At 45.8% G+C, this 144,179-nt stretch overlaps 1 protein-coding gene across 4 annotated transcripts; it reads right to left on the bottom strand.

Moving 5' to 3' along the window:
* Positions 1-53,133: 53,133 nt before the first annotated feature.
* Mme (membrane metalloendopeptidase) lies at positions 53,134-133,357 on the bottom strand. Of its 4 annotated transcripts, none has more exons than XM_047564785.1 (23): positions 133,290-133,357; positions 128,187-128,353; positions 127,436-127,471; positions 98,648-98,809; positions 97,768-97,848; positions 97,573-97,668; positions 97,342-97,460; positions 96,168-96,233; positions 89,393-89,527; positions 87,430-87,531; positions 85,804-85,940; positions 85,602-85,695; positions 84,384-84,512; positions 83,408-83,506; positions 80,828-80,905; positions 78,878-78,981; positions 69,471-69,529; positions 64,312-64,431; positions 62,961-63,094; positions 62,794-62,859; positions 60,158-60,253; positions 59,776-59,852; positions 53,134-54,571 (listed from the first exon to the last, which is right to left on the bottom strand). In XM_047564785.1, the coding sequence occupies exons 2-23, from the start codon at positions 128,341-128,343 to the stop codon at positions 54,472-54,474; spliced, it is 2,247 nt and encodes a 748-aa protein (XP_047420741.1). In that variant the 5' UTR covers positions 128,344-128,353; positions 133,290-133,357; the 3' UTR covers positions 53,134-54,471. The 4 variants fall into 4 exon arrangements, with proteins under 4 accessions (XP_047420741.1, XP_047420738.1, XP_047420740.1 ...); XM_047564782.1 differs by lacking the exon at positions 133,290-133,357 and adding an exon at positions 132,607-132,765; XM_047564784.1 differs by lacking the exon at positions 133,290-133,357 and adding an exon at positions 132,354-132,480.
* Between the last annotated feature and the right edge of the window lie 10,822 nt (positions 133,358-144,179).

Raw genomic sequence — 144,179 nt, 5'->3', positions numbered from 1 at the left:
GTGGCTATGTTCCCATAGAATATATTTTTTTAAAATCCACGTCGAAATAAATTTGTGTTGAGACAAAAGGAAGAAAATAAATCAATGGATATTTCAGCAGTGATTCTCATCTAAGATCCAAAGAAGTTTAAAAACAACCATAGTAGCAGCCCTAGCTGCTTGGTCTCCATGACTCAGTCACCCCAGCAACAAGGAGAACTTCAAGGAGGGAAGGTGGTGTGGTGTGTCACCAGGGGCTGGAGACCAGCGGAGTCCAGGCAGAGAGCAGGGAACTGGGCTGGACTCCCTCGAGGAAAGCAGCAGGCCAGGCTGCCGAGCTCAGCGGACACTTTCGAACCATGTCTGTGTTGTCTTTGATGTCACATTAAGAAATGCAGCTACTGAGAAGCAGTTGACACTCACTGCCTCAGCCACAGTGCTTGCCAATTCCACCAGAATCTCTTGGGAGAAGGTGTGTCCCGGCTGGTGACAGCACTGGATCATTAGTCTAAGACCACAGTCAAGTCCTCCTAAGGGTCCATCCCTGAACAACTGGTGGGAGCTCCTGCCTCTGGCCTGGGCGACCAGGCTGGGGGCTGCCTGGGAAGGGCCTGAAGTGGCGCCAAGGTGCCGCTCAGCTCTCAGCAGTGCTGGTGAAGACGCCCACGGTTGACCAGAAGCCCTGAGCTGCTCCCTTTCTCCATGTCTGGCCCTCACTTGACTAAAGATGGTTGCAGGGGTGGCAAAGGTGGCTTGTTTTTGTATTTATTCTTCACAAGCAAGTTGATGAAAATGGGTATGTGTGTGTTTTTCCCAAACAGACCAGAGATCTCTGGAGTTTGAATCATCTGGGTATGTAAGTGACTGAAACCACCGGGCCTCAGCTCCTCTCAAGTCAGTGCTCTGTTCTGGAGCCGGCCACTCACGCCATCTGTCTGGCCTCTCCTGCCCCTCTCCGAATCGCCCCGGGGCCTGCCAGCCATCCGCTACCGGCATTTCGCTTGCATTAAGTTCTATCTAAATGACTTTTAATCATTGAGTAAAGAAAATGAAGTTTCTATAATATGCAAGTGGGTCCTAAAAAAATCAGTGTGACAAAGAAATTCTCTTCTTAAAAATAACTTTGTCAGGCCCCTGAGTATTTCTTATCTGGTTCTCAAAGTTTGGACCCTGGACAAGTAGCAGCAGCCTCTCCTGGGGACTTGTGAGGAAGCCCCCACCTGAACTCCAGCCTTGGACTGAAGGCTCTGGGGTGGCCCAGCAGCGCTTCTGATGCCCAGGTTTGAGAACCACTGTCTCTGAGCCATCCCTGACTTTTCCTTAAGTACCATCTCAGCTTGGTCATGCAGCAACACAACACTTGACATGGTCTTCCCCTGACATCCATGAATTTCTTTTTTGATCAAAGATTACAGCACAGGTTGCACGCTCTTTCTGAATCTGATTCTGATTTAGTTGTGAACACTAAGTACATTCATTGATAATTCAGGACTCACAGCTCACATGCTTTTGGGGACACCAGTGTGGCACAGGTGAGAGAAACCAATGTAAGAAAATAGGGAACACTGACAACCATGTGTCCGCGGAGCTACCTTCCTTCCTTCCTGTTTGATGCCACTGTCATTCATATTGAAGAGAATATTGTCTGGTCAAACAGAACATGTCTGCCTATAATGTTTCATTTATACTACTGCCAATCAGGCTAAAGAAATCTATTTAAAGTCTATTTCCAAGAAAAAGATTTGTAAATAGTGATGTTATTTAATTTTACTAGATTCTTCTAGACATATACAAATCTCTTATTTAAAAAAAACAAAAATGTATAGGATGCTAACATTTTGCTTTGAGTCAGACTGTAAAAAATCAAAGTAGCGTCTATAACAAGGTTTAAAGGCTCGTGCTGGCTTTGAGGTCTTACCATGACTTGACTTTATTTCTCATCTGATTTCACTTAGCATTAAGTTAAAAAATATATGCAAGAGCAAATCCAAGACAGCTGCCACTTGAAAAGAAATCAAAGCCAGGCGAGGCAGAGAGACTCACACAAGATATACTTTTCTGATCTCAGATCACCACTATGCTGGACTCGTGGGTTTGGGGATCAAAAGTTAATATAAGTAAAGCAAGTGTTCCTGATTTCCTTTCATCTGATGAAGGTTAAGAAAAGGAAATGGCCTTTCTAGGTATTTTTTTCCCCTTCCAAGAGAAGATAATGACTTTCTGATTAGCTTGTTTTCCCCTTCTCCTTTCCCTAAAAAATAAGTGTATTGGAAAATAAACATCTAGGTTCTTTAGTTTAATGAACATATTCGTTTTAGGCTTCTGGAAACTCTAAGTATAAAATTAAAACTAAGGTAAAGATCTTGAAACAATATCATCTGCATGTTTAAAAACTATCTTTATAAAGTCAGTGACATTCTCTATAACCTGGTATTTCCAAACTGCGCAGGCAAGTTTATCCAGGAAGCACTCATTTCCAAAGTGTTGCTTCCTTGACTCCTCCTTCCAGCTGAGACTCGGTGAAGAACCGATGTGCCTGTAAGGCACAGGTAGGGAAAGAAGCGGCCAGGGGGAGACTGCGATGTTTGGCGAGAAGGCCCCACTGAAGCAGGAAGCTGCCCTTCCTCTTGGACAGATTTTTGGCATGCGTGGATTCGAGATTAAGTTTACAGATCATCCAAGTTTTCGAGAGAAGCTGGAACATGCTTACTCCTTGTGAAATCTCAGTTCAAAGTACTGCTGACTTAAAGAGACCAGCAGGATTGGGGCAGACACAGTGCTCTGTGCTCCTGTCCTCTGAGCAGGCTTAAATCCCTCCTTTCTCTGGCAGCTATTAAATGTGTTGACTGATGCGTGTCCTGTGGGATGCTTTCCGAGCATGTTGGGTGAGACAACCTCCTTCAAGGTGGTAGTGTTGCTGCCCACTGGCAGATGATTCCTGTGTAGAAAACCAGGCTGGTGGGGCATCCGTTGCAGAGACTTCGGGTACCGAGGATGGCACCCAGGGCCTCTAGCACTCTGGGCAAGCGGTCTACCACTGAGCTGCCCTCTAGCTGAAGCATCTCATAATGGAGTCACAGTGAACCCAGGGTAAGCTGAAATATCATGAGCTGGAAATGCGCTTAATGCCTCCAGGTTACCCAGCATCCCGGCGTGGTAGCAGAGGGCGCTGTGGAGTACACCCGCTTACTCTTGTGATCCTGAGGCCAACCAAGCGCCAAGGCCCACCCAGTGCTGCCCGGCATCTCCAGAAGGGCAGACGGCATAGTGTTAGCCTAGGGAAAGATGATCATTCAGAGGACGTTTCCCCTGAATATGCATTGCTTTCACACCGTTTTAGTGTCAAAAAATCATAAACCATTGTAAGGCAGAGATTGTCTGTGATCCCTGGAAATGCCTCGTTCCTGGGCCAACCAGGTTAAAGTGGAGGCCTGGGTATGTTTAAACACTTAGGACTGGTACAGAAAGAATTTCTTTCAAAGCTTCTCAGGATTCTGACACCACTTGAAGGGTGTTCCATACCATGGACCTTAACGTGTCAGGATAAATTAAACATAACAGCAATTTATTGTGCACCTACTGTATGCATTGATTCTAGGTAATTGTAATTGTATCATGGATAGAAAAGACCAAGGTTCCTGCTCTTGGGGAGGGAGTTCACATTCTAATGGGGAGAAACAGACAGCAAGAAAGAGACATAAAAATGAAAAAGCTAAAGTTAACATAGAACACTGAAAGAGCTATGGGAAAAGAAGTCACTCGGGTGGGTGGGGCTTGGGACAGCAGGGGGTGGGATGGTGGGACTGCAGTATGGAATCCTGTGGGAGCCGTGGCCTAGCAGGCGTCTGGCAAGGTGCTCCAGGCAGGGATCAGCTGGATCCAGGGTCCCAAGGCAAATGGACTTGTACTTCCAGGAGGGACGAGGAGGCCAGAATGAGCCCAGTAAGTGAGGGCCAGGAGGAGGAACTGAGGCCAGAGCAGTTGCAGTGAAATCGCTGGGACTTGAGTCACTGGAAGGGGCAGTGGGAGTCATCTCAGGGTCTGAGCAGAGGAGTGAGGGCTTCGACTCGCATCTTCAGGAAATCGTCCTGCCGAGTGGATCACAGACTTCAGGCGTGTGCGGGGGAGGGCCGGGGTGCACAGGGGCTGCAAAGAAGCTGCGGAAAAAATAACCCAGGAAGAGAGGTCCTTGTGGCTGGAACCACAGTGGCAATCGTATTGATGAAAGTGGCCACCCTGGATTTTAAAAAGGCTTCATTTCAAAATAATTCTGTACGGGTTGCAAACGTGGTGCAGAAAGTTCCCAAATACCCTTTATCCAGCTTCCCCTGATGCTGGCATCTTACGAACCATGGCACATTTTTAAAAACTTAAGGAATTTAAATGGATCCAATGCCATTCATCAACCAGGTTGCAGACTTCCTTTGTGATTTAGCGGTTTTTTCACAAGTGTCTTGTTTTCTTTTTCTTCCTGCCTTGGGATCCAATCCAGGATCCCTTACTGAACTCAGTTGTCAGGTCTCCTGAGTCTTTTCCAAAGGGACCCTTTCTCAGTCTTGCCCTGCTCACGACCTTGGAAGTTTTGAGGATGACTGGTCAGGTACTTTGTAGACTGTAGAATTGGGATTGTCTGTATTTTCTCAGCACTGCACATAGATTTCTGGACTGAGTACTGTAGATGGTGGGCCTTCTCATCATATTGTGTCAGGGCTGTGAGATGTCATCCTGGCTTTTCCCCAGTGATGCTAGCTGATCACTTGTTCAGGATTTCTAGGCCTCTCCATGTGAAGTCGCTCTTTCCTCATTTCCACGCTCTTCCTTGGAAGTGAGTCACTAAGCCCAGCCCACTCTCAAGGAATTGGGAATTAAGCCTGAACTTCTAGAGGGAGGGATGTCAAAGTCTTGGTGGACAGATGACAAAATCACTATAGTAATGAATACATTTTGTGGGGGGAGAGATACTTTGAAGCTGTGAAAATATCCTTTCTCCTTAAGGAGATGCATGCTAGTAACACAAGGTTATTAGCTTCCTATGCCTGGAACAAATTGCCACAAAAAATGAGTGTCGTAAATCCACATTAATTTGCTGTCTCACAGTTCTGGGGGTCAAAAGCCTACAGTACAATCACAATGAGGGTTGGTTGTTACTTCCAGAGACCCTAAGAGAGAATCTGTTTCCTTGCTTTTCATTTTCTATAAGTTGCTTCCTTGATTTCTGATGCTTTCTTTTTTCTTCAAAGCCAGCAGGGCCCTTGGATCCACCAGATAATTCAGGTTAACCTTCCTGACAAGGTTCTTAAACTTGAGATGCCAAGTCACTTTTCCATGTAAGGTAACATACAGAAGCTAAAAATTAGAATGCCTACATATTTAGGAAAGGGACATTGTTCTATCTACACCTCACACTTGTTTACACATATAAATACATGTATATACAACCATATTTATTTATGTACCTACTTGTACATATATATATATGTGTGTATTTTATATACATTTTATAAACATGAACTTGACTATGTGGATCTGTCTTAAGGATAGAAACACCTCAATTTCCAATTAGGTGTGAGAAACAGGAATTCAGGAGGACTTGAAGTTTTGACCAGAGTTACTGATAGTATAAAGCTGATAGTTGATATTGGCTGAAAAGAGGAAGTTTCCATGCAGAGTAGATTTTTCAGGAATTTAGTTTTAGTGTTGGACATTATGAATTTTTTTTTAAAATAGGAATATAAGTGGAGCTATTAACTAGAAATTTGAGTATAATTGTTTGGAGTTTCCCAATGAGGTTTCAGCTAGAAATGTGAAGTTGGGAGTGATCAGCACACAGATGGATTTAAGACCCAGAGAAGACACAAAGGAGTGCATTGACAGAAGAGGGCCAAAGACTGAATCCTGGCATTTTTCAACATAAAGAAATTGTAGAGAAGAGAAATATGAAGCAGAGAATCAATTTAAAAGGGTAGATTCCAACTCCCTTGGGAACAGGGTGAATAACCACACTGACTTGGACAGATTATGTTTTAAATATGGATATGTAATTTTAAAATAGATACCAAATACCAAGTTAAAAAAAATGCTGGATATTTAAAAAGGTGTGGACATCATTGCAGAGCTATTAAATCAAACCAAATATCTCCCTCAGTCCTAATAGAAATGAATACTTCCATAGTTGCTTCTTATTAAAGGACACTGAGTGAAAATATCACCCAATTTGTATTCATTACTTATCCAGATACTTAAAACTTAATGGTTCTACTGAAATTTGCCCTGATCCATTAGTTCCAAAAGACTAAGTTACTGCAAAAGAACTTTGCTCTGACCTGGTCTTCGCAGCATTTCTCTCTTGCTGCTTTGTTCAGACTTTTTGGATTGTAAGCAGTCTTCGAAGAACTAAGAAGTAGGGTAACCAGTCCCCCAACTTGCCAAGCCTAAAGGCAATCAAGGTTGATTTTTAGCTCTTCTATGAGGCAGACAGAGACCAACCACTATCCAAAGGCAATTGTTTTGAGTTATATAAATTCTTTGAAACTCAGAACTTTTCCTATGGAGCTGTAAAGAAATTAGTCCTTATTAACAAACTCATTATCCTCTGATTCTCACAGCAGTAATTATGGGTGTGGAAACACAGGCAAAAGCAGTGTTAAGGGCAAAATTACAGCAGATCATCCTTTCTACCTCAGTCTAAAAATATCCATTAGGGGTGGAGATAAGCAAAGGCAAAGGAATTGCTGATTATACAATGAGTCATAACGTCGGTCCATTGATCAGAGATGTAAATGTGATTTCCTCTTAAATTATCCCACGGATTGCAGTTTAGCAGTATTAGACAATGATAACCACATGAGGTTATCTAGACGCTTTTCTATTTAATTTAGCAGCTATCTCTGGAGGAGTGGACTACAGGGAACTGATATGAACAGAGATGGTTAGTAGATGAAGCTTGGGCAAAGTCTTACCTAGGCCAGAATTAAAAATCCTAAAATCACTAATTTCGCTCATGATTGCTAAGCACATTTTAATTCCAAATGGCTGTGTCTTAATTAGGGACCCCCAGAGAAACAGAACACATAGGAGATATAGATATAATAGGAGATTCATTATGTGCTTTGGCTCATAGATTATGGAGATGGAGAAGTTCTGTGAATGCCACTTGCAATGGGGAGAGTGGGGAAAATCAGTGGAGTGAGTTAATCTGAGGTCAAAGGCCTGACACCAAGGTGACTGATGGTGTGACCCAGTCTGAGGTTGAGGGCCTGAGGGGTGGGAGTGGAGAACACCTTGGTGTAAGTCCCAGAGTCTGCAGATCCAAGAAACAGCCCTGATGTCTGAACCAGCTCAAGGAAGGAGAGAGAATTCACCCTTGTACCCTACTTTTTAACTCGTCTCCTGACATCCCATAACTTAAATACTGTGATGTGGAAAAGAGGCTCACTTCCCACTCTCATTCAAAATGGTGCTGAAAGTCTTAGCCAGAGCAAGAAAAATACAGGGAATCCAAACTGAAAAAATAGTCAAATTGTCAGTGTTTATAGATGACGTTCTTATGCACGGAAAACTCCCCGAACTCCACTGAAAACTGTTAGAATAAGTAAATTCAGCAGTTTCAGGCTGCAAAGTCAACACACAAAAATTAGTAGAAGTGTTATACACCAATAGCAAATTATCTAAAATAGAAATCAAGAAAGCAATTCCACTTACAATAGTTACTAGAAAATGCCTAAGAACAAATTTAATCAAAGGAGTACAATGAAAATTATAAAATATCGAAAGAAATTGAAAAGAACTTAAAAAATGAGAAGATATTCCATGTTCACAGACCGAAGGAATCAAGACTGTTAAAATGTCCATACTGCCCAAAGCCATCTGCAGATTCAAAGCAATCTGATCATAATGTCAATAGCAACCTTCATAGAACTAGAATAAATAATCCTAAAATTTTCATAGAACCACGAAAACTTCTGATTAAAGCAAAAAGAACAAAGCAAGAGGCATTATACTATCTGATTTTGAAAAACAATACAAAACTGTAAATTATCAAAACAGCATGGTATTGATAGAAACAGAGACATAGACACAACAGAATAGAGGACCTAGAAGTAAATCCACACATCTTTAGTCAAATGATCTTTGATATAGGTGCTAAGAATATGCACTGGAGAGAGAACAATCTTTTCAATAAATGGTGCTCAGAAAGTTGAATATATACATGCAGAAGAATGAAACTAGATCCCCCTCTCTCTCCAGTTTAAAAAAAAATCAACTCAAAATGGTAAAGACTGAAGTGTAAGACCTGAAACTGAAACTGATAGAAGAAATGTTTCAGGCCACTGGAAAGGGTTAAAGATTCTTTGGAAAAGATCAAAAGGCACAGGAAACAAAAATAAAAATATTCTACATACCATAAGAAACAAGTAACAGAATTTGGAGGTAACCTAAAGGATGAGAAAAAAAAATATCTGCCAAATACACATCTGATAAGGGATTTATAGTCAGAAGATAGAGCAAACTCCAAAAACAATAGCAAAACAAACAAACCTGGTTAAAAAATGGGCAGCAGATCTCAACAGCCATTTCTCAAGAAAAGACAAACCAATAGCCAATAGGTATATGAAAAAAATGTTCAGCATCACTAACCATCAGGGAAATGCCAATCAAGACCACAGTGAGATACCATCGCATTTCAGTAAGGCTGGTTGCTTTCAAAAAATGACAAAAGATAACAGGTTCTGGTGAGAATGTGAAGAGGGAACCCTTGCACATTATTGATGAGAATGTTAATTAGCACACATTAATTATGGGGTGCATGTTGGGAAACAGTGTGGAGACTCCTCAAAAACTTAAAAAGAGAACTACCATACTATGGACCCAGCAGTCCCACCCCTGGGTGCACATCTAAAGGAGGTGAAATCAGTGTGTCCAAGAGACAGGGGGCACTCCTCACCACAGCCAAGGAAAGTAAACACCAGGATGTAAAATTAACCATGCTTAAATGGTAATAGGTGATTAATTTGTCTTATGTTAGATGACAAGGAAGTAGAAGAGGCAACAAAATGAAGATAATTGCTTAATACATGTTAAACACATGAACATTCACATAACAAAGCGAGGGGGACAGATTTTTGATGATTACAATCCCTGTTTATGTAGCTGCTGCTCACGTGGTCACGGTGAGAGTTACCAGTGATTTCTTCTACAGCCTCTTCTGTATTCCCTTTGACTCCAGGAAGCACCTCAGCAGCTTGGGATTCTTTACCTGGCCTGTGACCCAAATCTTCATTCCTGAAGAGTCTGGGTCATGCATAGTCCTACCTGGATTGGGAGATTGTAGTTTTCTGTTGACCTTAACCACTGGGCATGGTAATACTAAAAGACCACTCCCCCAAGGGGTCTCTTGTATGGAGATAGAGTTTTCCACACCTCCATCGCAGAGTGGTCGTCCAGTAGCAGCAGATCAATCGCTCCATCCAACTCCGTAATTCCCTCCGTGGCTTGTTGACTGAGAGGCATGAGGGACTCTAAGTGACTGTTGGTCTTAACCTACAGTTCAATGGCATGGTTTTTGTGTCTTTAGGTGGAAGTGTTCCTCTCCCTGGAGTTAAGACCTCTAGAGCAATGGAGCATAAATTCATGGGAACTGGAAACAAACATTTTGCTCATGAGTCACTAGGGGAAGTAGTACTGGTGATACTTCCACTTCACCCCTCGATTCCTGCACTCCTGAATCCTGGCTATTGGTGAAATAGTACCACATGTTCAATACTGATTCAGAGCATATACAGCTTTCTAGAGAAACTTGCCCCAGCACTGTGTCTAGCTGCACCTAGTTTCCACCTGTTACTGTAATCAACTCTTTAAAAAGTTATCACAGGACTGGGGTTGTGGCTCAGTGGTAGAGCATTTGCCTACATGTGTGAGGCACTGGGTTCAATTTTCATCACCACATATAAATAAATAAAATAAAGGTCCATTCACAACTAAAAAATATTGAAAAAAACTCATCCCACTGTTTCATCAAACCAAATGTTTCAGAATGATGGGGACATGGCAAGATCAGTTGATTCCATGAGCATGGGCCAATTGTTGCACTTCTTTGTGAAGTGAATCTCTTAATTAAAAACTATACCATTTGGAATACCACAACCATGGATAAGGCATTGTGTAAGTCCATGGATGGAAGCTTTGGAAGAAGCACATTGTGCATAGAAGGAAAATCTTTATTTGTTCCTATAGGTTGTCCGTCTCTGCCCATTGTCCATTATGGAAGTGTTCCCATGTAGTCAACCGGCCGAGCCGATCACCCAGTGTTTGTCTCTATTGCTGGAATATTGGGCACTTGGTGAAGCCATAACCTGATTGGCCTTGGTGCCTAGAAGTCCATGTTACCAGGCCCATGAATAATCTCCATCCCTGACACCATGGCTACTTAGTTCATGAGCCTGTCGGGTCATAACAAGAGTGACTAGAGAAAGTGGTTGATGGGTATCCACAGAATGGATCATTCTATCCCCTCGATCAGTCATCCTCTGCTGAGGTCATCCTTTGGCAAGTATTCACATGGACCACAAATATCTTCACCTCTTTTATTCCCATTCAGTAAAATATATCCACATATTTCTCCACCAATTTTTTTAATCACTGGTTTTCCAATCCTGTCTCTTCCAAGCCTTATCCATACCAACCATTGGTGACAGCCCACGTGTCATTGTAAAATTGCACATATGGCCCCTCTTCCTAGCAAAGTGCATGACCGTGTGCAGCACAGAAGCTGTATTAACTTGGAGGACTTCCTTTCACCACTGTCCTTCAGAAAGGGACTGAGTGCAGCTGCTATCCACTTTTGGGTGTTGCTTACATACTGTGTAGAAATATCAATAAGCCAGGCACAAGTCTTCTCTGTCACCTGAACAAAGGTAAAGCTCATGAAGTCACAGGTGCAGCTGGGAGAGAGAAAGCATTATATCAGGAGCAGGAGCCTCTGATATTTGGACAACTTCTTCCTGTAATTTGGGACCCGCTTGGGCTTAATCACATATGTACTACTTCCATCTGATGATGCAGTCTTGCTATGCACTTCCAATTTTATGAAGACATGGTTCAGATAACAACCAACTTATGATAGAAAGTTCGGGTTGCCTGGTAAGTTGGTGGTCCTTGGTCAATTTTTACTGAGGCCAGTTGCAGACCCAGAACTATCACTCCAAAATGAGAGAAGTTATCTGTTATAATGACAGGCCCTTGTTGCAAAATCCTGAACACCTGCACTAAGATTTACCTGTAAGATCTGCCAAAGACTCCAAACAGAATCCCCATCTGCTGCTGACATTTCAAGCACATTGGATAGGTTGGATCCTATGGCTGTAATGGCAGAGCAGCCTGCACACAGCCTAGACTCATCGCATGCTTTCTTTTCGTTCAAGGCCCCCACTCAGAACTAGCAGCCTTTTGGGTCATTCAGTAAATATTCAAGAGCAATGCACCAAAATCCTAACAGAATTCTAAGCATTGTGCCCCATTCTTGGCTGTATGAGAGGTCAGATGCAAAAACATCTCCTTCAGCTTGGAAGAGATTTCTTGACATGTCTCAAACCAGTGAACCCCTGTGAATTACACGGAAGCAGACGCCACCTGAATTTTAGTTGGAGTTATTTTCCACCCTCTAACATGCAAGTGTCTTACCAATAACCCTAGAGTAGTCATAATTTCTCACTGTGTCCAAGCAATACAATGTCATGAATGTAAAGGACAGGAAGTATATCTTGTAGAAGGGAAGAGGATCAAGATATCTGCAAATTAAATTATGACATAGGGCTGGAGCATTGATTTACCCTTGAAGGCTGGAGAGTGAAGGTACATTGTGGGCCCTGCCCGCTGAAACCAAACTACTTCTGGTAGGCTCATGTCAGGCTTAGAGAAAAGGCACTCACCACATGAACAGCTGCATACTAGGTATAAAGGGACATCTTAATTTGTTTAAGTAGGAAACCAAATCTGTAGATGCAGATGCGGTTGGATTCACTGTTGGTTAAGCTTACAATAATCCATTGTAATCCTCCAAAATCAATCACCTGTCTCCTGCACGGGCCAAATAGGAGAGCTGGTGGGTTGAGTTGGGAATCCCATGCCTGCCTCTTTCATCCTGGTAGGAGCACTCACCTCTGTACTCCCTCTAGGAAGGCAGCGTTGCTTTCAATTTGCTGTTTTCCTGGGTAGATGCACTTCTAATGGCTTACATTTGGTTTTTACCACCGTAATGACCTTCACTCCACAGGCCAGGAAACTAACATGTAGGTTCTACCAGCTGCTAAGTATGCCTATTACAATAGGCATTATGGAATTGGGGAAATAACCACAGGATGGGTTTCAGGGTCCACCAGGCCCACTTTGGTCTGTCTTTTGATCTATGTTTCAACCATACTCCAAACAATCACAGAACCCTTTTTACTTCCTGAGTGGTAATAAAAAAAGCAAAATCTCTGCTTAGTGGGTCCATATCTACACATTCAGCCTGATCCAATTTTATGTTCCTTTGATCATTATTCCACACCCATAATATCCATTTCAACACATGGTCCCTGCATTTATACTTGTATAAGTCAGAAAACAAAGATGTTCTTTGGTGCATAGCATAGTTACTCATGAGTCAAACCGTGTACCTCACCTTTAGGGATCTGCTGGGACTTGAATCTATTTATAGCTCTGGAAGAAAAGAGGACAGGTGAGGTCCAGAGGAGAAGTAGCATTGTTTTGAATGGCACTGGCCTCCAGGAGGCCATTACCATTCCCTCAGGCAATTCACGATTAATCCACTCAGATGGAGGTGGAAGACTGACACTGGGTCACGGACCCACTTCCACTGTGGGTATGGAGGTCACTTTGCTGGGTATGAGACCTCTTCCACTGGCTGTGACTATTAATTAGAATTTAGGCCTCAATGTCCAAGCTTCATTGGGGTCTTCCTTCATGATCCCATCTCAATTTATAGAATCCCAGTGTTTCCATATAAATGCCCTTATCCTGTGGTAGACACCCTGTGAACCTGGGGGTTCAACTTGTATGTATATATGTGTGTGTGTGTGTGTGTGTGTGTGTGTGTGTGCTGTGTATGTATATAATATAGATATGTAAGGGTGTGTATGTAATACAGATAAGTGTGTGTGATGCAGATTGTGTGTGTGTGTGTGTGTGTGCACATACATGCAAGCATATGCACGGATTTCTTTAATAACTCTTAGGACACGGTTTGGGAAATCCTGGTCTGGAGAAAGGTCCTGGAGCTGAGAATCAGTGCCTTGAACTATCCATCACTTAACCCAGTCATTATCTGACTGTGTGACCTTATTCAAATCACTTTGCTTCTCTGGGCCTTGTTTCTTCCTCTGTAAAATTGAACTGAGCTGGATGACGTTTAGGGCCTTTTCTGAGACACCAGACTCTCTCTTGTGGAAGGGTGTCATTACTCTTGCTGACATCAACACAAGATGTGGACAGTGACACCACCAGCTTTCTCAGTGTCATGCTGGATCTACAAACCATGAATTCTTCTGAGCCCGTCTGGAAGCTGTGACTCAAGGTTTTCAAATAACAAACACTCACTCAGTTTACATCTCTGTTCTTTGGCACAACTCACAAGAACTGATGTTTCCTGGTTCTTATTCCAGGACGTGGAGTAAGGCTATGTCAAGAAGTCCACTTTGTTTTGGCTTCCACCATAAGTTGCTTTTGTTCTGAACTCAATGCCTGAGGTCCCTTGGAACTTCTCCTAGCATCTTGAAATCTGTTCTGTTAGCTCTTTAGTCATTCAATACTAAACACAGTGGCATGGCCGAAAGTGAATTTGGATCCTTGGTGAGTCTTTCCAAAGAACTGGCCTTCTCAGGACAGTTGGTCCTAGGATAGATCCTGGAGACTGACACTCCCCTTGGAGTCCCAGGACAAGATGGCTTCTGGATTCAGGCCCCAGGAACAGGCTGTGATCCTCTCAGAACAGACCAGTACCTCAGCACTCCTGTGACACAGGGGGGGTCCGTCGGGACAGAGCATTGTTTCCGGAGTGATGTTTCTTTTGTTGTTGTTCTAGTGCTGGCATTTTGGGGTGCATTTTCCCATTTATTTAACCGTCTTTTGGAACATAGCTATATTTGAAAAACTCTTCGTTATTCACAACTTATAAAAACAACCGATCGAGATGACGTATGTGGATACTTTCTTGCCTAATGCCTACTGAAGGGGAAGGGACAGAAAAATCATCTGTGAAGCACAGTACATTTTAGTTGGTCTATAGGAGTTACCTCGAAAATGAAATTCAGAAGAATTCCACACAGGAGACTCAACTTCTTAAAGGAAAGGAGTAGGCAAGACCTAAGCCAGGTACCCCGATGCCAGCTGGAATCCCGGCAACTCCGGCAGCTGAGGCTAGAGGGTTGTGCATTAGAGGCCAGCCTCAGCAATTTAGCAAGAGCCCATCTTAAAATAAAATAAAAAGGGCTGGGGATGTAGTTCAGTGGTAGAGGAACTTTGGGTTCAATCCCAGTACCAAAAAAAGAAAAAGAGAGGCAAGAAAAATATCCTTCACAGTATTGTATATCTGTTAGAATTTAACATTTTTAAGACAAATGGCATTGGTCCCCAACTTTTGGAAAAACATATACTCATGCATAATTGGAGAGAGCCAGTTTGTGGTCACCCAAAAAGCCTGGGTGACCAGTGCTTCTGTGAGGGCTCTCGAACACACCAGATCTCCGGAGTGGGAGCCGAGCGCATGGGCTGGTGTGTGTCTCCTCTTCCATTTCAGTACCCACCCCAGCAGGCCCCTTGCCTAAGAAAACACAGCGCACATCATCAAAAGCAAATATTTCTTCCTCTGCTCTTTGTTGGGTCAACTCATGATGATTGGAAAAGAGTGTCCAGTTGTGTTGAAGAAAAGAGAAAATTGTATTAACCAAGACGTTCTTCCACACTGATTAAGCGGTCGGGCCCCTGTGCGGGGGTTACCATGACTCTCTAGTTCCTTCTGAATAGCCTGTGCATGTCCCCTGGTCCCAGGACGGTCTCCACTCTGCTGGCCTGCCTCTCCATCAGGAAGGCACTTTGGGCTTCTCATGGACGTGAGTCTCAGATTCCCTTCCTGGAAGAAATGACCCCAGGAACACCGGGGAACGCTGGGTGTCTGTGGCCCAGTCTGAATGGTGGGGCTGCTTGGAGTCAAACCATCAGTCCTTGTCCCTGTGGGATGCTCAGCCACTCCAGCTTCCTGTGCACCCTTCCCAATCCCTCTCCCTGACTGGGGCTGGGACAGCCAGCCTGGGCCTTCCTCTCAGTTTGGAGGTTGAATATGGATGAGTGAGAGTGGGTAGGTTGCAGGAGATCTTAAGGACTAACTTTAGTAAAACTGTGGAGTGTCTGAGCTGGAGAGGGGGAAGGGCTCTATTCCATCCCTTTCCAGAATTGCCTCCTGCCACTTCCTCCAGTTTTCAAGGCTTTGTTGCTTGCTTCTCCATGGCCTCTCTTGAATCTCCCTTTTATTCTCTGCTATCAATCCATCCATCCTAAGGTTTATTTTTCCTCTGGGATATCCACTGACAATAAGCACAAGGTAAAATCTCTCTTCTCTTAGTATTTGCTCTTCATCCAGGCTCAAGACCAAAAGCCTTGGGGAATCCACAGAATCAAAGACGTGTTTCAGCAGAAGAATCGTTAATGTGGGCGTCATTACCTTAAGGTAATTGGCCTGGAGTTGAGAAGACGGTGGAAGAAGCACAACTAAAAGTAGATCACTGTGTATCAAAGTGACAGCCACACAGATTTACCGCAATAAATTTTATCTAGAATTCTCTGTCAACACTACTTTTTGGATCTGGAAATTGCTGTTTACAGCTAATTTTATTAGACTCTGGTCTTCACGAAAGTCTCCACTCCGTGGTCCTTCCAGATTACCCACACTGTACTACATTTTGCCTTGAACTTCCCTTTATCATCCTCTGGCTGCCTTCATAATAAGTCCGTTACTCTGAGGGAATTTAGGTGGGAAAACTTGGCAGAGCTCCCGGTTAGTGACTTGGATGGGATCCTCAGACATTTCCCATATTTAACTTTCCTCCAGAACTTACTTATGGCTCCAATCACTGACCCGCTGGCTAAGTGCCTTTGGGAAGTTCTTGTGCTTCATCTGCTGGTGAATTGGCTGGGTTTTCTGCCCACATGTTGATGCAGGTTTCCACAGCGGGAAGGGAGTGAGCATCCTCCTGGTCCCTGTGTGCTGGGAACAGGCAGTGCCTGTGGTCGTCACATAATCAGTGTTTCTTCCATGGCTGTGGCCCAAAGGACACTGTGCCTCTCTCCAGACAGAGGCTGGACAGGGCCCAGGGGAAGGGGAATGCAAGGTCAGTGGGGTTCAGGAGACTTGGCCGGAAGATGGGCTAAGAGCGAGATCTGGAAAGGCCCGGGTAAAGAGGGCACGCAGGAGCTGGAGCGACTGTCTGGGAGGGAGGTTTGTGCCTGAAAGCCGTCAGGGAGAAGAGCGGCTGCTCTCTGGAGCCCGAAGAAAGTCACCCCGCCGAAAGTCACCCCGCCCTGGCAGAGAAGATCGAATGAGGCTTCGTCTCCACCCTCGTTGCTGATGATCCTCTGCAACTTAAGGAAGCGTCTGACGGGGTTGTTGCTTTGCCCCGCAGGAGTCAGGGCACCCCAACAGGAAGCGGAGACTGTGAGGGCCACTCGAGGCCACATGCCATAAGAAATTTTAACCCTGGCATTTAATGCATCCGAGACTCCACCCTCGTTTCAGATAGGAATATTATTTTTCTAGCCTTTTGGCAGGCAAGCCCCTGCTCGCAGGCTGATAAGCATTATCCCATTGCACGCTCAGTTGCCTCCCAGGTGACATGAACAGCTGCTGCAAGATCCCAGACCTCGGTTCTTGCCAGACCACAGGCCACTGAGCCCAGAAAACAAAGCCATGAGTCATGGTGAGCATTCACTGTCCCCGAGGTGGATATGATGACAGCCGTACAGGCAGGGCCTGCCCAGCTGACTGTGTCCTGGAGAGGAGGCCAACCCTACTGTTCTTACCAGAATCCAAAGATTTTGGGAATCCCACTTCCGGCTGTGGAAAGGAATCTGGATCCCACATGGCAGGAGCACATGCGTTCGTGGTGGAACCTCCTTCCATTTCTCCTTTTCTGGACTTTCTGAGGGCTCTGTGCTTGCGGGGAGACGTATTTTGAGTCTGATTCCTTCCTTGAGCCTAAGTCAGTTAACTTGGGGCTCTCCCAGATCCCTAAGGTTGTGTGGCCTCTTCAGCTTTACGGGTATGATCAGACAAGTGGGCCCACCCCAGTTCCATGAGTCCCTGATTTGAAACCTGGACAGATAAGGTTCAACATCTGGACCTGACTGCTGAGACTAATGTCTTACACATCTTAGAGAAATTAGAGTCAGGAAGAGATAGAAAATGGCCCAACGATGCAGGGTCCCTCTGGCACAGGAGGTACAGCCTTCATTACTTCCCAGGGCCAGGCAGACAGGAGAACGGGCCGGGAGTCTGACGGCGGGGTGGGCAGGGGACCGTGGCAGGATGCGGGACCAGGTCTCATCTCAAGAAGGAAGCTGAAGCTCAGCCCGGCTGGCAGCTCCCCAAGAGGAAGTCCACACACGCTCACAGGACCTTCCAGTTCTCAGCAAAACCTAGAAATCTGTCTTAGTAAATGAAACCCCAAAGTCAGAAGTGCTGGCCTCTAATTCACAAATCCCTCTGTGGTTCCAACCGACGTATGTACAAGTAGGCAGATTAAACCCGGTGGCCACTGGTGGACCCCTGCTACATGAAGACATCTCCAAACAAGCATTTTTACTGACACCTTAGGTGGGGGCTCCTTGAGCTCTGCACTCCTGACAGCTGGGAAGTGTGAGCCACCATTGGGAGGTTCTGGGGACATGGTGTTGGGTCACTGTAAGGGTGATGCTCTGTTCCTTAAAATCCATGCTGGTATCACCTTCTTCTTTACAAGGCATTTGCCTCTATTTCAATTTTAGTTTGCACTGCTTACCTTTGTGCTCGACATAAAGAGTTGAAGAAGACCTTTGTGAAATGACTGCTGACTGACTGGGACTTGGATATCCATGACGCTGTTGTCTCAGAGCTCAGTGTGAGGAGCCGGGCGAGGAGCAGAGCCCAATGCCGCTCCTCAGGTGGGTGACGGAGGCAACAGCGCCCCCCGCACCTCCAGGCAGCACAGTGGTACTGCATGGAGCCAGTCACAGACTTCAACCAGCCAAGGAGCTGAGTGACTCTGGGATTACTGCTCTCATCATCAGGTCTGGGGTCTCTCCAGCCTCTGCTGTCCCCTCCCTCACTTTCCCCCATGTCTTATAAAGCACCTACCACTTTCCAGACCAGAGATGGAGAAGTAAGTAGCCACGTCACAATCCAACATGGAAAGTGGACTCAGAGGGGCCGTGGTGGGACGTGGGCCCTGGAGTGTGCAGGTCACGCTCTCTGGGCCACGGACCCAGCCCCTCCCATCCAGCAATTCAGTCCCCAGGTCTTTCCCTCGTTTTAAATGTCCTGCTGGCTTTATGCAGCAGGCTGTTCTGGCTCAAGCTCTCTGTGGCTGTGTCAGGCGGTGGCTGGGTCGGGAGCCACCTTGAAGGCCTTCTCACCAAGAGGCTGCGGGGATTCTGGCCCCAAGGTGGAGGCAGCTGCTGTCCCCTCACCCGCATGCTCCCTCTCCGGGTGGGTTGGCCTCTTCCCTTTGTGGCGACTGGGCGCTATGGGCAATGTCCCCAAGGCAGAGAGCCAGGTGGAGGCTGTGTTGCCTTCCTAAGGTGGCCTCAGAAGTCCTGGGGTATCATGTGAAACCCTGCCCTTCCTCAAGGTGGGGCACGGAGAGTCCTCAGTGGGAGGAAGATCAGAGAATTTGCAGACGTGTTCAAAACTTGAAAGCCTCCATCCTCCCTCTGCCCCGCAGGGTCTTCCGAAAGGACTTGGCGGCAGCCTCTCAGCCCTCGACTGCATGGTCACTCCTGTGGACAGAGCTTCTGCCTACTCAGGGTCAGGCAGTGACAGGGGGATCCGCGGGCTGCTGTGGGCGCCTTCAGGCGGAAGGCCTAGGAGGGCCTCATTCTCGTCCATTCTGGGGTACGCTTGCCTCTGACCGTGGCAGGCAGAGGACCTGAAGCCAGAGGGAAGCATGGCGAACCTGGGGCACGAATGAGCTCAGCTACTGAAGAGGAGAAAACCGTCTACCTCGTGACTTATGAAAGTAAATCATCTCAATTTTAACAAATAAACACAACACTAGCATGGGGTCCTTTCTGAGATTCCCAGATTCTGGGTGTACCTTCAGCTTCCTCTTCTTTGACCTTGGGGTCACTCTGGGGTTGAAGGTCAGGAAGAGAGTGTCAGCTCCTGCAGGGAATTTGGGCTCGGCCTCCCTGATGCCAGGATGCGTGCTCACCCTTCCTGATTCCCAGTCCTTCGGGCCTGGAGCGGAGAGCCCGTGCCGTTGCTGGGGGTCTGGGTGGCCCAGGTCCAGCTCAAGGTCCCAGCGTTCCCGCCTGTCTTCCTTCCTTCCGGCAGACGCTCAGCATTTTTACTTTTGAGTAGTTTTAGGCTATAGGAATTATTGTTTGCATGCTAATTTTCATTGAGCTTCCTTTCTAGCCACTTATAACAAAGGAATTTCATGTGGGGGAAATTTCGTGTGGCCTTGGGAATACCAGCAGTTGCGTGGCATCTGGCCCCTTCCCGCCATCCCTGGTCAACTCTTACCCCTTCCTTGACTACAGATGGAAGTTTGTAAACAAAACCAAGCAACGCTGGGAGACCCCCTTGATGAGTCTCTACACAGCTGTGACACATCAAACTCAGTGGCTCCAGGAAATAAAAAGTCACTCTTTCACAATTCTAGAGGCCAGAGTCCAAAGGCAGTTCCACTTGGCTAAAGTGTAGGTGCCAGCCGGGCAGATCCCACCTGGAGGCTGGCGGGGAGAATCTGGTCCTTTGGCAGTTCAACTTCCACAAGCCATGTATTCCTGGGGGCTCCTCTTCCCTCCAGAGAACACCGCGGTGGTCTTTGCTTCCTCAGTCCCCTCTTGTCCCTCCTTAACTTTGGCATCCTTCCTGGGATGAGCCTGTGTTAAACTGGCCCACCCGGGTAATCCAGGATAATCTCCCCATCCCTAAATCCCCAATTTAATCACATCTGCAAAGTCCCCTTTGTTGTGAAAGCTAGCAAATTCACCTGTTATGGAGACTATAATGGGGACTCTGGGAGGTCATTACCCCGTTTACCACGCTATCCTGCACTCCTGTGGAAGTCATGCATCATGAGGGGCACCTGCCACCTAGGCAGGGAAATCAAAACCTGCCCTGAGATTGCCGGTGGGGTGGGAGGAGAGTAGATTTCTCTGAGAGGGACTGGCCCAGAAGACAGGGACACGAGGTTGCTGGCCCCTCCTTTCTCTTGCATAGAAGAAGCACATCTCAGTCAGGAGAGCGCGAAGTAACGGATGGAGAATCGTCACCAAGTGTGTGATGCACCAGGCGCCATGAGTGTACTGAGCACCCATATCCAGTTACATTGGAAACCAGACCTGATTCTAATCTTGCAGGCTTAGAAACCATGAATTCTCTTTTTGCTTAAGTGACTTTAAGTTGAATTTCTGTACTAATGACTACCTTTAAATTTTTCTTAAACAATGAAAAGAGGAAGGAGGTGAGAGCCAATCCAAACATTTTTCTGCCATTTTAAGGAATTCGATAGACTACGTCTGAATACCAAGAAGGTTGAAATGATCAAAATAAAACTTGGAATCATTATTAGGTTTTGCTTTCCCTTATCTACATCCATATATTTTGTTTATATTCTATACAAGCTCTATCAGAGAAATATAAACTATATTTTAAAATATGAATGTGACTATAACTTGAGAAGTTATTGAAATACTGGATTTTAAAATTTTTTCTATTGTTTTTCTTATTTCCAACAGGAAAGAAAAGGAGATTTTAATTGCATAAGCAGACTGTCCATATGTATGGGCTCCCTTGCCTGAGGGAGGCAGGTGGATTATATTAACAACTTCTTGTCTTCCAGACCCAGAAATCTTTACTTGTAAGCTTAGGCGCATTCAGAGTTTGCCAGGGACTGGTCCCCAGGAGGTGTAGTATAAGGCGAGGCGAGTAGTTAAAGAAGGGGAGAGTGGGCCATGCTCAGAGGAAGGCTGTAAATGGTGGATTATGGCAGCGTATTTCAAGTGTAGCACCCCTTTTCCTTCCCCTTCCCCTTTTATCTGGGCTGGCCATATAGCTTGTTTTGACCAGTAGAAAATGGTGGAAGTGATGTCTTGCTAGTTCCAGGGTCGCTCTTTAGAGGACAGTCAGCTCCTCTTGACTCGTCCTTGGGATACTCCCTTTTGGTATCCAGCCACCATGGAGGAAGACTGGGTGACTCGGTCAACTGATAAGGGCAGAGAGTGACTGAAGGAGAGCGTCTTCATAGACTTTCTACCCCAGGAGCATTCCAGGTGGAAGGAAGTCACAAGAATGTTCCCAGTCAACACCACATGGAACAAAGGGGCCGTTTCCGCCAATGTCCGCTCCACTGGAACACTCCTGAGCAAACTAGTGGTTGTATTTTCAGCTATTGACTTGGAGGTTTTTTGTTATGCTGCCAAGGATGATGAAAACAGAGTGGATGTAAGGGATTGGTGGTGGGCAACGTGGTGGCTGAGAATCACAGCTCAGTCCTGTCTCAGTGACGGACTTTCCTTCAGAGCATCCTGGACACCTCGGAACCACATGCTGGAGAGAGTTGCATGTCTCCTTTTGCATGGGCTCCAGGCAAATGTCAGCGTGAACATGAAGAAAGGTTTCCATGGCCACGTCTGGCGCGGGCTGGGGAAGAACGGAGTAGGTAGGACTTGGGGAGAGGTCCTCAACTAGGCCTGCCCTTCCCCCACTTCCTGCAAGTCTGGTGTTCAGCTTCATGAGTGGAGTTCAGCTGCTGCCGAGGACCGTGAGACAGTTTTGTAGATGAAAGTCATACCCAAGAAGGCAGAGGGGAGGGTTGACGGGATTCTGGGAAATAGAGGACTTTCCAGAGCTTCCTGGACTCTGAACTTCCCTTTTTTGTTGGAATCATTCTTAACACTTCCAGCCACTTTAAGTCTCAGCTACAGGCAACAGTGGGCATCCTAACTGATAGATCTCACAAGTTAACTGAGGTTATATTTTCTCCAGACCTTAGTGGGTTATGAATGAACCATATTTAGCACAACTTGGGAAAGTAAGGAAATCTGTTGTTTCCACTCCGCCCATGTCATAAGCAGATTAGGAACAGGTCTTTGGCACATAGTAGTGTAAGTGCTTACAGACACTGGAGCCAAGCAGGTTTCTCTGCACACGGGAGAAGTATGGAGAACGCTGGAGCTTGAAATGGGTATAAGTCTGATTTCGAATCCCAGCTGCTTCCCTTGGTGACAATCTCTCCAAACCTCAGTGTTCCTAGGTATAAAGCATAATTTACACTCCCCTAAAATGGCAGTGTTCTAGACTGTGTAAGGGGAGAGAGGAGGATTAACACAGAAAACCCAAAAGGAAGCAGATAGGCACCAGGGAGCCAAGAGCAGGCTGGCACCTGGGGCAATGGTTTCAAAGCCTGTTGACCTCCATCTCCCTGCAGAGCAGAGCGAGGGGATGAGGTGAGCAGGTTCTTCCATTCAGCTCTTGCACCAAGCACCCAGCTCCCGGCCGGGCTCTGCACCTCTCGAAGCCAGGCACTCGAGAAGCAACTGGCTAAAAATGAATTCCCTCCTTCTGCTCAGTGACTGTGTGGTTCCATGGTTCCATAGTTCCGAGCACAGGGAGAGACGGCGGAGAGCCGGACAGGGAGGGCCCGTCCTGGGGATGCTTGTGCTCCGGCGGCAGACAGGCAACACGGGTGCGCAGAGCCCACTCAGCCAGCTCCCAGGGGTTCCTGCAGGGAGAGGACAGGTGGGGGTGCTCTGAGACGGGCTCTCTGTGGGGCCACGGTATTAGCTAGGAGAATGTAAACTAAACACCTGATGACAAAAAGTTGCCTGAGGACTTCACCTTGGGAAAATCGCAGGTTTTGTCTGAAGGATCAGAGGAGAAACGGAATGGTCTTTTTGGAACGACTTGGTGTTTCAGTAGCTTTTTCGCCGCTGTGACTAAAGGACCGGACCAGAACAACTGCAGTGGGGGAAGAGTTCATTTGGGGGCTCACGGTTTCAGAGGTCTCAGTTCATAGAAGGCCGGCTCCATTCCTCAGGGCTCTAGGTGAGGCTGAACATCATGGCAGGAGAGGGTGGCGGAGGGAAGCAGGTCACATGGTGATCAGAGAGCAGAAAGACTCCACTGTCCAGACATGAAATACACACCCAAAGCCAAGGCCAACGCCCGCCTCCTCCAGCCACACCCACCACTTCAGTTACCACTCAGTTGATCCCATCAGGGATTAAATCCCTGTTGGTGAAGACTCTTACACCCCGGTCATTGCTCCTCTGAACCCTCTTGCACTGTCTCACACGTGAGCTTTTGGGGGACACCTCACATCCAAACCACAACACTTGGCGAATCAGGTCCTGGATTCTTAGTGCTCTTATGGCTCTTGGGTGCCCAGAGGTGGTGGGGGCTGGTTACATCATCTTCCACACTTTGGTTTTCTTGCCTGTCCACAGGAGACTGCAACGTCCACTTGACGCAGGAAGGCTGTTAAAAGGTTAAAGTGTGTGAAGTGCCTGGGATGCTTCTGGACACCCAAGGAGCGTCCGCTCCCTTCTTCCTGGGGTGGGATTGAACGCTGAGCTGTCGGACCCACAGAGAGGCCAGCTGTGGAAAGACCGCCCAGGCGATGACTTTGAAACTGAGGTCCTGGTGGCATTTGAGGGTTCCTGAGACTCCGGGGGAGACAGCACATTTGCGTCCCTGATTAGGGAGAAGGGCATGCTGGGCCCACCAGGTGGCCTCTCTCCTTCCAGCTCTGCCGTCCCACACTGGCTTCTGCCCTTTGCCTGCAGACTGGATGTCAGAGGGGCCAGGCTGAGTCCCCACTGTGGCCAGCAGGCCTGCAGTACCACCATCTGGGAGCCTCTTCTCAAAATAGGCTCCCTACTCCTGGCTCTAGAGATTTTTTTTTCTTTCTTTTCTTTCTTTCTTTCTTTTTTTTTTTTAGTCTCAGCTTTTTATTCTTGAAATTTTTGAAGTGGAGGGTAAGGGGAGGAATATTCACATTTGAGTATAGATGCTTCTAATCTGGGAATTCTCTTTTTGTAAATTATTTTTTAATTTTTACAGACTGCATTTTGATTCATTGTACACAAATGGGGTACATCTTTTCGTTTCTATGGTTGTGCATGATGTAGATTCACACCGTTTGTGTAATCATACATGTACATAGGGCAATACTGTCTGCCTCACTCCACCATTTTTCATACTCCCCCACTTCCCTCTACATAATCCAAAGTTTCTCCATTCTTCTCTCACTCCCACCCCCATTATATATCATCATCCACTTATCAGGGAAAACATTCGGCCTTTGGTTTTTTGGGATTAGCTTATTTCACTTAGCATGATATTCTCCAATTCCATCCATTTATCTGCAAATGTCATAATATTAATCTTCTTTTTAGCTGAATAACATCCCACTGTATATTTATACCCCAGTTTCTTTATCCATTCATCTGTTGAAGGGCATCTAGGTTGGTTCCACAATTTAGCTATTGTGAATTGAGTTGCTGTAAACATTGATGTGGCTGCGTCACTGTAGTATACTGATTTTAAGTCCTTTGGGTATAAACCGAGGAGTGGGATAGCTGGTCAAATGGTGGGTCCATTCCAAGTGTTCTGAGATTTTGATTCATCAGATGAGGGGTGGGGCTGGGAAATGTCAGGGAGATGGAATTGTATCAAATTCCTTTTTAGGTAGTTCATTCAGTTATGATGAAAATGCTGATTTTCCTTGGAGTTCCATGGGTAGCCTTAAATGGTTACTTTGACTCTGAAAAGGAAAGTAACAAAAAGGTCTCACAACACTTCTCTAACATGATCCAACATTTTCCTCAGTGAACTTCCTACACTCATTCCAACCCATCTGTTATTTATTCAAAGGCAGAATCTTAAGAGCGAATTTTAATTTTTTGCTTTCATCTTCAGGTGGGTTGTGTACAAACCAGCAGCTACTTTCCTAACCCCTTTCCTTTTATGATTTAAACATAGGTGACTCAGAAAATAATGAGTTATTTAATGAAAACTAATGAGTAGATAATGAAAATAATATCTAGCCAGACATTTAGAATTTATTTTAACTATCCCCCAAACATAGACTTCTCAGCAACAGGCACTCAGTAACAGGTACGACTGGGTAACTAACTGGAAAAAGGAATTGGGTCTGTCACACTGTCCATCAGTATAAATTCCAGAAGGGTCAAATATTTACATGTGAAAAATTAAACTAGGCAAATACTGCAAAAACACGTGGATAAATTATAAGGTTTGATTAGGTGAGGTCTTTTGGTGACTCAAATTTCAGATGCAATAAAAGCAAAACTAAGGAAAAACAACAAGAACAACAAAAATCCCACTAGAATATTTAAAGAACAAAGAAAAAACTGAGGAAAACTTCCTTAGCCAAGAAGTAATATCTCTAATGTACACAAAGCTACCTTAAATTAAAAAGTATATAAAACTTTAGAAAAATTGGTAGAGGAACAAAGTCAATACAAATGGCCTGTAAGACTTATGGAAAGATATTTATTCCTCATAAAATAGTAAAATAAATGCAAGTTTAAAAACACGCTGAGATACCATTTCTCAGCCAGTGGATTGGTAAAGCTGAACATTTCCCTGCAGGCGCCTGGGATTGATGCTAGTGGGAATATGAATTGGTACAGCTCTGTTAGCAAGCGACTTGATGTTGATAGTCAAGAGACAACTGCAGTTACCCTTGGACCCAGCAACCTCCTGCAGAGGGGACTCCTCCTCTGTGCAAGATGGTGTGTCACAGCCTCGCTTGTTGGCAACAGTCCCAGTGAGCAAAAAGGAAGGACCCTTTGAATAGCTCAGGGCAGCCAGGCCACGGAACATGCTTATGTAAACACGTGGACACCAGGCACAGGTATGCCAGACCCCAAGACACGTGGTCACGCAAACAACAAGCCAGGGCCACGTGTGGAGGTGGACTTCCACGTGAAAGAGAGAAAGAAGGTGCACATTTATACTTCCTGGTATTCAAATCAAAAGTCTCCGAAAAACAAAAAATGGATACGCTGGTCGAGACTCAGGGAGCGCGGGATGCAGGGATGGGGTGGGCGTGTTTGTTTTGCAGCCCTGGTGTCGCTGACAGTCTTGGGAAGAAGAATAAGGGACGTGGACTTTCTAGCATTTGCAAGTAAATGGAGGACCTGGAGACTATCATGCTAAGTGAAATAAGCCAGTCCCCAAAAGCCAAAGGTCAAATGTTTTCCCCGAGATACAATAAGGGGGGGTGGGGAGAATGGAATTCCAATCAATTAGACAAAGGGAATGGAGGGAAGGGAGGGGGGATAGGAAAAGGAAAGACAGAGAATGAGTCTGACATATTTTCCCTGTACATATATGAACACACCACAGTGGATCCCACCTTTATGCACATCCACAAGGATGGGGTCCTAATCAGAACAAGATATATTCCATGCTGGTGTAATTACATCAAAATGGATTCCACTGTCATGGATAACTAAAAAGAAACAATGAAAACATCTGACAATGGTTTTTAACATGAGGCCCTCACAAGGGACAGAAGGCTTTTCCCTGCCTTGCTTCGGATGCCATTTCTTTTCATGAACTAGAGGTCATCATGAACTAGAGGTCATCTAAAGATTTGGTCCGAATCTCCTGAGATAGACTTAAACATGGAGGAGCCTCTGGGTTAGCAAGAATGAGCAGAACTTGGACACGGAGTTAGTGTCTTAAATCAAAATAACATTCGGACATAAGAAACTGAAGGGAACGACAGACCATCCCAGCAAACACTGGAGCAAGACTCCCGAGAAGATTGTGCTGAGCAGACTGCAGGCGTCTTCAGGTGCCACCCAGAGAGCCTGGAGCCACCACCAGCCATGCTTTGGAGCATGTGGCCTCTGCAGAGGCCTCCGCCTGGTGAAATGCTGTTGAAATGGACTGAAGACCGTGGGCAGAGGGCGCTGCTCAGTCTCCACTGTGTCTTGGCGGAAGGCGGCAGATACACCTTTGACGGTGCGGTTCCAGGCGGAAGGTGTGTGGGTGGCCACGTGCTCTGTCATTGGTGTAGAGACTCAACGGTATCGCAGACCTGCTCCCACTGCCCTGGCCACCTGCATGCATGTTCGAGGAGGATGAAAGGAAAAGGGGTGCCACTCATGTTTTCATAAGAGGAAAGCGAAAGCAGTAGCTTTGTCCAGACTCTCCAGAGCACTTCTGTTTCTCCGTGACCTCAGCTAAACTGCCACGTGGCCACTGGTGAGCAGAAGAGGGTGGATTGGGAAAGAGAGCGTCTGGCTTTGCCAGCCTCTGCGGCAGGAGAGGAAAAGCAACTGATGTGAGCTCCAACTTTAAACGGCAGTCGCATGGCGAGGGGGACATTCCACCCGCGGCCTCCAGCGCTCGGCTCAGTGTGGACCAGGGAGAGTTAGCTAGACCCCCGCAGCAGCTGCATTGGAGGCCGATTCCCCTGGTTGAAAGAGGATGGAGTAGAGACTTCTTTGAATTTCCTGGGCCTCTGCCCTTCAGGAACTGCCCAGCTGTTTTCTGCAGCTGTTGAAGTGCAATGTGATTTAAAATCAAACTCTTCAGGCCCCATGCTCGTGATAGTAGTTATATGATATTTTCAACTTTGAAATGGCTACCAGCAAGCACTTCACTCGTATTTTGGGAAAGTCTATTCACTGAACATTCTCCTTTCCAGAGAGGCGCCCTCTTTAAGAAACTCCCAGATGACAAATCATCTGGTTTGAGTTATTGAGAGTGCTCCATCATCTTTGGCAGCTGGAGTGGGGGCATTGCTGATCACATGATTAACCTAAAACAAGCCTTGCAAATAATCTTGTTGGGGGCTGTGCCATGCTCACATCAGCAGTGAGGAGGTTAATTAACATAAGCACACTCAGGTGATTTATCACTGGTCGTATTCAGTTAAGTCCATGCGCACAGCGCGTGCACAGGTGTTCCCCAGTGCGCCTGCTCAGGCCTGCTCGTTTTAACCCTTGCGGTGATAGGGCTGCTGGCTCCTCGCCTGATTGCAACTGGCGTGGCCCCGCCCTCCACCTCCTGGAGAGAATATAAGCCTGCGGTGGGCAGGGGCACGACAGTAAGAGCAGCAGCTAGCAGAAAGAAGCGGAGTAGAAGCCACTAGCAGAAAGGAAGAAGAAGAAGCGGCAAGCAGATAGAAAGAGCTCGCAGAGAGAAGCAGTAGGTAGCGGGGGAAGGCAGATCACAGAGCGGAGAATTGAGAACACACCTCTAGATCACAGATAGGTAGATCGCAGTACGCGGGACGCATCACTAAGAAGCTCCTCAGATAGCCGCACCCTTAGTTCACAGGATGCAGGACGCACCTTTAAGAAGAAGCAGCAGAACTAAGAAGAAATAGATCTCTGATAAGCGTAGAAGCCTCTCTCTCTAAAACTTTCTCTCTAAGCAAAGTTTTTCTTCCTAATAAGCAAAGTTTCTCTTCCTCTAAGCAATTCTCTTCCTCTAAGCAAAGTCTCTCTTCCTCTAAGCAAAGTCTCTCTTCCTGATAAGCAGAGTTTCTCTTCCTCTAAGCAAAGCCTATCTTTCTCTCAAAGTCTCTCTTCCTCTATAAATTAGTGATTATAGGAAAAATAGCTTATTTCCAGGCCCCTCCGATAAATACCTGCGCAATTGTTGCCACGGGCGGTGACATAATCTAATATTATTCTAACCAAATAATTAACCTAAGACAAGGCTTGCAAAATAGGAGCAAATCCTCTGAATCAGGAAATACAATTTTAAAGGAGTATTAGCTTGCCATTCCCCTGAACAAGCTTTCTCTCCAACAGCCTTCTATCACACTAAAGCACAATTTCAATATTTCCCTTATTAAGGTTCAGTGTTGATGATTTTTCCATGATCAGTTCTTTTCAAGACACACCCCATATTTACCATGGCAGACCTTCAGCAAGTTGGTATTTGTAGTCATCTGGTGTGGTGGGGTTTGTTTCAACGTGGTGTTCACCGCGATAGGCTGCTGTGTCTGATGATTTCGTGTGGAAGTTTTTTTCATCTCCTCTTAATGTTTTGTGATTTTGTGGTTGTTCATATTGACATGTGAGTCATGGTTTGTTGGAATTCTGAACTCATCATTTCTCTTGCTTTTAAATGCTAATCTGTAACACCTGACTTCTGGTGAGAAAGGAGTCTTGAAAGATTTGGGGGTCCTCCTCAATTACTGAGTCCACCAGATTTTTCATGTCATCCTTATGGACCCCTCTGAAGGCAGGTTCCCCTGGCAGATAGGACCTAACCTACTGGGAGATGGACTTGCTCCTCTGGGGAGAGGATGGGGAGAAGAATCAGAGCTAAAGCAGGATAAAATGAGGACTGGGTGGGGTTCATTCCTTGCTCAAATATATCTTCCTTAAAGGAAGGATGATCATCCACCCCTAGAACTCACAGTCTGTCTGTCCATTTACTCACCTAATGATTTTTATGAGATGCTGACCCCGAGGGATGCCCATAAAGAAGAAAGCTCGCTGTTGGGGATGGGTGCAGAGCAGGCTTGGGGCAATGGCTCTACAACATTTCTGGCACCAAAGCATCCCATAATTAAGCTATTTACCCAGATGCCCATATCTAAGGCAGATGCAGACTGAGCCATGTGTGCAGTGGACACACCCTGCCAGTCCAGCGGATCTCCTCACCCCGAAGTCTCCATGGGGTGCAACACAGACGCTCCCCTTGCAGGGTTGAAATGAGCACCCTCTGAGAAGTTCTGAGGAGCACAGCCGTTTCATCTCAAGACGTCCACTGATCAGGGAGTGGTCTGATCACAGATATTGACATCCAAGTCTCCAGGATTCTGGTGACAGTGAATGGCGGGAGTCCTCCTAGCTGACACCAGGTTTGCAAAGTGAAATGCTTGCAGAAGCACCTAGAGGCAAAGCAGTTAAATGAAGCCACCCTGTGGGCCCAGGGTAACGCTGCACAGGCCCCACTCAAGGGTCCTGTGGTTCTTCAGCCTCAGATCGCTCTTGCCCAGAACTTCACATTTTCCAAGAGAAGCCAGAAATCCATACTTCGCCTTAACAACTATGCCAATCTTTAACATTCTGGAGGTCTTGCAGTTTGATCTTAATCCCTCAAAAATCTCATGTGTTTAGAGGCGGGGCTTCGGGGGACCTGGATCAGAGGGCTCCCACCTCACGCATGGATTCTTACATTTGTGGACTCGCGGCTTGTGGGTTTGGGGAAGAGCGTGTTATTAGCCAGCCTTCTCTGCTTCCTGGATGCCACGAGGTGATCTCTGCTCTGCCCCACTCTCTCCACCATGATGCCTGGCCTCATGATGCCTCAGGCCCAAGGTGACAGGGCCAAGTCATAGTGACTGGAACCTCTGAAACTTGAGCCAAAGTAAACATTTCCTTCTCTAAGTTGTTTAATCGTTTATGACAAGTATTTTGTCACAGAGACAGAAATCTGGCTTACACAGAAGCCAAGCAAGCCATCTGTGGGCTAGTGGTCAATTACAAATTTCCTTTTTTATTTTGGTACCAAGGATTGAACCAGGGTGGTTAACCACTGAGACACATCCCTAACCCTTTTTATTTTTGAGACAGGGTCTTGCTAAGTTGTATAGGGTCTCACTAAGTTGCTGAGGCTGGCCTTGAACTCACGATCCTCCTGCCATGGCCTCCTCACTGGGATTGCAGATGTGCAACACTGTGGTTGGCTCTGGTAAATTCTTTGGCCACTTTGCTTTGTTTCAATTTCTTCATCTGTAAAATGGGGATACATTAATATCTACCTTTAAAGTTTGTCATGAGGATTAAGGTAGATGATACACTTAAAACAGAATGCAGAATTAATGAGACATGCTATGCAGCTTTTGGGGGGTGATCCCCAAATAATGCTCCTCTGTACTGCCCAACTCTGACCAGTTAAAATATAATAGCATGATTCCATGAAGAACTAAAATATTCCCAAGATCAATGAGATGAACTGGGTTGCAAGATATGACTTAGTTTGATCAATGAAAAACGTCCTCATTCTCAGTCGCTGACAAACTCTCCTGAGGGAAACGACTTCAGAGGAGCAGACGCAGCCCAGACTACTCCTTGCCCCTGGTGTGAATGCAGAGGACAGGGAAGAGGCTCAGTATCTTTGGCCCTTCCACTTTGGGTGCTGTCCATGACTTCTGCTTACCTGAGAAACATGACCATCTGCTGACGGCTGATACAAACGCTCCTCCAGGGTGGGACGAGAGGCCATGGAGTGAGGAGAAACACTCAAGGAAGAACCAGAGCACAGAGTGAGAGAGAAGCACTTTCCAAGTGCTCCACAGGTCGGACCTACCATCATCGTCATCACGGATACGAAGAGCCCGGATCATTTTCAGTGTGACAGCTTGTCAGTGCAGGAGGGACCCTGACCAAATGTAAACATGCATCCCACAAATTTTAGTCCTACAGACTGCGTTTTGTAAGGCCCTTGAAGGGTTGCTGGGGAAAAATGGATTCCAGCCTCAAATGATTTTGGAAAAACCTGGATTAAGGAAAATGAAAGAGTTTCTTCACTTTAGTCTTTTATGTGCTAGCATACATTGGACAAGCTGATGAATAAATATTCTCCTCTACTTCACCCTTGTTTGCCCTGTCCCGATCTTCCCTCCTCTGTTGATTGACATTCCAGGAACCATACTCTGTGGACGGCTCTGTGGTTCAGTCAGGGAGAGGCTGATCCAGATTAGTCTTAACCAACTGCTTAGAAGAGCAACGGTAACTATGGTATATTGAACACGTCAACTTACTCCTGATTTGGACCAAACAAGACAAGCTCATGGAAATTGAAGCAAAGTACATTTTACAAAATAAATATATATATATATATATATATATATTTATATATTTTTAACCCAGAAAGAAAAACAAAAGAATTAGTGGATTCTCTCTGTGGCGAAGGCTTATCCTTTTGTTCCGTTTGGGTGTCCAGTGGCCCTCCTTACTGGGAAAGGGCTGGTTCCTGCATATCAGCCATGACACTGTTGGGAAGGAGGGGAAGTTTGAATTTGGGGGCCTATGGAATTTAGGGTTCTAATTCAAGTTAAAGTTTCCTGAGCAACTGCTTTTGACCTGGCAGTTTCTTGCTTAATTTCCAAAGTCTCTAAAATAATAAAAATTTGAAAGCCATAGGCTTCTAATTCCTTTATAATTCTTGTTCCCAAATGTTGTATTAAAAATTATTTGTTCATGAAGGCAGCAGAAGAGTATCATGAAGTAGTAGAAGGAAACAGCTGCGGGCCTCCATTTCCTACCCAGAGAAATATCTTTCACAAAAGAAAAATGTACTGTGTGTTTCACAGTTGAGAGGGGTTTCAATGTGTTCACCATAAAGAAATGAGAATGTTCGAGGAGATGGATGTTCACCTGGATTTAAACACTACACGATGTAGACATGTATTGAAGCATCACATGGTGCCTTGTAAGTATGCATGATCTTGATGTGTTTATGAATTGGTTAAAATAAATTTAAGCCAGGCACAGTGGTGCAGGCCTGTAATCCCAGCAGCTGGGGAGGCTGAGGCAGGAGGATTGCAAGTTCAAAGCCAGCCTCAGCAAGCTATCAAGGCCCTAAGCAACTTAGCAAGACCCTGTCTCTAAATTAAAAATAAAAAAGGGCTGGGGGTGTGGCTCAGGGGCTGAGTGCCCCTGGGTTCAATCCCCAGTCCAAAAATAAGTAAATAAATGAATAAATAAGTAGATAAATACATTTTAAAAATAACATAAAGACCTCTCTCTCTCTCTCTCTCTCTCTCTCTCTCTCTCTCTCTCCTCTCTCTCTCTCACACACACACACACACACACAAGTGCACACACACACAAACACAAATTATTTGTTGAAATAAAGAATTCTGAGTATTTCTGTTTGAATTCTACGGGTTCATTTCCTCCTTGCAGTTGGCAGGCAGGGAGGCCTGACCAGTTTCCGGGAGCGATTGTTCTTTGGTCGAACCATACGACACTCTTTCAGCCTGGTTTGTTAATAACAGCAAATGCATCCACTAATATCCGGGGAGGTGCGTAGGCACCTTGCCCTGATCGTCACCAAAGCCCTCTGACATCGATGGCATCAGCTGCCCTGTTCACAGACAGGACCCACGGAGAGGCGAATGGCTTCTGAGGCCAGGCCTCAGTACAACAGAGGCTGGGTGGGCGTAGAGGCCAGCTGCTCACTTGCCCTTCACCTCCACGTTCAGTTTGTGAGTATTGGAGACACCGTCCTCGACATCCATCTGGTTTCCAAGGTCTTTCCAGCATCACAGACTGTGTGAATCCAAACATACTTTGTTTACTGTTCACTGCATGAGTCTATATTTGGTAACTCCCAGGGCTTGCTTGATAATTTAAAAACCACAATGTTCAAGCCGTCCTGGGAGGGAATGATTAATAGGAACAAAGAGTCAGCTAATCTTGCTTAATTGGGCCAGCATAAGTGACTGAATAGAGAGGAAAAAGAGGAGCGCCGTCCTGTGGGAGGGACGGGGTGACCCGTGGCTGTGCTCCTGAGGCTTTAGGTGGACATGGGTGCAGGGCCAGCAGCAACCCCGGGGTCCTAGGAACGCGGAGGACGCCTGGCTGCTGGGGCTGGTGTGAATCACACGCAGCAGAAATCCTGAGCCTCCGACACCTGAAAACTGCTCTCCAGATATTTTCCATAAACAACGATCCGTTGTTCACGGGCACCTTGGCAGATGTACCGAGATCCATGCCTTATCTGGCTTGAGTTCTAACAGACAACGTAATCACAGATGAGGGCAAATCACCTCCTTAATGCAGCAGTATCTCCCCCCTTCAGTTGGACGTACCGTGGTTTTTATTTTCCTTTTATTTGTGTTGTTCCAGCTTGAGAAACGTTCCATCATCTGAAACAGATTAAGCTCTGTGTGACCATCTGCAAGTACATTAAAGCCACATTGCTCTGGCACAGCAGTGCTTACTTTGGGAGTGGGGTATAGTTCAAGCTTTTAATAATCAAATAGTGCTCAATGGTTGAGTTCTAGGAAGAAGATTAAACTGTGTTCCCCTGTCTTCCTAGCCTTCCTTTAACCCCTGTCTCATTGAACTTTAAAGTTTTCGAGAAACCCTTCTTGTGCACTTACCAAAGCTACTCTATAAGATAGTGACTTGCCTGAAGTGGACTCCTGCCTCCTCAGGAGGCTCCGGCTCTCTGAGAGCCCACACATCAAATTCCAACTGCCTGAGCAAGACTGGCAAGGGCCCCGAGGGGGACATGAACCTGTGGACCCAGGGGAGGCAGAGCTGAACTGGCCCGAGAGCCTTAGGGAGCCCCGAGGAAGTGACATCTGAGCTTTTGTAAAAGGACAGGGAAGATTTTGACTGATTAAAAAAAAAAAGGTAAGAATTTCAAACTTGGAAGTCCCTTGAATCAAGAAGGCAGGTGGGGTTTGTGGGTTCTAGGAAGGAGCAGACCCTCTTGAAGGCATGCTCGTCAAGCTGAGAAGCAAATTGCAGGCGCAGTTGGCTCAGACTCCGCGGTGGACTGGCAGTTTCTGATCCCTGGGTTAAAGATGGAAGGGCAGAGGTCACAGCCACCAAGGCCATCGCCACTCAGAGCCCCAGATCTGCCTTCTCGTCACCCTGCTCTTCAGTCTGAGCGGGCAAGCAGACACCTCAGGGCATCCTCTGACAGAGTGTCTCACACACCCACACCCGCACACACACACACCACACACACACACACACACACCCCACAGGACGACCTGGAGGAAACCAGAGTGCACAGAAACGTGAACACAAGGAGAGGAAACAGCGCTCATCTCCTCCGGGAGCTAAGAACACGCCGCATCCTTGACGCAGGACAAGATGCTCTTATGACGGAGCATTGGAGAACAGAACGGACTCTTACAAACACAACATGGGACAGCAACGAGGAGGGACTCTTGAGATAATGTTTGGAAAACCAAGTTGAGAAGAGGTGGGCCGTAGTGCCCAGGCCTGCAGACACAGTGCCACAGACCCGGCGGCTCAAGTCACAGATGTGCATGTTCTCGCAGGCCCGGAGGCCCAGCGCGCGCTCCAGGGGTCACAGCTGGTGTCTCCTGAGGCCCCTCCCCTGGGCCATGTTCATGGCCACATGGCACCAGTCGCCACCTGTGCATGTCTGTGTCCTATTTCTTCCTTTTGTAAAAACACTAGCCACGTGGGATTAGGGTCCACCTGGACAGCCTCACTCTAACTGGACTAAACCTGCCCTCCAGGTACTCACCTGCTGAGGAATATGGGGTTGGACTGCCATGTGCGTGGGGCGTGGGCACAGTTCAACCCAGACAGGGACCCAAAGGACTGAGAAATGGAAAGTAGGCTAGGAAAGAAAAGCATGGTATTGGACAGTCAAGGAGACCCGAAATGCAAAGTGGACAAGTTCCAGAGTGGAAGAGCCAGAAGTCATTAACGAGGATACGGAAGAAAATTCCCCTGAATTAAAAGGCTTAACTTACAAGATGAGAAGAGGCTGTGGATATGCAAGAAAATAAATCAGGCCCAAGAAAGATCCTGCAGACCCCTGGAGCGAGCAGCAGGAGCCCATGGCTACCTGGAGAACCCGCGGTGGGGTGACCAGCCTCCAGGCTCCGCCCTCTTCACAGGGCTCCTTCCATCCTCACCTGCAGCTCCGTGGATGATGCTCGGAGCCCCACTTACGGCCCTCCCTGTTCTCGGTCTTTTGAACGTCCACATCCCTGTTCCAAGTCTCAGGTGGCTCCTACCTTTCTTCTGTTGAGCTCAGGTCATCCCTGCCTATGGCTGGAGCCATCCCGCAGAAACTAGCCGATGCCTGAAAACCCCACATGCGCGGCCTGATCACTTCCATCTTCCCTACACCACCCCTCCTCTAGGCTTTTGCAAGCACTTGGTGATAGTCTCTCTCCAGGTGGAAAAGCATCTCATTCACAGGCAATGGAAGGGCTCTTGGGAAGAGACTGACTTTGTTCAGGGAAAGTTCTGGATGATGCCCCACAGCAAGGGATCACGCATGGTCCTGTGGCTGGTGGGAGGACAGACAGGAGTCCATCTGCAAGCGCAGGGAGCAGAGCAGGGGTGGGGGAAAGGCTGAGGAGCAGGACAGAGGAGCCACCTGAGACTTGGAACAGGGATGTGGACGTTCAATGTCGGGGTGTTTGTCCAGTCTCTTATTTCCCAAGTTTTCAGCAAAGTATGCCACACATTTAAAAACCTCCTGAAATTGAGGCTGTTTTGTTAAGTTTTGAGAAGCATGTTTAGTTTGAAAATGGTGACAATAAAGGTGCATGAGGAAGGCGCAGAGGAAACTAAGTTGGCAGAGCACAGTCAAGGCTGGAGATGCTCATGAGTCACAGGACAAAAATAAATGGGGATTTAGGTCAATCTTCTCTGGATTCAGGGGACAGCAAGACCTTTGCTGCTACCTGGGGTTCACCGTGATTATAGCAGGCATGGTAATCCTCACTGGATCTCACATGATCATATGCGACAGGCACAGTCTGGGGTCAGGGTCATGATGAGACCCAGCTGCCTCCTCTATGATCAGGGATGTGGGGACCACAATGGTGCCAGAGGGGGCTCTAGAAGAAAAGCAATGGAGTCTGGGTCAGAGAAGTTTCCTCTGCTCAACTCAGATGCAATTGCTAAGATCATGATAAGTCCCTTAACCCTGTGTTGTATGTCACGAGGCAATTTGAGAATTTTTGCCCGGATCTGGTCATTGTCATTCAGCAGGAACTTCACATGGGGATATTGCATTTCTAAGCACTCCTTCTGCACCGAGCCCAAGTTTACACACGAGATCAAGGGCAGCTTTACAAGGAGAGAAAATTACATCTATTCTGTTTACCCCTGTGTCCCAGGACAGTGTCTGGCCCACACTGGAAGCAAAATACATATTTGTTGAACAAATGAAAATTAATAGTTGCTTAGTAAATTTTTAAATAGTTCTTGAATAATGCATTCCAATGAGCTGGAGCGAGAAGAAATGTGCTGATTGGTGATGAATGAGAAGTAGACACAGAAAATGCAGAATGTGCTGATCTATGTAGCCCTTTATCACACTCTCTTTTTCTTGTCTGTTGCCAATACCCTCATGTGATGCACAGTGGAAGCATGGTTATCTCAACTCTTTGCCTGGGGATTTTTCCCAACTAATTCACGAGTGGATTTCAGTGTTTGCCAACAAAATTAAGCTGGCTGACTAAAATGCACTCTTTTATCATGATTTTTGAATTCTATTTCTTTTGTGCTTTTAAGCAAACTAATAATGCATATGAAAGTGTGACCTGGGTTGGCTTGTTGGAAGTTACTCCTAAAGGTTCTGGAAAAGAGAACCTGCGAGGTCTACCCTTGCCTGTTGCTATGGACTCTGGGTCATCTGTATCACAATCTCTCTGCACAGGGCTGACATTTGTGACCCAGCTTCATTAGTTAAACATCTTTCAGTTTCTGGGTAATATCAGTTTTCTCTGTGAATGGAAAATATGCTTGTCAATATCACAAGCATGAATCTTGGAGAACACAGTTCTAGAGAGGCATTAAAATGACTTACCAGACTAAAAGCTTTTATATTGTGAGCAATTAATGTAATTAAAATACTTGGTCACATCTAATGGCCTCATTTTCTGAATATAATAGTGATCTCAGTAGAATAAATGCATATTGATTGAATATTGGATTACTTTTGCCTTCTGAATTTTTCTTTGATTTTTCTGGACAGTTTCATGTTGTGTAATCTGCAGCTTTTTTTTCCCTGGCCTGTGTATTATTAGTGTTAATGATGATGGCTATCTTAATTTCCTGGGGCTACTGTAATAAAGTACACAAGCTGGGTGGATTAAATAGCAGAAAACTCCTGTATCTCAGTGTCTTCTGGAGGGCAGAAGACGAGATCCAGGCATTAGCATGGTTCTGAGGATCACCAGGGAGGCCCTCAGTTGATTGGAATTTGGATCATCAATGGCAGTTGTATTGGATTTGGGACACCCTAAAATGACCTCATTTTAACTTAATCATATATGAAGACCCTATTTCCAAATAAGATCCCATTCAAAGGTACTGGGGGTTAGGACTTGAACATCTTTGGGGGGGCATAATTGAACGCTAGCAGTGGCATATCATTGTCAAGGATGGTGGTGTAAGGTTGAAGTAAATAGGAAACACATTTCTTGGAGTGTTGATCAGGGACTCAAGGGTCTGATGGGGAGAAACCAGTACCACGAGCATTCAGATTTACAGCAATTCCTTCAATAGCGGTATAACGACTGACTCGATGCAAATGGAAAGCCTTTTTATTTGAAAAAGATAGATAGCAAAAAAGAGTTGAATTTCAGCCCCAACCTTGCCGTTTTCCCAGCTAAGTAACCATGTATAAGCAAACCAACGTCTGTAAACTTTGTTTTCCCTGTCTGTAAATGGAAAATCCAACAACCTGTGGCTTCAATGAGACAATCTAAGTACCCAGAACCGTACCCGCAATTTGGCAGAGCTCAGAAACAGAACTTCTCCTGTTCTCTTTCCAGTCCCCTTCTCTCTACCCCTTGGGTTTTAAAATCGCCCACGCTAGTGACTTTAAATAAGTGAAAGTTTCTTAACATCACACTCTAGTTGTTGAAGAGAGGTGATTGGAAATGGGGTTGCGGATCTATTGTGAAAACGTGAAGGGTTCCGAGCTGCTGCTCTTCTGCCCGTTCCAAGTCCTGGAATTAGAGCTAAGGCCCTGGGGCCTAGCCGTCCTTCTCAGGTGCTTTCCTCTGGCCTAGGAGATTGCCACGTGAACACAGGAGCACATGATGGCTCTCAGGGGAGGGGGTATTCATTGCATGAGTCAGTAGGGCTGACAGACTCGTGATAAGGTCAGTTTTGTTATGTCTAAAATGCTTTGAGTCATTGCCTTAGAATTTATCAGGCTCTACTCTGGGCCAGCATTGGGTGGGTGTAGGGTGTTCGCCTCTGGAAACCTTGACTCTTCCTTCCAGGAAGCAGGGCTGCCTCCACAGGTGTGTTCCTGTATGTAGGGTCAGGTGAGCCGGAAGGAAGGTTCTGAAGGAAGGGTCCTGCTGCGGGCATGGACGGGAAGTTTCCGAGGACTCACTTCATTTCTGTTTTGGAACTGGTCCTGAAAAACCAAACTCTGCTCCTTGAACAGCAGGTATAGTGATAAGGTAAGAGTAAATGCTTTTGCTGTGGCTGTAGTCAGAGTCAGCCTGAAAGCAGAGCAAACAGAATAATTACTAGTGTGCTAAAAACTACGGTGTCATAAAAGAGGCCATCCTGTCTCCTAGGCACCAGAAACAAGGTCCTAACAAGGAAATTAGGAGAGAAGTTTGAATTCGGGCACCAAGGCCTTGTTCAAGCCTGAGAAAGGAGGGAGCAGGCGCGGGCAGCCCCGGGCAGCCTGGGGCTCCTGTTGGTGCTTGCAGAAGCATGCTGTTCCTGACGGCCATGCTGACCCTCCACAAGCATTTCAGAGAAATACAGCGTTGAGGCTGGAACAGATTTTAGACCTCGTCTAGGCCAAGTCTCTTGATGGACAGGAGGGATGGATGTGCAGAGCGAGTAAAATGACTTACTCAAGTTCATGGCCTCTTTCAGGACAGTCTGGTGGCTTCCAATCCTATTCTCTTCCCTTTTGGAGTTGTTAATGAGAAACAACAATATGATTATTTAAAGTTTTTAATTGTCAATTTCTGCGTGTATTCTTAACAGTTGGACCTGGACTTTCTGATCTTTCCCACACTTCTATCAAATTCAAGTTAAATGCCGGTGCTGAGCCTTCTGAGGTTTAGACATGGATCGCTGGAACTAGAATTTAGTAGCTTGGGAAATCTGAATTCTTTCCTTCTCCTAGTCTTCCTTCTTTTTCCAGAGACTGCCAGGTGTCAGGCAGCTGGTCTCCTTATTTTGAGTTCCTTCTGATTTGGGGGTACCTCCTTTATCACCCTGGATTGTTCTGTATAGACTGTTTTAGTGTCTTGGCCCAATTTCAAACTACAAAATAGGTTTGTAATTAGTTAGATGCTTGCCAAATCCAGTTGATTTCAGAATGAGCCATGGTTTTTAAATACTTTTCACTAATTTTTAATACTGGCCTTACATGACAACTTTATTTATAATCTTGGATTAGAAAAAGGGTTATATCACAATGTTCAAGGCTGGGAATGTCAAGTAATTCTGTTTGTTCTTCATGGTTCATAATCCACAGGCATCCAAACAAAGGGCTTATTATGTTGGTCCTGTGTTTCTTAATAAAGCTGGTATCCTGCAGGCATTTATTGCATGAATACCTAGTCTTATTAGTGTCCAGAAAGAAGTCGTCTCTATCTACCCTCTGAAGACGCAATTGATAAATGAGCTCGTTAGCCAGGTCAACTGGTGGTGAAAGACATTCTGGAAGCCTACCTTGCCACAAATGTTGTTTTATTTTGACTGTTGCGTAGCACATCAGTAAACCCATTAATAAGAACTCCCTGATTTTCAGAGTCGTTGCCAGTTCAGAGTATCTGCAGTGACCCCAAGATGACTTATTGAGGAAGAGCTGAATCTGAAGACATAAGGAGTGAAGCAGGGTTCTTGCCAGGCTGGGTAGAGTCTCAGTTGACCAGTCAGGACTTTCTTGCTCTCCCTGTGGGGGGGTCAGGAGATTTCTGGGGAGAAGTCCTTTTGAAGCAGTCTGAGAGCGTGGAGGAGCTGCCCCCCCGGGCTGCTGACCTGCCTGGTCCTCATCACGAGGCTGTCCTTTGACCAGTCACGTCCCAGCTCCTTCAGCTTCCCAAACGAGTGCAGCGACTTGTGGGCCCTCTGTTTAAGGAGAAGATGTTTTCATGTATGTCCTCTTTTGCAGAAGCTCTGCATGCTGGAGCCCACTGAGCCCCTGGGCATGTGCTGAGAAGGACCATTGAACTCTGGGTGGGGACCTGGTAGGATGTATTTTCAGTGCTTCTCAAAGGATTTCAGATGGAAGGATAAAATGAACAAAATGAATTTTAATCTCTCAACTCATAAAATTCTGGCCAGTGTTGCAGAATGAGTGCGATTCTGAGTCCTTCTGAACTGTGGCGTATGTTATAGGCTACACTTTTGCAGAGGATCAGCGTTTCAGAGACAATAAATTATAACCAACATGTTTAGAGATACTGCTTTCCAGGGCCATCAAAAGGCTGTTGTGGAGAAGATTGTGAGAGTGACTGTTCATGCACTTCCCACGTCTCTTCCTCTTGCTTGGGATGGTTCCGATCAATGAAATGGGAGTGAAGCTTTGACTCCTGCTTCTAGGCCTAAGTGACAATGCACACTGAGCACCAGACCCTCTCTTTACCTGTCCCCATCATGTGGGGAGAAGTAAAGAGTCCCTAGGTGGCGGTAAAAATATTAGAAAGAGCCCAGGTAATAGAGTCACAGATTAGAGAGTCACCACCCAGGAAACCTGCCCAGCAAGCATTAGACTGTGGGGTGGGGGGAGAACACAATCTCAACTGGGTCCCCAAATTTTGGGAGTGGTTGTCACAGTGGCTGGTACAGTCAGTCATCTGCAGCCTCAGGTTCCAAATCCACAGTTCAATCAACCTCAGATTAAAATATTCACAATGAGATGTTATGTTGTTGCTGATATTACCCTGTACTTGGGCCTATGGGGGTTGCATCTATGCTGAACATAAATAGGTTATTTTCCCTAAGTGATACAGTACAACAGTATTTATATATCACCAACATTGTATTAGGTAGTATAAGTCATTTAGAGATGATTTAAAGTATATGGGGATACACACAGGTTCTACAGAAATACCATGCCATTTGGTGGAAGACTTGGGCATTCCTGGATTGGGTGTTCACCAGGGTTCCACAACTAGTCCCTCTTGAATACTGAGGGACAACTGTTTATTACCCTGGCCAAACTGCTTTAAAATTTTTATTTATTCATCTTACTATGATGGACTGGGCATTAATAAAACATAGGAAAGTGGCTGCAGAGGACATCATTAGGAAATTTCTTTGCTCATAGTAAATCCTGATTAGGTTGCAGCCCTAATCAAATGATGTAGTTTGTAATGTTATAACATTGAAAGTTGAAGCCCGCCGCTTTTCTTCCCAATAGGCGTATTCCCACACTGACCCCACAGTCCCTGAGCTTCTATGAAGCAGTAGTATGTGAACTAAGCAGCTGTAACAAAGAGACACCCCCAAGGCAAAACAATGATCATTCAGCTCAAACAGAATAAGCGTTTATTTTCCTCTCATTTAACAACCCGGGTGAGGCTGACTAGGGCACCAGCTCTTTCTACAACTCAACTTCACCTCCCAGCCTGAAGCCAGCTCACCAGCGCCACGCTCGGGAGTTCCAGCAAGCACCTTGGCGTGTGAGGACTCTCACTGTAACCCTGGGGACCCCGAGCTGCATGTCCAGCTTCCTTCACATCCAATTGACTGAGGCATAATCACAAGCCCACTCGTGGCTGGGAAAGGTAGTCTCTCCAGTCAGGTGACCCTGTGTCAGACAAAGCTTGGGAGTCCGGTGACGGTGGAGGAGAAGGAGGACGGAGGGACGCTGGGGCAGGCTTGGTGTTTCTATCTGATGATTCATGCTGGGTTTTATGCTCTGGGCAACTTCAGGGAGCGTCAGTCATTCACACTCTGTACTGTCTGCTGTGGTGCATTTATTTGCAAATGAGGAGCTCTGGCACCTCCTCCAGGAATATTAAATTCCTTTATTATGATGCGGCATTCTCTCATTTCCACCTAGTAAGGATCTAAGGCATGGAAGATGTCCCTTCCTGTGGCATTTTCCTGTGTATTTCCCCCTTTCCACATTTTTTTTTTATTGTGCAATGTAGTCATACATGATGATGAGATTTGTTGTTGTATCTGTACATGCAATCACATGTACAGATATCTGTACATGCAATCACATGTACAGATATCTGTACAAAAAATCACAATATAACTGTGGTTTTTTTTTAAAGTGCCATTTGGGAGCCTCTACTGTGTTTGCCCTTAGTTAGGGTGGCATGGAAGCTAGGGACTGGCCCAAACCTTTATTACCAGTTAATCAGCACAGCTCAGCCCTATACCAGCTGAGTACCAGCCCTGTGTAGTGTGGGGCATGCTCAATAGGAGACTGAAGCGAGGAACCTCGGGAGGAATAATTTATCCTAAGGAAGGTGAGCGTAGAGATGGGCAAGGGGAGATTCTGAGCTCAGTGAGGTTCTGTCACTCAGAATGTCACCAGGAGTTAAAGTTTGAATCTTAGTTCAAGGAATCTGCAGCAAAGCAAACAAACAGAATAAAGAGAAGTACCTGCTGTCCTCATAAAAACCTCTGTGGGACATGGAAACGCAGGATTTTAATAGCATAGCTGCTGATGCAATGGAAAGACTCTACGCTGGACTCTGGCAGTAACGAGAGACTGTGCTTGGGTCAATCGAGAGTGCCCTGTGTCTGGCATCAATACAATTCTCATCAAAATACCAATGACATTCTTCACAGAAGTACAAAAAGCAACCCTGAAATTTGTACAGAAGCACAAAAGATCCCCCAATAGCCAAAGCAATTGTTAAGTCAGCTATTGTGTTGCTCTGACCCACGGACCTGGCAAGAACAACTAAAAGGGGGACGGGTTTATTTTGACTCCTGGTTTCAGAGATGCATCTGTAGTTGGTCCATAGCTCTGGCCTGAGGTAAGGCAGTCCATCACGGTAGGAGGGCGTGGCAGAGGAAGGAGGCGCAGGACACAGCAACCAGGAAACAGAGCTCCACTCACCAAGGACAAAATATAAACCCCAGTGACCTACTTCCTCCAGCCTCTCACTATTTGCCTGTAGTTACCTCCAGCTTAATCCGTAGTAGTGGATTAACCCATTGATTAGTTCTCACCTGTCACAATCTAATCCTTTAGCTTCTGACTATTCTTGCGTTGTCTCACACATGAGATCTGGGAGGGACACCTCATATCTAAATGATCTCAGCAATCCCGAGCCAACAAAGCAAAGATGGAGGCATCACAGTGCCTAATTTCAGATACACTGTAGTGCCATAGTAACAAAACCAAAATGGCATCAGCATATCAGCATAAAAACAGACATGTGGACCAATGGAAGAGAGGATCCAGACATAAACCCATGCATCTCCTGCCAACTGATCCTCAACCAAGGTGACGGAGACATGCACTGAACAAAGGAAAGCCTCTTTAACATGTGGGGCTGGAAAACTGGACATCCACTGGAATTAGACCTCTCCTCACCCTGTATGAAAATCAACTCAAGATGGGTCAAAAGACCTTAGGCAAAACCTGAAAATTGGAAACTACTAGAAGAAAACATGAGGGGACACTTCATGACATTGGCACAGGTAAAGATTTCCTGAAAGCAGGAAACAAAAGCAAAAATTAACAAATGGGATTACAGTAAAATAAGGAGGTTCCACACAGCAGAGAAAACAATCAGCAGAGTGAAGAGACAACCTATAGAATGGGAGGAAATCTTTGCCAGCTATTCACGTGGGAGTATTGACATCCAAAAGATTTAAAGAATTAAAACAATGATGACATTTTAATCCAATAAAAAATGAACAAATGATCTACCAGACACCTCTCAAAAGAAGTAGAAATGGCCAATAAATACGTGAAAAAATGCTCATTATTGCTGGCCACCAGGAAAATACACACCAAAACTACCTAGAGATTCCATCTCACCCCCATCAGAAAGGCTCTTCCCCAAAAATAACATGCTGTCAAGGATGTGGAGGAAAAGAAACCCGTGTACACTCTTGGGGGGACGGTCAATCAGTACAGCCACTGTGGAAAGCAGTGTGGTGGTTCCTCACAAAACTAAAAGTAGGGCCACCATATGATCCAGCCACACCACTCCCGGGTTCATGCTCAAAGGGAAGGAAGTCAGCAAGCAGAAGACCTGCGTGCCCATGTTCACTGTGGCACTACCACAATAGCCAGGTTGTGGGTGAGACAAGGTGCCCACCTACTGTGAAGGAAGGAAGAAAATGTGGTATAAGTACGCAATGCAGCGTTATCCAATCACGAGAAGAATGAACTGTGTCATTTGCAGGAAAATGGCTGGCACTGGAGGACATTGCGTGAAGTGAAAAAAAAAATCAGACACAAAAAGATGAGTACCGCTTGCTTTCTCTCCTGTGTGGGAACTAAAAACAAACATGAAAGTAAAAGAGGCATTTTCAGGAAGGGGAAAAGTGATGCGGGAGATGGGGAGAGAGGGACAGGCACGAGCTGGTAGAAGGGAGGGTTGATGAGATACACGAACATATGGACATTGGGGAGAAACCCGTCAAGTTGTACAATTAACACGTGTTAATAACAAAAATAATTTCAAACTCCTTGTCCCAATGATTCATCTTCCTAAAACCTTTGCAAGCATTCACAATAAAGGCAATCTCTTCCTCATTTGCACTTTTTTATCAAGTCCTTCGTGATCAAATTTGTGTCATTTTCCAGGTGTTCCACCATGAAGCCACACAGGCTGCTGCAGAATGCTGTGGGGTGGGGGGCCTCCTGCATGGCCCCCGAGGCCTACCGCCACGGCACCGCGGTCTCAGCGTCTGGTGAGGGCCCACTGCTGGCTCCCACTTGTCCATCTCCCCACAGTGTCCTCACATGGCCAGAGTGAGGGGGCTCCGTGTGGCCTGCTTTATGAAGGTACCAACCCCGACATGAAGGCTCCACCCTCATGCCCTAATCCCCACCAAAAGCCCCACCTCCTCGCCGCATCGTACTGGGGATTAAACTTCAATTTTTGAATACTGGGGACACAAGCACTCTGCGGCTCTGATGTAGGCTAGTCCCTCAGTCCATGCGTGGGGGGCCTGGTATGAAGCAGGACAAGCATCCTGTCCACCAGACGCTTTACTTCCATCTTCTGGAAAATTCTAACACACTGATTCTCTGAGGAGAGGAAAACCATAGCCGTCTGCAGGGAGAGTCACAAATATGCAGAGCTACTCTAAGACGTCTGAGAGGTCCCCTGGACTGTGTGTGACTCTGAATGGTGAGCTGGTTTACCTGCCCTTGGTCAAGGTCAGGGAAGTGCTAGTAAATGCCAAAGAGCTGATGCTCTGAGAGAAACAGGCCAGGCAACCCTGACTGTAGTGTTGGGCCATTTCCAGTTACCAGTGTGACATCAACTAGCTCATGAAATCTGAGAACTTAATCTACTTTGAAGAGCTGACTGTGGCCCACCCTGACCCAGCTCTTTAAATCATTTACTATCTACAGAACTCAATAAATGGTGACGAAGCTCTGAGAAACGTCCAGAGCCACATCACAGATGTTGTCATTAAAAAGCCAGCAACGATCTTGGTGCTCTACCAAGGACAGCACATGCTCACCAGTCTCTTTATTTTTAATGTTAAGCACTGGAGCGATGTGTCTTATAATGCCATACTCCTTAAAGCTGAAGAGGACATGTTCCTGAGAACACAGCAGTTCATTATTAGCTAGCCTAAGGTAAAAATAATACCTATAAATAAACTCTCAGGAAAATGCAGTGTGCCAAGAGGAGAAAAATCTCAAGGCCGCTTTATGATTAGTTATTTCCATGGTCTTGAGTTTCTATTTTCTTAAAGCTCTGCCCAAACAATTTATATTTTAGTTACTTTAATGGATAATGCCATAAATATTTTCCTGACATATCTGTGCTGATTCAAGGAAGGTGCTCTCAGTGGCTAATTAGTCCACATACTGAGATGAAGGCTGGGTGACAGGCAGGCCTTGTTAATTGCCAAATACCTGACTTCTGCATGATGAATTATGTTTATTTTATAAAGGCCAATGTTTCAGTCTTTACATGAGTGAAACACTTAGGGCTACTTATTTTAGTTTATGATAATACCAACTCCTATGTGGTTATCTCAAATTGATGCTGTGTCCATACACTCAATATTTAATAACACATAAGTGAAGAATAGTAAATATTTTTGCCTGAATGTTTATAGTTGCATATATTTCACCATTAGAAGATAATACCTGAGCTTAGCATGACTTTCAATAGGTTTAACAAATTCCGAAGTATTATTACACTAATAGTAACAAATGACCACAAGCCTCACATGACTTAAAATGACACAAATTTATTATCTTGCAAATCTAAAGGCCAGAAATCTGCCAGGGGTTCCAATGAGCAGAGACGGAGGTGTCGGCAGGCCACCTTCCTCCTGGGGACAGCGGGAGAGTTCCCTCTTCCTCCATCTTCCCCGTCAGCCAGAACTGGCCAGGTCCCCACCTGGCAGCATACTGGCTTCTCGTCAGTCTCTTTCACTTTTAAGCACCCTGTGACTCTTGTCACAAGGTGGGTCCATTGGGACAGCCCAGGAGAATGGCGCTTCTTCCAAAGTCAGTCAACAAGCAAAAGTAACTCCACCCGCAACTTCACCCCCTCTCTTTTCTATGCTCCTGAGCATGTCACAGGTTTTGGGAACCAGCGTGGGACATTGATGGGGAGGGGTGTGACTCCGCCTACCACTTATCTGACTGACCAAAATGTGTTCATACTTCCCTTCTGAGCAACCTGACTTTCAAAGGTGTGAAATAGCTTTCACAAGGTCTCTGGGGCCAATGCCATTTTCTGAGCAAAGTCATATCCTTGCATAATAAACTGTAACCTGTTTTGCCCTGAATTATCATTTTACTCAGAACGTCACTCTTGTTTAGAGTGTGTTCTGACTTTTGCTCTTTTTACCTTTGAAGAAATCCCTCGCTAATTTAAAGGACTGAACTTTTTGTCTTTTCTGTTTGGAGAGCATCTGGTGAGAAAAATGATTCAAAAGGGATCCAGCAAGAGACTCACTTAGAGCGACATGAAAGACAGTATGAGAAAAGGAAAAACAAAATTCTAGCCTTTTAGCCCAAGGGCTTCATGTTTTTAAAGATCCACAGAATTTAATTAGGGCCAGGGAAATGTCAGAGGTAACAATCAGGCATTAAGTTTCACTGCGGTTGCGCATACAATTGGCAACCGGTGCAGAACCCATTCCTGGGGTGCAGGCATGGGAGTAGGAGAGAAAATGGAGGCCTGAGGGAGTCAAAAGCTCACCATGTAGCCAGTTGGCTGGTCTTTGCTCTGACCCTGGATGTCCCTGGGTCTATTTGTCTCTCTCCAGATTCAGATTTTTCCACGACACTGTGCCTTATTCCTTTGCACCGATATTTTTCGCCATTCTGAGTATGATTTGCGAAACATTCCACCTGCCTGCCTTCTGGTTTTGAGAAAGCCTTGGTCCTAACACTGATTTTAATTCTAAGACAATGCAAATGCAAAGAAATTGAGTTAGAAGAAATTTGCTCAGTGCAGTGCATGAGCACCAGGGCTTAAAACAGAGCCGAAGTTTCTAAACTTTTAAGAATGAGACCAAATGTTATTCTTATCCCACAACTTGTAGTAAATGCAAGAAATGCGCAGGACATCTTTCAAAGTAGAGAGATGGTGGGTGAACTTTAAGAACAGTGCACAATGCTCAATGAATAAATAAGGATGACTTTTGTTGGGATGCGACATGTCAAAAAGCCGACTGTGAGTAACGAATAGCTGTGTCGGCAGAGTGCACGCGCCTCCCCCTTTGCCGTGTCCTCCAGAGCAGCGTGGCTGGGGCATCTGCGCAGTCTGTACTCTGATGCCGAATTTTGCCTGAGTTACATTTAAACCAAAATATTTCCCTATCTTCTTTCACCATCAAAGTCTCATCCAACTCAGATACAATTCCTTCTCGAACGCCTTTAGCATGCCAGGAAACTCACCTGTGTGCTCAAATTCAGTTCTTCTACCTCTCTTTACTCTGTGGACATTTCTAGCACCTCTACCAAATGAAGAGGGCAGCTCTCTTCTAACAGGCACGCAGAAGTGGTAGCTAAAGTTTGATCAATGACAAGTGAACAACTGTAGTGGACAGTGTAGTGTTGACCAAAGAACATTGTTTTATCTTATTTTTCTTTTGTGATTACTTTCATTTTTGCTTCTAATATAGTATTTGGAGCAGGTGTTCAACAAGTGTTAATTGATCAAAGTACTTAATATTCATTCAAAAATAACATAGGGCTCATAAACTGCAGCAAGATGTTTTCTGAAACCTTTGAGAAGTATCTAGCATTGGACATCTTTCCTTTCATTTCTTTCTAGAAATGGTGTTTTCCTTCATTTGGGAGACTCACTCCTCTTGAAGAGGTCACAGACTATAATTTCTACAACCTCTGCTTGTCCCTGTGCCTTATCCAAAGTAGGTCAGCTGCCATTTTCTTGGGATTTGTCAAGGGTGCTTGCAGTTGGAGACGTGTCTCCCCAGCATGCTGCTCACCATGACCTGAGTTCAGAGAAGGCCAGTTCTCACACCTGTCCCATATTTGTAACATGGATCGATCAACAAATCTCCGATTTTGGTTAAAGGAGTGTGAGTTTGAGAGTCACAGTTGCGAACAGTCTTAATGAATGTGAGCCTAGAAAAGCAGTGAGTGACCTGGGATTGGCTGGGCCCCGCTGACTCCTACCTGTGCAACCTGTAAATGGAGGCACCTGACGTCAGGTAGATCTCAGTACCCACCAGGTGGGGCACTCCCGTCTGACTGTTGTAGCACCTGCTGGCTTCTGTTTCACATCTTAGGTCAGGTTTGGCCAATGCCAAGGGTGTCTTTGTTTTTTACCAAAGAGGAGAGGATGGTTGGAGCAGTCAACACATGTGCACACATATACACAAAAGCATGCACACGCACACATGCACACACCCCAAATCCCTCTGGAACACGTGCTTCTTTCTCATAGAACCAGAGCAAACAGGATGCTCCACCAACCTTCCCCTGTGTTAAGCAGGGGTGCCAAAGCTACCTTGGAAACTGTGAGCTGCAATTGTCCCTGAAGCAGGGTCTCCTGTCCCAAATCCACAGCACCAGCCCAGAGACACCAAACCAGAGAGCTCCTCAGATGCATTAACAGACCTTAAATTCAGGAACGTCATATTTCTCTCTCTCTCTCTCTTTTTTTTTTTTTTTTTTTGGTCAAATTTCCTTCTTTTTTTCTTCTTTGCCACACATACCCTTATTCTTCTTTAAAATAACATTGTTAAAGTGACCTTTGAATTCACAGAACAAAACAAAAAAAGGAGTTACAATACTACCATCCAAGATAGTCCTGATTAATTTTTGGCATGTATTCTTCCAATTCTTTTTCCATGACAATATTTTAATAAAGTTGAACTAGCAACACATTTTCATTTAACAAATCTTAACATTTTCTGCTGTTTTTATTTTTTTTTCTTTCCTGTTCCTTTGGCCCTGTGAGGTTGCCAGGAACAGCTCAGCATTTGATCTTGGCGGTTGTATTTTAGTGACAGAGCGCATTTACGGCAGGTGTGAAGGATTTATATCAAGGCAAATGACGTTTGGCGCTGTTTCTCTTCCTGGATACAGAGTACGTACTGCAACCTGAGATGGTCAGACTGGAGATGAATCAAGTGCATCTGTAGGAATGTGGTAAGAGGCTCACATACCTGATACCTGGAAAATCTGCTAGTTTCTGGATGGAAAGGAAATCCCAAGAATAACATTTAAATGTCAATTTGACGCCCTCCAGTGTTTCTACGCGTCCCCAGCCGAGTCCATCATTGTCTCCAGCTAGAATCAGTGCTGGTTTCTACCAGGCTTCCCTTGTACAACCAAGATGGGCTTGTCAAACAAAATGGAAGCACCACTTTTCTCTATCAGGCTGAAAAAGGTAAGGAATGTTTCTGACTGTTTTAGAGAAAATGCAAAACACAAAGGAGTCCAAACTAAGAAAACACCGTTAGAGAAGAGTGGAGTGCAACCAACGTGTTGCTCATGTAGGAGTCAGATATGGCTCCCCTGTTCTCCCGAGCAACCCAGCGGTCCAGTTCCGCAGCCCAGGGACAGTGCAGAGATGCTCCCTCCAGCATCTGGCAACCACCTCACTTACCTTTTGAAAACAAATCCAACCCTCAGAAAACAATGGCTCTCTTTGGACGGAGGGGCAGTGAAAACAAGACGATACTGGTAAAACGGTTTTCTCATCCGTTTTTAGGAGCTTCAATTTGAGGCTACAGTGTACGACTACACAGCCAAAAAAGCTCCGTAAGCACAAGGCCCTGGGTTTGATCCCACACCCCCCCCAAAAAAAATGCTCCTCACAGTCTTAATGATCTCCAGGCCACGCTCGAGGACGGGGGTTGGCCACGCTCGAGGACGGGGGTTGGGATAGAGTGGACTCGGCCTACGAGTGGCAGTTCAGGAAACCTACGTTTGTGGTTATTTTGTATTCCTGAGACTGGAACCTGCTCAGAATTTCGGAATATCCTTCTTTGACAGAGTGGAATCTCATTTTCTTTCCTAGCTAGCAGATGTCTTCTACTTGGAGAGCTCCATCTGGGGCGCCAGGAATGATAAATGCTTTCGAGAAAATCAGCAGGCTTTTGCCCCACACGCTGCCTGGTACTAATGAACTCAAAAAGCTGTGGTCCTTGTTCTTTAGACTAAAACATGGTCCAATGGGATGGAGCATTTGAGTGGCGGTGGGAGATGACCTTGTCCAGGGGTTCTTCACAGGGGGACCGAGCAAGGGAAAGGCAGCTCTGAACACATAGTCCTTCTCTAGGTGACAACCAGTAGAAAGCAATGGCCTTGCGTTTAGGTGGGAGAAGCAGAGGCCCCACAGGACACGCATGGCCAAGGTCACCTTGCCAGTAGTGGCAGAACAGGACTAGAACAGGGACTCACCCAGGACAGTGTCCCTCCCACCTTGCACTTGACATCCACATGGACACTGGCCTGGACATACCCCTCTCTACATGTCCTGCCAACAGCTTTTCCTATCCCCATTCCCGAGGTATATCAGCTCCACCCAGAGGTCATGGTTTCTGAACCCTCTGCCCTTGCCCAGAACTCAGCCTTGGTGGAACTGGATTTACTCGTGAGATTCCAGGTGTGTGCCATCTAAGGGGGCTACTCCAGATAGCCAGCAGTGGTTGAGGAGATGGCAAGGGTCCGTGGGACTCAGGAGTACCATGAGAAACTGGGGAGGTCTAGATGTGGGGTCCGAGGGGTCACTCTCCTGACCTTTACCTATCCTTTAGGCACCTCCGACACCGAGTCTGACATTTAGACACAGAGCAGGCATCCGGGCACCGGAGGGCTGTCCCTCCACAGGGATGGGAGCCCTACGGGGTTGACTTCTGCCTCTTCAGTTGCTCTGACGAGATGGGAATAAAATAACTAAAAGATACCTGTGTTACTGAGCGCTGAGAGCTCCTACTGTTCCAACTAGGAATTCCACTTAGGTATGTCTAAGTTTGAAGGCATATGGATATAAATATGCTCTGATGACTGTGATAAAGGGGAAAGGTAAGGATGTTCGTTGGTTAGCCTGAAACTACCTTGTCAATATTTATAATTCTTGTAAGACTTGGGGAAATGTGTCCACCACAGATTCAAGTGAAGATGCTAATGTGCAAATAGCTGGTCACTCGTGGTTGGGCTATTTGGATCAGCCCCGCACAGGCTGCTTCTCAAGAGCCCACTGAAGCAGGATGCATGGAGTCTGGAAGAGGCTCACAAACAGAGGACTGAAAGGAAGGGGTCAGACGGGAAGTAGGCACACTGATGGATTCTGCGTATCTCAAAGCCAACACAGGCAATGCTGGCGTGTGAGTGAGAGTCGGGACACCACCTGTGGGCCTGCGGGTGTCACCGTGGGCTTCTGCCTCACCTGTGTTGCCTAAAGAGCATCACTCGGAGTTCACACAGCCCGTCTAAAGCCCCAGGCAACTTCCAATGTGTGTGTTTGTGTATGTATGTGTGTGTGTATGTGTGTGTGATGTCTTAGTAACATTTTTAAAGGCAAATGGGCATTTTTCAAGAGGCAGTAAAATCAACACCCATATTTTGGGTAGAAATTCTTCCATTTTCACCTTTTATTAGGAAAAATAAGGACTTTGGAAGTGCACCTCTTTTGTAAAATTTTAATCAGGTAATGAATGAGCTGAACTAGCCAACAGAACAGGAAAAGAGGAACATAAAGTTTCAAGAGATGGGTCCCCATGAGGGATGAGGGTCCCTTCCAAATCTCCATTCTGGAATTCTCCACTTGGAATTCCAAAAGCAGGCCCCACAAGGCCTCCCGCTGCCAGTCGGAGGCACACCTTGCTTCTGAAGCCAGGGGCTTGCACACAGGCTTTGTGAGCGAGGCATTTGCATCAGATGACAAACCCAGTTCTGCCCTTTCCTCTCAGCCACCCTTGGGGACGGATTTGCTTTGGAAAATCCTGCTTGTAAACCAAAGTATCATCTATCTCCACACAACTGTTCCATGGCATTTCTGTCCCGAACTTTGTACTTAAAGCTTTTAATCAATTTATAAATTTAAAAAGTCTCACATTCTCCTCTGCACATCACTTTATGGATCTTGGCTCATAACTGCTTATCTTGGTGTGAAACTTTAATATTCCATGATTACCTATAATAATAGTTGTTTAGGCATAAATGCAATTAATTAAATATAAAAAATTATTATTAATACATTACTAAAAATCCCTTTAAAAGACCAAGTGTTGAGAGACAGAGAGAGCAAGAGATTGTCTGGAAAATTGCAGGGGCCCCCAAGAATCTCAGTTATCAGTCAGACAGGTATAACAAAAAACAGTTCTGGACATTTGTTTTTGCCCTAAGAGTGCTTAAAATAAAACGATGGCAGAATGAATAACTGATGTATGGAAAAATGAATTTAAAACTACATCCAACCCGAGGCCCCCAAATGGATAAGAATTCTTTGGAAGCGTTTTGAAGAGCATAATATTACAAATAAAGGTGAAGACAAGCCTGGCCGTGTGTTTTAAATCAGCGTATCGTGACTGTGCTTTCCATGACCCGCTGAACCCAACCTTCTTTCTCCCTTTGATTAGAAATCCCGGTCTGGCGAAAGTGATCAAGTTTCCTAGGGACAGCAAACTGGCAAATCACAAGAGAAACCAGAAATGAATGGTGATATCATCTTTAGAAACGAAGCGGTATTTACAGTGTGACATGATTGGTTTGACAGACCTGGGACCCCTGGTGCTCCACACCCTTTGCAGAAGAACCTAATCTCACTGGTATTGTGATGCGCTCATCTCTGTTAATCACCCCCAGGTAACTGCAGTGACCTCGGGCCCCTGTTCTCTTGGCTCAAATGTTCCAGGTTTCTGTGCTGTTGAGGAGCCCAGTCAAGGGCTGTGCTGCTTTGGCGGGGATCACCAGACGCGGCATTTCTTCTCTGGATTCATGAATGAGTTCTTGCGGCAATGAAAGGCTTCCGAAAACTCAACCGAGTTCTGCAACGTCCCAATAATCCTTTGACAGAAACAAAAAAGGGCACCATCAACATTGGCTACTCATGTCCATACCACCAGAGAGCCCGACAGAATTTCACTGTGTAGGCCAAGTCAGCAATTCTGGAATTGGAAGTTTAAAAGAAGGAAGTTTAAAAGAATGGAAGAAAGAAAGAAAGAAAGGAAGAAAGGAAGAAAGGAAGAAAGGAAGAAAGAAAGAAAGAGAAAGAAAGGAAGAAAGGAAGAAAGAAAGAAAGAGAAAGAAAGGAAGAAAGGAAGAAAGAAAGAAAAAGAAAGAAAGAAAAAAAAACCCACTACAATGAGTCAACTCCGTGTCATTAACAGTTTTTCAGGGGACAGGAATTAAGGCATGGCAGTACGGGCACTGACTTTGGAGACAGGCTGCACGGTTTAGCACTGGTCACTGGCCTCTCTGTACCTCAGACTCCTCACTTTTAAAGTGCATGTAATAATAGTTCCTGCACCTTAAGGTTGAAATGGAGCGTTAATCATCTACAAATGCTCAGTGTTTTCAAAACAAAGAAACAATTCATATTTGGAATGGTAGTTTTGTAAGAAGAGTTTGGATAAAGAATAAAATCAGGATTTTTCACTATATGGTGAAAGGGCTCACACAATAAATATAATAGGTTTTTAATAGGTATTTGTTATTTTCATTTTTTCCAAAAGGTCTCCTTCAATATCAGAGACTGGATTCAGCCTGAATAACTGGAAAGGGCTGGAAAAATGCCCATTTCTTCTTATCTCTGATCCCAGTGGGCCAAAACAACACTGTCCAGCGCGCTATCGGCTCCGCACAGCACTGGAGAGAAGAGACGGTCCATGCGGGCGTGACCGCACCGTGAAGGTGCCGCTGGCTCCGCCTCCTCCACCCGGACCCACGCTCCCGGGGTGGGGCTGCAGACAGCGGGAGGCAGGCCAGGCGCGCTCTGATTGACAGGGCTCTCCAGGCACGTGCGCTCCAGCCTGTGCCCAGCCAGCACCACCTGCCTGCACACTCTTCTGCACACAGGTATCTGCTGGCCCTCTCGTCCGCAGGACAAGGCTGTGAGGACAAGCGCCTCTGACAGGATGGCCGTGGCCACTGGGGAACCTGATGCTGGCCTGGAGGCTCTGGAGGCCTTTGCCCGGGACCATGGAAGGAGGAGGAGCCCAGGGCTGTGGGGGCCTCTGCAGTGACCATGGCAGGTCGGAGTTGAAGGCAGGTCCCCAATTCCTGGACCTGTGTGGTGACTCTGAATCCCCGTGCAACCCTAGAAAGTGGTGCACTGGAAAACTACTGGATTTAATATCCCTTGGGCTTAGGCCTGACTTTTTTTAATTCAAGCATTCATTTGTTACACCTGAAATGTTCAAGAATAAATTCAGTCTTCCTGCCATGTGAGGGTACAATGAGAAGTCTGCAGTTTGCATCATGGAAGGCGGTTCTCCAGAACTTCCTAGCTCCTGAATTCTTGGAAATTAGGAGTTTTCACTGCTCTTGTCTCCTGGGCTCTGGGTTCACCCTCTGCAGGACAGCGGCACTGCGGCCCATTGACTCCAATCCTCCTTCCTAGATTCAGGCTAGGGGACAGTCCTCCTGGTGGCCTGGGTGTTCCTCCACTGGGAACAAGCTCCCTAGCTGACAGCATCAGCTGGGGGAAGAATGGGAAGAATGGGACTTTGTTCTTTATTGATTTTTTTTCAAATGCGTGTATCTTAACCCTCTGGGAACCTAGTCCCATACGATGCTGAGATGCTCAAACCCACGACTTCATTCTACATTTCTCTCATATTAAAAACAGAGCAGGGCTGGGGATGTAGCTCAGTTGGTAGAGTGCTTGCCTCACATGCACAAGACCCTGGGTTCAATCCCCAGCACCACAAAAACAGAACAAAACAAACAGAAAAACACCTTGAAGAAACAAGAGTCTTTGGAACACACTGGAAGTTAGAGATGTAGGAACACCTGACCTTGAGCACTCGGCTCTGGTCCCCCTTCTCCTGAAGACTTCACTCGGATACTCAGATTCTAAGTATTGAGGTCAACAGCACACCAGGGCTCCGCTCAGTCTCCTGGGTCTCTAACAAGGGTTTGGTACTTATAACATCAGATCTTTGGATAGATGACATGAATAATCATTTTGAAAAGCAGATACAGTATGAATAAACAAACCCTTCTCTAAGGGCGAGATCATATTTCATTAAATTACATGAATTTCATGCTACATGACAACTAGAAGGCTTCTGCATTGGTGTTTCTAATAGCAGAAGATGAAAACTTTGGTTTACTGGAAATTGTTACTTTGTTACATAAACTAATTTGTTGTGCTGTTGCTGTTTATTGCCTTGGTGAATAATCACTGGTTCAAAAACATCTAAGAGAGGTGGAATTGAACATGCACTTAACCAAGAGGTTTTCTGACCTGTAACATACCTGATTACACCTGCCTACAATGACTTTTATGCATCTTTCAAAGTGGAGCCCATGGGTGAACCCAGGGGCACTCAACCACTGAGTCACATCCCCAACCCTTTTTTATATTTTATCTAGAGACGGGGTGTCACTAAGTTGCTTAGGGCCTCACCAAGTTGCTGAGGCTAGCTTTGAACTCATGATTCTTTTGCCTCAGTCTCCTGAGCCACTGAGATTACCCCCCAGCTCACTGTATATTCTAAATTAAATAAGAGCCTGAAGGGATTCTTAGGTAGGTGCTAAAGACTGATCAATGCTAACTGGAATCTTGTTTATAAAATATGAGGAACCAATGATAATATTTAATGTTAAGTGAAGGAAATGTATTTTAAAAAGAAATTAGTGTAAGTATGCTAAACTATAAGAAGAAGCAAAATGGCCCTATAACTTGAAAATAACTGCACAGAACACTACAAAGAATATTCTTTCCAAAATATTGGAAATTAAGCTATGAAAATTACTTGAGTTATTTTTCCTTGGTATCAGTTCTATAAAGTTCTCTTTTTTTTTTCCTGATTGGAATATAAAATTGAGCAATTTAAGCATGAAGATGATTTTGTCTATTTAGATTTGCTTTAAAAATTATCAGATCCCTTAATAGAAACATTATGTCTAAGTAACCTGAGAAACACATTTATAGATTATGTAGTAAATATTATAACAAATAACCACTCCCCAAAGTGACTATGGACAACTAGCCAAATCTGAACTTCCAAAAAGAAGTCAATATTTAAATTGTGCATTTAATTTCTAGCATATTCAAGGGGAAATGTTTTTTTTGTTTTAAACACTAAAGATTTTAATGGTTTGTTTTAACATACATAGGCTTTCGTTAGGAAGGATAAAACAAAGGTAGTGTAGACTTAACAAATACAGTTTTGTAAACTTCATCTTTATATCAAGTATATTTTGCCTTTTGTTTTCAAGGGTTAGCTATTTAAGCACAAGGTTACAAACCAACCTCTATTTTGGAAATATTTTTACACACAACCAAGCACAATTTTTCAATAGCAACCCAATGCCTGTTAGTTTTTAAAGTTCTGTTAAAAATATGTTTTACTTTGTACAGCCAGGAAGCAGCCTGTTTCCAAAACGAAATGTAACCTCAACCTTTTGCCAAGGAAATCCCTTTACCTCCAGAAAAAATAATAATTTCCTTGACAAAAGGTTGGAGCTCCATTTACCCTTCAAAACACACAAACATGCTTCTCTTATTATGAATGAAAAATAGTCAAAGAGGCATCTTTGAAGCCAGAACCAAAAGAAAATCAAAGATACAAATAATTTCACATATTTATAAAAATATTGTTTTCAGTTTAAAATAGGGGTAGTAAATAGTAACGCACTGCTACGTGTCGCTCCATCAGTTACCAATCGCTGACGTGCTGGACCATGCAGAACATAATTCATAAGCCACAGAAAGCCTTTGCCTGAGCTGATAGTGAATGCTGCAAAGTTCATGGCTTTTTCCCAAGAATTTTTATTCTGTTCAGACTTATCTAAAAATAATCCTAATACTAATTTTCAAGCATGTACATGTAATAGGCATGCCACCTGCATTAACATTAGTCCTCTGCCACTCTCAAGGTAATTTAATCCTTATTTTAAATGTCAAGAAACTGAGACTCAAAGGCAGAGCAATAGAGGACCAGGAAAAACCAGAAAATCCCTAATACACAGACACCCTGGTGTAGGGAAGAACAGTCCTACCCACCATAGCCATTGAGGGTTTCACACACCTAATAAACAACAAGAGCAAAGCAAATGATCACGACAATAGTTTGTCTTGTCTAAAAAAGAAAAAAGTTAGGTATGGTTCAGGAAACTGTGTTCTGATGGGCAGGTAGGAAATCATTTTAAACAAGAAATCTTCACCCAGTGGTTCAGATAAAAATGTTAATTCTTTGGAGTCAAATCTTTACCTAGTGCAAAATTACTCGGCACCCTCATTCTCTGAATGAGGATTCACAAAGTAGTACTCTGTGGATTCACAAAGTATTACAGTCATACTGCTTAACTCCGCTGGGGTCTTTACAGAGCCCTGGTTTAATTCATAGGACACACAGGGCAAAGCTTTGACAGACCAGACGGCACAGTGCTTTGTGTGAATGTTCTCTGGTATTCTCAGTGTTGGATTTGAGACTTCCATAAGGAAAATAAAAACTTCTAAAAATGAAAACTAAGAGTTTCATGGGTAAAACATAACGGGAATTGATCCAGTGACATTTTTTGCTCCCTACCCATAAAGCGGTTAATCTGACTTATTAGCAGGACAGATGTGGCTACATCACACAGGCGCAGAGTGAGGCCTGCTGAGTGAATGGGTGTTCAGAGTTGCCAAGGTGATGACATCAGCAAGGAAGGTTCTAGAACACATCAAGGGAGATCTTCAATGTCCAAATGTGCCACCTCATTACTTCATAAAAAGAACCTGCTTCCTCCAGCAGTGAAAGATCTAGGGGGTTCCCATAGATATGAAGCTGGGTTTTTCAAATTTAGCCCATTAGCTCCCTTCTGTTCTCAAACTTCATTTCCAACCACTCTACAAAATCTTTAGATTTTGCACTGAGCAGAGGTCATGTGCATTCTGAAGAAAGGAGTGGCCAGGATGCTCATGTAAACCTCACCCTGACACACAGAAGCATTGGGTTTCCAAGCTTTACAGAACCAGAGTTGGAAGAAGCCAAATTCCAACTGAGAAGCAGTGGAACCGGCATTGGATCGCCGGACAGCAGTTTAAGCCCACGTACCTGAAATTGCCCGGACTGTGCACGTCTGTTTTAATGGAGTTGACCGCGTACTCTGGCCTGTAGGTCCCACACCACACCTGGAGACAGGAGTAGAAAAAGCAGGCAATGTGCTCAGGAAGGCGGGGGAAAGCAAAACCAATGAGGATCTCTGCAGCCCTCCACTATTCACTCCTCAGGGAATGTTTAACGAAGGGCAACCAGGAAAACATTTATTTATCACGAATATGACCTGACAATCTGTCATAAACAATGGAAGTTAGTGCCGTCAAATGTTCTGCCATGAGTGATTAAAACAAGACAACTCAGCATGCCATGTCTAACTTACTGTGAAATTACACTTCGGAAGGGTTTTCATGTGGATCAGTCAAGAAGGGGGCGATACCTGGGCAAAGTTCAAGAAGAACAGTTGTCTGTGATTCAGGTCAAGTCCGGGAAGCAACTTTTCTTCGCCATTCTTTTTAACATAATTCTGATAGGCCTGGGTCATAGTAAAATAGAAACATGTTTACAATTTCTAAATTTATACATAAACCTATTCAAAAGACCATGTCAACAGGTAGTTTTACCTTTTATATGGAAATCTCCCCAATACCTGTAGATGGCAATCTACAGATATTTCCTACAAGGGCAATGATCAATAAATGCTGGCTGAATTAATGGATGACTTAAATAAGTGGGGAAAATGTACCTACGTGTGGTTCTATAGAGCATGGGTAGGCCTCGCCGGCAAGAGGGGTGGGTTGCCAAGGGAGTCATCTGCAGCTGCTATATTTAGCTTAGCTACTTCCCTTGGCAAAACATACACACACTGGACTTATCTGAGTGTTTCTTGCCAAAACTCAAGGGAGTCTTCTAAGCCCCTTAGAGGCCCAGGATCCTATGAATCTAGAGAATCTAAGCAACTATTCTGGCTCCAAAAAGAGAGAATAAAATAGACTGAAACTCAATTATGTTAAGAAGAAGGAATTTAGGGGACTTAAATGTCAGAAAATATTCTTAATCTTTGAGGATTTATGGATAATTTTGAAAAAAATGCAGTTTTCCTCTATTGAATTTATTTCAGAAAGGGGTTGACAACAAATGTGGAGATGTGTTGCTTTCTCTTACAAAGGAAGGTGATTAAGTAGCAATACAGTCCATTCTCTCTATTCACCATCAACAGAGTTTCTGAGCCTCTAGGTAAAGACTCTGGGGCTGCGGGTTGGGGGAAAGCTCCTTTTCTGGGAGCTCACGATCAGCAGAGGGGCAAGGCATTCATATAAAGAACTCACATATCCAAAGTATAATAAGTGATCTGCACAACTGTTATTTGCCTCATTATTATAATTTTGTCCTGGTGCTGCGTGAGGAGCTGGGTGGGATGACCACCAACCCAAACTGGGATTGAAGTTTTAGAGCAGAAGATTCTCAGACTGGCTGCATGTTGAAATCACCACCAGAAGACTGCAAAGGCCTGCCACTTCCAGCCAAGAGGGGGTGGCAGGGGCTGGATTTGCCTGCCCACTGAAATGACCATGTGTCAGACACACTATGTGAAATGGCGATTTGCATATCACTGAGCGTCAGGCAAAAAGGACAGTGGTCCCCGAGAGATGGAAAAGGAACAAAGTGCTCATGTGGCTGCCCTCTCCCTTTGTCCCATGAGTGCAGGCCACAGCACAGGCACTCTGAGTGCAGGGGCAGCTGACAGTCTGGAGACAGCAGGAGCAGAACACTGAAGAGAGAGGATTTCAAGGTTGCAGAGAGTCACCCTGAAGAGCTCTACTGAGATCCGAGATGTGTGTGTGAGCTACTCAGAGCCAGGAAAGCCAAAGGCTTAGAGGCAGCAGCGCCTGGTGCTCATGGGATAGTGGGAAGCGCCAGGATTCACAGCAGGGCTCTACCCAGCAGGGGGACTAACTGTCCCCAGACTGAGCACTGTGCTAGTGTCACCTGCGTGTTGTAAAAGCAAAACCAAGGGCCAAAACAGAATTTAACTACATCCTGCAATAAAGCTCACAGATGTTTATAGAAAAACAAAAAATATTCAACACCCTAAGAGGTAAAATACACAACATCTGGCATCCAGTAAACAAACAAACAAACAAACAAACAAAAATACATTAGCCAGCATTCTAAAGCAGCAGCAGTCCTCTGTCCCCTAGGAATGTGCAGGGACTCCCTGCTCGGGGCCCTCAGCTGGCTTAATCTTCCAGGCCTTGGACTCTGGTCACCCGTGGTCACTGCTGACTGCAGGTCCTCCAGCACCCTGCACACTGCTCTGACAGTCACAGGGTCTCCTCCTACCTCCAGCCCAACGTTTCTCTGCCCACAAGTAACCCTGCATCCTCCTCCAGTCCAGGAAGGCCGTGTCCACCCTTGGTTTTGAGAAGCCTGGTTCTACGTCCCTCTGCTCACTCCCTCCGCTCACTCCCTATGGCGTGGGCTCCTTTGGGGTTGGGAGAAGCACTCAGAATCAGCCTGGCTCCTCCTGGTGGCCTCCACAGGCACCTTTCCTCCACCCTTTTGTGAAAACCCCTATGCATGTCCTCTGTGCCCATGGTGGTCCCTGGGCCGCCCTTCAGTTCTGACTCAGATCATGATGGAGGGTGTGTGGCTGTATCTCCAGTCCCTGGCTGGCGCCAAATCCAACGCACAGCTTTCAAGGACTACTTGTCGAAGGCAGGAAGGGACGGAAGGGAGCTGTGATTCCTGGGATGCTGCCTTGGGGACAGTTGGCCAACGTCAAGGCCACACCCTGGACCCACGCCACCCCAACCCTCGCTGTGGCACTGGAGACGGGCAGCGTGCTTCCTTGGCTCCTTGGCCTTTGGGAACCGAGGAGCGTGGTGTTCAGCTCTGTCACATCAACCCTGCTGACCCTGGGGCCAGCCAGAGTCCCCCTTGCTCCCTGCATGCTTCTCATTTGATTCCTCATTTCCTGTTCACATTACACATACCTTTTGCAGAAACCTCAATATAAGTGACTAAACATGAGAAACACTTCCATCGTCAAAGAGAAAGAACACCATCACTCACTCTGTAGGCCTGGCCGATCCCTCCGTTATCCGCAATGTTTTCTCCCAGTGTATTAAGTCCATTGACCTGTAAAAAATTAAAGATCCTTTGTTAGGAAGGCTATGAAAAGCCGGCAGCGGCTTGTGATGAACACACTGAAGCTCTTCGGAAGAATGCGGGGGACGTACGTGCTGCCCGCCGGCCAGGTCCCAGGAGAAGTTCCCGTACTGGTGCACCATGCACTGGGACTGCTCTTTAAAGTTGTTCGCAGACTGCTGAGTCCACCAGTCAACGAGATCGCCGTCCTTGTTAAAATTCCTGCCTGCAGCACATTCATTGAAGTAAAATGGAAACTCATTACAAGAGTTGCTATGAGATGTCCTTACTGCACAGGGACTGAGACGTGGTGGTGTGGAGAACACTGGGCTGACAGGAGAGAAGCTGTGGTCCTCGCAGGGCGGGTGAGGCCCAGCTGCCGGCACCTGCTGCACCCCTGCACCCGTGTTGACTCAACCTCACCCCTGGGCTCTTGCTCTCTCAGAGGAGGCCACCAGATCGGCTACTGGACGGAGTCTATCGCACCTGCTACGTTGCTGTTTGTTTATTCTGGCACCTGTCATGGTCCCAGGTCCTCACAGGTGCCCTGGCTCCCGGGTGCCCTCTCCTCTGAGCACACCAGGAGTCTCCTCCTTCTCCCAGAGCTTGCCTGCCAAGCCTCGACCACACTGACTTTCCCCTTTCTGAGCTCCGACCACACTTGCAGCTCGTGTCTTGACACTGAACTTGATCAATTTTTCATCTGTCAGCAGGACAAGGGCTTGGGAGCCCCACTATTCCACCCCCACAAAGACTCTGCCTGTTCCTCACTTAGCAGAGCTTTTTAAACACTGCACCTTTCCTGTCTCCTCCCCTCCCTGGCTCTCTAAAGTTGGGTCTAGCTGATGCTTATTTTCTTGCTATTTTCCCTTCCTACTGTCCTTCCACTTGTGAAGTAATCTTGTTATACTTTCAACTCTCACTTCTTTACAAACCTCTGTTCTTCTCAGCTTTTCCTGAAACTCTAAACCTGCTTCGCCATTCAGGGTACTTAAGTGCCTACTGTTTGCAAGGGCCTGAACTGTGCAGTAGGTATAAGACCTAAAAAAAAGTCCCCAAGTGACAACAGCTTAATAGTCTTAGGGGCACCTGGACAGGTGATGTCTTGAGATTTTATTTCTCTTTTTAAGACATGGACCCTGCCCTCTGTGATAACTGTGCCCTCGGGAGAAGACCCACACTGCTGCTGTGCCGACGGGTGCCGGCCCCGTCCCAGCGTGAATTCAGCTCCACTCAGAGTGTCCGGCACCCCTCGCCACTCCAAACGACTCGACATTTTGTGCTCGCCTCAAGCAACACTAAAGGGAACCTGAAAGTATGACCAAACTCAGGGCAATGATACACTGACGAATAAGCGAGTTCTCTGTTGCTCAGTGATCACAGCTCATCATCAGATTTACGGGGACGTAGCTCAGCCAAGGGAGTATACCAGCCAGCTTTTACCATTGTCATCGAAGCCATGGGTGATTTCGTGTCCGATGACCATGCCGATGCCCCCGTAGTTCAGCGAGTTGGGCTGGTGGGCACTGAAGAAGGGCGGCTGCAGAATCCCCGCTGGGAAGACTAGAAGAGAGAAGCTGGTTGGAGGTCACTGTGGCGTCACCTGTCCTATGACACCAGGCCTGGGCCTGGCTGGCCTCCTGCTTATGAACCCGCTACCACTGTGCCGGTCTCAGGGATATAAAGATCTGCTGTGGCACGAACAAATGCAAGCCTTTTATCACCGATGGCAACAAAGAGATCAGCCCGGAGCGGCACCATAATCTATGATTTATTCATGGCGATTCATTTTATCATCTCTTTTAAGATTGTTTTTTGCTGTAAGGAGTTTTGGACAAGGAAAATTTGTAATCTACATTTAGAAGATCCTTTTCCCCTTGTAAAAACCTGGAAGAAATAGTTACTCAGTAACACAGTACTTTCGATGTTATCCCTAAAAATGTGTCCATCTACAGCAGCATCTTGGATAAACACTCACTGGATCAAAGGTGTCTCTCCATCACATGACCTTATTTTATTTTCCTCAAGGCACCTATAGTATTTCTCTGTTTGTGGTTGGGTCCTTCCTCTTCCTAGCTGCCCCACCTCAACTTCCAGCATTCTGGGGGCAGAGATCTGTGTGTCTGTACATAGTTGCTCAGATTGCTCTCTGGTCCATCATCTCAGAGCCTGCAACCAGAACACTGCCCAGAACAGAGGGAGAGCTCAGGAGGCATGCGGAATGAGTGAACAGTCCGAGATGCGTGCATAAATGACCAACGATGTTAATCAGGACTCAGAGGTCCTGGAAGCTCAGCAGGTGACCTGAGTCCACCTTGCTGACCTTCTGCACTGGGACACAGAGCCTGGGACTGCACCTTCCCTCCCTCCCAGCAGCATCCATCCTTGATCTCTGGTGGACCTACTGCCGCTGGCCTCAGAACTGTGCATTTCCTGATATGCCTTCCCATTTCCCCTTTCACCCTTGGGGATCTGCTCTGATTCCAATGTAGCCTCCTAATCGAAGTGCAGCCCTGCTCTTGGCGTCTCTGCTGCAGAGACACCTTAGGAGACTCGCCATTGCTCAGCAACTAAACACTGGACTTGGCTCTGTCATCACCTCCTGCTCCTCCATGTCCCTCCTCTTCCTGCACTGCCCTCTCTATGACCCCGTTATATGGAGGTTCCCCATGACACCGTCACCGCTGTGAAATGAGCTCATAAGGTGTTTTTATTCTCTTCCCTGGGAGAGCATTCCCTGTGTTAAACAAAAGAGATCATTGCTTTGGGACAATGCTATTTAGAGGTGGTTGATCTTTGACCTCAGAAATGAATTAAAATGAATGCTTACAGTTTCGTAATTTTGTCTTTCATGTTGTAACTGAAACATTATGTTCTATAATTGAAAAAAAATCTTTAGCGTCAACACCTGTTATGGGCAAAGCCCTGGACCATTGCCACGTGGTACATCAAGAGTCCACGAGGGGCCGTGACCGTAAGGAACTTGCTTCACATGGGCAGTGAGTGTTTCTTGTCTTGTAGGTAGGCTGCATATGACCTAACCTTGCATGGATTTCAGAGACAAATATTAGGTATTTACGGAGGAAACTTTGTAAACACCCTGAACAATTTAATTGCTCCCCAGACCCTTAAAAAATTGAGAAGTTGCCATCACATTCAAATGGCAAAATAATAAAAAAAAAACTTTTGTCCTTGGAGAGTTTTGATGAAAGTTATACCTCACGTGTAACTGCCTGAGCTAAACAGTGCCAAGAAGTTATTTTTAGCTTAAAGTCTAAAAATTATGTGCAGTACTTTATTAACTTAAAGTGAACACTATCTCCCACACTATGTACTTTGATTAACATCCACCCATTATATAAAATGCTCTTATGAAACGTGCTCTCAAGACTAAACATTAACTAAAGATCCTGCTGACTTAATTGGACCCTTCGATGTCATTCTTCAGGCAAGAGATAAGATTTTTATGGCTCCTATTAAATACTAGTCTCCAAGTTCAACTCTGCAAATTATGACCTCCCCTTTTACTCTGTCAGCCAAATCACCGTAATGAGGATTTTCCCAACTGGCCTTATCGCTGCTGCTAGTGAACCTCACCACTGTTGTTTACCAGCAACTGCTCAGTTGTGCTTTTTTACGTTTGTGACTGTCAACAAGTTAATCATTTAAGCAAGTCACGGTCCATGAAACAAACGAGTGGGTTTCCTCTGCCCTCTTATCAGCCCCATGACCCCTGCCTTCGTAACTTCCCTGGTTTATTTTTCTGAGGCTGTAGACAATTCAATTTTAGAATATTTCATATAAAGTTTGCAATCAGGTAATTTTTTTTTTTTTTGGTCCCAGCTTTTGAACCAGGGCACTTAACCACAGAGTCACTTCTCCAGACCTTTTATTTTTTATTTTGAGACAGGGTCTCCCTAAGTTGCTTTACTAAATTGCTAAAGTGGGCTTTGAGCTCGCGATCCTCCTGCCTCACCCTCCGAGCTGCGGGATTACAGGTGTGCACCACCTCGCCCAGCTTGATTCGGTTTTAATGCGGAAGGAGAACACAACAGTATCTTGTTGTGACTTGATCATTTCCTTGAGCAAGATTTTAAGTTCAGAATGATGACTGACGAGTGCCTGGAATTTATAGAGAAGCGCTTGACAAAGGACTCATGTGAGCTTTCCTAAGGGCGCCGTGTGGGAGGATTCCAGGCTCCAGGAAGCAGGTGTGCTGGAAGGGAGCGCTGGAGCCAGCGCTCACTGTGCCTTCCCGTCCTGGAAACTGACTCTCGGGATGTGAAGCGGAGGTGCCTGAGGGTTGGGAGTTCTAACGAAAGGTGGGGGTCAACGGAAAGTAGAAACCAGCAGCCGAGTGAGCAACTCCCTACCTGACCAGGAAAGAGCATGTTTCAATATGACAACATAAGACAACACACCCCGGGAGAACCACGTGGAATCTGATGGGGGGGTCACTACGTGGCACACACTCGGCATCAGTGCTGACCCTGAGGGGGACATCGCATCACACCCCTTAAGAGGCTGGTGCAGAGGTGCGTGGGTAGGTAGATGTGCATCCACACACACTCCTGTTTCAAGGAGGAAGAGAGACGAACGTGCACTCATTTTTTGTCAAGATTCCTCACTTTAAAAATTTTAATAAATCCCTAAAGGGAAAAGTGCACCTCTCAAAGCTACCTGCTCCTGACTGACACTTTCCCCTTCTCTGCTGTTATTAGAAGATGAGCATTTGTAAAGGGCTTAACATTTTTGATTCGTAGTTTCATCAGATGAGTTTATCTTGACAATTTTACAAAAGGTCTTCCTTATGAATTAAGAATGCATGGCCAACTCTAGATTTTCCAGAAGATAACCAACTACTTTGTGAAACATCAGGCCCCTTCACTCTCTCTTTCCTTTGGCTGTCTGCTTATTTGGTTTGAGGACACTAAACTCAAAATGCAAACATTCTCTGAATAGGCAGTCTTGGGAATGAACCCATTCTGAGACTCTGGGGACTTGGGGTAATTCGGTGGTGCAGATTGCTGTCCTGATGGGGTCTGGAGAAGGGCCGAGGCATGGCCAAGCCAGAGTGGTCCTACAGGGTCTGCCTGGCTCCTCTCCTTCAGGATGAATCACCACTGGGTCTGGAGTGTTCCCTGAGTGCAATGCAATGAGGTTATACCCCTTTCTCTGCCCCAGTGTGGAGTAAGGGTCTGGTTGCTTCACCTTGCTTTGTGATGACACTGTAAACTATCCATGCTCTCTGGGTTTCAGTGGAGGATGGACTAGATCTTAGGCTGACAGTACAGAATATAATGGAAAAGAGGTCTTCAGGGGCCGGGGAAAGCAGCTCAGTGGTACAGCGTGTGCTTAGCAAGCACCATGGGTTCAATCCCCAAAGGCACTTAAAAAAAAGATCTTCAAAGAGAAGATGCTCCAGAGATAAAGGCATTTGTAAGAAAAGTCCTGACAGGTCTCCAGAAATACATTCCCCAGGACTGACTGCCAGGATTCTGGGTAGTTGAATGTTAAGCAGGTTGGGTCTGGGTTTGCCCATCATTTCTCTATCTGGAAAACAGATTAGCCCAGACTCGGAGCCAACTGATTTTAACTTCCAGTGTACACATCTTCCTTTTTATCTTTATGTTATGTAAAGACCATCCTTTCTCATTATGTTATAGAATTCATTTTCATGTCATCCGCCAAAGTAAATTCCAGATGTATTCAAATTTTATTCTAAAAATAGAAACCATAAAAATACTAGAATAAAGGTCGATAACTTCCTAACGTATTTCTTCCTAGGCTTAAAGGCAAATGGGAAAGGCATAATCAATGTAGTTTTTTCTTTTCTGATGAAAAGTGGGTAGGTAACTACAATTCCACATGGTTCAACCTAATACAATTGAGATTTTAACTGTCCGAGCTCCCCCAGGGCTTTTGGAAGGAAGATGACATAGATGGTGACCATTTCCACCTGAGCCGGCATACGGAATGACCAGGAGACCCGGGTCTGTAAAAAGTGGCTCCCGGAACTGCAGCCACTTCAACATGCTGATTCTCAGAAGTCTGAAAGCAGTACGACCTTACAGAGATAAATATTTAAAGGCTATTTTAAAAGTACTTAGAAATTAAATAAAAACTACTTAGAGATCAGATAAACTGTTTAGCTATAAATGGGAACACTGTAACAAAAAACCAGAACGACTTAATGTGATTTGTACTACTTTAAATTTTCGCCATTCTAGTGAAAAAAGGTGCATAGATACATCTACTTTCAAGAAGTATATTCAATAAACCAGGGGCTCGGGAGGCTGAGGCAGGAGGATCTCGAGTTCAAAGCCAGTCTCAGCAGAAGTGAGGAGCTAAGCAACTCAGTGAGATCCTGTCTTTAAATAAAATACAAAATAGGGCTGGGGATGTGGCTCAGTGGTTGAGGGCCCCAAGTTCAATCCTTGATTTAAAAAAAAGAAAAAGAAAGAAAGAAAAGAAAAAGAAAAAAACCCACCAAAAAGTCAGCCTGGGCTGTGGCTTTGGGGCATTATACATCATCCATGTGAGCGCCGTAGGCTGCGAACAGTGGAAAAATGTTAACATGTTACGTAAGAACAACACCTTACCTATTTGGTTTCTGCCTGAAGAATAAAAGGCATTGACCACAGCAGCTCCGCTTAACCACCTAGAGAAGATACAGAAGTGGTTACAAAAGGTGATACATTATCCGACTGCATCTGCTCACCATGATTAAATATTACCATTCTTAGAGGAATGCGAACTTTGTGTTTGAAATATGATAAGCAAACTAAAATGAGCTCACCAGGTCAGAGCTCCTTGGAAAGTATTTCTATTTCCTAAAAATTCAGCATCTATCCAGGTCTGTGATGTTACTTCACTTGCATGGTTTTTTACGGAGGTATGGGACAGAACAAAACCCATGGCAGCGTGTCTGAATGTTCAGAAACTGCAGTGGGCTAAGATGATATCAAAATGTGTTCACTTTACTTTGCTAATACTAAATAACTGTGCCAACAATTCTGGAACAGTTGACAAAATACTGAATGACGGGTCATTAAGCTTCAGATTTAAGTATCTAAATGTCTAAAAATTCTAATTTACAAAGAGCCTTTTTGGGAGCTAAGATATCTCAGGTAGTTAGCTTGGGACAATGCATCTTTAATTGTGGTCTTTTAAAACTTTTTTTTTTTTTTAAATGCAACAATCTAACTAATTGAGCAGACAGACATCTTTGACGCTAAAGTGAAACCCAGGTGGTTCTTAGGTAGGGTCATCTGTCTGTCTGTACCATGATTTAGGCTCTGCAGAGAATCAAGAGATTTTGTAAAATACAGTCTCTGACTGCAGGAGAGTTTAGCTGAGATGAGAATAATGCACAAATAACTATAATAAAAAATGGAATAAAAGATTGAATCAGAAAACGCAAAAAATGCTCCCAATTATAATTTGAGGACTGAAGGATAAGAGCTAATGTCTCACATCTTTCTGCTCAGATGTTATGAAAGATATATATCCATAATTGTGCTAAGCACTGTGTGCAATAGGAATCATTCCATTTTAATAGACTATTACAAATATATTCACTAGAAAATGCACACTGCTGGACTTCAGATAACCTCTTTGCCATCAGCCCACAGGACAGTCATATACCATTATCTAATGGCCTTGCTGTGCTTATTCTATGTTCAGGGCAACATTTAGTATGAAAATTATTACCCTTTGCTCACAAGATTACAGTAATCTGCACAAGGAAGGTAAACCAACTGTTCCCAGAGTCACCTTCCCAGGTCAGCAGCACCAAATCAGCACCTGGGTCCCACTGTCAGTGAGTACTGTGGAGGTCAGACTGAGTACTATTCTGATCTCCTGATGGCAGGGCCACATACAGAACAACTGTCTGGTGCGTCCCCAGTCTGGGATTTGTCTGCAATCACAGGACGAAAGATGCAGGACTTCTTATTTATCCTGTCCAGTTCACCTTCCGTGAACTCGTCCTTGGGAAGACAGTCAGCTCAGGGGTGGGGCGCATGGCTGGTCTGTGTTTCTCCCTTAGTTACTATTGCTGTTTTAATTAGAGAACAGCATTTTTAACAGACGGGACGCTAGATTCACCAGTCCTCCCTAATGTCCTCACAGCTGTGTCATCAACACTTTAATATTCCTTGCAGGTTGATGATTACGAGAATATAATTGTATTTATTTTAATAACACTCCACTTGCTTCCCACACGATTCGTGGTGACTCACAAGAGAAACGTGTCCTGTGTTTGTAAACCCAGGGATGCTGGACTAAAACCGAGAAAGCAAAAGCCATAGAACACGAAGGTTTCGTTTTTGTGATTTACAAATACTATAAAAGAAAATATGTGCATAAACAAAAATCGCGATCAGGAAGAATTATACACTAAGCCTATGTCCATGTGGGTGACACAGGTGCTATCATTCAGGTTCAAATGTGGCTCCTAGCAGCTGGCACGAGGCTCCAAATGGAAAATGTGCTCCTGAGAAAACAGAGCCTTCTGCGTAGGACCTGAAAAAGCTCTTCCTTATGTGTCCTCCATCCGCGGACAGCAAACCCGGCAGCAAAATTCATGTATCAACAGTTAAAATTATGAAAACTTTAACTGCTATAAGGTTAATATTACATGTTTCCTGGTCTTGGTAGATTCAGGATTGTTTCTCAGTGTGGAGCCTCTGATTCAGGGACAGCAAACTCTGCGTGGATTTTTATGGGTAATTACAAATAAACTGCAAATTGTTTGGCTCTGAACAGGGAAAATTCCTAATAGTGAAACAGGGAAAAGCACCAATTGCAACTGTGTTAAAATTTAGTGTTATTACAGCGAGGAAGAATCAGACAACAGACCTCAAAAGCAGGACCCAGATGAATGTGGTGCCTAGGACGTGACTCACCGTGTTTACTGCTTGTGTAAAAATAAGCGCCAGACCTTTTGTTCTGGAGGGTTTTGCTTTTCTGTTACATTTTGTTGAGGCGCTGGAGATTGCATTTTGATTAATGTCTGTAACTTTCCAGCAGGGAGAGTTTTACATATTAAAATGTCCACTGTGAATTATACCTTCGAGAAAATAGGTAGCTATTTATGGCCATGCCACACTCAAATAAAATCAGAATCCACTGGTGGGTTTGCAGAGTGCTGGTGTGAGCACCTGCTCGTCTTCTTCCAGGTCTTCCGGATGCGCCTCAGGCCACCCTGGGGAGTTAGGCAGAGCCTGGAGCACAGGCACATTGTCCCTGGTGACATTCAGAACGTGAAGTCCAGATGGTCACATCTTAAACAAGGGGGTGACGGGAGCTACAGACCCCATGCCTGACACCCAGCCCCCAGGAATGACCTGGCTGTTAATACGAACGCTAAATTAACAGGGCAAGGAAAGTACTTTTCAAATTAAGTGGCGACACAATGACAAGGACATGCTTTTGAGTTGGACGCATCTCCATACGTGGAGAAGGTTTCCCTCAGGAAGTGCAGACAACCTGGACTATGCAGGTAGCACAGCGTGGAAGAGGACATCGAATGGTGACCTCGGGCACAGCAGGGGACAGCGCTGCTCACCAGCAGGGTCTCCAGACCTCCGCCGAGCGGGGTCACCTGGCAGGGCGCCTGTTGGTGCGGTTCTCGCCCGGGAGCGCGTGAGAGTGGTGGTGGGGGTGGGCTGCCAAGTGGAAACTCGGGAAGAAACCTGATTTTTACTTCCTGAGATGTGACTTTTGCCGGGAGTCTTATTTGGAGCATTCAACAGAAGAACGCAGTGGGGCCACCAAAAGCCACGAGGCCCTGAAGCTAATGGGGTGGGGATGCCACCAAAGCCACCTGGGAGAGGGACCAGCATTTCTCCATCTCTCTTATTGCCCTGAAGAAGCTAAGTGGCGGTGGAATGAAGGCACAGGGACATCACTTTAATCGCAGGGAAGAAAAGCAGAAAGAGCCAGAGCCCTGAGCCTTCTGGATATGATCAGCTCCCTGGATTGCAAAGTCCTCAGAACAAACTGCTTCCTTCCATCAACTCTTGTGTAACATCAAGACCCAGGAAGGACACAGAGCTGCTGCCACCCCTTCCCTTGCCAACGCTCAGCCTATCAGCATCCAGGAGTCACAAGACACATCCTTCGGAGGCAGCAGTGCCACGGATTCTCTGTGCCTTGTTCAAGTGCCCTGGGGGACAGAGAAGTCTCCTGAATCACAGTAATCATGGTGCTCCTTCACGTTCACCAATACCCTCTCATCGGACTGCAATGTTTCTACCTGCTTTCATCCATCTTGCGAATCATCCTCATGCACAGATGCCACCTGTCACTTGCAGGAGTAGAAACAGGCACAGCGTGGTTACTAAACTCTCCCCAAATATGCACAGAAACTAAGAGACAGAACTGGGAAAAGAATATTCAAACCTGCTCATCTTCCCGTCAAGTCTGTTCGTCTACAATGCACACAAAATCGTATTCTGACCACTGATGCCACTTTTCTTGTTGACCTCTGGACAGATGAAGAGGATCCTGTCTCACCACTGTTCCACACCTCTGACCCTCCGCACCCTGGCAAGGACAGTGCTGGTCACCACCTCACCTGAAGGCGTTCTAGAAGTCCCACCGTGACAGATCATGACAACAGCACCCTCGCTACACAAGCCGTATGACACAGCACAAGTGCCAGGAGAGGCAAAATTAGAGCCACTCACCCCTATTTGCAGAGAAAAAGACCCAAGCCACAGGCCATCTGCGATCATTCAGCAAAGTGCAAGGCAGGAATCCCACTCAGGCCTGCCCGCTGGCCCCGCAGCCCACGCGGACTCCCCAGCATGTGCTTTCCGCTGCTCCATTGATGCAACTTTTTTCTGTGTGCGCTGGGCCTGAACCGAGACCCCTGAGCACGCTCGGCAAACGCTCTAACCACTGAGCACCACCCAAGCCCCAGAGGCGACTTTCAAATTAAAGGCTGAAGCCCAGCGGAACCAAAGAACGTCGCTGGGCTGGTCCCACAGCTGCCCAGGCAGAGGGCACAGCTTTGGCACTCTGCCCTCCCAGGGCCTCAGCAGGCGTCTCAGGCCAGGACATTCACTCTGGTGCTGACGCCAGAGTCACTCTTGTGAGAAAGGTGGCTTTTCTTCCTATCATCAGTCGTTTGTGTGTGGGTCCAAGCTTGGCAACCAGGCACGACCGTCTGAGCCGCTGATGACAACTTCCTCTGCTGTGCGAGCGTGGCCTCTGGGAGCACGGTAGGTAAGTGGTAGGCCAAGTTCAGAGAAGTGCCCAATTCCGGAGCCGCCTGGGTGGGTGGATCATTTCTGTCAGGATTTTCTTTGTGCTACTTTTTCTCCTGATTTAAAGTGATCCTGGGGACTTCCAGGAAAGAATTAAAACTCTTCCATCCCTCATAGCCCTTAGCACTTACCTAACGTGACATAAGGTCTGTCTAGCTCATTCGATGGTAACTCAAAGGGTGACAGGAAGGGACATTCCAGGTTTGGGTAACGGGATCCCTAGGACTGGAAGGGCACTGGGACTCCACAGGCACCAGCCAATGTTTGGGCCTTGGTCTGTCAGGGGGTCCTCGGTGTACTGTGACCCGGGAGGCTCTGCTGCTCTGCAGACGGCCCAGCGCGGTGGCAGCCGGAAGCCGCAGCCTGAGCACAGTCCTCCCAAGGGACATCCTGAGAAAAGGACCAGAATTCCTCTGCAAAGTCCTCCCACTTACAAGGGGGTTGGAAGACCTTCTGGTCGGGCTGCTCGAGGACGAAGTGTGTATTTAAAAATAAACTGTCTAAAACTTCAGCCTTGAAACCACTCGGCTTCCCTCCCCAGGTCCTCTCCCCCCTGAAAACAAAACAAGAAAGCCTTTCTCGGGCGCTAATTAAAAAATGTTTTTGCAGATACATGATGTTTTTCTTACAGCCCCCAACAGGCTGCGGAGACTGCTGGCTTACAGACTGGACCTCTGCAGGGCAAGTGTGAGCCAGCCGGGAGGACGTGGCCACGGGAGCAGGTTCAAGTCCAGCCTGAGGCTCATCTCGGGCCTTCTGCTGAGGCGCGCGCCTCCGTCCAGGGCAAGCCGCTCATTCTGTAAATAAGGACACCACGGGGCCTGCAAAAGGCCACCAGTAGTCACTGTCCCACCGGGGACACAGAGCACGAGTGACCCAGCACAGTGGCTGAGCCCCGGCGTCCCTCTGCTCGCACTTCTGCTGGGGGCCTTTCAGGAAGAGCCAACGCCCACGGGCGGCCAGCCTGTGCCTCAGGGCTGGCTGAATCCAGTAGCCCAGACCCCGAAGCCAGCGCGGAGACAGCCACTTCTGTTCTGTTTTGTGGGCCTCCTTTGTTCCCCTCCATATTGACTTAAATCTGACATCCGCTTCCAGCGAGAGCGTCCCTGGAGCGTGCAGGCCTAACTGTGCTCTTAAAAGCCCTGCCGGGCCAGCCACACCGTCCTCCCTGGGGCTGCTGCTCCCTCCTCAGCCTCCTCCAGGGGCTGCAGGCTCCCGGGCGGTGGGCAGCTCCTCTCTGGCTCTGTCCTCTGCTCTGGTGGCACAGGGCTTTGACCATAGTACCTGCTGCCAAGTTCCTGAGTTTTATTTTGAGACATAACAGCAGGAGAGAGGCAGCGATGAAGTCATAAGTCTTTGTAGTTCATGGACGGCGACTCCTGGGCTCACGGGTCATGATTCATAAACACTGGGGCCACCTGCCACCAGGGTATGGGCGAAGCTCTGTCCTGAGAGACTTAACAACACGGCACCAAGTCTAAGAACAAGAGGGACTCCTTTGTTTTGTCCTCGAGCATGTCTTTTAGAGGCCTATTTTTGTTCTAAGTGCATGATCCTGTTACTAGAAGTAAATGATTTTAGACGTATTACCAAGCGATTCTGCCAGAGGATGTGATGCCCCCAGCTCGGCACTTTCTCCCCGACAACATGGTGTGTTGGAGATTCTTTACTACCTGGCACCGGCTCCCCACAAGACACGCTTGACATAACTTGAGGAACACGCACCGGGCGCTCACAAACTGTACTGACTTTAACACTTTAAGTCCCTGTCTGCTGCGGTGCCAGCCACTCACACGGGCAAAGGGAGCCTTTCCGCCAGAGGGTTCACCTGGGAGAATCACGGTAGGCTTCCTGAGGGCTTCAGTTGTTCTGAATTTGCTGACCAAGCAGCCAAGGGGTGCTGTCCCTTCACCAGGCATGGTGGTGCAGAGCTCAGAGGGAAAGGAGGGCAGCTCAGGTGGCCCCGCAGCGTCATCACCAATGGCTCTTATCCTTCGTGCAGTCGGTGAACGTGTGCCAAGTTCACCAGTGTCCCTCTCTGGTGACATAACTGCACGGCCTCTTCTTCCAACAGGTTAGTCTCCTGAGGCAGCAGAATCTGCAGGCGCCTGGACTAAGCTGGGCAAGGTGGACTCGGCTGCACGCGAGGGGGGCCTGGAGGCTGGCAGGGGAGGGGAGTCAGGTGGAGGCTTCTGCTAGCAAGGAGGGCAGTGGGGGCGGTCCCAGGGGAGAGACCCAGAGCGGGAGGCCAGAGGGGTGGCTTGGAGGAGTTCATGTGGCTGGAGCCCTGGGCAGCCGGGCGAGGGGGCTCTGGAGGGCTCTGGAGGGCTCTGGAGGGGGCATGGGTGGTACAGGGGCCTTGGGCCTCCTGTGCAAGCATCCCCTCAGCACAAGCCAGCCACGGGGATGCAGTGAAAGGTCATCGGGAAGGAGCACACCTCCATCTATGCCTTCGAAACTTCTCTGGGACAGCAGGTGAGAAGGAACCAAAGATGCAGTGATGGTGACGAACACTGAGAAAAAATCGAAATGACTCTGGAACGTGATGAGAAATGTCTTGCTCCAGAAAGTGACACAGGCAATGGTGAGACGAGAGGTCCCCTGTCCCCTGTGACACCTGGCTAGAAGCCACAGAAGGATAAGGAGCACCTGCACTACATCCAGAGGCCTGGTCTGAGCCACGCCACACTCCCTGTCAGAGTATTACTGATTATTTTGGAAGAGAAAACTAAATTTCAAACTAGCTTGTCAAATTAAACCCATCATCTTGTGAAAAAGCCCATAAAATTAAATATCAACAAGAATGACACAGAAAGAAACCAGCGTCCTGCTCTGAGGAGGGTGGTACTGAAGAGTCTCAGCACCTGGGTCCCAGCCACAGAGCAGACCCGGGGACTCACAGCCTAGGGGGGCTGAGCAGGAAGTGTGGGTTTCTTGTCACGTTCCCCAGATGATTCCAGTGAGCAGCCCGGGTCCTGAACTTCTGTATTCAGTGTACAGGCAGAGACGGAAAAGGAGAGAAGCTGGGCGGAGGGTAGAGAAGACCCGAGAAGGGATTAGCAGCACCTCCCGGAAAGGACCCCAGACTACGGAAGCGCACGTGCCACCAAACCAACACTCATTAAAATACTGGGCTCAGCTCTGGCTTTTGACGATCTGTCTCACGGAGCGAAGGGCCCAGAGAAAATGAACGCAGGTGACGCCAGGGAAGGAGCAGCATGAACGGCTTCACGGGCGACTACAGAGTCGAGGCGACCTTACTGACTTCAAAAGAAAAGGCCAAGCAGAAATTCAACGATTTTTAAAATCATGAAAAAAAATCTTGAACTTAGGGGTGCAGGTTATTTTAGCCAGAAAGACTTTACCGATATCTGTCTGTAGACACTTCACAGTGTTAATAACTATTAAACCTTAGTATATGTATTTTTAAATAAATAGTAATATTCAGGCTTCTGCGAAACTTCTCAGGGGATCAACTTACCCGGCATGTTCTTTCTGATGGCTGTTTGAGGGTTCTGGACCCAGGAGTGCAGACTCCATCAGGCCACCATCCCGCCTGTCCACCCTCCTGTCTTCCTTCCTGGGATCTACGCAGCTCTGACCTGGCAGCCTTGTTTTTGAGCACCAGATGACTCGACATTTGCTCCAACACAAACCCAGAAGTCAGCAAGAGGCAGCCCATCTCTCAGGGCACCTTGGTCCCACAGGGACTGAAACACACCTACGTGGCAGCGCCAGCTCTGTCCGCCTGCACGGGTTTACGGGGAACGTGACAGGTCTGCATCGAGCAGCACCAGGCGCTGGGGACCTTTCTGGGCACACACCCTCCTTATGGTAGTGCTGATTTCATCACGTCTGCCTTCTGCTGTGGTTCCCCTTGGAATCTCCCAGGGCCCAGGGACAACGGTACTGAGTATTCCAGAATATTAGCAGAATGCACGGATGGAGGAAAACCGACGGATGCACGAGAGGGCAAAGGAGCGTGTGCAGGGACCACACCCCTCCGGCATGTCCCTGGGCTAGTGACCCATGCCTCGAGTTGGTGTCTTAGGCTTCCCTTGCTCACCCGTTGGTGATTCAGACTGAGGACCTCGTATATGTCGGGTGCTGAGAAGTTCTAGGTGCCAGGAAGGAACAGGCCCTCTGTCCAGGGCCCAGGTGCCTGGGCAGAAAGGGGCCACATGAGGAGCTCTGGGGATTCAGGTGCACAGCATGTACGCTGATAAACAGGTTAGAGGTGTCCATTAAGTGGAGACAGAAGCACTGCTTGTACGCTGACGTCACTAGGAGCCGCTGAAGCCCCTGTGAGATCTACCTCTGGTACTTCCTGTGTGATGACCGCAGGGTTTGAAAAGGTGCTACATGAACCAATCCTGGAAGGGGCTGGAGTTGTGGGCGGCCTGACTGGTAGAAAAAGGTGGGCTGCCAGCAGAAGAACATTCTAGAAGGAGGCTTGCAGGAGCTCTGGTCTACCTAAGCTAAAGTGTTCCTGAGCAGCCCATCCAGGACAGGCTGTGGGGCAGGCAAAGGTGTTGAAGGGATGCGGAAGTTAAAGGCCACCCCCGTGAAGGAAGCTCACACTTGGTGAGATCCAGACCCACTCGGAATTCCTCTACGCTGCCTTGGGAGCCCCTAAGTGAAGGAGGACACTGTACCCTCACGCGTTCTAAGCGCCTGGCGTAGGAAGGGGAGGAGGGCCCCCCGATGAACATGAGAGAAACTGGAGTACGTACTCGTCCCTGTCCACCTTTTGCCGGAGCTTCTTCAGCTGCTTGCTTTGGGTGAATTTCAAATTTTGAATTATGTTCTCAAAGTATTCAGCTTCTTTGTAGTTCAACTACAACAAATAAAAGAATTTGGGAGAAATATCAAAGCCAGTATCTGCACAAGTTTCACTACAAGACACATTTTTTAAATTCCATCAGTTAATAAAGTTAAGAAACAGCATCGAAACTCAGCAAAGGAGGGTTATTTCCAATGAACTGGTTGCTCTGTGACAAGTCAGTGCTGTTCTGCACGGGTCACAGCTACAGCTTCTTCTTTTGTAATTAATCGAGTGAAACAGGGTCTGACAAGCCTTGTTGATGTGATATGAACCCTCACATCACAGATGAGGATGAGAGCACCTTCTTATTTAGCACCGACTGTGTGCCTAGCAAAGTGTTCAGTACTTTAAATACATATTATACTCCTTCATCCTCATGGTAATCCTCTGAACTGGAGGCTGCCATGGCCAGACAGTTTAGTCACTTGGCCAAATCCAAATCAGTAGTGGACTGTCGGTGGAACTGCAAATTAGTACAACCACCCTGGAAAGCAGTATGGAGGTTCCTCAAAAGACTAGGAATGGAACCACCATATGACCCAGATATCCCACTCCTTTATCCAAAAAGAAAAAAAGATCTAAAAATAACATACTACAGTGATACAGGCGCATCAATGTTTATAGCAGTGCAATGTGTGATAGCCAAGTTATGGAACAAGTCCAGGTGCCCATCCATAGATGAACAGATAAAGAAAATGTGGTAAAAATGCACAATGGAATTTTACTCAGCCATAAAGAAGAATAAAATTACAGCATTAGCTAGTAAATGGATGAAACTGGAGACCATCATGCTAAGTGAAATAAGCCAGAGTAGGAAAGCCAAAGGTTGAATGTGTTCTCTCCTATGCAGAAGTTAGAGAGGAACAAGGAGTTTAAAGAAACAGCAGGGGTGGGGAACCCCATGGAAACAGAAGGCAGGTCAGTGGAGTGCAGGAAGGAGGTGGGGTGAGGGGGAGGTTAGGGAACTGCAGAATGAAATCCACCCAATTATGCTAAGTACGCATATGAACATAGCACAGTGAACTTCATCTTTGTGTATATTTGTAAAGAACCAATAATTAAAATAAACAATAAATTTTACAAACATGGTGGAACCGGGTGGTGCTCAGGGAGCTTGGCGTGGGGTCCATGCTCAATTACCACATTCACCACTGCCCTGCGTCACTGGGCCTGGCACTTGCAAGACAGCTCGTTTAAGAGAAAGTCAAGTTTTTTTGCCAAAGGAAAGGAGGAGAGAGCTTTTCAGTCTGCAAACCTCCGTGCTAGACGTGCACAGTGACCAGGAGTCGCTGTCATCCTGAACCCTGGAAGGTTCACTTATCTGCCACCTGAATGCCAAGCAGTGAGGGTGGCGCTTCTGGTGGGCCACTGTAGTGACCCTGAGCAACTCTCTTCTCTTCCAGCTGCTGTTACCAGGGGAGAATGAGGTGGTTTCTGGTTCTCAAGTATTTGATTTACTTTGTTTTTTTTTTTTCAACAGAGGAGGCGTGATGTGGTTTACCTAGTGGGGGAACAGTTAGAAAGCTGAAGGAACCTGAGGCTGTGACCATTGAGGCCTAGACAAGATGTGCTGAGGCCTGTCCTTCACACCTTGATGTCCCCCACCCAGGTTCTCCAAAGAGTTTCCTCACTATGCTTCAAATGGAACACGTGCAGACCAAAGTAACAAAAACCAAGTGGGTCCAAGCTCAAGAAACGAAAAGCTAAAACAAACACAGCCTGGCGCCCGTGTGAAAGGCTTTATGTAGTAAGACCTATGGTTTTGGGCTATTTCACACAATTTATGGCATCCCCTAGCCAGAAATGACATTGTCACCAGCCCCAGATGTCACTAGCCAGGGTCACTGCAGGGACTTACCTCGAGGTATTCATTATTCAATTTGTTATCATTTGAAATGTCTTCGGGGTAGCCGATCCTTTCTTTAATTGCCAAGGCCTATGAAGGACATAATACTGAAAGTCAGGATGATTATGCAACTTTCAGATACAAACGTCACAATTTGCCCATTGAATAGCTCGATCCATACTGTTTGCAAAAAGAGTATCTGATAACGCTGGGCCAGAGTTCTTTGTAAGGGCTCCTTCCCTGGGTTAAAAAATAAACAAAAATCAGGTTTGAAATTCATCTTCTAATACCTTATTACAGGTTGCAGCTTTCCCAAGAAAACCCAAATGGAAACTGACAGAAATCATTACTTTGCATGTATTGTAGTTCTATGAACCTTCTTCTCAGAAAGACTTTTCTCTTCAATTTTAGAGGAGTAATATTTAGAGCTTCCATTCTTGCAAGATATAATTATCTTTCCACTTCATTGATTTGGCTGAGAAAACAGATCAGTGCTAATACTCTTCCTGAATATTGGTTCCTGGAGTTTTTATGTTCTCCTTTGTTCTCCAAAGTCAGTGAGCCTGTCTGCCCAAGGTAAATGAGTGATAGTAATTAAACAGGTGGAAAACAGAGTTTTCCTGTCATCCCGGCTCATATGTACCATAGGAGCTTTATTTAATTTTTGTCACTTTAAAAATATTTTACTTATTTTGATCAAGTCATTATCATTGCTTGTTAACTACTTGCTATTTCTATTTTTTTAAAATTTCTTTTGTTTGTCAAGGACATTTGACTTTGATCCTATCACCCATTGCTCTCAAATAGTCTAATTAGTTTAAATTTTTCATGGAGACGAGAGCCTGTACCTTTGAGTTTTTTGGTTGGTCATCGAATGAGTGTTCTGTTACAAATCTGTTGCATAAGCCCAGGAGTCCCCCAGGCCCAGGCCGGGAATGTGCCCCGGCAGTCACTGAGGCCAACCCCATCTTCTTGTAGGTGTCTCCAGTATTGACTCTGCAGATCAGCCCCTTCCTGATGCTACGTTATTTCCTTGTAGACATTTTCCCCAAGTGTTCTCAAGGGCACACATTCTACAGAAAGTAAAAGGTACTACATAACAAGACTTACTGTTAAGGACTTTGGGTAAATACTGCAGGAAGAACAGTAAGCAGTTTTCCTTATTTCAGGACTTCTTAGAATGAAAACAGGTTATGTTCTAAGGTTAGCGTCTTAGGTTATTTTAAGTAAGAAGAGGAATGGATTTGTTGATTTATTCATTCCACATATGTTCATGTGCCCACCAAGAACCAAGTACTTTGTAAAGGGCTGAGACTAGAATCCTGGACAAAATTTCCTGCCCCCATAGAGTTTATCACAAGGAGCAAAGACAGTGAAATAATATACACATATTTTAGTATGGTGCCATTGACTCACGCTAGGAGCAAACACCCTAGCCTTGGGTAGAACAGGGGAAGCTTTCCATAGGAGCATTTCCTAAACTGTTTGAACCACTGGCCTCTGGTGGGACAACTGGTAGTCCAGTGTTTTGTGACACCATTTTGGTTTTGCCGATCTAGAACAATCCAACTGGTTACTTCAAACAGAAACACATCATAGACAGCCAAGTCATCAGAGAACCAGCACAGCCTGCACATCTGAGGGGTCAGTGATAGAAAGATAGCTATACTGTGGGCCTAAATTATGGGCTTATCCCACCCAGGACTCATGGGAGAGCTGAAAACGAATACTACTTCCATGTGACTTAATTTTGAAAGAGAACTAGACCAGAGGGGGATTGCAGTATGTTTATTATGGACTGCAATACTGGAGTCCCAGGGAAGGTCTGCTCTTTCTGTTACTCTAACTATAGGGGAACAGTCAGGCATGTGGATGCTGCTCAGAAGGCAAGTTGGGGTTTTCACAGGACCTACCCCCACTAGATTTTATAATGACAAAAACAAATGATCAGAGTAAACCCAAGTCTAGAATTTCCTTAGGAATCTCATGACTTATTCTTATGGAAGATACTAAAATGTCCAGTAAGAGTTGCACCTGAAGGGTAAATAGGAATAATTATAAAAAGGCTTCTTCCAGATGCCTTTAACTGCAGATGGTAGGACAGGTGAATAACGCACACATGACATTTTCTTGAAGAGAAGCTTAATATTATTTCCTGTGTAGTTCATGCAAACAGCTAAATAGGGTGTGCTTTAAAAGTTTAACTGGTAACATTAAGGGGACATTTTGAGCCATTGGTAGAGACATTTCGGGCCATGTTTTATAGAAGGATAAAAATATGAGCTACTGAAATATTATCTTTTATTCTTTATTTGCTCAGACAGGATTTTCCTCTTACTTTCCCAAAGTCCCCCTTAAAGGAAAGGGAAATGAGGGTTCCTTTAAAGTTTAAAGTTTTAAACTAAAAATGCATAGCTGTTGTTGGCTGCAGAGATAAAAGATGCAAATCACAGGACAAATGTCCCCACCGTGGGCGCTGTTCCTGGCGTGTCCGTCCTGAGGGAGCTTGGTTTCCTCCCCTTTCCCGTCCGCTCCTAGGTCCACCTTTGCCTACAGAGGATGCTTTCTTTGCTAGCTCTGCTTGATCCTTACCTTTTCTTCAGCTCTCTTTTTCGTTTCAGCATCCATCCAAGTGAGGTCATCTAAAGTGTGAATAAACACTTCCCGGATCTGTGCGATTAAATCCTCAACCTCAGATCGAAAGAACAGAAGTCAAATTTAGGCCATTAATTCATTCTTTGTAACATGATTTTTTTTGTTTTTTTTTTTTTTTTTTTTTTTGTTTTTTTTTGTGGTGCTGGGAATCGAACCTCGAGCCATGAACAGGCTAAGCAGGTGCTCTACGCTGAGTTCCGGCCCCAGCTCCCACAACACAAGTTAAAAAAATAGAGCCAAGCGCTTTCTTTATATAACTTGATAACATCAAAAAATGCACATTTATAGACAAACTGTGATGCAGACAGATGGATATGTGGGATCGTTATATTTTACAGCAATATTGCTGCTATCATCATTCCTGATTAAATAGGTATTAATATGTATATTAATTTAAAAAAATCATCTTCTGAATGTAATGGTTCCCACTATCATTATTAGAGCTAACAAACGTTAGCTGTCACTGCCATTAGTGGTTTAGTTAAGCATGAAGTAGCATTTCGACAAATTTTCCTAGCACAGTGTTAAGTTCACTGCCTTCAGTCAAGCAAAAGAGGGATGGAGTTCTTTACTTCAAACACACTCTGGTTTACTTTCTGTGCATGTAAGAAAGCCCTGGTTCTTGGCCCACTTTGTCCTGGCAGAGCTGACAAATGACTGTGGGTAGAACCTGTGGCCAGGTGCACCAAAGGCACTGGACAACTGGTTTTGAACTGGACAGTGTCAGCAGCAGGCACATAACCAGACTCCTGGGGCCAGAGGGCGAGATTCCTTAGGAAGCTGGGGCACAGCGGGGGTCAGAGCTTCTCTGGCCAGTTAGTAAAAGTCCAGCTGCGCTTGGGACAGAGGTGACTGCCATGGTGCGCAGGCTGACTGAGGGGGAGGCTGGCGATCACCGTCCAGAGCCCCTTACCACGTGCTTGCTCTCCCCCGCAAACGCCGCCTCCACATACAGCCGACCCACCACGCCTTCCAGGTTCCCGTTGACGTAGTTCGCACAGCGCCTCCAGGTGGCGGTTTCTACTGTTGTGCCATAAAGGGCCTAGAAGAGAGAAAAAGAAAACAGCCCTGACCAGGAGCCAAGGGCACCGGCTGCACATGACTCTCCACGCCCCAGGTGAGTTCTGGCCATAGTGCTCACTGCCCACCAGGCTGGCGTCCCCAGCCCACCATCAAGTGCCGTCCCACCAGGTGTTCACGTAAAGTGATCTGAGAACAAGGTGTATTTCCAGAAGCATGTCCCAGTAGAACTTTCGGCTATTATAAGTTAAATCCTTCTAGAAAGCTTTATGGAGAATAAATACAACACTGTACCCACTGCATAAACATAAAGGGGAAGAAAAGTTCAAAAGATGTACCGGGAGAGATCTTACACCCAAGAAAACACATTCCTGCTGCTTAATGGTTTTTCTGAGCTTCTAGTACTTAACAAAATCTGTGTGCGTACAAATTTAAGTATCACTAAGGGGTTTAACCTAAGTAAGGGAAATCCAGCACAATATCATTTTTGTATTCTTTAATTTCAAATATGTGCCTACATCATCTTTCAAAGGGTTAAAACTAGGACTTTCAGAGTTTTATTGTTTTTAGGCACCAACCAGAATATCTGCTAGAATTTCTCCTTCCTCAGTCCCTACTGCCTGTTCCCCTGACAACAGAACTAAAATGATGGTCCTTTGCATAACGCAGGTACAGCCTAAGGAAAGCTTCCAGGCTCTAGTTCCGGATAGGTGCAGTATCACTGGATTGTCCACATCAAGGAAGTCCACCTGAGTTAATGTCCAGTGTGTGTGAGCACCTGAAAATAAGTTACTCGAGAGGGCACCCTGTGATGGCTACTAACACAACCACAACGGGCACAGATGCCGTACTCCTTCCTAAACTGTTCATATAACCATGGTTAACACTTTTCAGGGTCAAGTGACCACAGTGTCATAGGAGACATCACAGCCTGGCAAAACCCAGGAAGACGAACCTCTTCCTAGCCACTGCATCCTAAATATGATCACCAAGATTTGGCATCTTGTCTCTTGGCAGCGATCACTACATTCTAGCAGTAGACACAGCAAGCCTTCAAAACCAATAGCTCTTTATGCTTTAAGTCTTAAGAAAAGAGAGATTTTTTCTTCACCTTGCGGAAAGCATTTCTGGACTCCTTGTAGGTTCGGTTGAGGCTGCTTACAAGATCCATTATGAACCTCCAGGACATATAATTTTGAAGATCTCTGTATAAAAAAACCCACCACCCAGCAACAGAAAAGATGAGGCTGCAGAGCTTCTACAGAGTGATATGAAATGCAAACTTTGAGAGTGCGGCACCCTGACATACTTACCGGGCAGAATATTTGGTAAGAATGGGCTTAAGTTTGGTTAAATATTCTGGAGCATAAACAACCACTTCTTCCTCATTTGGAATATTAATATTCACAGTTGACATGATTTCATTTGTGAAATTTGACCAGCTGAAAGACTGGAAAAAAGCAGGCACAGAGCATTCAGTGATTATGGATTTCTGTTCTGGGATCTGGATGCCATTATGGTCAGACAGTCAGACGTGGAGGGGCATCGGCTGCATCACCACGTATTTATCACAATGGCCAGTCTGTCATTTGTTTGGGATGTTTCCTAAGTTGTTTCAATCAGCTTTTGAATAGAAATTAGTTCTGAAGTATGATTAATTAATTACATAGTGGAATTCAACCACCCACTAAAGAGCAGACACAATGCTTCTAAGCTCAGAGAACAAGCAATTAGAAAAAAGAAGAAAAAGAGAACTTAGCTTTAAAACTAAAACTTTGGTGTATGCCAATACAGAAAGGTCTATAATGTGTTTGTCTTTATATTCCATGCAGTTTGGTCATGTCAAAATGAACTTCTGTATTAGGTGTCACTATAATGTGCTCATCAAAACATAAAAAGTGGATATTTTATAAACAGTTCCTTGCAACACAGTAATACACCTCTGTGGAGATCCTGCTGCAAATGAAAACAGGCTTGGAGAGAGGTATGGGATGCTATGGAGCCCAACGGAAGGGCGAGTTTGAAGCTGTAGGTCCTGGAACACGTGGTCGGCACGCTCCAGAAGCTAAGCTCAGACTTGCCAAGAAATGGAACCTATCGTTCTTTAAATGGTGAGTTGAGCGTGCCTAAGATGATCAGTATCTTGGAGCCTTCTCCATGCACATACTTAGTAACTAAGGGTGCTGTGCTGCACGGGTGGCTTCGCAAAACATATCACCAAACACATTATATTAAAAGTTCTATGCACAAAATGCTGAACTCAGTACGTTACACCCTTTAAAAAGTTTTCATTTATTAGAATCGGTGCCCGAGGGAATTCTGTCACCTATTGCGGGTGTTCCCAAGTTTCTGCGGGTATGGCTATGGGTCCCTTCTGTGTGCATCACCTAATACACAGGAGCACTGCACAGCCAGAAAGAGCTTAGTAGATGCAGGCTACGCAGAGTGAAGCCAATGGCTGTCCAGGAGCCGTCGATGAGACAGATTCTCCTCTCATGTCTGTCTTCTCTGTCATTGTCTGAACACCACCTTGGGTGGCTGGATGGAAATCTGGAAAGTCCTATGACTTCCCTGTTTCACTGTCTGATAGCTGAGGACCAATGACCACCCTGGTCTCTCAGAGAGGTCTTCACCTTCTCCAAACCCTCTTCTATGACAGTGTCTGATATTATGGCCTACCTGCCTTGAAAGGAATTTTACCTTTGAAATTCATTCTAAGTAGAAATATGTAATCATAAAATAGTACACAATTATGCTTTCAAATAGTTTTTCTTCAGGTATTGTCATGAACTCAAATGGCTGGTGTCCTCAATTCATTCTTGACAATCTTATTTCAATCAATAAGAAATAAACAAAATTTTGAAAAGCAGTGTTTTATATGGTAGGTTTCAATGTTAGGAAATGGTTCAGGAAGAGGGCACATAAAATTTGCTACTTACCTTCCCATTGATCTCTAGTGAAAAGTTTTTCTGCACCTGGGCCAATGTCATTTTGTTATAAAGAAACATGGGATCAACTCGATCTTCAGGTCTAGATGTTGCCTATGGGTATAATTTTTGATCATTGTTTTAGAACTCAGAATTCTTTAGAAAAATATAACTACATATGACAGAAAAAGAAATACAAGACAGGTATAATACAGTTTGATTTGGTTTCTGTATTGTACTTGTTTTGTAATTTATTTTGTCAGATGACATAAGTGAAATTTAAGAGATTTTGCATGGAGACAGTGAGATCTGGCTACAAATAAACCTTAAAAGTCTTCAAAACTGTTTTGAGAACTGCTGGAGTCACATAAATGATGTCTGTGGGCTGTTAACAGGCAGCTCAGTGGTCTCTGCAGTTGTTTCGTATCATGGCTTTTTGGATATGACATCTCCAGTTTCTCTCTCCAATACTCGGCCTCCCACCCCAACCTATCGTTCACTATCCTAGTTAAGTTGCAGTCAAGAAAAGAAAGTGCTGCAGCAAGTAGCACAGAAAAGTCCTCCTGTGGCCCAGAGCCAGGCTGCAGGCCAGGGAGAAGGGTGGCACATGCCACGCTTGTGCCACCTTCCCATCCGGTCCAACTTGTCCCCTGCTCTACACTCAACAGCACTTTTATTTTTTTTTAACTTAGTCCAAAAAAGGAGAAAAAAAAATGATGATCGTAACTCACAAGTAGTGTTCAAAGTGAGTAACAGTAAATTTAAGTAAAAAGAGGCAAAAGGTGAAGGTTTACTGGGAACCATTTCTCAGTGGCAACGGCTCCAACATCCCCTTAGTTAACTTCTTACTCATTCATGGAAAACGAGTGTCTCTGAGCATCCCCTGCAGGCAACACGGTGCTGAGCACCGCTGGAGGCGCACAGGTGACCCACGATGACGAGGAAGCCAAGGCCGACCTTGGAATCCAAGGTGGGGCAGAAATACAGACACGGAGAATTTGGGGGTGACAGAGAACTGCCACTGCTGAGCCCAAGCCGGTCAAAAGGGGACATTGTCTGGGAAAGCAAAAGTGGTAAAATCCCAGAGCAGGAAACCATTCTCCCCCAGCAATTCTGCTCCCAGCAGAGAGCCACAGGTCACCCGCAGAACCGTCAGGCCTCCACCGCAGCTCTGGCCGTCTGTCTCCGATCAGGGATGTGTGGTTTCATGGAGCACCAAGAAAACTAAAACTGCCCTCCAAGATCCTCACTAAGATTCTGAAGAGGCCAGATGGTAGCGGTGGCTGGTGGGGACCTGGGGGTGCACAGGTTGTTGTTCGCAACGCCACAGAGCTTCGTGGTGGGGTCCTAGACACGGGTTCAGTGAGTAACCTGAATGCCAGGGACCCAGAGTTTACTCGCTGGAGACTGCAGGGCTCCATCAGAGGACCGTGGAGAAGAAAGTGCCAACTCAGACTCCAAGGGTGCATCTAGGGCCAGAGGAGACCACAGCCCTTGGTTTCTTGGCTGCTCTGGTCCTCCTTGGCTCCATAGAGTGCCAGTCTGAACTCAGTGGTTTCATACTGAGCAGGACCATGTGCAGGGAATAATACTTCTTAAAAAATGGATGGAGACTATTTTAAAGTAAAATAGAGTAGAATTCTTAAGAAAACTAAAGTACCTTTGCATGTATTGGAGCCTCAGGGCATCTAACAGTCTGACAGTGAATGGTAGGATTTTGATGTAACCACTTATAATAATTAAGTGCATCTCATTTATATTTGTCAAATTTAGAATGTCACTTGGACACTGGGACCCAGTTTATTATAAGATCCTATAACTCCAAAGGCCTTCTAGAGGTCAGTGGTCCCTCACCATGGTAAACATTTTTATCATTTGATTAGAAAGTTACGCTTTTACCCTTAAAATGTTAGAGGAAAGAAAAAAAAGAGAGGATTGACATTATTCAGTATATCAGGAAAAAATTGTGTTTTACATTGGCAATTTCTTTCTCCAATTCCATAACTTTATTCATTTCTGAAGAAATCTGCTTTTCGTCAATAGGCAATCCTTCCTCCAGACGAATCAATTTGGCCACAGAAATCATAAAATTCACATATGCTGTACAAGCCTGCAAGAAATAAACAGCAAATTGCCAGAGAACCTTCTAAATATTCATCATAACTCTTCAGTTAAAACTGGTTTTCAATTCAGTGTTGATATTTGCTAGCAGATAAAGCACAGGAAAATAGAAATCCTACCCTAAGTGCCAGAAGAAATGACCTGCACAGATTCTTAGAAGGTCGATCATCTTTTAATTAGAGCTTAAAGTGGAGTAATAGAGTATCACTTTGAAAGTACTCAGTAATTTAGAGCCACTGGCAATTAAAATAAAGTATGATCTCATCTTGTTTAAAATCTACTCAAAATTGAAGTCCCTGACACCAGCTTTTCTTCAGGTAAAGCAGGCAACTTGACCAAGGAAAGCATACTGCAACCCAGGGTGAGGCCAAGTCTACCATATTCCAAGACGGGGTGCCGGGGCAAGCGGGAGGAAGGTAACGGGGGTGTCATCAGGTGCTTCACATTCTCAGTTTTGAGAGGGTTTTATATTCCCACTCTTCAATCAGAAGTGAGCTGCTTTCCACCACCCATACCCTTCTACCACCATGTTCTGTCTCCAGCTGGGCTCAGAGTATGGAGTCGGTGACCATGGACTGAACCTCTGAAACTGCCGTACACCGTACTTTAAACAAACTCCTAGGAGGGTAATTAGGTCTCGAAGAGTTCATACTTGCCCACGTGAAAGGATGAAAACCAGAAGTGAGCATGTATAAATCTGAACATTCACCTGGACTCACCCTGACAGATAATGGTGCTGGCTGTGTTCTTACCAAGAAAATTAAAGATGGTAGCATCACCGACCCGGTTCAGATAATCCGTGTGGGGAGCATATTGAATTCATAAATGGAAGAAATGGTGTGAAGGAAACCAAGAATTGAAACAGAGTGGATGTAGAACCAGAGGATAAAGGATCAAACAAATACCTTAAAGGAATTTTAAAAATACCCAATCCTGTTTTTTGCTGAAAATTCTAATAATAATTTTAGGAAGAAAAAATGTTTTGGTATCAATACATAAAATGAAAACTGTCTTAAAATTAGTATTCCCATAATTATCTCATCCTTATACAATTTTCTTTTTGATGTTTTTATAATGTGCACATCATATTAATATGATAATACATGTGTGTAATTTGTAAAAGTATGTATAATAAAGTTAAATCATAAGTAAGTAACAACGAAGAAATAGGAACCCTCACGCTGATTGTGAGCACAAAGGCACACAACAGTGCCTCAATATTGACCTAAAACTAATAGGGAGATGAAAATATCAAAGAAAAATTAAGCAAAATGAGCTGGACATGGTGGCACATGCTTGTGATCCCAGTGGCTCAGGAGGCTGAGACAGGAGGATAGTGAGTTCAAAGCCAGCCTCAGCAATTTAGCAAGACCCTAAGCAACTCAGAGAGACTCTGTCTCTAAATAAAATATAAAAAGGGTTGGAGATGTGGCTCAGAGGTTAAGTACCCCTGGATTTGATCCCTGGTACCAAAAAAAAAAAAAAAAGAAAAAAAGAAAAAAAGAAAAAAAAAGGAGTCAGGCAAAATATACTATTACCAATGTGAATGTCCAGAAGTTTACATATTGCCTTTCTGTGATCTTTACCAAATGTACGTGAACAGATCCCTGTGGAGCGGGGCCCTTTCTGTGAATGCACTATAATGATACGGGACTCTCTGGCCAGCCTCTCATCCACTGCTCAGCTACTCAATAGTATAAACTAGTTTTCCACTGTGAGTCTGCATTAAAAACCTAGTCACTAAGGTAACGGGAATGAAAAGATAATTTTATATATCTTCTTGCTAACTCCATTCTTTACCTATTAAAAGGTAATCAGAACTCTTGTTTTGCTTGGGAGTAAATGAGTATGTTGCCTCCACACCTCATGGGGCCAACTATTCCAAAGTATAAGCATGCAGTGCTTCGAATTAACTGTATTGCAAAGCATACAAATCCGTCTGCCTTCAGCAGGGAATCACTACTGACTACGAAGGAGATGGTAATGTGAATTTTCCAATATCAATCTACTGAGATTTTCTTTACTGTATGAGATTCTTTTTTGTTAATGAGGGAGCAGACAATAACAGGACTCCTCCCGTGTGCTTCGTTGCCTCTACTTCAATATCTTTATCTTCACAAATGCGTTTAAAGACCATGGGACTTTGGGGGTCCAGAAGTCTGGACCACGCTTCTGGCCCGCTGAACGGGGACAGTTTCTCCAGAAGCTGGATGCTATGATCTTACCACCTTCTCGGATGAGAAGTCTGGGACACTCTCCTCCTTTCTTCACTCCCCTGAGACTGATTGGAACCTGCGTCTTAGCAGTTTGATTATCTTTCCTGGCTTCCGAAATTATCTAGTAGTCATCAGACCCCTAAGCGTACGGCTGCAGTTAAATCCTTTTTACAAGACATGATTCTACCATAAGGTTTTAGTTTTCCTTCTTAAGATGCTGGGATATGGAAAATGCCAAAGAATTTTAATTGCTATGATCTGGGGAGAAAGTAGTAACACATATTTCAACATTTAAATAGTATACTGGCCAGGTTATTTTTTAAATTGAATAGAATTTTTCTTTTTTTTTTTGTGACTAAGAGAATATCTAGTTTTTAGGACACAGGCCAGAGTCAGTCTTAAGTCAGTTTTTGAAAAGAGAGTAAATCAGTGATCCTCACTTATAAAAACAGTTTCAAAGAGATAATTGGTTTTAAACCCATTGGGCAAAATCCATATAATAGTAATCTTGTGAGGGTTTAAATAGCCCACTATTAATATTTACTAATACTGATACCATAGATTGTTACTCTAATCATGACTATCTCCATTTTACTGGACCAAGCAATGATATTTATAAATTGCCTCTTTAGAAGTGGGGATTCTTCTCCCTGGAAAAAAAATTGACATTTGTCAGAGTTACCAGAGAAGAAGAGAGCAACGTCATTTGATTGCTATGCTTCAAAATTTAGTATGGCTGCTAAAAAATGATAGTAAGAGCCAGGGAGAAAGAGGAAGTCCACCAGGATGATTGGCTGATATCTGGATGCCTTCGTGGACCAACTACCTGTGGACCAGGGGTTTCACTTCCAGAGACTCTGTTTGAAGTACCCAGTTCTTACAAATTTTCTGCCTTTTTTTCCTAGGAAGAAAACCTACATAATATAGAGAGGGAAGTAACTGAGAAATCATGGAACTATGCTATTCTTAGCCATGATACTGGGGGACACTTAAGTGTTGCACAGGAAGTATGTCAGGGGAATACAGGAACATCAAGCAGGAAAGATGTTTTCTATCTAAAAGTCTTGGGAACTTCCTGGATTGAGCAGCATGTGAGCAGCATCCAGCTCCTCACAGAGGAACCACAAGTGCACAGCCACATAGCATCCCTTGGCTTGGAAATAAGAAACAGCCTGAACCCAAGCAGGACTAGGGAAGGAGGATCACAGGACCTGAGAAGATGTACCCTGGACTAGCATGGGGACTGTCTGGGCTTTCATCGGGTTATAAGGAAGAACCTGGAGATTCATACAAGAACTTGTAGGCTTATAACATGTTTGAGACACTGCACGTAGACCTTTTTACGAACTGGTCTGTTGGACTCACACTGGTCAAGAAGGCGATGACCATTCAGAAAGATGAACATGTGAATTGAGATTTCTACTTTTCTGTTCTTTTTAAATATTTGTTGCCTTGGGTTGTACTTTAGTCCTGGTCAAGTATTTTAGCCTTCTCTTTACAGAGGGAACAAAGAGCCATGAGTGAATTAGTCTCTTTTTATCTTCTACTTCTACTCTGGATTCTACAACTTCCCCCTAATTCTAGGGGGAAAATGGCCAAGTATCATCTATATGTCTGATAAAAACCCAAAAGTTCACATTTCTACTACTGGAAGATCCATCTAAAAATTTAGGGTATTCAGGAAATGGAAAATGAAATATCTTAGTTTTGATAGATCCATAAAATAGCAGTAAAGAAAATTCAACAGTATATTAAAAAGACCAATCACCATGATCAACTGGGTTTATCCCAGGGATGCAAGGATGATTCATAGACATAAATCAATAAGTATGCCACACCATATTAAGATGAAGAGCAAAACCAAAGTGATCACCTCAATAGATGCAGAAAAAGCATTTGACAAAAACCCAACATATATTCACCATAACAAACCTCTAAAATTATAAGTATAGAAGGAATGTACTTCAGTACAGACAAGGCCATATATAACAAGCCCACAGTTAACATCATGCTCAGTGGTGAAAAACCTAAAAACCTAAAATCAAGAACAAGACAAGGATACCCACTTTTGCCACTGGGATAGAACATAGCCCTGGAAGTCCTAACCAAAGCAATTAGATAAGAAAAATAAATAAATGGCATTCACATAGGAAGGGAAGAGGTGAAACTCTCTCTGTTAATCTCACATACAGAAAACCCTGAAGACTCAACCAAAAACTTTTAGAACTAATAACAGGTACAAAATCAACACATAAAAGTCTATTAGCATTCCTATACACAAAAAATGAAGTATCTGAAAAAGAAATTAAGAAAACAGTCCCTTTTACAATAGCATAAAAAATGGGAATTAAATCCAACGAAGTCTTAACAGAGCACGTGTGTGGTCACTCAGCTCGAGATGGTATTTCTGGGCAGCCACACAGCAATGTACTATAGAATGGAATGCAGGCAACTTCTGCATCACGTACGTAAAAGGAAATTGCTGCCATTTTCCTTTTCTCTTTTTTCTGTGGCCTGAAGTGTACACAAGGCCCTGGTGAACCAATTCTGACCAAACAGGTGGATGTGAAATACCAGAGGAGCCAAGTGTAAGTAATGTCGTCCAAGAAAGCTGGGTCACAGACCTTCTCCTGGTGTAGAGCTTACTCCCTCCCCTGGCTGCCTGCAGAAGATGGAAGTAAACTTCTTTTTTGCTTAAGCTACTGTATTTTTGAGTCTTTATTACCACAGCTTAGCCAAGACCCAATCATTAAGCAAATCTAAGTGCCTCCGGGGACCGCGAAGTCCATATGCATCAAGGAGCATCTAGATGACAATTGTTCACAACTGGAGAACAAGGGCTCTGTCTGGAGGGACCCTCGGCAGATGGCTCTGCCCTGTCACTGCCACCTGAGAATGCAAGCCGAGGGTTCCACTTCTTCCACTTTAACTTATCAAGAAATGAGTACGATCAAGTAAAATCTTCCAACTTTGTTAACCATTGGCAACTAACCCAAAAGTAAAAAGTAAAATAAAACAAGCCTGCAGGTTAATCAGAATGCCTCCACACCAGGTCAAGCCCCAGACTGCCAGGTGGCACTGATCTAGACCATGGAACGACACTAACTATAAGATGCGCCATTGTCTCAATAACACCTCTTTGAAAAACAAAAAAAGAAACTTTGCCACCTTGGTGGACAGGTGTACCTGGATATCAGAAATGTAAAAATAGGAAATAGAATAAGTGTCTTAGGGTTGGAAAAAGCTGATTTTTATAAGAGCACAATCCTAAATATGAAAAGCATCTCAGTTGATGATTATGATAACACAGTATAATGAGCCCAAATCCCTTAATCTCTTTCAAATCCAAAACAGGAAACAGTTGGACATCTCTAAGAGCCAATCGCTGCAGCCCACCCAGTAATCAGACAACTCAAATCTCCCACACTGCTGGACTCTGGTGCTATTAATTGTGGTCTCTGATATAATACACTGTGTATCTTTTGCTTCATTTCACTGTTGTCAGAAAGACACAATTTCCTACTAGTACTACTTCGTAAGGTATCATGTTTACCTGGAATGTATTTTAATGAATTTTGTGATCCATTTGTTTCCCACCATCTGATTGTGCTAACCTAGGAATGTTGGTCATATCAAACATGATATTTAAAAATGACCATTCTTTGAATTAACTTTTAAATGTTTATCGAGTATGGGTCGTGAAGTGATCTGAAATCTGGAATATTTTTGTCATGAACTGAACTGCTCCTAGTTATTGTAATGTCATAAAAAAATATGACATAAAATATGGTACTGTGAAAAAAATAATTAGGCAAAATAATTGGCAGGCAAACATATTTAGCTAATAGTTTTAACTAAGAAGCAACTTCAATCACATTACCACACTGTGACCTGCTATGACCACCAATGGCAAACTTCACTTCTTTTGGAATTGCAAAATTATGAGGAAGCCTGCAGGACCAATCCCTTCCCTGGTGTCCAGTACCATGCAACATCCCTGGTTTTGGCCCCTGCTGCTTCTGCCATGAGTCACCAAGGACCAGGACAGCAGCCTCAGGAGGCAGGGCTGTGAGGCAGGTAGGAAGTTCCCCAGCACGCCCGGCCTGCCCAGCAGGCAGATAGTAGGATCTGATGTCCTCAGGCCAGCTGACCAGTGAGTCAGGAGGACATGCTCCTGCCTGCACAGTCCTCTGAAAGTACAACAAGAATGTTGGAGAAGGGTGCCTTTCACTGCGTCAATCCACCCCTGGTCCTGTCAGAGGTAGTCTCACTATCATGTATGATTTTAAGTGTCCTGAGGAAAGAACATGAGGGGTTCAGATTTGGTTCTAGTCCCTTTCATTATCTGTAGGGTTAGGCCAGAGATTCGTGTCCTGAGATTCGTGTTTGATTGTGTGTCCTCCTTTCATTTACCTCTTCGTATATTCCAGTGCATTCGTAGTAGTCCAACGAAGGGAGGCCAAGTCGAGGTTGGTCGAACTGTAAAAACATACACCAAGGCAAACATATCATTCCACAGATCTGAAACCGCTGACAAAATACACATGAGCCTGTCGATGGACCTGGAAATACAGTCGTCTGGCCGCTAAGGAGGGTAAGGATTGGAAGCCGAGTAAAGGCCTCAGTAGGAGATGGTTTGCACATTGGACACACCCACCCACAACTTCCTGTGCTCCACATGGTGAGATGGGTGCTCAGGCAAGCCAGAGCATGTATGGGCTCACGTGAGAGTCCAGCGGCGGGTAGGCCAGTACAAGGAACCCAACCCAGAGGAGTATTACAGAAAGGGCCAGAGGCACTGCACAGGAAGGGCCCTGCTCCTTTCCCCGCTCCTGACCCCAGAGGTGAAGCTGCAGGATGCTGGCGTGTGAGAGTCCAAAGAGGGGGTGCCGCAGGGGGAGCAGGCCAGGCACCCTCTGAAGGAGAAAGGTGGGTCCCTCCTTTCAAGGCTTTAACAGACACGGCAGTCAAGATTTTTGCAATAGTGACATAGACAGGTTTTTGTGACTTGTCGTGTTTGGCGTAGATTCTTTTATAGGAGACCACATAAGAGCTCACCGCAAACACATTCGTGAATCTCCTACATAAATGGTATACATTTTAACAATCTAATGAAGACATTTGAAAAGAATGGCATTTCATTTACTAGAGAAAAAAGTACAGAGATTCTTCAGTGAAACTCCAGTTGTGTTCACAATCTACATTGTTTTTGAGAGTAATGAGGAATTTTTGGTTTCCAGATTTGCATTGCGTATGTAAACCTAAGCATGCTCTTTCCAGGAAACATGCAAAGAAATCAGGAGCTCTTTGCATGGGAGGGGACTGAGGTCTTTTCTGTCACTTATTTTACAAAGGGAAAGGTATTTAAAATAGGTAGCGGAAGTGAGAGGTAAATGTTGGAAAAAGAGAATTAAAAAAAATACTTTCCAATTTCCAATTGCAGCCATCAGAGACAAGAGCGCAAATTCATGATCCCTATGTATAAGCAATTAAAATGAAAACATGCAGTATTTCTAAATATTACTAACAATGGTGGCCTGGACATTTTATTACAATTTAAAGATAACTGTCTGCTCTCCGAACTTACGTGAATTACATGGTGTGTGGAGTTCTTATCATCAGTGCCAACGAAAAAATTAATGAAGACTTTTTTCCCATATTTAGAATTCAACCGTGCAATAGATTTCTCAGCTGCCCAAGTTGTACCTAAAGCAATGAAAAGTGAAATATATCTTTGGATGCTTCAGTTCATTAATGACATCATAATAGATTTCACATGGAAATTATTTGTTTAAAGAAAGGAGGAAAATGGCCTTACCGTAGGTTTGTTCCCAGTTTTCTGTTGCTACAGGCCACCCATAAATATCTGGTAACAGTTTGATTAGAGGCTGCCCGCCTCTGCTATTAATAGCAGCTTTTGAAAACAACAAAAATGAATTCAATAAGAAGTCTATGCGTATTTTGGCACCAACAAATGCAGACTCCCAATGAAATCAAAAGCAAGGGCACTTACATTCATTGATACAGGACCTATACAATGTTTTGGCTTTCTGCACTGCTAATATATCTTCAGGTTTGGGCTCTTGGAGGACTTCTGAAACGAGGCATGGAATAAAATGCATCACTATGCCTGCTCATTTGCAGCCTCAATCCACGTTGCTAACTCTGGGTTAGTAAGAAAACTCGCTGTCCCCTCTCCCCATTCCAAAACCCTATGGGAAAAACCAAACACCTGGATCATCATCCCTAGCACAGAACTGGGGGTTAGTTCCATAAGCCAACTGAGATGCAAGTTTTTTTTTAAAAGAAAACAATAATAATGCAGGGGAATTTAGAATTAATATGAACAGTCCTTTGGATGGCTGGAAAATAATGATCTTTGTGTGATTGTACTTGGACTGCTCCAAACGAATCAGGTGAATTGTTCTACTTGTTTGGATATTAAAAAATAGCAAAAATATTTTGCTATAAAGTAACTTCCAGAAGAGGAGAGAACAGAGCTAGGGATAGTAGGGAGTAACCTGGACTTTCTCAATTTTTTAGGGGAGACAAAACTTAGTAATGTCTCATAGCAACTTTAACAGGGGGCCACAGTAGGGAGGCTATGGAAGGGTTTCGGTGGCAATTTTTCAAATTGTTTCTTCTGTAAAATGGCATCAAGATACCATTTCTAGGGCCAAAGAAGCTTTATCATGAAGGCAGAACTCTAAGAGATGCCACACTTGCGTCCCAGTGTGGGCAGGCCTCACAGTGGCTCAGCCAAGGCCCAGGAGCCTGGAGGAATTACCAGCCTTGATGTTTTGCGACACTCCCTGTAATGGCTAACAGCTTTATCTTAAAAAACAGACACCGGAAGAGCGATTTCTGGATGCACCAGCACAGCGGCCACTCACCTTTGAGAACAACTTCCAGCTCATCTCTTAAAATGTCAAAATTGCTGTAGCGGGAGCTGGTCTCAGGAATGACATTGCGTTTCAACCAGCCACCACAGGCATATTTGAAAAAGTCTGTACAAGGCTCAGCGGTGGCATCCATGTTCTGGATCAGTCGAGCGGCTGGAAGACCAGGGAAAGGACAAGAGATGAGGGTTGTGGACGGGGAAGAGGGCGAGGCCTGGCTCCCTCCATGATCCACCAAGGGGACGGCGCTCCTCTTCTGTGATGTTGCCTCTGGTGGCTTGTGAGAGCTACCTGCTCGGAGTCCTCTTCTCCTTGACTACAGTCAGCTCATTTCATTCCTGAGTGATCTGGGTCTTCCCACCCAATGTCTCCCAACACCCTTCCCCCAAATAGCTGAATTTCTTGCTGGTTACTATTTGAGAAGAATGAAGAACGCAGGTCTCCTCTGCTCCAGCTCTCTGGGCCTGGAGTTAACAGGATCCCAGTCTGGGCTGCTAGAATGTTCAGTGACCTGCTCTGCGAGGTGCCGTGACTTTTGAAATGTCTCTGAGACTCTACGGGATATGGGGTGGCTCATGGACTTTTATCATTTCGGGGAGGCTCTGAAGCCAGTTATTACTCCTTGGATCTTGTTTACAGAATTTTTGCAATTCAAATGCGCACCCGCTTTGCCTGTTTATGTAGAGACTGGCATCATAAAATTGGCTGTACGCTTCTTGGCTTTCCGCACGTCCACTCTTTTATCTCTGGGAACTTTGATGGAAATGCAAATCCACCAACATGGAGCCTCTGTGACGTGCAGGATGCTGACTGCCACAGGCAGCCATTGAGCTGCAGAGCGCTGTTACTAAAGGTAGGATGTGGCTCTGTGCCCACGAGGTCCCCTGTTCGCACAGAGAACTCCCTCCTACGGCCCTCCTCTCTTCTTTCTCATAACAAGTTGAACTGTTTTGCAATGAAAACAAAAGAGCAATTGAGAATTCATGGGTATCAAGAGACTATAAGCTCTCGAATGAGCTTTTGAAAGGACTTCGCTTTCTGAATCAATTAATTAATTAAAAACTTCAAACAACTGCTGAGCTGTGTGGATTTTTTCAGCTTGGTTGGTGAATCTGTTCTCCAGCTGAGCCACAATCCCGGCTTCTGACCTCCCTTGGACACATCTGCTCGCCGACCTCGGGCTCCTGAACACTAGGCCCAGGCAGCCTCCAAGCCAGCCTCTCCCAACTGTGATACTTGGGTGTGCAGCACAATCGTTATCACGGCCTCCCAGTTTGAAATTCAGGGTAAAACTCCCTTGGATTGTTCCTAATTCCTCGGCTCTGTCCTGTACCTCTCCTTCTGTGATCCAGGCCAACCTAGTTTACATCTTCACTTCCTTTTGACTAAAAATCACCCAACTGTTCACTTTAACAGTACTCGCCTCCTCTTACTTAAATATCCTTCTTATCTTCATAGATTAAACTTCCCAAAGAACCCTTCTGCACTGGCCACAACCCTGCTCAAAAATGTCAAAGGCTTGCAATTTCCCAGGTCAAACTGCAAACTCTTTAACTTGACCTCCAGACCTTACCTGAAAGACTGCCTTCTCTTCGTTCCCCGCTCAGCATTTCTGTTCAAACTCCGCTCAGTGCTGAGCCTGCTCAGCATGCCACCTGCGTTTCCTGGCCCTGCACCTTTGCTTCCGTCCTTAGCCGTGTCCTCAATCCCCTCTCCCTTTCTCTCCAAACTCCACCCACCACCCAGGTCCAGTTCAGGTCCATCTCTTCCTTGATGCTTCCACGACTCCGCACAGTAAGGAACATCCCCACCCTCCTCCATCTTCCGCACGTAGATGAGGCTACTTTGGGTCTTTCCCACATGGACACCTGCTCTGTCTCCCAGCCATTCTGGGGATGCCACAGTCTCTCTGTACACCCGACCCCTAGCACCCAGGACTGGGGCAGGATTATGTTCATACCCGGGGGCCTCCACTTCCTCTCCACATCCACTTCCCAGGTCAGGTCAGTTCTTGCTCATGGTCTCCAGGGTCCCTCGGGTCCTTCCCATCCCCACCCTGCTCATCAGTCCCAGGTTCCACCTGCGCGCTTCACCCAGGCTGTGGGCCAGGCCTCTCCCACGGCTGCCCTGCGCTCACGGACTGGATGGTTTTCTCAGAACAGGTGCCACCTGCCTCTTCCGCTCAAGGAAGCCCTTTCAGATTCACAATAAAATCCAGATTCTACCTGTACTGGAACCCCGACAGGTCTAAGGGACCTCCTCACACACACAGATTCCACCTGTACTGGAACCCCAACAGGTCTAAAGGATTTCCTCACACACACAGATTCCACGTGTACTGGAACCCTGACAGGCCTAAGGGACTTCCTCACACACGCAGATTCCACATATACTGGAACCTTGACAGGCCTAAGGGACCTCCTCACACACACAGATTCCATGTGTACTGGAACCCTGGCAGGCCTAAGGGACTTCCTCACACACACAGATTCCATGTGTACTGGAACCCTGGCAGGCCTAAGGGACTTCCTCACACACGCAGATTCCACATTTACTGGAACCCTGACCTGTCTAAGGGACCTCCTCACACACGCAGATTCCAAATGTACTGGAACCCTGACCTGTCTAAGGGACCTCCTCACACACGCAGATTCCAAATGTACTGGAACCCTGACCTGTCTAAGGGACCTCCTCACACACACAGATTCCACCTGTACTGGAACCCCAACAGGTCTAAAGGATTTCCTCACACACACAGATTCCACGTGTACTGGAACCCTGACAGGCCTAAGGGACTTCCTCACACACGCAGATTCCACATATACTGGAACCTTGACAGGCCTAAGGGACCTCCTCACACACACAGATTCCATGTGTACTGGAACCCTGGCAGGCCTAAGGGACTTCCTCACACACACAGATTCCATGTGTACTGGAACCCTGGCAGGCCTAAGGGACTTCCTCACACACGCAGATTCCACATTTACTGGAACCCTGACCTGTCTAAGGGACCTCCTCACACACGCAGATTCCAAATGTACTGGAACCCTGACCTGTCTAAGGGACCTCCTCACACACGCAGATTCCAAATGTACTGGAACCCTGACCTGTCTAAGGGACCTCCTCACACACACAGATTCCACGTGTACTGGAACCCTGACCTGTCTAAGGGACTTCCTCACACACACAGATTCCACGTGTACTGGAACCCTGACCTGTCTAAGGGACCTCCTCACACACGCAGATTCCACATGTACTGGAACCCTGACCTGTCTAAGGGACTTCCTCACACACGCAGATTCCACATTTACTGGAACCCTGACCTGTCTAAGGGACTTCCTCACACACGCAGATTCCACGTGTACTGGAACCCTGACCTGTCTAAGGGACTTCCTCACACACACAGATTCCAGTGTACTGGAACCCTGACCTGTCTAAGGGACTTCCTCACACACACAGATTCCACGTGTACTGGAACCCTGACCTGTCTAAGGGACTTCCTCACACACACAGATTCCAGTGTACTGGAACCCTGACCTGTCTAAGGGACCTCCTCACACACGCAGATTCCACGTGTACTGGAACCCTGACCTGTCTAAGGGACTTCCTCACACACACAGATTCCACATTTACTGGAACCCTGACCTGTCTAAGGGACCTCCTCACACACACAGATTCCACGTGTACTGGAACCCTGACCTGTCTAAGGGACTTCCTCACACACACAGATTCCACATTTACTAGAACCCTGACCTGTCTAAGGGACTTCCTCACACACGCAGATTCCAAATGTACTGGAACCCTGACCTGTCTAAGGGACTTCCTCACACACACAGATTCCACATGTACTGGAACCCTGACCTGTCTAAGGGACCTCCTCACACACGCAGATTCCACATGTACTGGAACCCTGACCTGTCTAAGGGACCTCCTCACACACACAGATTCCACATTTACTGGAACCCTGACCTGTCTAAGGGACCTCCTCACACACGCAGATTCCACGTGTACTGGAACCCTGACCTGTCTAAGGGACCTCCTCACACACGCAGATTCCACATGTACTGGAACCCTGACCTGTCTAAGGGACTTCCTCACACACACAGATTCCACGTGTACTGGAACCCTGACCTGTCTAAGGGACCTCCTCACACACGCAGATTCCACATGTACTGGAACCCTGACCTGTCTAAGGGACTTCCTCACACACGCAGATTCCACATTTACTGGAACCCTGACCTGTCTAAGGGACTTCCTCACACACACAGATTCCACGTGTACTGGAACCCTGACCTGTCTAAGGGACTTCCTCACACACACAGATTCCACGTGTACTGGAACCCTGACCTGTCTAAGGGACCTCCTCACACACACAGATTCCACGTGTACTGGACCCCCGACAGGTCTAAGGGACTTCCTCACACGTGTCATCTGTCCCAATTAAATGGATGTATTTTCTCTCTGCTAAGAAGCACCCTGCTTCTGTAACTATGGCCATGTTGCCCCGGGCCCACCCCTGTTAGTACATCTTTTTATATTTCTCCTTTTGAAATTTCAGGCGCTTTGAGGTAAATCATCCTGCTCCATGGAAGACCTCTCTTACCCAGCCCCTCTCGGCTAGCACCAGGCTCAGACTTGGGCCCAGTTCCTCATCTCCTCGCCAGGTCGCGGATGCTTTCTGGCTCTCTCACCCACCCGGACACTGGGCTCAATCAAGACCTGGCCAGGAAGACTCTAGTGCTGACACCTCAGGCAAAGGTTAGGAAACGGATCTAAAAAAGGCAGAGAAAAAGAATTCCCTGAAACTCTGAAGGAAATTAAGATATGAGGAGGGAGAAAGTGGAACCCAAGACCTCGAATCCACAGAGGACCAGCAGGTACAGGAAAAAAACGTAAACCAAGCCCGAAAGGCCTTCCCAGAATGCACTTTGGGCGACTTTACACAACCCCTCTCTTGAAAAAGTTTAACCGAATGCTGTGAAGGCTACTGCCATTTAGGGAGAACTTCTGTTTCCTTCCCCTCTCTGAGGAAACGGTGGCTTGATGTCCTAAAATCATGGAGCCCACACGCTCCCAGCCAGGACAGCAGACAGCAGGCAGGAGGATGACAGTAGCCAGCAACTTCTGCTGGTGTCTGGAAACACACCCCCGAGTGAAAAAAAAAAAGGTTGGGCTGGGGCTGTAGCCTCATGCACAGGAGTAAAGTCCCCGTCCTGTCAATTCCCACCCCTCCCTCGAGGAAAAGGGACAGGCCTTGCCTCTTGGGTCAGAGTCCCTCACAGGCTCCCCAGTGCAGTGAAACTCCTTGTCCCCTTGTGACATACCCAAGACACCGTCTCCAGACAGTGTGCTTGGGACAGGCAGAGGAGACTGGGGACCAGGGTTCAGTGAGTCCCTCTGAGCACAGCGCATGTGAGCATGGGTGCTCCAGCCACTTCAAAGACGGCCCTGTGCTGATGGGTATTTTGGGGCCCTGGGCCAAAGCAGGTCACAGGCTAGCACTTTCAAGCTAGGGCTTTGATCAGGCTTCCTTTAATCTCTTATCACTGGCTGGATTCTCGTTTTGCACCTTATGCTCCGGACCTCCTCTGTGCTGACTTTTCTTTGAAGTCAGCGGTAGACTCGTGGGTAGAAGGGCCGTAGGAAACAGACGCACAACTGTCAAACTGCTCGTAATTGTTTTTGTGTTTTGAATTCCTCAGCCTCTCTGCCCAGCCACACCTGGGCTCTTCAGATGTTTCCTTATCTGTGGGTTTCTAACTTCTGAGTAAACAAATGTGGTTTAAAAACCAAACAGAGTCATGCGGCTTAATAAGTAAACATAAACAATGACGTAGCAAGGCAGAGCAGACGCATTGACACAGCGCTGTTGACCAGGTGCGGTGAAGTGAAAGTAAGCTGTAACTCTTAAACCCTGTATCAAAGCACCAAGTCTGGAAGGATACAGAACCAGGTATTTACAGCAGTTATATCAGGTGGTGGGATTATGGGTGGGCTTAATTTGTATTATTTGCTTATCTTTATTTTCCAATTTGTATTAGATGAACATGCACTGCTTTTGCAACAAAGGAAATAAAGTTTATTTTTAATTTAAGAAAATAGTCCTATAAAGACAAGAAAACTAATCTCCTATTAATAATGAGCTTACTTCCTACAAATGACAATCCTGAATGTTCCAGGCTGATAACAAATGACACGCCATTTTTTAAACTAATCTTCTTGTAACATTCTCCCAACTTACTTGACTTTAAGAATTTAAAACAAGCTCAGCTTCCATCTGGGAAGTTATTAATTACTGGATTCATTACCGAGGGGATGCTGTGTGTGTGGGCGTCGGGAGACACTGTGTAAGCTGCGGAAATGTTCGTGTGCCTAGATTGGACAGAGCTCTTGTGACTCCAGGGCTCCACCACTTCTGAGGTACACAAGACGACGAGATTTTCTCAGGACCCAGCAGCTCGTGAAGGTGGAGGCCAGACCTGCACTTGGGGTGCACGGCGCGGAGCCCAGGTCTCCCTGCCGCACCGCACACACGAGGATGGAGCCTGCCCACAGTGGGGGTCTCCTGCTCCTTTCCTGTCACCTCGACTCGCCTGGCCCTGTTCTCACCTCCTCTCCTCTGGGTCACTCAGCCGTCCTGGCTTCCCTCTTCCTTGATATCAGCTGGGACAGAGGCAGGAGAAAGCACCAGAACTTGGGTATCCAGTGGGGTGAGCAGACAGGGAAGTGGCCTGAGGGACCTGCTGGGCACACCACAGACTTCCCCTCTGGAGGTGGCACCAGCAGGGCCCCGGGACCCACCATGACGACCCATGGAGTGGAAAACCTCAGGAATGGACCTTTGGGGCACTGCTTTTCAAACCCGGCCATCTGAGAAGTCTTTTCAATACACAGACGCCTAGGATCCCTCCCCATGGGGTCAGTGGGAATCCCTGGGATGGGTCCAGGCATTTCCTAAAGGTTTCCTGAGTGGTTCTGACATGCAGCTGGGGAACCACCGGATCAGACAACACGACAGAGAGACACAGACCTGAGGATCCAGTATTAGAAAGTGAAGATGGTCCCACACTCAAGAGGATCAGAAACATTCCCACCATGTGCAGAGGGGCCCCGCAGGGAAAGCCTCCCTCCCGCCTTTGCCGATCTTGAGTCTTGGGCAGGCCTCTGGAGCCCCACGCCACACTCTCCAAGAACTATGTCACCAACAGCCTGGTGTGGGGTAGACTAAAGCGGCATAGGCCCCTGTGCTCAGTCTCTTCTCCCTCTGATGACAAAGAGACATGCTTGCTGACATCTCAGGAAGCTCCCTGGCCTCTCAAGGAGACCGTGGCACCCCACTCCTCCAGGCTGCCACACCTGCTTAGACATGGCAGGGAACACTGGAGTCCTGCCACATGCTCACCTCGAGAAGAGACAGGGCCGGGTGCAGCCCCGTGGTGGAGCGCTTGTCTGGCAGGCACGAGGCCCTGGGCTCCTTACCGGCACCACAGGGAAAGGGCAATCCTTGGCCCGCCTCTGAATGCCAGTGGCCCCAAGCCACAAGGTCCCCTTCCCTTGCATAACCTGCTTTTCAACAATACCAATAGTTTGCTAACAGAAAATGGGATTTGGGCACTGCACACAACAAATATTTCAATGTTTATACATGAACATTTCCTGGAGACCAGTTTTCTGGTCATGTGTGTGTAGAGGTGTGTGTGTGTGTGTGTGTGCATGCTTGTGTGTGTGTGTGTGTGTGTGTGTGTACATTTTAAAAGAAAATTCTGCATCTGTCAAGTGCTTCTGGGGAAATTCTGATTTACACAGGGGAAACCTGAAATCAGCGATTGCCAGGACAGCCAACAAATGCCTCCGTCCCAGGCGGCATCGGGTTCTGCACTATGGTGCTTTTTTATGGCTTTCATCTTTCAAATCCGATCCCCACTTAGGGGGTCGGTGATGCTCTTCCATAGAAATGAGGTCGCTGGACTCACAAAACAAACAAGGCCAACTGTCGTTCTTCATGGGAATTTCGTCCTCCAGAATCATTCACGATGATGGGAGCCGAGTCCTGGCATCTGGCGAGAGGTGGGCTGGGCTCCCGTCAGCCTGGGGTCACCTCGCCAAGGCGCAAGCTTTCTCTAAGGTGCTTCTGTCACCCTCATCTTACACGCATTGTTGGTGCACCAGCGTCCAGGTCAGAGCACCGTGACCCGTGCCTGGACGAGGCTTCTCTAACACGTGGATGTTCTCTGCAGGAACCTTGCGGGTGTGGGGCTGAGGAGCACTTCAACACCCTGTGGACCATTCTGAACAGTGGACTCACCAACAGAATGCCCCCCAATGAGAAAAATGTGGCAAGAACTGGACAGCAAAAAGGACCTGTTAACCATCTCCTTGTTCGGCCTGCGCTGAGAACGTGCGTGTGTACGGAGACCCAAAAACCAGTCCAATCTCCTCACGTTGAGCGTGACTGTGGACCAGCCTGGGCTCTTAACTCTTGGGTTACAGACAGATTTTAGTGAGGGAGTAAATCAGCCAACGTGGAACTCACAAATTACCAGGCTATGTCCCTTTCTTCTTTGAGGAAAACGTAAGAAAGGGTCCACAGCATTGAGCGGGAGGGGATGCACGCCACTTCTTGCCCACTCACTGTATTTTCACCCCTGTTGTCATGTATCAGACACACTTTCCACATGTTAGGAATCTATTTACAGCCCATGCAGCAAATGCACACCTCTGTCGCCATGGTGAAATGTCTTAGCTAACCATCTCCTTCCATGTGGAAGCAAGGTTTAGGGAGCTGGGTGTGAGAAAAAGTGCCTTCAGATTGTTCTCCCCAAACCAGTCCATGATTTGGCTACCTGAACCCAAAAGCATGACATTTTTATTGCAAGACCTTAAAAGAACTGGAGTTATCTGATTTATGACTGTTCCGGAAGATTCCAGAAGTGGTCAGAGAAATGCTGGCCACCCAGCAACAAATGTTCTCTGGTTGGGATCTGGGGACCCTTGCTGGTGACCCAGTCTTCCCTCTTAAATGCACGCTTTATTAACAGACACCAAGTTTGATGTCACCTCCTGGGCCTCTCTCGACAACTTAAAAGTCTCCTTTGACAACACTCTGCAAGTGCTGCTGACCTCCTTCTCCTCCCACCATTCCAACCAAAATTAAGGCAAAGGAGAACACAAGGAGCATGTGATGTAGCCAATGGGTCACCAAGGACTCCATTTGAAAGCCAGCAGCGTGGAATGAGAATCTGGGGGCCCATTCCTGAGGAGAAGATGAAGGGGAGTTAGCAAGCATGTGGACTCCAGGCTTCGTGACAAGCATCCTGGATTCTTCCACAACCCACTTTTAATTCAAGCACCCCCATCAACCACGGCTCAAGTTCAGGGTAAGCCAAGGCCATCTTAAACTCGCCAAACTGGCCAGCACCAAGAGAAGTCCTCATACACAAGCCATTCAGAAACGGTCTGTCGGCCTGGGATAAGTCTCCGTGCATCTGAAGTTCACCCTCTACAGCTGCGCTCTCAAGTGAGGAGACCTATTTTTGGCACTCTGGCTTGAAGAGCAATTGGTCTACAACTACACTTAATATCCAGACGCTCCTTGACTGACAGCAGGGTTGCATCCTGATAAACCCATCGCAGGATGAAATTACCATCAGTCAAAATGCTTTAACATTCCTGGCCTATGGAACACCAGGGTCCAGCCACAGAGGACGCTGTACAGCCCCGGTGTGTTGGTAATCACGGAACACAGGGAGCCCTGGCTGGCTGCTGCTCCAGCATCTCCAGAGGGTTACCTGTGAAAAGATCAACATCCAAACTTCCAGGTACGGTTTCTAATGAAGCTTATTGTTTTCACATCAAAAGTCAAAGAGTTGGTGAGTTGAGCGATTGTAAGTGGGGACTGTGGGTACGCATGAGGCAGTACCTTCAATATCGGATGCAATATACTGGCACAGGTAGATCCTGGAACCTGGAACCTGGAAGCCATCTGCTATCAGATCTGCAGACGGAACACTAGGAGCAGGATTTCCCTTGGATGTAGACCAAGATGCCTGAATGTATGAATAATAATAATAGAAGCCAATGTCTTCTGAACTTTTACTAAGCTTTCACTCCATGCCGGATACTTTGTAAATATTTCAGTGTCCGTTTCCATCTAGCCCAAGTATGGTAAGCGCATTTCTGCGACTAGGAGTTTCTGAGTGATCCCGATGCAAGGTCACTCAGCAGTCAGCGCAGAGCTGGCGTTTGAATCAAAGAGCCTTGAGGCCACAGACTAGGCTCTAACTATCACGCCAAATTGTGGTTTCAGTTCTAATCATTGTCTTTCCTTCAACTGTTCCATTACCCCAACTTGAAGGACATCTAGGCACAGCGTGGTGATAGCCCAAGGTCACCCACATGCATCAACTGAGTCTCGTTCTAATCCAAAGCCAGTGCCTTTTCCAGTGTCCCTTTGCTGGAGCTTCAAACAACAAAGGAAACTTGGACACTCTTCAGAGAGCGGGAGGATCCCAAATTAAGTCATAGAGCAACTACTGTTTTTCTTGACACACAATTAAGATCTTAATTGCCCCATAACATGCATATAGTTATATGATTTTTTTTTTCACCTCATTTGGCCCCGGATTTTAGAACTCTCAAGTCTAATGGACCTACAATAATAATCTTGGTCGCTTCTCCCCAAGTCAGTGAAATCCTTCAGGCTTATCTCGTAGCCTATTTCAATGAATGGCTCACAGCCAAGAGAAGACTGGCAATAATTTTTCAGCAGGGACTCCTCCAAAATTCACAACTCAAACCTATTCTGCCAATAAATGAAGCCCTGGAACAGTGTTACAGTTAAATCAAAGTCTGAAATATATTATTATTATCTGAAATAAGTCTGAAAATAATTTTTCAAGGCCAATTTCATTTTGAATCCTAAAGGTTTTGCTGACAAAAAACTATTATTGTACTGTAAACACAATATATCGCTTAAAATAAATGATTGGGCTTGTTGTTGATTATAATGTTCATGAATAATAATGTTCTTTTTTTAAGAATGAAAGTTATAAAAGGTCATGATGAGGCTACACTGTTCACTTAATGCCATTCCTGGGGTGGACCCCAAGTTCCCTGGACACTGGCAGATGTCTGTGAAGAGGAAGGGATGAGATTACATGCCCTGCTCCTCCTACTTATTGGACCATGATGTTGGCCAAGAATGACTAGCAGACTTCAATAATATGCAATTACTGAGAGTAACTCAGAGCATTCTACCTTTGCTCTGACTGGTTGGGACACAAACCAGGCCATCGGTGCATCCAGAACACTCCTCAAGTGAAGTCTGAGGAGCACTGTTAAATTCAGTACCCGTTAATGAGCCACATGTAGGTGATACAAGATGGATTCGGCTCCACCTGTTTGTATTTCTTACTGAGTAAATAGCTTTTTTACCATCACTGAAGACTCAGAGAATTACATCAAATCATTGCCTTCTCCAAAAGACTGAAACTTTTCGTTCTATTTCCAGAAATATTTTTGAGTACTTTGAATTACCCGACAGTATTTGGAAGTGAATGTTTCGTGGTGGATAAGCGGATGTCCCCTGTGTTCCCAGAGCCCGCAGTTTTAATCACAACCTTTTCCTTTACAGCACAGGTGAAGCCCGTGATGTGACAGGCCTTGCTCCGGAGGGCCCTTTTGTCAGGCTTGGATCTCCTTTTTGATTCCCAAGTTTACTTGGTGTCCAGCTGAGGAGGAGGAAGCCCTGCTCTATGTACGAAGGACAGGGACGCAATCCCCTGCACAACCAAGCTAGACGCTTGTGTGTGCAGGCAGGCTAGTTGTGCACTTGTGTTTCATGCATGAGCAACCAGAGGCAGAGGAGCCTAGGAGGATGGTGGTCACTGAAAACAGCAACACTTGGCTGAACACGGGTGTCCAGGAGAACGCAGGGCTTCCATGAAAGGGCAGCAGGGATGCGCTGAGGAGGAGGGGATGCAGAGAGCACCGGAGCTGGCGAAGAACCACCTCCCTAGCAGAGACTTGCGTCTCCGGGAGCCAGATCCTTGCCCCGGTAAGAAATTGGTTGAAAACTCTCCCCAAAATAGGAAAAGAGTGCAAAAAGAGAAAACCATAGAAATGGTTTCCTCATTACCCTAGTTCTAGCTTAAGAGGGCAGAATTAGGAAGGTGGATTGGACAACAGAGAAGAGACGACTGACTTTACTGCTTGCCAAGGACACAGATGTGACAGAAAGGGCCTAAACCTAGGAGCCTGGACAGAGGAAGGGAGAACTGAGGAATGGACTTACACACGCAGGGCAGAGCGGACTGAAAACGTTCTTTGCCATTCGATTTGTGTGTTACTGACACACCACTTTGCACAGGCAAGGTGACTTCAAGATCAGGAACCTGAGAAGGTATTTGTTTATTCATCCAGGTTTATTAATAGCTGACCATGCGCTGTGTACCTTGCTGACAGATGGAAAGGAGGTAGTGAGAGGAAACGGTAAGCCTCACCGTGTCCAGGACACACGAGACCCCTCACCATGACCACCAGCAAGGGCGGACTGCGGGTGAGGGGTGAGGCGCTCTGGGGATAGGGACGCTCCCAGCCAGAGGCAGCAGAGACAGAGGAGCAGCTCATCCCCGGACTCCTCATTCTCAGCACCCACTGCAGATCTGACGCAGGTACTGAGCCACGTTCCAGGCAGGAAACGCAGGCGACAACCTTCAGAAAAGCAGGGACTAAACCACGCCTGGGGTGAAGTGGCTCTGTGGAAGGGAAGCAGTGAACCGGCCTCAACCACAAGGCAATGGGCCCAGGACCCCAGGAGCCTTGCCCGCCCAGGACGGGGGTGCAGAGGCTGGCCTTGGTGGCCCTGTCAGAGCAGAGGAGGATCTGACCACGGGGAGGAGCCCTGCTCTTGCTCAGGCTGAAGGAGCAGCCAGCAGCCCTGTCAGTGGCTTGGTGTGGGAACGGCACTCCTTTCCGTCCCCTGTCCCCATGGCTAGTCACAGGTTCCAGGTCATCTGCTCCGCACACCTGGCCAGGTCAACTTATGCTCCCACAAGCCTGAGCTGGGGCAAGCTCTCTCCATGCACCCGGACGGAGTTCTTGTGGACTGCAGACGGCAGGCTGCCGCTGACCCTCCGCCAGGGCCCACCTCAAGGTGGACAGGTTCTAGCATGTGGCTAGGTGAGGGGGTGGACCCTTAGACCACCACCAACAGAATGCAGTATCAGGTCAGAATGGGACACACGATTTCTGAGAAATAACTCATAGTGTATTTCGAGGTGACCCACAGAATGTAAGAGCAATGATCATTGTAAAACACCTCTCCCCGGGCAAGGACTCGTGTCCCAACACCGCACCGTGACTGGCTCATAGCTCCAAAGGGTCCCTCATTCTCACTGAAGCCTTCTTATAGCAAATCATCACCCCCAGCTACTCACACTGTATCAGAATCTTGAAAGTGTTGCTCTGGTTTTCTTTCCCTGCTACTATCCCAGAATGAAAAATGACTAACTGTTCATTTAAATCCAGATACGCAGTATCTGAAAATCTTTGAACTTTTTAACACAAAATTAGATTTTCTTTTAATAAATAAAACAAAAAAGAATTGGTTCCTCCCTCCTCTAAGGTTTTAAAATGAATAGATGTGGTGGCAGGCAGTTGAGGACCAGCAGGACCCTGGCTTTGGACACGTGCATGTGCCATTAGACAAGCTGACCTCCTCAGAAGAGGAGGAGAAATGTCGCTCCTTCACACAGCTGGGCTCACGAGGAGGAGACAGGTGACCAGAACAGCGAGGAGATGGAGTCCTACTGTGGACAGGGATGAGAGGTCAGCGTGGAGGAAGCAATATTAAGCAGCTGGAGGTGGGAGAGCAGGCAGCTGAAGAAGGGAGCCGTCGCCAGCAGAGGTGAGTGCAGACCCAGCGGACTTTAGCTCTTGGCCTCTGGCAAAGGTTATGGGTGACCAGCTGAGCGGGAGTCAGGAAAGAAAAGCAGAAACTCAGGCTCCAGAATGGGGAATGGGCCAGAGGAACCAGGCAGAAAGCTGACCAGGGTGGAGGCCAATGGCCAGGCCCAGGGCTGCCTGGAGGTGCTGGGCCTGCGGGGGCCAGGCCTGCCCTTGGCCCCACATGAAACTTGCCCACCCTGCTTGGCTCTTCAGACCCTGCTGCTTCTTTTCGCTGATGCCCTGTTATTACCACAGCTGAGGTGCACCGGGCCAGGTCCCACAGCAGCCGTTGCTGCTGCCTTTTCCACGATTCACATGTGCGAGGGTACGAGTTTGTTCAAGGTGGCCTTCAGGGTTTCGCTGATGTCCTTTCTTTTCAACATGCTATCAGATCCTTGCTGAGGAATGTTGTGTATAGCATTTCAAGAAATGCACCGTCAATGGCTCCGTGTATTCTGCCATCTTCAATTCATGTGATTCACTCGAATAGGGTTAAAACAATTTCTCTGTCACAAATGCCATTACTACTATTTTGCTTCTTGGCCTCTAAGTTAGTGAAATCATTAACAGCTGTGTACGTGTGTTTTGAGGATAATGAATTAATTTTAGCTTCCAACTGGCAGAGGTATCAGAAACACCCTAATTTCACCCAGTTAATTTCATTATACCAGAAAATTAAGTCAGAGAACTTAACAAAAGCTTTCTTGTGTGTTTTGTTCTTTGAAAAGTATTTGTAAGTACCTGCTTGATCGTCAAGTAAGTACATCTTATTATAAGTCTTAAGCAGTTTGAGGGTTCTTTAAGAATTTCTTTGAAGTTCAGGAAAGCTTTGATTAACCAAAAAGAAAAAAAAACTTGAAAGATATGGCCTTATTCACCATTTTATATGTGGTATGCTTGTTCCTGCCTAAACATCAAGCACAGAGAGACACTGCTAGCTCCTGGTCACCTGCTGACTGACTTCAGTCTGGCTTCCCAATCTAGCCTACAGTGGGCCCAACCCCTGACCACCAGCTTCCCAGTGAAGTTGCTGTGGTCAGACCCTCTGGACGGCACACTTAAAAACAGAAGACAATCTGATTTCTGAAATGTGACAATTCTTTTTGTTTTGTTTAAATTTTAGGAAGATCATATCTCTGAGAAATGTTTAAACAAAACATTTTAAGAACAGAACTCGTTGATTCATTTTAGGTTTTTAATTAGGAAAGACAAATAGAAATAATAAATTCATGATTGATTCCAGTTCTGCCACATGGATTCCTACAACGATACGGCCGAGAGCCGGCCCCCAGCATCCCTCCTGCCAGCGCTGTTCACCCTTTTGAATGACATAATTGAATATGGTGCACATGAACAGATAACCCTCACCCATGGGGATGCACCTCCAGATCAGGTGGCACATGCTCTGATTCTAGAACCTTCCTCTTGCCAGAAAATATCTACCTCCACTTAGAAAAGCAGCTCCTGCAAACCAGCTCTAGAGAGGAGAACAAGGATCTTGGGCTGTGAGATGGACAGGCAGAAGGGCATTTGTGAATTAGCTTCAGAACCAGGGCAGGGGGGCGTGGAGCCCTGGGCCTGCGCACGGAGGCTCCCAGCTGACTTAACGGAAGCCCCTTCCCTGGAGCACGCTCCTCCGCCAGGCCAGCGCACAGAAAGCAAAACTCACCCCCCGCATGCTGCAAGCAGTTGACCGTCCAGCCTCACCCACTGTACCCACGTCCCCCACCCTGGAGGCACTGCCCCTGCTTGCTGAGGACTCTGACCTTCCTTGCAAGTCCAACGGTCTTCCAGGAATCGTCGAGAACGTGTGGGCGGCTGCTGCAGTCTAGCACAGGGATCTCTTGGCCCTGGGGACCTGGGCTCCACCCCACATGGGTGCAAACATTTTCATGGCGACAGCTCGAGGTTGTCATGGCCCAGAACAGTTCCATCCCTGACATCTGCAGCTCAGGCAGCCCCCGCACTGATCTTCCGATCCTCAGAAGTCTCTTTCATTTCTTGACTTCTCCACGCCGGCTCTTCGGTTTTTTGAATTTCTTTCTTCTTTTTCCTACCTTCGACCCAGCCACCCTGTGGCACCGTCACAGAAACCATTGTTTCACAGAAGTGCTTAATTCCCTTGCCAGCAAAGTGTGGCCCTGGATCCAGCCAGCTGCCTTAACCTCCCTCCAGCACCAGGCTGACACTGAATGACGCGCTTCTTGTTGGACGGTTTGCGGTCTGTCTCCTTGTCTGGTAAAAGTTCCCTGTGAGTGGGGACTTCGTTGTGTTCACATCAGTATTCTCGATGCCTAAAACAGCACCTAATAAATGTGTCAGGCCCTTCTCAGTGAGCCCACCTGTCTAATTTATGCTGCCTAGCACGATGGCCTCCGACTTCCCCAGGGCCACCAACATTCTGTGCGTGCCTCACTCCTTAGGCTAGTCCTTTCTGGTCTTCATACTCTCATTTCCTTCTCCACAAGCTTCTTCCTGGGACAGATTTTTGCCTCTTACCTTCATATAGAAAACTGAAGGTGGAGCCTTCATCTGACCCAGCTCTCCCGCTCCTTAGCTCACACCCAAAGAACTTCAATTCAGCATGCCACAGTGACGCAGCCACATCAATGCTTGCAGCAGCTCAATTCACAACAGCTAAGCTATGGAACCAACCTGGATGCCCCTCAATAGATGAAAAGAAACTGTGGTGTACATACACAATGGAATATTAGCCATAAAGAAGAATGACTTTTGTTGGTGAATGGATCTGAAGACTATCATGCTAAGTGAAATAAGCCAGTCCCCCAAAGCCAGAGGCTGAATGTTCTTTCTGATATGTGGATGCTAACACACGAAAAGGGGGGTGGGTGGGGAACAGAAGCTCACTGGTTTACACAAAAGGGAATGAAGGGAAGCAGGGGATGGGAATAGGAAAGACAGAGAATGAACCAGACATCACTTTCCTGTGTTCACCTATGAATACTCGACCAGTGAAACTCCCCACCGTGTGCAACCACAAGAGGAGGAAGCTGTACTCCATGTATGTATAGTATCTCAAAATACACTCTACTGTCCCATATATCTAAAAAGAACAATTAGAAATGAACCGAAGCTCTGGGTTAATGGCCCACGGGGCTTCCCGCCCCAACCAGCTCCAAACATGCTTGCATCCAGGCCTCTGCTGCCCGTCCCCTGTGGCCCCAGGAAGCACAGGCCCTCTCTGCTAAGAGTCACAGTGATCCTGACTTCTTTCCTCTGGATTTATCCTCTCTCGTTTGCCCACAGGCCAGGTCCACCCATTTTCCCATCTTCCACCTGAATCTTCCTGCTCCCTCTGCTGCCAGGACGCAAATCCTCCACCTCTGGCTGCAGGGAGCCCTGGGCCACTCACACTGCCACCCCTTCCACTGGGCTTTGCTGACTCTCCTCCACCTTCCTGAGGGCTCCTCCTCAGCCTCCTGCAGAGAAGGCTTTTCCTCTTCTCTTGTTAACCGCTGCTTCCTGCCAGCCATTTCCACTTCCTTCCTGGAAATCTGCACTGCATCGTCCACGTGCTGACACCTCCTGAGTCCCCATCTCCAACCCCAGCTTCCCCAGCTCCCGCACATACATGGGGCCTTCCTGGTCCCCAACTTCAAACTGTCTCAAAGTGCGCTCTCCCGGGTCGTGGCTCCCACCCCCGCCCTTGGCTTCTTCTGAGTTCCCTGACCTGGGAGCAGGGCTACCAGCTTTCCAGACCAAAACCCAAGCCTGCTATTATTTCTCAGTTCTTTTTCGCCACCTCACCTAGTTACACGGTGTGACTTAGCTACCTCCTGTGAACTACTTTCCAAATCAACCTGTTTCTCTCCACCCGACTGTCACCATTCAGATCCAGGCAACCATGGCCTTCACCTCCACAAGCGCAGCAGCCTGGATTCCTGCCCTTGGCCATTCTTTAGTCAGAGCCCTGACCCTTTGACAGCTCTGGTCCCGTCATGCCCCATTTAAGACCTTCCCTTCTGTGACTTCCTCTGCCTCTGAGGCAGCTCCAATCCCTTCAGGATGCCTCCAGCACCCTGCGCCTGCGCACTGCTTTCCCACACCGACTCCTGCTGCTCACCGCTGGCCCCTCACGCACCCGAATGGCAGCCTGCAGCGGTCCTCTGGTACTCAGCCTGGCCACGCTCCCACTCACAGCAGGACCCTGGATGCCACTCCCTTCCTCCACCTCGCAGGCCTGGGCCAGGCAGCAGGCAGGCTGGAGAACGGCACACGCTGAGGAATCCTTCCCACGCTCCCTGAAACACCGCTTTACTCACTTTTGATACCTACGGGAGAAACTGTGACCCACGGAGCCTGGCCCAGGACCCTCTGCCCACTTATGACTCCAACCCCCATCTTGCCAAGCCGGTGCGGCAAACACTACATGGCAGCCCTGGGGACCCACCGAGTTCTCACCATGTCCTGTAGCAGCCCTGCACAGCTGGCCTCTGCGGGCGGGGCTGGCAGCCCCTGACCTGGCAGAACTTGGAGGCTGTGCCTGCTCTAGCGAACAGTCCTGTCGCTGGGGCCTTCGGCTTATCGTCAGCACCCACAAAACCAGAGGCCGACTTTGTTTATTGGCCTGTCACACTGACCAGACTGTCATCTTCTTAGTTCATATTCACAGTGTTTGGAAAGTAGGCATATCTAGAAGGTGTTTAATAAAGTGTTTTGGAAAAATAAGTAAAAGAAGCAGATGAATGAATAAGGGAAGGCGCAGAAGAGGAAGAAGCTGATCTGCAGCGACTATGGGAACGCTTATGCCCGCACCGTGTGGGAATTCAGGAGGGCACTCCAGAACCGGCGCCCCCATCACGGGGAGGAAAACGGGTCTGGTGTCGTGTGCACTCTTCCTCCGAGTCTTCCTGGACGCAGTCTGAAATCACCCGGTTCTACCCATCAGCTGGCTGACGCATACCTTCTTGGAAAAATGCAAATGCCCAGGCAATTCCTGTGCACCCGAGTGCCTGTTTATTTTGCTTTTCCTCCATTGCTTTTCCTCCCAATGTAAGAAAGAACATTCCTTGAAAAGACAAAAATTTTGTGTGTCCAGGAAGGATAGCAGGTCTGGCAACACAGGTGTATTTTAAAAGCTTCCCGAATTTCAGTTGCAGCTGAAAATCATGATTCTTTGGTGCCTCCCAAAATTTACTGTGAGGAAGAATTTCCTGGGGACTTGGTTAAAAAGGCAGCAGCTGACTCGGTGGGTCTGAGGTGGGGCCTAAGAATCTGCATTTTGCAAGTTTCCATTTAATGTCCATGAAATTGGTCCCTGGACCAAAGTGGGCATAGCAAAGACCTAGTCACTGTCTTGCTGAAAGCCTCTGGCTCTACCTTTGGCATTTAACCAGTGGTGAAGCAGGGGCTAAGATCAAGGGCATGCGGGGATGGATGTGGACTAGCTGGACTTTCACATCGAGGTGCACCTGCTGGGAGGCACTGCTGTCCAGGAAATGGACTCTGGTGATCACTCCTGATTCTGCTCACTTTAGCTGAGTCAAAGAAACGTTAATAAAAAAATGACTCATTTTTATCTGAGACCATCTAAAAGGTACAATATTCTAACGCTTTCTTCAAGAAGATATAGTCTGCATTTTGATTTTTTAAAAAAAACTTTAAATAGTGTCTTTGTAATGTTCATGACATAGATGTTAAATGGACTATATCTGCAGAGTACCTATGGCGGGTCTCCCTAACAGTCAGGTAACATGGCTGAGTCTTTGCTGCTTCTCTGTAAAATGACACACACATAATTCCAGTGTTGTAGATAAGGAAAAATGAAATGCAGAAAGCTAAAATGATTTAATTTAGATCAAGTTTTGGCCAAGATGTGGCCAAAACTTCTGTCCTAGCACTTGGATGCTAAAAATGTTTAGTGGAAAAAGAAGCAGGAAACTTTCAAAAGATGGTAACTTAATTATTCACAACCCTTGCATCTCTCTGAAACAAAGTTACAACTTAGTGCTCCTGCACATTTACCCTGTTCTGTCCATCTAATCATAACCCATATTGTTAAAAGACAATGCATCAATAAGAAGTCAAAGTGGCATTAAGGGGTACATAAAATAAACTCATATAGGTTAGAAGAGGAAGAAATGGTAACAAATCAAGTTTACATAAACAGGTCCGTCCAGCTACCCTACTCCTGGGTATTTTCCCTGAAGATCTAAAATCAGCATATTACAGTGACCAGAGCCACCTCAATGTTAATTGAAGCTCACTTCGCAATAGCTAAATTATGGAATCAATACATATGTCCATCAATAGATAAGTGGAATAAGAAACTGTGGCATACAAATACAATGGAGTTCTACTCAGGCATCAGAAAGAATGAAATTATGGATTTTCCAGTAAATGAATGGAAATGGAGATTATCTTGCTGAGTGAAATTAGCCAAACTCAGAGACTCAAAGGGTGAATGTTTCCTCATATGCAGAAGCTAGAGTAAAATAAAGAAAACAGGGAGGGAAGGATAGGATTGCATAAGGACCCAACCAAATACAAATGAATAGACAGTGAAAGATCTAGTAGACTAGAGACAGGAAAAGGGAACTGGGGGAGGCCAGGAGGGAAAAGGGGAGATAATGAACTGAAATTGATTTCCACGCATGTATGAGCTTGTTGGGATGAACCAACTGCTACCTATAACTACAAGGCTATAATAATAATAACAATAATAATAATAATAAAAAATAATAAAAAATTTGGGAAGCTGGGTAAGGTGGTGCACACCTGTAATCCCAGCTATTAGGGAGGCTAAGGCAGGAGGATCCCAAGTTTGAGGCCAGCCTCAAAATAAATAAAAAGGGCTGGTAGAGTGCTTGCTAAGGATGTGTGAGGCTCTAGGTTCAATTCCCAATACTGCAAACAAACAAGTGAGCAAACAAATTTTGCTCTTCTATCAGTCAGGCTGAAAGAAAAACATTCCACAGCACTGATCCGAAACACCAACACCTATTTTCTGACAGTAAGCCTGACGCTGGAGGCTGCTCCGGTGTTTGTTCAGATGGCTAGCGCACCTGGCCACATCATCTCTCCTTCCACTAAGTGAAACCTCAGAGAAGGCAAATCATGCTTCTGACACCAAATCCTGACAAGGTTTTAACTTCCTGGTTGGGTTTCCACGGGCTCTTCCTCAATACCATCCAGATGCAGTCACGGGTCAGGTGACAGGGACTTGTGCTGGGAAACGCATCGTTCAGGGACATCTGCACACATCAGACAGGTTGCCCGCCCGAGCGGGATGCTGCTGTGTCACTGCAGAGACCTCATGGGCCACATTCACGTACACGTGGCTGTCACTGGCCGAACTCACTATGCCACAGGTGACCACGTGACCAAGCACTAGGAGTTGGCTCAAGCCCAGCAAGTTAACTTCTTAGGGAAGGTTTGGGAGACGCTGCAAACCACGTACAGTCATGTGAATTTTGCAAATGGAGCTCAGTGAACTTCACGTCGTTTAACGGCTGCATAAGATCAAATCAGATCACGATTTAGAAATGGGCATTGGAGAGGTTGGGGGAAAGGATGCAGGTGAACTTTTGTTGGGTTTTTAACCGTTTTAAGTTGTTAACTTTAAGACTATAAAATTCACCCAGTGATTTTCTCTGAAACGTTCATAGTCATGACCATTGGCACGTCCAACCTCAGGACACTCCCATGACTGTGGCCCTCAGCAGCCAGTCCCTGCTCCACTCAGACCCGGGCAGCCGAGGTTCTGCTTTCTGCATCTATGGTTCTGCTCTTTCTAGACTCATATAAATGGAATTACACACGTACTCTTCTGGGCCTGGCTTATTTCACTTAGCACAGTGCTTTTGAAGTCCACATGCTGTTGCATGTAGACGTGGTTTTTATTGCTGAGTAGCACTCAACTCTACACCTATACCTGATTTTGTTTACTTGTCTGTTTGGGTTGCTTCTGTGGACTAGGTACTGGGAAGGCTGCTGTAATGAGCAATGGCACCAATGTCCTTAGGAGGACACACGCTTTCCTTTCTCTCAGGTAACACCTGGGGCTGGAATCGCTAGGTGGTGTAGAAAGTATATGCTTACTTTTTGTAAAACTTGCTGTTTTCCAAGATGGTCCTTACCTTCTGAGCTTGGATGCACTGAGATTACATTCCTGCCAGCAAAGTACGATGGTCCTGCTTCTCCGCAGCCTCACTAAAACTGGGCACTCTCTTTCTTCATGATAGCCTGTGATGACTAATTTTAGGTCCCAGCTTTACTGGGCGAATGGATAACCTGAGAGCGGACAGGGCCTACCTCCGCGTGCGACGGAGAGGGTGTTTGGGGAAGGGGCTGTCATTTGAATCAGTGGACATAGAAAATCCACCTTCACCAATGGGTGTGGCCCCATCCAATCCACTGAGGCCCAACAGGACAAAAAGTCCACGAGGACACACCCTCTGTCCTCCTTGGAGCTGGGGTGCCTGCCTTCTGCACTTCAGAACTCCAGGTTCCGGGGCTTTCAGACGCTGGGATTTACCCCTGCTTCTCAGGACTTTGGACACAGACTGAGAGTCATGTGAGCTTAAAGTCAGTGCACCTTGGAACATCTTGGCCTCTGTAATCTTGTGAGCCAAGTCCCATAATAAATTCTCCCTGCTGTATCTCTCTCTCCATATGGAAATAGATATGGCCTACTGGTTCTGTTTCTCTGGTGACCCCTGACTAATACGTGGCCCTTCCAGAGGGTGAAGGGTGAGGATTTTGTTTGTGTGTTTGTTTTGGGTACCAGGATTGAACTCAGGCGCACTCAACCACTGAGCTATATCCCCAGTCCTTTTTATTTTTTTATTTTCAGACAGGGCCTTGCTAAGCTGCTAGGCTGGCCTGGAACTTGAGATCCTCCTGTCTCAGCCTCCCAAGTCACTGGGACTGCAGGTGTGGGCCACCACACCCAGGGGTGAGTATGTTCTGAACGGAGAGAATGTATTCTAGTTTGTACTCAGTCTCAAAAGAGGATCAAAATAAGAAACCACCAGCCCCATCCTCCACCTGAAAGGTCTTAAAGAATGGAAATATTCAGGATCTAAGAGCTTATCTTACTTCTCTCGTGGTCTTTTTAATTTTCTTTTTTTTTTAACTTCCCTCAAATAATCTATTAATTTTATCAACTTGATCCTCACATTAAAGCAAAAGCTTGGGAAAGAGTATCTCACTACCCTGCTGCTTCAACTACAGAGGGATCTTCCCATCTCTCTCTCTAAAACGTGGCGTATAAACCAGTCTTCATACGAGCCCTCGGTACAATCAGATCACTCTACAGCTGTAAAACAAATCTTTGGACTACAATCGGCCTGCCAGGTGCTGGTGCTTCCTCCCCCGACTGTGCTTCATTCAACTTATCTCTGTTTCCCATTCCTTGACCACGCAGAGAAAAGCGACACCGCGCTGCTGCTTAGAATTTCCCCAGCAGGGAAGCCAACGTGTTGTATGTGTGTGTGTTTATCACACAGATGACTCCCTTCTAGGAAAGGATCTGATTGACGGGTGCAAATTGTGGCTGGAGAAATCCTGAGGCAAGCTGCTCTAAACTGTCTTCCGACGTGCGCAGGGAAGCCACTGGGGGCAGAGCCCCCCACGCCTCGCGGAAGTGCAAAGGTGTGCTTTGGTTATCTTGTCACGAGAAGCCTGCTGGGCTCTTAATGCCTCAAGATCTTTTCAGACTTGAACCACATAATGAAAGAGCCTCATCACCTACCCTGAAAGGGGCCACAGGGCCGGCGACAGCCGAGAGTCTGCCGGCAGCCTGTTCTGTGCTGACTAGTCTGAGTACCACTTTTCTTCAAGGGTGTAGGGTGGAAATAGGCAAGAAGGGAGAGACCATGGCCCACAGTGCACAGAGATGCCCAGGTGCTGCCAGGAAAAGGCCAGCTAGTGCCACTACCAAGGTCTGGCCCTTGCAGAAATGACCAGACACTAGGAAGATTCACTTTATTTCTATAGTCATTGCTTAAGCCACACAAAATAGTAATTAAATCAGAATGTGAATATATTATCTCACCATGCTGAATAATCTTGCAAGTGAACAGAATGCTCCCTTTTCTTGTATTAATAATTAAATACTCATCAAAAGTTTGCTTGGTGAGTACAGAATTAAAGTAAAAGGATTAAAGTAATTGTGTGCGGGCTGCCACAGACAGTTGTAAAGTGCACAATCTATACAACCGTACAGGTGTGCCTGCTCTCTCTTGTGAACTATTCCGCTCCTGTGGCTTAACCTGGCTTCTCTGGACCTGGATAGAGCAGGACCACACTCCCAACATGCACTTCCGTAGAATTTGCCATGGTTTGGATATGGTTTGCATGTGTCCTCCGAAGGGTCAGAATGAAATGCAATCCCCACTGGGAGCATTAAATGGGAGAATTAATCCAATCACGGTGTCCAGAGGTGGAGCTTTTAGGAAAAGATTGGGATTGGAGGACATCTGGGATGACTTATCCTGGGAGGGGCCGGGGACACACACGTGTGCGTCACGTGTGCTCCTGTCCTCGCCCTGGGACGCTCCGAGTCACGTCGGCATGCCGCAGGAAGGTCACTGCCAGATGTGGCCCCCACCTCCATCCTCCAGAACTGTAGCCAAACAGACTCCTATCCTTTACAAAGTCACTCAGCTTCGGGTGTTTCGTTATGGTGACGCAGTCCCCTCGATTCCTGGACGCACGAATGCAGCTGCTCGCTGTTCCTAACAGAGCAGCTGGTCTCTGGGGACTTGGTTATTTCACCCTCAGAGTCACCGTGGGTGTTTCTGCTCCACGGTCCCACGGGAGGGGAGGCAGCCCTCTCTCGTAGACTGCACACACAGCATAGAGCACGGAAAGCCTGGCTCCCTTGGATGCCTGGTGGGAAGCCTGGTCACTTATTCAGTGGAAGAGAAGACGCAAGCCGGTGGCCCACGCCTGAGGCCGGGCTACTCAGAGGGCCAAGTTGGGAGGATCACCCAAGCTTAGCAGTTCAACAACCTGGGCAACATAGCGTGACCCCATCTCTTAAAAAAAGGAAAGAAAAGAAAAGGTACATAGTGCCGACCTCCTAGGATCATTATGCAGATCAACGTGTTACCACTGCTCAGGGCAGAGCTGGGCACGCAAACATTCGGTAAGTGCTACCTATTATCATTCTACTCTACCTTGAACTTGTCGCATTCTATTAATGCTATCTATTATCTATTATAAAGAATAGAAATCTACTTCCTCCTAGTTCTGGAGGCCGGAGGTCTAAGATCAAGTTGCCAGCATCTAGCGGGGCCCCCTGCTGCACGCTCAGGAGGCACAAGGCGGAAGACCAAACAGAACCACCTTCCTCCAGCAAGTCGGGAACAGCAAGTTCCAAATCCTGTGGCCTTATCGCCCCTTGAAGGATGCACCTCTTGAAAGAGGTGGAAACACCAAAGTTTGGAGCAAACCATAGCATCCTCTGTTGCTCTAGGTAAAGTTCTGTCCCCGCCCCTGCCTACTGCAATCCTGTTCAGTAACCAACACTGGGGTATGCATGAATGTGCTCGTTGTAACTCCTCGACGAGAGCCTTAAAGGAATGGTGGAAGGGAAATGGTCCCCTCTTGCTGCTGTAACAAATTAACACACTCAGTGGCTTACAACAGGACACATCAATTATCTTCTAATTCTGGAGGTCAGCAGTCTAGGAAGGGCCAGCAAAGTCGTCCATCTCTGGATGCCCTGGAGACAGCCTGGCCTCTGCGCTTGGGCCTCGGGTGCCCTAGGCTGCACCTGCACCTCGGACCTCCATTGCTCTGCTCAATGTCACACTTCCTTCTCTGATCGGGACACTCTGCTCCCTTCCTCTTACAGGGATGCTTGTGATTTCAGAAGGCCACCCAATTGTTCAAGATAAGCCTCCCATTTCAAAAGTCTTAACTCAATCACTTCCTTAACAGTCTTCTGCCATCAAAGATAAAGTACCCACAGGTCCCAGGAACTGAGGGGGACATCTTTGGAAGGCCACTATCTGCCTACCTCAAAAGGAAAAGTACTGCAGACGTATCTGGCCCATCTAAACCCGTGGAACCAGACCACAGGTCACTCCACTGCCCCGAGGGGGCATTTGGCAATGTCTGGAGACATTTTTTGGTTTTCACATCTGAGAGAGTGCTGCTACCCAGTGGGTAGGTCAGAAAAGCCGCTAAGAACCCAGAACAAAGAATGATCCATGAAATCCTCAGTTATCCATGGGACCATCTGAGCTGGGAAGTCACAATGCAATGGAAGCCAGTTTCAGGATATAGACTCACAGAGAAGTTTTATTTTAGGTCTGGTTAATCTGATGCATTTCATATATTAGCAAGTTAATTTAATATGTTATTATTCACATTTTATGTCTATTAAAAACACTGAAATAATGAATGCTCAGATTTAAATACTTAGTACCCAATAGATTTCAAGGTGGTCCTGAGCCTTCTTCAGGGTTTTCTCCTGCATAGTTCAGCCTGGCTTCTGTTCCTTGACCCCAGAGGATCACAGGGAGAGGCAACTTTGCTGGAACATCTCTTCCACATGGAGGAAGATTCAAGTTGGAGCCAACTTTTAAGAAAGCATCTTGGGTACCAATTCCTACGTTCCAACTCTCAAGATGAATTTCTGTGCTCAGTTTGGACACCCCCAGACTTCTGAAGTGACTGTAGGACTGCAGTAAGATACTTCCTCTTTCTTTCCATCTTTCCTTTCCTTTCCTTTCCATACACTCCACTCTTCTCACTCTTCTTTACAACTTGCTTCTGCCCAAGGTTTCCTCTAGAGTTTTCCTAATCTGTAGCAACTTCTATAAGAAAGAGTTGCATTTCTGTGGCAGAGAAGATTTCTAAATAGCCAAAGACTGAGTGTTTGTGCATGGAAGAGGGCACCCAAGAGAGCAGAAGAGAGAGTAACTACAACCATCAGGATGTTCTAACAGTTTGTGAACCAACAAAAAATGCAGAGAAACAGCCTGACCACATACTTGGTATCTTGGAAGCTATTTCTACATGGCCATTTCTCAGCCACAATATGGTTCTTGAGGTGTTTTACACTTGGCATGATTTCTAAGTTACAATTAAAAGATGCAGATTAAATACATTTAGGCGAGTTGAGAATTTCCAGACTCTATTTAAGAACCATGTCCCTAAATGTGAATTCACAAGGTTCCAGATTCTAAATGTCACACTGCTCTGTGAGGTGGCCACTACTGCAGGAATCTGCCTAGATCTCTGGGGTTTACAAAAACTTGCCTACCGAGTCAAAAGAATTCCGTGTCTTTAAAATTAAGAAAAATGAAGAGAAAAAGAGAGAGAGAGAGAGAGAGAGAGAGAGAGAGAGAGAGAGAGAGAGAGGGAAGCAGGGACTCGCACACTAAGAGATAGGTCAAGAGCACTAAGGACAGAAGAACTGACCCTAGCAAGGTCAGCACCTACAGGGAGGTTTCTCAAGACAGGACAGGCACCAGCACATGACAGGGCAGCTGGTGGAGAGAGGAGGAGGCGTGGGAGGACTGGCAGTTGGGTACAATGACCCTGGACATCTCCCAGGCAAAGTAGCTGTGTAGCATTTCCCCAGAGAATAAAGAAACGCCTTTGTTCCTGAGAAAGCCTTCAGATGGGAAAGCACATGCTGCTACATTGAGCAGCAAGTGGCTGAAATCAAATCAGGTCTCCCTCCAGTCCCCATGTTGTGTCTCAGGGTGTGGGGTCATCACACTTGAGGCCCAGAGCAAAATATCCATGACGGCGCAACACAGAAAAGCACAGGGCCCAAGGCCAGGGCACCAGACCATACGACTAGTCTCCAAGGCCTTTCCCCTAATTATCCTCCAGTTCAGTGAACAACAGAAACCCAGGTAATCATCCAACAGAAAGTGGTTAAAGCGCATACATACCGCGCTCACATCCCAGGGAGCTGCACTGGGCAGCACGCCGTCCTCCTTGAGGAAGGACGCCTGCTCTTCTCATGACCTACTTCTCCGACTCCTTTTCCTTCTACCCTGATTACTGGTGCCTCGTCTCTTCTCCTTTTGGGAACCAAATACTCCCGAAGCCCCCACCGACCCTGAGCTGTCAGATCCAAACCCGAGCTCCTGTGCCCACCGCACCCTCCCGCCACTCACCCTCCCTCCGAGGCTGCTCCCAGCTCAGCCAGCACCTCCTCGGTCATCTCCTGCTTCCGAGTGGCTGCCACCACCCTCCTCGGTGTCTTGGATAGGAAAAGGTGGCCTCGTTCTAGCTCTTTCATGTCCCTTGTTTCAGTCAGCACCTCGGTTCTCGGAGCCACCCGCTGCCCACTGGCTCCCCGCAGGCAGCACCCGCTGCTCACTCCACCCGGCCCACCCCGCAGTCCTCCCAGACACCCCTGTTCAAGAGGAGATCTGCTTCCCCTTCACCGGCACACGGAGGGCTTTCCGTCACATGCCCCTGTCCATCAAGCCTGCCTCCCAGTCCCATCCCTCTTCCGGGCGCTTCCCGCACATGACCCCCTGCTGCACCCAAGATGACCATGTGTCTCTTCCCCCTTAGAGCTCACCCCTGGGGAGATGGTTCCTGTGTTTTCTGTCTTTGTCCAACTACACAGCAAGTTTCATCAAAACTGACACGTCGTTCTTTATCACCTCACCATACATATGACGGAGGCAAAACAGGGAGTTATCTTTTAGAATAAGCAAGTTAGTTAATCTACTACTTCAATATTTCTTGATTATAAGTCCAGACACAAAAATAAGTGCTCTCTAATGAGTAAGAGTATAACCAAAGCAAATATAGAGATATATCTATTAGCGCTTGGTTTTCAAATGTCATACATTAAACGTAAGACTGCTAAATGCAAAGACAATTGCTTACCTGATTTGGTGCAGTCTGGTGACTTGCAAATACCATCTAGAAAAAGAAGAGTGTACGCATAAATATTTGCATATTTTCTGATTTCTCTTTCTTTTTTGCCCTTTTAAAAACTGACCATTAAATAAGAAATTCCTTAAAAAACTTAAAAACCTTGCATTATATATAAGTGCCAATAGCTAGAAGATGGTAGAGGGGGAAAATAGAAAAATCCTAAATTTCAGTTTGATTATAAAGAAAAATGTGTTATTATTATCATCTCTAAAAACTAAGCCTTAGGCCTGACAAATTGAAATAATCAGCTGTTCCAGTCATCTTTCAGTAATCACTTTTCCCCATTAAAGAACAATCTTTACTAATCCCTATTGTGAAAAATGTCCAAGACTCAAATTAGACTACTTAAATTCCTGTGAAGCCCTTCAGAATTTCAATGACGCAACAAAAATTGACTAATGACTGTTGCTGAAGCTGGCCACAAAACCGTGTATATTTTAATCAAATACAATTATACATTAGAGTCTTCTAAAGTAAACACGAGTGCCCTAAATATATTTGGAAATTAACAGCTTTGCTCCTAAGAAAAAGTCTCTGTACTTGAGTCCAAGTTCATTGTTCCAACACGCGGACGTTACGCTGTACAAGTGACTCTGCTGCTCATGTGTCTCCACCCTTCGGGCATCTGCTGGGTGACATCAGGAGCAAGAGATGGAGACCCTTCTCTTTGCCCTGCTGATGCCCAGTGGGGGCCACTCACCGTCATACGTCGCATAGAGTGCGATCATGGTCACGGCGATGATGGTGAGCAACAGGACCAGGACTGACAGGCTGATCTCTAGGGGCGTCCATCTTGGCTTCTTTGGCTTCGGAGGGTTGATATCAGTTATATCCATCTGACTTTCCGATCTTCCCATCACCTAAAACCTGCAGATAAATAAAAACCTTAATCAATAAATAAAAACAAACTGCATATAATTTTATAAACTCTTAACGTGGCTTGTAAGTAAAAGTAAAAATTAGATTAGAAATAAAAGTTTTTGTTGAAAAGTCAAAACATAGATGCTGAAAGCAAAGAAAATACAGCCGGATGAATTCCACAGGTCCCAGTCCCAACCTTTTGGTTTTGTTTTGTTTTAATATCACTGAAGAGTCCAGCAACACTGCCCAAAGACAGTCTGTTAGACACACAGTTTTAATGCAGAAGTTCATAGGCAAATAAGGGCTGTACCATTATTAAGAAAGCTTTCAACTCACTCTTCTGAACTCTGGACTAATGTCAAAGGTGGATTTCACATCGTGCTCCAGTGGTTTCTTTCTAAGCTCAAAATCAATAATTAATACCTTGAGGTTTTGACTAAGCAATAATTTGAAACATGAGTACAGAGAGAAAACAAAGGGAACCGACACTTGAAGTAGTGTAGTCATAAAAACAACTATTATTTTTACAGCTCAGAATCACTACTCCTGCTGATAGGGGCATCAGTTAACTGGTCAGACAACATTCTGGAGACGTCTACTCATGGGATCTAAAGTCAGTGGAATGAAAGATATTGACCATACCAACATTTCTTTGTGCAACTGAAGGAGAAAAAACATGATTAAGAAAGGCTACCTTGCAGCTAAATATTTAACTTGTGTTTAAATAAGTGTTACTCCTTCTACCAACTACAGCTGACATTCAGTGAGTTCTTTCAACGTGCCAGACACAGTTCTTGGTCTCTTCCACAATCTGATTTACTTTACCTCCAGAAGGTAGATGTTAATATTCCAGCTCTAGGAAAGTAGGTCACAGAGAGGTCAGGTAACTTGTCCAAGTCCACGATGGGAGTCAACATTCTTTGTAAGAGACACATGTGGTCACGTTTGAAATACAACTGCACCATCATACAGCAGAGATCATCTGACCTCTTATGGCAGAAACTTGGGGATACAAACCTAAATATTAAATCTTGGTGCTTCCTTTAGAGGCCTAGAGATTCTTTATAAGCCGTTTACCAAAGTGTAGCATAAATAAAGTTTTTGTGCTTAACTATATGAAAGAACCTCTGAAACAAATTAACTGTAGAATTGAGGAGTTGTAGAATTTAATCCCTAGATGAAATAACTGCTCAGAAATGTTCTTAAAGATCTTTGTTGAATACACATAAGTCCCTGAGGGTGTGTTTTGTGGAAACTGAGGCCCAAGGGAAAGGAGGAATGGACTCTAGATTTGAAGTAAGGTCTGGGAGATCCAGCAGGCAACCAGGCACTCACACCCTCCAGGGAATCATTAAAGAGTGAACCATAACTGGACTTTACAGTCCTGGAAGCAAAGACTTAAGCACGCTCTCCTTTTGATTACATGAGGCTATAAGCAAGGACAGACTATCAAATAAAAATATTGTATTGGACAATGAAAACCACGTCTGCTCAATGAAAGTGGAATGTAATGCACCTGAATGTTAAAATGTCTCACTTAATGGTTACGTAACTCATGCTAGTTTAGTAGCACAGACCCTGGGGTTATGATACGAAATTGCATTGACTATAGTCCTAATTTAACAGAGATGATAGTAGGGCAAAGAAAAAGCAGGAACAAATTTAATACCTGGACACTTACAGAGAGGTAAAAAATAAAAAGAGTAATTCTCCCAGGCCCCTCAGTTTCCAGTCTGACCTTAAAGCACATCTAAATATTAATCACATCTGCTTTAGGATTTCCCTGAAATTTTTCTCCTCCTGCTCTAGTAATATTTCAGAAGACTAATCAAGAGACATGTCTTACTTGTAAAAAAATAAAATAAAATAAAAAGCACCTTATTTATTTATTTTTATTTCTTTCCTAGAAACATGACTCCGAGTCTCTGTAAAGGGACTTGGGACTTGGGACTAGGGAACCAGGGCAGCCATGGCATTAAGTTAAAAGTGCTCTTTGGCACCGCCAAGCTTCCCAGTGTGGCACAGCTGGTGGGCAGGTATTTCTAGCTCCCTCTGGGCTACCTTCCCTGGCTTCTCCTCATCCTTCAGCATGGAGAGCTGAGGCAGCTGCAGAAATAGCTATGGGGAAATTCAGGTAGTGACCCAGGCCACTGGTCCTTGGACCTTCATCACAAGAACATCATCTTGAGTCATTAGTAGGCTTTTCCTCCATCTGTCACTTGTAAAAAGCTTTGTGGAGCCTTCAATGTCTTTTTGCCCCTAAGTAGCACTTTTTTTTTTGAACAATATTGAGCAAAAGCAGAAAAGCTGCAAGTTTAACCTCCTAATTTAACTTTGTCATTCATTTCCAGTTAATTCTAGATCATTTGCCATTTTCTTTGAAGAAAACAGGGGTCAGGATACTGAACCTTGGGAAGGGACACAGCACTAACTCCTAGTTACCTGAACATCCAATGTAACCACATGCAACCACATTTAAGGGAGGGGGCTAAGGGGCACACGGAATGGAAAGAATATGAAAATTATATAAAGTTGTTACTCATATTGCCATATAAAGCAGGATATGCAAAAACATCCCTACATTCTTAAAATACTTCACCTTAACTGGAGATGTGTTAAAAAGCCTCAGTTAAAAACTAGATACCACCCCAGAAGGGAGTAGATGATTGGAATTGAGATTTAGCCTAAAAAGGACCCTGAAAAACCTCAAATTGGCATTATCAGAATTAATTATCATTTTGTGTGAATATAAGCTGAATTCCAAAGCAATATGAAGTAGCAATGCTCATACCGGCACAGCGTTAAGTATTAATTTATCAGACTGTCAAATCAAGAAAACTGGAGGACAACCCATTTGTTCAAGGGAGATCAGAGCCTAAGCAATTTCAGCTTCACAGCATATTATAACATTAACTTATTTCTACAAGTCCCTGAGGTTTGCTAGGCGATGACAGTTTGCATTAGTGGAAACTGAGGCACAGAAAGGCAAAACAGGTTCCATATTGAGACTGCAGGAGCTGAGGAGGAGGGTACTCAGTTGAAATCCCCGCGTTTCCCGGTCATCGGTTAGTCGGCGCCTCCCGTGTCTGAAGCATGGAGTCGTAGACACAAAGTCCCAACCACGTTACTTCCAGAGACATACGGCATCGAGTCTGAGAAACTACAATATTGTTTTATAAAGAGCTGGAATCCAGCAAAAATGCAAGGGAGTGAAGCTACACGCTCTCAGACCCGATTTGCCGATTAGCAGCTTCCAAACGCTGACGCTGCAAGCCAGATACTAGTTTCCAGTTTAATAAAACTGCCATTTGAATCACATATGGAGGAGAAATAGACTTGACTGAGAGGCTAATGAGGGATGATCGGTTCCAATTTCCCTTATTTTAAAACAGTACAAATAGACTGAAATTGGTTAAGTAAGGAAAAGGTCTTTTTTAAAAAAAACTTACATCTACAAAAGAACACCCCCACGCCGCACCAACCAACCCTTGTGAGATTTAAGCATAAATTATATAATAGGAAATCAAGGTTCAAAGCAAAGACGAAGAGGTGGAATCATGAAAAGATCTTCAGGTTAAGAAAAGAAAAAAAAAAAAAATAGAAAAGTGAGTTAATTAGGAGAAAAATCCAACAGAAACCAAAATGAAAACAAACCTTGCTGTTTTAAAAAACCAGTGTCTGTAGAGCGGAATGGCAAATTCCCAGCCCCCAAATCAACCCCGGTGCAATTTGGTAGCGCAGATCTCGGTAACCGAACATAACTCCCAGGCAGAGGCTGCAGGGAGCTGTGGGAATGAACCTGGATCGCAGAGCCCTCCTCCCTGACACCCTCGGCCCCTTCCCTCCCTCCCTCCCCTCCCCTGCGCCCAGGTCCCGGCGCGGCTCCTGCCCAGGGCACGCCTCCTGCGCCCACGCCCGGGGCACCCGCCGCTGCCCGCGCCCGCCTAGCGCCCCAGGCGACCCCTGCGCCCCAGCCCCGGGTGCAGCTGGCCCTCCCGGGACTCACCAGTGCGATTCGGGAGAAGTTGGAGGCTGAGCAGACACATCCTGACCAATGAGCGCACGGGGCGGGCGGCCCGGAGCCTCGCCGAGCGCCGGTCGCTCCGTGCGTCCCCCGGGCGCCCTGAGCCGCGCGCTCCGGCCGGCAGGGCAGCGCCGCGCCAAGGCCGGACTCCGGGGAGGGGTCGGCCCGGGGCGGCCGGAGTGGCGGGGCGACGGCGAAGCCCGGCATCCCTCGGACCCGCGCGCGAGGGACTCACCGTGGCCTCTCAGCAGATCCCGCGCGGGGAGTTGGGCGGCTGCTCCCGCCTGCGCCCGGCCGAGCGTCGCCACTTGCACATCTCCGCGCCCCGCGCGTCTCGGCGCGCTCAACCCCGCCTCGCCGCCGCAGGACCAGCGAGAGGAGCAGTTCCCCGGGTGACCTGAAGGTTTCCGCTAGGTCTCCCAAATCCTGCCACATCACGCGAGGGGGCCGGCGCGGGGCGGGGGCGGCGAGAAAGTCCCGGCTCCGGGTCCCCCACCTCGCCATTCCCCAAAGGACCTTGCCAAACATTCTTGGAATTGCTTAGCTTGGGGCTTTCGGGAAAACAATGCACCGTCTCTTCGGGATTCTGTAGTGCGGGGAGGTTCCTCTGCCTCCCTAGCGGACCTGGACAGTAATGCTCCTTCTCGCACTCTTCGCTCTTCCTCCCGCACCCAAGCTTCCCTCTCTCCTTTGCTGAATTTCCACGCTCCCCCTTTCTTTTTCTTTCTTTTCTCTTCCTCCCTCCCCTTCCCCCTCCCTCTCTTCTCTTCCCCCTTTCCTTTTCTTCATCAGGATTTGCACTGAAACTCTCCACTCCCACCCCAGACTCCAAGGAATCGTCTAACCTGTGTGTGTTGGGGGTGGGGGTTTCCAAGGTGGGGCGCGAGAGAGAGCGAAAAAGAAGTAAAGCGCGCCTACCTACTAAAATGAGCTGTGACTGGCAGGACCCCGTCACTGTCATGTGGCCAAACCGCACACCGTTTCCCTTAAGACGCCGAGATTCCTTCTCAAGGGGTAGAAAAACAAGGAAGTACTTTTTGCACAAAGGCAGTACCTTTATTAAAACTGCTTTTCGCCTTTTCGCAGTTATAATTGCCCAGGAGCCAAGGAGATCAGAATATACGTATGTATATATGTGTGTGTGTGTGTATGTATATATATATATATGTATGTACATATGTGTATACACATACATATGTGTATGCATACACGTATCTATATTATATATACGCATATCTATACATATATCTATATTATGCATAGGCATATCTATACATATATATGTATTATACACAAGCATATCTATACACATATCTATATTATATATACACATATATTTTGATGCGCTACTGGGAATTGAACCCAGGGATGCCTACCACTGAGCTCCATCCACAACTTCATATTTTAAATTTTGAAACAAGGTATCTCTAAGTTGCTGAGGCTCTGCTGAAACTTGTGGTCCTCCTGCCTCAGTCTCCTGAGTAGGTGGGAGTACAGGGGAGCTACACCCCCACCCCCAGCTGCTTCTAGGATTTTTAATACCAAGTATATAAGTAGTTTAACAATGATCCCTTTCCTTCTCTGGATCACACTTTACACACACACACACACCACCCTGGGGAATTCGTTCTAAAATGCAACTGGGTTTTCCTGAATTTGAAATTACCTCTTAACATCAAAATGATTTACTGCTATATGGCAGTCCCTTCACACTAACAAATTTTATGGTTTTTTTTTTCGTGATAGATAAAGCTGAAAAGCAAGGAGAAAAGGTAATACAGGCTAATGGAACAGTTAAGTGGAATATGATGAAAAGACATTTTTGACCAAATTACATCGTTATACTGTATGTGCAAATAAGTAACAAATTCTACTATTATGTATAATTACAAAGCATCAATTGAAAAAGTGAAAAAAGACATTTGGGAAAATTAATATAGAGAATATTAATTTTCTATTAATACAGAGAATATTAATATAACAAATCAACCTAGATGCATGGTCAATCTGACGCATGGTCTTCACAAGTACTGTCCACCTCTCTGTGCTCCACTGTCTGTGTGAGTTGCAGGCATAGTACTCAGAGCAACCTGAAATACAGGTGTGATTTCCTGAAAGGCACTCACCTTATTAGGTTTCAGCTGGAATCTAAATACAATTCATTTTGACTCAAATGGTCTGTTACTGTTATTTCCAAAGCAGATTTTTCCTGCTGTGTATTTAGAAGCCAAATACCCTGACCTCCAATGCCACCTGGACAAGTTCATTCAGCCTTCTGAGAACAGAGAATTAGGGGGAGCGGGAGGAGGCGGAGCTTTCCCAGAACTCAGGCAATAGCCCCTGCATGCTTTTAGGTCTGGGGCTTCAGGTATGCTCTGCTGGGTGTGTCCCTCAGTATGGAAATTAGATTATAATGAAGTTGGAGCCTTCTTAGCTCTGTGGGTTTTGCCTGGCCCACCTGAAGAGGACTCTCCTGCCTTAGGCATCCTGTCAGCGAGAATAAGATTAGGGAAGGGTAGAATGTCAGCTAGGACTCATGGGCAGTACACTGGAAAAGAGTTTTACAGAGGATGGATGCATGAAGAGTGATTTAGGCAAATTCATTTGGTGGGAAATCTAGGTCTTGTAACACTCCAGCACTTAATTTTTAATATTCCTCAGTTAAATTGCCAAAATGTTATTTCAGCTTTAATCAACAAGGAATTAAAATGAGTTAGAAAAAATCCTTTAAAAAATATAGCCAGTTATCAGTTGCTTCATATGCAGTCACGTGCTGAAAAGTTTAATATATTTCTGATTAACATAATAATGCATTTTGGTAGAGGGAGTAGCTTGGCCAGAATAATCCAAAAACTTGATATTAACTGGAAATGCAAATCAAGCTCATATGCCTGGTCTGAACGTTCTCATTTGACCATTCCAAATTCTCTAACTTGCACAAAAATTTTAAACTGAAAATGTTCCTTTGATGGTAGTGGCATGCCCCTCCTGTTCAAGAATACCAGTCCCCTGCTGGACTCTGGGCCTTGAGCTTCCTAGGCACTTGCTCTGTGACTGAGTTATAACTCTAACTCCCAGGAATATCTTGATAGCAGAAGGAAATGGGATGGCCTGGTTTGTTTCAGTTACAAACTTGGAACGGACAGCTGAAAATGTAATTGATTTCTTCTTTTTAATTAAAGAGGCATTAATGAAAAAATTTTAGGTTATTTAGTTATGAGCATACTTCACAGTTTTATTTCAGTCTCCTTGTAAGAATAAAAAATTGTAAGGAGCAAACTCAAATGTCATTTGCGGAAGAAGAATGAATTTAGCTGGAATGTACATCAAAAGAAAAAAGTGCCTGAAGTTACTGCAGGCTTTGACTTTCAGCTGACCATCACCAGTATGGGTGGATCCCTCGCTCATTTAACCACAAGACTGAATCTCATTAAAGTTCATTAGAGACTTAAGGGTTTTATCAAGAATCTGAAATCTCTTCCCTAAGGAGGTTGTGCAAGTTGGAGGTAATTTCTCTTTCAAAGGACCTGAGAAGGGGCTTCCAGGTTCTTCTAAGTAAAATCACAAAACTGAGGCTGCCTGAGGCTGCCCCAGGTCTCTCAGGCTGGTCAGTTGCAGAAACGAGGGAGAAAGTCCCCTACAGGTGGCTATGGCTGTTATTAGCAGTGCAGTACATCAGTCTTGAGAAATGAGAATGAGCCAGAAACCTAGGAGGCCAGGTGAAGGTGGAAGATGCTGCCAGGGAGCATCTACCTGTCTCAGAAAACCTCTCCAAACCTAGGGTTCCCTTTAACAGGACTCCTAAGTCCCGGAACTTCTACAAAGCCTAGTCCTGAGCAAGGTGAAAACTCAGGGCAGAGGTTCCTTCAGAAAACTGGGGCACTGAGAAGAAACATCTGTAATGACAAGGTGAAGCCACACAGACCAACCCCACCACACTAGCTGCTGGTCCCACAGCCACCTGGGGCAGAGCTGGGGTGTCAGTCACATGCTTCTAGAGCAGGTAAACCTTTTTCCAAATGGTTGACAAAGTGAACCTTTTTTTTCAAAACTGGATTCTCATCCTCGCTCCCCCACCTCCTGTCCCCTCTCTTTTCAGCTTGAACTCAGGCTAGTAAATCTACAGCAGAAATTTCCTGGGAGAATTCAAGATCAGGTCAGACCTTAGATGTCTGAATATTGACCTGAAAATTCCCAAAGTGAAAATATACAGTTAAGTGGCCCCAACTGGACTGGGTCAAATAAAAAATTGAGAGAATTGCCACGATCTGACTTTTACTGCAGGTGCTTCTTGAGAATCAGTTTATGAAACAAAATGATAACTGATGGAAGATCTGAAATACGAGAAGGAAGGAAAGCAGAGATGGTATTAGCATGGGTAAATCTAAGGAAACATTGACCAGAAAACTATGATAGTAAGAGAAGGTTAACGAAACTGAGTGCAGTGGTGTGCCCTATGATCCCAGAGACTAGGGAGGCTTAGGCAGGAGGATTGCAAGTTCAAGGCCAGACTCAGCAACTTATTGAGTCCTTGTCTCAAAATAAATAATAAAAAGGGTTGGGGATGGAGCTCAGTTGTAGAGGACCCCTGGGTTCAATCTCCAGTGTGAAAACAATAAAAAAAAATTTAAATCAACTAAAATACTAGACAGTGATATAAATGGTATGCAAATTAGGAGAGTATTAATTAAAGTACTCCAAAGTCCTTATATTGTTGGAAAGGAATATAATGATATTGACTAATGTTTAGGACTTATGCTTTACTATATTAATTGTACTTTAAAGGTTACTAATGTTGTCACTAAAAGGATAAAAATAGAATACATAAGATTCAATCTTGAAGCAAGAGAGAAACAAATTAAACATAAATCAATGTTTAAAAAGATAATGAAAGAGGAAAAAATGACATTAAAAAGGGCATATAGGAATACAAAATGAGATGGTAGAAATAAATCCAAAAATGTTAATCACAGTAAATATAATTGAACCAGATTCTCCAGTTAGAAGAGAAAGATTGAAATAAAACAAAATTTAGCTATCTCTGTTTAAGAGACACACCTTAATAATTAAGATTTAGAATGGTTGTAATCCAAATGATAGAAAAATATAAGCAAATATAACCAAAGGATTGTTAGTGTAGCAATATTATAATAAGATAAAATAGACTAAAATTTTACCCCTGAAAGAGTAATCAGTTCCACGGATGGCATGATTACATGTCATCCTGACTACATGTCATAGCACAAATTTTAGTCTGTACTTCAAAAAGTGATGAGAACGAAAGGAGAAATTGATAAACTGCCATAGTGATGGGTGTTTTAAATACCTTTCTTAGTATTTGATAAATTAGATGCACAAATCAATAGCTATATAGAAGATCTGAATCAAGTCTTAAAAGAAATCTAATGGAAATCTGTAGAACTTTTTATCCAGGAACTGGAGAATACATGCTTTTTATTCAAGTAACCAAGGAATATGTAAAAGCACTGATTATGTGCTAAAATGCAAAGCTTCAGTGAATTTCCAAGACTTTCATTATAAGTAATACATCTTGAGTCTCAATATAACTCAAGAGAAATAAATTAAAATAGCATGTATGTTAGAAGTTGTCAAAAGATGCATACAAATAATTTAAAATAACACATGAATCCAAGACAAATCACAATAGAAATTTCAAAAGTTTGTAACAATGTCAGTGAAAATGCTACCTACCAATGTATATCAATTGAAATATCTAGAAAAATCTATAGTCTTAAATGCTTTTTTAACTTAAGAGGAAAAACAGCTAATATATATTAAAACGAGTCTATAACTTCAGAAGTTAGAAAAAGAACAGAATAAATCCTAAGAAAGCAAACTGAATGCAGAAGTGTATAAAAATGAAAAAAAAAAAAAAGAAACCCTAAAAATACAAGTTTGGTTACACTAAGTATATATTACAGAGTGTAGACAGTGCAGTTAGAAAAGAGAGAGAGGAGAGTAAGGGAGAGAGGAGAGGAGTATGATAGAAGGAAATAAATAGGAATAACAAAACTCATCAATGAAAATGGGGTGATCTTCAATATTGAAAAATGAAAGCAGTGTATACAAAATTGTCCATCGTTATAGGAGAGTAAGGTGATTTTTTGATTTAAGATCAATATTAATAAGTTAACCACATTTTATACAACAGAAAAAGTAATACTGTAAACATAAATGTAGATATTTTCCAGAAATAAATTTCAACAGAAACTTTTATAAATCTCTGAGAAGTCCTGAAGAGCAGGCAATTGAACAGGGTGTTGAAGACCAGGTAGTTAGCTAGGTATCTGAAGTTAAATACTGAATATATTAAAAATATAAATTCTCAAATTGATTTATAGATTGTTATCAACCAAAAAACCAACAGAATTTTTTTAGAAATATGACAAGCAGATTATAAAATGTTTGTAGAAGAACTAAAAATATTATACCAGAATAATTCTGAAAAAAAGAACAAGGTAGACGTTAACTAACCTACTAGGTAGTTTTTAATATTAATAGTAATTTATTAATTTAATAATTGGTAATATTCAATTGGCTCAGGGAAAATAGATCAATCCCATGCCTACAAGAAAACATGCAGGAGCAGAAAGCAGGGGCGATCTCTCTGGCCCATTATCAAAGGGTCATGGCAGACTCCCCGCACCCAAGCCAAAGCCTAATAAATGACTTGATCATAGGTTTCCCCATCCTGGGGTGCCTCAGAATGCACATCCAAAGACCCAGCTCTACTCTCAGCTTTTTCTCTTTTTTCTTCCTTTTTGCAGTGCTGGGGATTGAACCCAGGGCCTTGTGCTTGTGAAGCAAGCACTCGCCCAACTGAGCTACATCCCCAGTCCAACTCTCAACTTTTACATGTAGCTGTTTTTTGAATTTAGGTTTCACTGGTGCAATTCTGAGGCCTTTGACCCATTTTGAGTTGACTTTGGTGCAGGGTGAGAGCTGGGATCTAGTTTTCTTCTGCGTATTCAGTGGTCCCAGCACCGTTTATTAGAAAGACTGCCTTTTCTCCAGTGCAGGTGTTTTGCCCCTCTGTCGAGATCAGCTGGCTGCCTCTGTGTGGGTTTGCCTGGTGCCTTCTGATCTACCTGGTTCATCTGCATGTCTGTGTCTACGCCAGTGCCTGCTGTTTTCATCACTACAGCTCCATAGCATAATTTGATATCAGTACTGTGATGCCTTCAGCATTGCTCTTTTTTGCTTAAATTACTATTCCAGATCTTTTATTCTTCCATATTTTTATTGATGAAGCACGCACATACAGCCTTGAAGAAACAGGACTGGACAAAGGATCTGATCTAATGCTAATAGACTGGGTGGGGAACCCAGCAAGCCCTGTCTGTCCAGATTCTTCCTGGCCCCTCGGTGGTAGCCTTCCCCCATTTCCCCCACCCACACTGCCTTGCTACAGGGAAGAACCTTTCGGAAAGGAGGTGTAATGAGGTTCTTAATTTCCCTGTGGCTGGCTGTGGGAGAGAGGGAGTCTCATTTCTACAACTTGCCTTAGGAAAGAAAGAGGGGTAAGAGACAGGAGAACAGTCGAAGATCAGAGAGAAAATTTGCTTCTGAGGTTGCTTCTGACGATCTGGCAAAATATCTAAATACCTGTTTTAAAAGGATTTTAAATTCTTTCAATTCTTTAAAAGTCTGCTGAGACCTGCAAATGGAAAAAAAAAAATACTTCATTCCTATATTATACAAAAAATTAGTTCTCCATGAACTAGGGACTTAAATGTGACAAGTGAAGCTTTATTAAAAAGTGCTAGGAGTGCCAGGAGAATAGGTAGGACCAGCTGGGGATGCAGCCCCAGGTAGAGCACAAGCCCAGCACTGGAGAGAGAGGCCCGGGTCCAACCCCCAGTAGAAATGAACACAGAAACTGTGCATGAGGGAACCACTTTGGAAACATGTCATCTGCAGTGTTGAAGAAGTACAGGACTCAGAACCCAGCAATTCCACCTTCAAAACACACCAGGAAAAACCTGGAGAGATGTGAAGATTGCACGGCTGCACTGTCTATAAGACTTTTTAACAACTAGAAACACAGAGGTGCATTCATGGAAGAAAGGACAAAATACTGTTAATACATGCATCAAATGGAATACAGTCCAGAATGCAAAATAACCAACTGCAGCTAAACAAATCAATAGGGGTGACTCTCAGCGAAATAATGTTGGGTGGAATAGCAAGCAAATCCTGTGCATGGTATTATAGATGCAAAGAAAACAAAAGACGCAATGATTATGTAATCAAAGAATCCACAATTTAGTGGGTAGACGAAATGCAAACATGCATTTACAACAGAATATGGTGCTTTTCATAATCGAGTTGTTTGCAAAGTTCACTGGAAATATACGCCAGGGCAACTTTTTGTCATTGTTCCTATCAGAGAGCTTCATCAGATAACATTTCTTATTTGATTTGAGGAATGGGTGGGAATTTTCTAGATAAAGGAGGTGATAAGGGCATCTCCTTCTTGAGAGGGAAAGAGAACAGAGGGAACAATGGAACATTCTGTGTCCTGAATATTGTGTGGGACACAGTGGAATATTCTGATGACTTCAGAGATCTGCTGAAGGGAAGGTATTGAGACAAGGGGCGGGAGGAGGGAAAGGAAGCGGTTTCTTGAGAGCAGGCTGCAGAACCACTCAGACAACAAGAAAATGTGTATTCCCTGCACGAGGGTTTACATTTTGTTGCCTGTGATTGAAAGACATGTTGTGCCAAAAGGTCAGAGTTGTTCCCTCCAAAGCTTATGCTGCAGTGATGGGAACGGTAAGGACAGGCAGAGGGGCCAGGATGGAGGCAGGGAGCCCTTCTAGATCTTCTGGATTTGACAGCAAGAGATTTTTGAGGTAGGATCCACAGGACTTAGGGTTTTTAAATTTTGAAGATAGAGAAGAATCTAGAATGACTCTGGATTTTGAGCAATGGGGTAGTTCTGTCCCCTCACTGAGAGAGAAAGCTGGTGGTGAGGCGGGTGAGCTGTTGGTCATCCTGAGGTAGCACCTATGTCATGAGGGACCTTGACAGTGGAGATCTGTTGCTTCTGACAACTTGGTAACATATCTGAACAGTGTTTGAATGCCACATGCAGTAACTGTGAAGCTGGACCACTCTGATACAGCACCATAACTTCAAGCATCGCTCAAGAAAAACAAAAACAAAAATCACACAAGCGATTATTTTGAAAATAGTCCCTGACCAAGCAGTTTTTCAATTGACTTGAATGAAGTGACTAAATTAAATCTCACAATTCGGAATTGAGCTAGTTCACTGGCCAAGCTGTGCTGCTGGGTGCTCTGATATTATGGGGCAGGAGAGTCCCCACCAGGGCAGGCTTCACCGTCCCCACGAGGGGCACGTCATCCCTTCCTGCCCCGGGATGCGTTAGTGCAGCTCACATGAACACTTGGCAGCCCAGACCTGGAATGGACTCCAGCTCAGAAGGAGGCTGATTTCACGCCCGTGCTGTGCCTGGGAACCCCTGCACCTAATTCACTCAGACTGGGGCTCTCTGCCCCACTCCTGCGGGTTCTATGACCCTGTCCCAGGAGGCGAGGAGAGGAATTGGACACTGCACCCAGCAGCCCTGGGGCGAACCCCAGTACCCAGTTTCCTCGGGGTGCAGTGGTTCAGCTTCACACAGTTAACCTTTAAATCTGTATTTTTCTGACTCTGATCATGGAAAAATATGCTAATTCCAAGTAGTCAAAACTAGGAGAATATAGTAATATAAAGACATGTAACTTCTAATAAACCCTTGAGTTGGAAGTTCTCATCTCTCCTTGAAGTAATCATATTCTATGTGTAATCAGTTCCCAACTTCTCTCGGATCCGTGGCATTTCCAGGAGAAGTGCCAAGTGAAACAGAAATATCTGGATTGTAGACTCTTGTGTTTATGCTTCATTAGCACGTGGGATCGGACCAGTTCTTTGGCAAGAGTGAAGCTTGTCTTCGCCTGTCACTGTTAATTCTTTTCCTTAGGCAGTCACTCTAGCACCAAGCATCCCTCCCTGTTTAGATTACTAGAGTGCACTACATTCTTTAGTTCTAAGTGAACAGAACACTTTAAAATGAGACCTTATTTATAGGCAAATGTATGTGTGCTGTGCTGTTTGGTGTGTTCAGTCATTCCTTGGAATGACCAGGAGACTAGGTCCTGAACCCCTGCAGATGCCCAGTCTGAGGCTGCCCAAGTCCCCTCTGTGAAGAGGCATAATATTTGCATGTGAGGTACACACATCTCTCTGTATGCCTGAAATCAGCTCTAGGTTCCTTATAATACCTAACGTAATGTAAATGCTGGGTAAATAAGCGGCTATACTGCATTTCTTATTTGTAATATTGTGTGTTGTTGTATTGTTTTATTATATTGCATTTTTCAAACATTTTCCATCCCTGTTGGTTGAATCCATGGGTGTGGAACATGGGGATACGGAGGACTGGCTGTACTTTCATGACAATGTTTAAAACACCTGAATGCCAAATAGAAAGGGAAGCAGTTCTCGTCATTACAAGCTACTTCTTTTTGCAATACCGGGGATCCAGCCCCGGGCTTCACGCATACCAGGCAGGTGCTCTACCACTGAGTTACGTTTCCAGCCATTCTTTTTTTGAGACAGAATCTCCATAAGTTGCCCAGACTGGCCTTGGACTTGTGATCTTGCCTCAGTCTTCCAAATCATCAGGTTGTGTGCTGCCAAGCCCAGTTTCCAAGCTGCTTTTTAATGTATAAAGTCTTCAGCTCTAGGATGCTATTTCATAAGTATATCCAATGCATATTAATACACTGTAACTTTTGAAACTAGGTGGGCCAGAAAAGAACTGGGAAGAATTAGTAGGACTTCCTGATCGCACATGGTTGTAAAACAACTCCAAAACTTTAGTGTGGTTTGTCTTGGTTTCGCCCCTATCGAACTGGCTGCATTATTCTGGAAGAGTCTGTTCATCTGCCTGTGACATCTAATGGTTGGTGGTCCAGGCAGCAGTTTGGTCCCTAAGGAAGAACAGTCTTGCTTCCTCTGGTTGTGCCCAGGTCCCGCAGCTCTGGAGCTGGGTAGGGGGGCAGTTCTCCATGAGGTCTTTCTGCTGGGATTCACATTACCACAAGAATAAGGATCAGGCTCCAGCACGGTCCACCCGGGGGTTAAAGTAGGACGGCAAGGGCGCCTGCACCTCATCTGCTAACCTGACGGCATTGCCTTTACGCACCTGAAACTCAAGACAGGCTGATTCTGTGGAGGAGTTCAGTCATACTAATTTCTCCAGTAACTCTTCAAAGTAGGTGTTAATAAAAGTTCTCTTTAAAAATAGTGTTCTCTGTGAAGTGATTTTCTCTCCTGTAATATCATCAGTAAAAGTTCGGGACAGTTCCGCACCAGGGGGCGGTTAGTATGCTTCTCAGGTGCCTGAGAGGAAGAGGGCCAGGTGTGCTGGGACACTTGACCCAGGGACGGACGCAGCAGCCGTTTGGGTCGGGCCTCCTGGGCTCTGGTCGACCTGTCCACTTCCCTCTGGCCCCTCCGACCTGTCCTCTCGCCCTCTTTCCAACCGCAGGCTCTCACTTCCTCCTGGGCTGCTGGCCCTGGGCCCTTCCTCGTGTCTGGTCCAGGCTTCTGGAGTTTTGAGCTCCCCCGGCTTCCACAGCGTTGCCAGCGCCTCTCCTCCTACTCATCTGCTGAATAAGGGTGGTCCCTGCCGGGGTCTCTCTTCCTGCTTTTCTGTCCTGGGTGGCGTCTCCCCATGCTGCTGGGCCAGCATTTGTCTCATGGCTGACAACTCCC

The sequence above is a fragment of the Sciurus carolinensis genome, chromosome 9, assembly GCF_902686445.1.
Source record: "Sciurus carolinensis chromosome 9, mSciCar1.2, whole genome shotgun sequence".
NCBI classification, from domain to species: Eukaryota; Metazoa; Chordata; class Mammalia; order Rodentia; family Sciuridae; genus Sciurus; species Sciurus carolinensis.
The sequence above is the reverse complement of the archived record's forward strand: the minus strand, read 5'-3'. Positions and strand labels throughout refer to the sequence as shown.

What these genes read in the sequence shown, in the direction of transcription:
- Mme (XM_047564785.1), bottom strand. Translation starts at nt 128,343, where the DNA reads ATGGGAAGATCGGAAAGTCAGATGGATATAACTGATATCAACCCTCCG. An exon ending in ACCAGACTGCACCAAATCAG is followed by an intron (nt 98,810 to 127,435) that starts GTAAGCAATTGT and finishes CTGGTCTTCCAG; the next exon opens with CCGCTCGACTGATCCAGAAC. An exon ending in CGGGGGAGAGCAAGCACGTG is followed by an intron (nt 83,507 to 84,383) that starts GTAAGGGGCTCT and finishes TTTCGATCTGAG; the next exon opens with GTTGAGGATTTAATCGCACA.